Source organism: Gigantopelta aegis, chromosome 10, assembly GCF_016097555.1.
Source record: "Gigantopelta aegis isolate Gae_Host chromosome 10, Gae_host_genome, whole genome shotgun sequence".
NCBI classification, from domain to species: domain Eukaryota; kingdom Metazoa; phylum Mollusca; class Gastropoda; order Neomphalida; family Peltospiridae; genus Gigantopelta; species Gigantopelta aegis.
This window is the reverse complement of record NC_054708.1, coordinates 49,404,196-49,532,146: the sequence shown is the minus strand read 5'-3', so window position 1 is coordinate 49,532,146 and position 127,951 is coordinate 49,404,196. Positions and strand designations below refer to the sequence as shown.

At 36.7% G+C, this 127,951-nt stretch overlaps 5 protein-coding genes across 10 annotated transcripts; 2 read left to right on the top strand and 3 right to left on the bottom strand.

Annotated features, from left to right (window-relative positions):
- Positions 1-6,356: 6,356 nt before the first annotated feature.
- On the bottom strand, positions 6,357-37,535 carry LOC121383286 (protein GPR107-like). 4 transcript variants are annotated; one of them, XM_041513204.1, is made up of 15 exons: positions 37,361-37,516; positions 32,899-33,024; positions 32,418-32,471; positions 31,168-31,265; positions 29,544-29,838; positions 24,443-24,547; positions 23,583-23,716; positions 21,517-21,592; positions 21,177-21,250; positions 19,587-19,704; positions 17,559-17,689; positions 16,525-16,618; positions 14,075-14,122; positions 13,302-13,462; positions 6,357-9,071 (listed from the first exon to the last, which is right to left on the bottom strand). In XM_041513204.1, the coding sequence occupies exons 1-15, from the start codon at positions 37,439-37,441 to the stop codon at positions 8,963-8,965; spliced, it is 1,704 nt and encodes a 567-aa protein (XP_041369138.1). In that variant the 5' UTR covers positions 37,442-37,516; the 3' UTR covers positions 6,357-8,962. The 4 variants fall into 4 exon arrangements, with proteins under 4 accessions (XP_041369138.1, XP_041369139.1, XP_041369141.1 ...); XM_041513205.1 differs by having other exon boundaries at positions 23,589-23,716; XM_041513207.1 differs by lacking the exon at positions 6,357-9,071 and adding an exon at positions 11,990-12,330 and having other exon boundaries at positions 37,361-37,534.
- A 10,571-nt stretch (positions 37,536-48,106) lies between these two features.
- LOC121383983 (gamma-aminobutyric acid type B receptor subunit 1-like) lies at positions 48,107-69,312 on the bottom strand. Its single transcript, XM_041514117.1, has 18 exons — positions 68,753-69,312; positions 68,200-68,334; positions 67,652-67,822; positions 67,083-67,184; positions 66,740-66,805; positions 65,931-66,122; positions 62,173-62,318; positions 61,507-61,612; positions 60,800-60,863; positions 59,088-59,165; positions 58,096-58,246; positions 56,571-56,703; positions 55,519-55,626; positions 53,191-53,395; positions 51,992-52,119; positions 50,905-51,033; positions 49,393-49,533; positions 48,107-48,791 (listed from the first exon to the last, which is right to left on the bottom strand). Exons 1-18 carry the CDS (start codon positions 68,981-68,983, stop codon positions 48,495-48,497), a joined length of 2,583 nt encoding a protein of 860 aa, XP_041370051.1. The 5' UTR covers positions 68,984-69,312; the 3' UTR covers positions 48,107-48,494.
- Positions 69,313-71,009: 1,697 nt separating this feature from the next.
- LOC121383669 (putative box C/D snoRNA protein SPCC613.07) lies at positions 71,010-81,635 on the top strand. Its single transcript, XM_041513762.1, has 8 exons — positions 71,010-71,098; positions 72,770-72,951; positions 73,749-73,834; positions 74,094-74,197; positions 78,162-78,230; positions 78,559-78,720; positions 79,001-79,125; positions 80,656-81,635. Exons 1-8 carry the CDS (start codon positions 71,052-71,054, stop codon positions 81,633-81,635), a joined length of 1,755 nt encoding a protein of 584 aa, XP_041369696.1. The 5' UTR covers positions 71,010-71,051.
- A 55-nt stretch (positions 81,636-81,690) lies between these two features.
- On the top strand, positions 81,691-82,497 carry LOC121383668 (neurofilament medium polypeptide-like). The gene has a single exon (XM_041513761.1). It carries the CDS (start codon positions 81,691-81,693, stop codon positions 82,495-82,497), a length of 807 nt encoding a protein of 268 aa, XP_041369695.1.
- Positions 82,498-84,404: 1,907 nt separating this feature from the next.
- LOC121383126 lies at positions 84,405-120,473 on the bottom strand. Of its 3 annotated transcripts, none has more exons than XM_041512928.1 (8): positions 119,893-120,473; positions 113,073-115,865; positions 96,980-97,148; positions 90,901-91,037; positions 89,395-89,569; positions 88,129-88,174; positions 86,269-86,379; positions 84,405-85,810 (listed from the first exon to the last, which is right to left on the bottom strand). In XM_041512928.1, the coding sequence occupies exons 2-8, from the start codon at positions 115,714-115,716 to the stop codon at positions 85,472-85,474; spliced, it is 3,621 nt and encodes a 1,206-aa protein (XP_041368862.1). In that variant the 5' UTR covers positions 115,717-115,865; positions 119,893-120,473; the 3' UTR covers positions 84,405-85,471. The 3 variants fall into 3 exon arrangements, with proteins under 3 accessions (XP_041368862.1, XP_041368863.1, XP_041368864.1); XM_041512929.1 differs by lacking the exon at positions 119,893-120,473 and adding an exon at positions 118,093-118,228; XM_041512930.1 differs by lacking the exon at positions 119,893-120,473 and adding an exon at positions 117,943-118,070.
- Positions 120,474-127,951: the final 7,478 nt, after the last annotated feature.

Below are 127,951 nucleotides of genomic sequence, written 5' to 3'. Positions count from 1 at the left end.
ACACAGACATAGATCAGTTGTGTGTGTGTGTGTGTGTGTGTGTGTAGGGGGAGGGGATCTGTATATGCACTTTCTAACAAGACATAGATCAGTTGTGTGTGTGTGTTTGTAGGGGGAGGGGATCTGTATATGCACTTTCTAACACAGACATAGATCAGTTGTGTGTGTGTGTGTAGGGGGAGGGGATCTGTATATGCACTTTCTAACAAGACATAGATCAGTTGTGTGTGTGTGTGTGTGTGTGTGTGTGTGTGTAGGGGGAGGGGATCTGTATATGCACTTTCTAACAAGACATAGATCAGTTGTGTGTGTGTGTGTGTGTGTGTGTGTGTAGGGGGAGGGGATCTGTATATGCACTTTCTAACACAGACATAGATCAGTTGTGTGTGTGTGTGTGTGTGTAGGGGGAGGGGGGGGGGGGGGGGGAGAGGAGACCGGAGTCTCGTGAGGGCAATCTATCATACATCGCGCATTCTACCACCAACAAATCGGCATTGTGTTCATTCGCCTTCCAACCAGCGTACGACTGCTATATCACAGGCAATATGTGCTATCCTGTCTGTGGGATCGTGCATATAAAAGATACCTTGCTATTAATGGAAACAATTAGCGGGTTTTCCCAACACTACATGTTAAAATTACCAAATGTTTGACACCCAATAGTCGACGATCAACAAATCAATGTACTCTGGTGGAATCTTACCCCCCCCCCCCCCCCCAAAAAAAAAAAAAAACAAAAAAACAAACAAAAACCAACAACAAAAAAACAACAACAAACAAACGAACAAAAAACCCAAAACAACAACCCACAAAACCAAACCCACCCACCCAAACAAATAAAAACACACACTTTTTATTCGCTTTCTCCAAACGCTTATCAAGGAACTCTATATGAAATCTATACCATTTTCTCAGTCAATTCATCCCGTTTCATAGGCATCTATCCCCGCCCCCGTAATGTGTCAGTCTATCCTGACATTATACATGGCCGAGTAGGTTCCATTAGACCAAATCAATTCCTATTGCCGATAATGTTAACGTTTACTAATAAAACTGATATAAGCAGCGTTTCAACACACCCAGGAAGTACAGCAATAGAAAGTGTGGCACCTCACATCTAATCTAGCTGCAAGAAAATAGGGGGTCACGTATCATTTAAGAGATTTAATTTATGTTTTTAATAGCAACCGTCATTTTTGCTGAAAATTGCAGTTCCATTTTTGGGGGTACCCCGCATTAGTTTCAACCTCTGGTATATACTGCATAACAACTGTATAACAAATAAAAGTGTAATTATTTATTGTCAATGGATAATAGTATTTGCACAAATAATCAATGTCGCATATTACTACCAATCACACCCACAGCTGCTTCTACTCCGTAAATATTTGACGGTGCACGTCGAACTTTGACACGGTACTCTCTTCTTTGGTACTATGCAACCAGTAGCACAATTATTTAAACAGAGGGTGAAAAAAAACCCTCAAAACCTTGATGGATTTTGTCAAGAGACATGATCGAAATACAAACACGTTTGATAAATGACACTTTATTGACAATTTACATGTACACACAAAAGTCTGAAAGAAGAATTATGATAAATAATTACAAGTTATATACAATATATCACATCATAATAGAATTGCAAAAATGGACTCTTAATAAAATGCATTTCAACAAGTTTAGGCGCCAAAAGTTTAATTAACCTTCAAACAATGCAACATTTCCTCTTATCAGAAGTGCCCGAAATTGAGTTGACCTTCTACCTTCACGTTCTGCTAGACTGATGCTCTGCTAAAATTGAACACTTGGCCTCAGACCACAATTAATTTCGCTATATGTTTCTATATAGCCTTAGTGGCTATAACATTTTTATTAATATCAGCAGGCCCGTGAAGTTTTGTATGTACCTTTGCCTGCATGGGGGACACATACCCTGAAAAGGACAACCCCTGTTGTCCAGCTCTTTCTCCCAGCATATTGGTTTAAACAGACACACCCTCTAAACCAGGCCGGAGTACACCCATTTTACACAAAAAGCACTACTTTTGCATGGGCCGGAATTACCACAAACAAGTCTTCAATGTCAACAAGTTACACATGTTTACAAACTACATGCTATCCCCTGCCACTTCAGTCAAACAGTTGCCACTTCATAGCTGACTGCCATGAAATAATCACAGTCAAACAGCAGACTACTTGCGCGGTGAAACTTCCGGATTTTCGACAACCAAATGGGAAGATAACTGTAATCTGAGGCCACTTCACCGACTGTCGGTGTCTCATAATCAGCTAACTTTGCAAACATCACCAAACATGGACATGTGATGCTCACAAAACATGGCTATGCTACACACTTCATTAAAAATAGTAGAGGAAAGGGATATTTAATGACACCTAATGACATTTTAAATTATGGCTAGTTGGTGTCGAACATAAGCACATTTTCAAATTTTCGGTGGAGACAAAAAGAGAGGAAACCCGCTGTCGCCACATAGGCTACTCCTACCAAAACGAGCAAGAGCCAGTACATATCACGGCTTTGATATATCAGCTGTGGGACACTGGTTGGGGTGGGGGGGGGGGGGGGGGGGGGGGGAGGACGACGACCCATGTCTATTGAGGCAGGCGCGCATACAGGGAATGATGCAGGTGGAGAGGTTTACAGTGTTGCAGGCTGAGATTAAGGGCACAAAATGCCACTTACTAGGAATAAAATGTTATTTTTTAATTGCTTTGAGATGAGGGTTAACTGACCCCTCCCATCCCCACCACACAAACAGCTCTGAACATGCACCTGTGAAGGCAAACCAGTACATCTCATGTGAGCATTCTACCAGAGGAAGGAAGGAAGGAAATGGTTGATTTAATGACGCACTCAACACATTTTATTTACGGTTATATGGCATTGGACTCTGCCAGAGCTACATCCCACTCCGTCTAAACATGGTTGTCAGAAAGAAAGAAGTGTTTTATTTAATGACGCACTCAACACATTTTATTTACGGTTATATGGCATCAGACATATGGTTACGGACCACACAGATTTTTTTCGAGGAAACCCGCTGTCGCCACATAGGCTACTCTTTTACGACAGGCAGCAAGGGATCTTTTATTTGCACTTCCCACAGGCAGGATAGCACAAACCATGGCCTTTGTTGAACCAGTTATGGATCACTGGTCGGTGCAAGTGGTTTACACCTACCCATTGAGCCTTGCGGAGCACTCACTCAGGGTTTGGAGTCGGTATCTGGATTAAAAATTCCATGCCTCGACTGGGATCCGAACCCAGTACCTACCAGCCTGTAGACCGATGGCCTGCCACGACGATGGTTGTCAGATGCTCAGCTATCTTTGAAGAGTTAGTATCTATGTTCAGCTAACCTTGTGCACTTACATTTCACCAACCCTGGACACTTCACTGAATATGAGGGCCTTGCAGACTCGTTATGAAATAATATTCCATGTGGCTGCAATCTTGAGTACATTTAAAGATTATTTAACAATCTAAAATAGATCATCCACATTTTACTTCCTGCAATATGCCATTCTTCAATATCCTTTGTTTAACAAGTCCTCTACTTTATGGTAATTCAGAGTCTTCAGAGAAAACCACATTTTTTTCATCAGAAGCAATGAATCTTTTTATATACATTTCCCCATAGCTAGGACAGCACATAACATGGCCTTTGATATACCAGTCAAGGGACAGTGGCTGAAAACCCCAAAGAGTTCACCAACAAGGTTCAATCCTACTACACAAGCACCTCAGGTCGCAAGCATTCTAATGACTGAGCTAAATCACACTCCTTTAGATGTAGTGTCTAATCTAGATCACAAAAAATGTATTAATTTGTCATTAACAAATCAAAATTAAAGGAAAAGTCAAATTTACATCTGAACACCAAAGCTTCAACCTCAACCTAAATTTTATTATTATCTACCATCCAAATGATGTATTGGTGGAAAAAGACAAAAGCATTCACATCTATTCCCAAATAATTCATTGCACTTAATTGAGTAAAACAGTTCTTAAGCAAAAAAACATCGTCCATCTTGCACTGGAGGAAAAAGTGCCATTATTCCCGATATCCAGTATCACGGTTACTAACAGTGGCTTTAATAACTGTTTCTCAGGACTTTTTCAAAGACTTTCAAAGAAAAAATATGTTAAAGTCAACTCTTACAACAAGTCTTTACATTTCTTTCACTTTAAAACACTGGTTTTAAAATATTTTCTAAACCTTTTACAGTGAACGTGATGAGACTAATTGGTACATACAAGAATGCCATAATGTCCTTCTTTAGACAATGCTGGATTAGCTGGCGTCCACTGGTTACAAAATATTTAGTCAATATTGATTCAAGAAAAATATATGGACAAAAGACTTTTCCAAAAAGAAAAAAAAGCAAGCCTAGAGGAATACTGTAACACTAACAGATTATCAGTGAGGCAGACATTTGGAACAATGAATGAATGTTTCACAACACCTCAGCAAGAAAGATCTAATGAGTAGAGTGTCATGGTAACCAGCATACCACATACATGGGTAAAGGGAGGGTTTAAAAAACAAAAACAGAATCCCTGAAAAAAATAAATGACTAGATAGAAATAACAATAGATTCACACTATTTAGATAATATATGATATGACCCAAAAACCTTCTGAAAAGTAACTGCTCTAGTGATTTATACAAAAACAAAACAAAATAGTTGTAAGTAAATACAATGATACTCGTAAAAATATCTTAGCCAACCACATCACGATCAACTTTTAGAGATTAGGCCACCTATTTTTTATTCAATGGTTTACGGATTTTTTCCCACAAAATATATGTAGGTGGTCGAAATAAAAATAAAAATAAAAGTTTTGGATCCATTTTATAATAATGTTTTTCTGACCAATTTTTTTTCTGTCGGAGGAAAAAAAAGAAGAAATTTTTCAATTCCAGATTATTCATCATGAACACACACACATAGGTATGTTGCAAATGGATTTTGTGGTTGCATGTACTTTCTCATTCACTACCATTCTGCTTCCCGGGTTGTTTAATACACCACTCTGCATGTAGCATTGGTTTGAATATATTTTGTCCTTTTAAATACACAGGTATGATACTACAAGTCATGGAAAAAACCTAAAGTACTTCATAATAATTTGAGGATATTAATTATAAAAGAAATTCACAAAAGTTCATGCAAGATTTTGGATGGAAATTTGTTTTTATTAATAGTTTCAAATCTTGTCACACAAGTATCATGCCCGATATATTTAAGATCCAACAAAATGTCTTTATATCAGCGTAGTCTTAACAGATATGAAGTGCACTCATTTAATAGTTCGCATGTTCTTTTCTTTCAGTTAGAGTATTTATATCTCGTTTAAATAACTAATGTGGATATATTCATGTAATTTCAAAACAATTACACTAATAAATATATAATCGGGGCTAATCGACTCACTTTTGGGGTGAAACGACTCCGTATGAATAAGATTTTAGAACGAACCAACCCTGGGTGAACGGGTCTAAGGGCGAAACAACACAGGGTTCGAAATGGTTTTAGGGCGAAACGACCCGGATTCAACAGAAATTGGTCAGCACATGTCGTAATTTTACTGCTTTGGCATTCAGGCATATAAATACTGTATTATACATAGATGCTTATTGATTTATACTTTTAATATGTATTTATGATGTTGAATTAGTTAATACAGACATACTACGATAAACTGTTCAAAAAGTAAAGTTTGTTTTATTTAACGACGCCGCTAGAGCACATTGATTTTTTATCTTATCATCGGCTATTGGACGTCAAACATATGGTCATTCTGACAGGTTTTTTTTTAGAGGAAACCCGCTGTCGCCACATAGGCTACTCTTTTTACGACAGGCAGCAAGGGATCTTTTATTTGCGCTTCCCACAGGCAGGATAGCACAAACCATGGCCTTTGTTGTACCAGTTATGGATCACTGGTCGGTGCAAGTGGTTTACACCTACCCATTGAGCCTTGCGGAGCACTCACTCAGGGTTTGGAGTCGGTATCTCGATTAAAAATCCCAAGGCTCAACTGGGATCCGAACCCAGTACCTACCAGCCTGTAGACCGATGGCCTGCCACGAGATAAACTGTTCAATTCTGCTACTTGAAATTCTTATTTCGACATATAGCCGCTTTCCGCAAGTATCAATAACAACAACAACAAGATGGTGGCCATGCACCTGTGCACCCACACAGTACACGGCAAAGTCAAAACGCAACATACTTCTGAATAAATAATTTAACAAAGACAGAATATGATTTGACAAGTATAATTTTGGGAAAAATACCCTTGAATTACTTTTTTTATTTTTTTATTTTTGGTCAGAACGGCGGTAAAAAAAATAAAAAAATGTAGGTTTGCATTTTTATTTTTCCAGCGGGACTTTTTAATGAACTTCGGCGGATCCGTAAACCTATTAATCAAAAACGACTGGCCTTACTAATTCCAGGTGGTATATAGACAGAACCACATATGATACTAGTTTTTTGCCATGTTATTTATTGCATGAGTTTATTATATTCTGCAAGAATATTATACCACGAGACCACGTAGCATTCGAGTGGTACACATCTTGTGTACTATAAACAAGTGCAATAAATAACATGAAAAAACAGGTGGTATCTGGTTCTGTATTTATTACATACCATTTTTCAATATTCAATATTATGATTAACAAAAGTTTAATTAAATAACACAACTTACTTCGATATGAAAGTTGGTTGAATTTTATGGAATTTAATGAACACCAAGCATCCTGGCAATAAACATGACGTCATTCTTGGCTAGGTATACATGTTCAATAAAATATTTTTCTATTGCACGGTTATAAATGTCTTTATTACTATATTAAGATTAAATGTAAAAACTAAATTATAAGTAAAACCCTTTCTAGAATGGAATAAAGCTGAAGGGAGCTACTTGATGCGTAGACGAGTTAGATATCTATGAGAAAACCTAAACGTCTGTCAAAAAACACAGAATGTTATGTCCATATAGACAATGTGTTTGATCATAGACTAAACTATTTTTTGAATCATAGAATAAATTAAGTACATGTATTATCAGTAAAACCTAAGAAAGATGAGTTTTAATATGTAACTGCAGTTTAAATCAAGTTTTTCTTCACGCATTTTCATTGTTAATAACTACATGGTTCACTGGTTTTAAACATACTTTAATTATTAAACAGGACCACAATTTATCGTCTTAAAATTTAATACTGATGTGTAGGAGCACAATTCATCAAATATAGACACTTGACATTCTGATGATTCAATCTTGTACAAGTAGGTTTTAATACCTTTTTTACAAGCACCTTCAGAAAATACTCCAAACATTCTGACAATATATCAACCTACTTAACATATGCATTCTTAGCAGGGACAATGGAATGGGTGAGGAATAGGGGAATGGGTGGAGAATGGGTTTCATTCCCCATTAATTTTGTCAAATACACTATCTGTATGTAATTTTTTTTTTTAATCCATGTCAGCATCCTTGTGATAAACCCCATCCCAATGTTTAACGGTGGAAGCCTACCCTCCTCTCACCTACATTAATCAGACTACACTATAACGCGGCTTTATCTACACATGAATGGAACGACAATTGGAACAGTATACATTTCAGTTAGATTTGACATCAAATTTAAAAATCAATAACAAGACATTATAAAACAAAGATTCACAGTGCACATGATAAATTCACGTTCTTTATTTCTATGGCCTGTTTTGCATTAACTTGGTTCTGCAAGCAAATTTATTGATATACAGCATATACTGGTACACAGAATATTTTTCATATAGGTTTCCACACAGAAAAAAAGGCTGATCAATGAGCAATTTTGTCCATGCGTGAGTTTTCCACTTGGTGAAGACGTTTCCTTTTTATGTACACTGTAATGTCAAATAATGTATAGTAATCTGCTGGCAAAAAATGCAGATATGGACTCTCATGAGAAATTGTGCAAAGCATCGGGTTAATGGAAAAAAGGCCAACTACTTAAATACAAGTGCACTGTTAAAGCTGCCGACACTTGTTTGACAAGTGCATACCGTTACGTATAAAATGCATTTCAAGTTACTATAGTAACCAGGACACCCAGAAACACAATGAAACAGTGTGTAAATTAATAGGGTGGAAAAAGCTGTAATCACCAAACATATTTAACAATGCTTACACACTATGGTCAATAACTTTAAGAATTCACAAAAATAAATAACATTTGACAAAATGTAGTTTAAAACGTATTCACATAATTGCAACAGTCATCACCATCAAAATTAAACAACTTGTCACAAATATTAAGACAACTTAACTTTACAGTTAGTACACAAAATCTGGAACTGCCACCCTAATTCTAACATGGGTTAAAACAAAAACAGCTTCCAGTATGGATGAAAAAGTCTAACAATTATATTTTACAAGTTTTATATTTTATATCCCTCTGACCAAAAATAAACACTTTAACAATGAAACTCAAAATTAAACAAGTTTAGTCATCACACATCATACTCAAGTGGTTAGAAGTCATATTTAAAAATAAACAGTGCCATAAATTGGTACGATCACTGCAATAAAGCTTTCACATGCATAAGATGTTCCGAGGATAAATAAATCACCACATTAACATGGGTGCCATATACAAATTTATTAACCTGGTTTGATAACTGTTGTATTCCTATAATTTCTGCGTGGGAATATATAATAGGTGCTTGATACACAAACTAATGTAATAATCTCTATGCACACTTTTCGTTATCAAACCTATTTAATAAATTGTGAATGTCACTCCCACTCATGTAATAATCTCTTGTTTCTCATGATTGTATGTTATATAAAAGCGCATTGCAATGAGTTGTCTGTTTGTGTAACTGAACGCTGGGGTCCCTGCAACGTATCCATGAGTCCGTGCGTCCGTCAGTCGTACTCGTGACTACTCTCACGCTGCTTCATCAGGTTCTCCGTGCTCTCAGAATTCCTCTGGTTCACTTTCACAACTGACTCCGTCGATCCAGTTTTTGTCAGTCTGTAAATCACAAAAAAACCAGTTATCACAAAATTTTTATCACAGTATTCAGTGCACCTAAAAGCAACCTATATCAAAGCTGTATTCATATTCATCACCAACTGAACCGAGGACATGAATATATAGTTATACGTAAGAGTAAAACGTACATGTTTCTGTTTCATGCAAAACGAAAAACCAATGTCAGACCAAGTGCACAGATTTATACTTGTCTACATCAGTGGTGTAATACCAAAACCGGTCAGCTATCAGACTGATACCATACCTAAGTTCCGTACAGTCAACCAGACACTGGCAATTTCCCTTAGCTTCTGTAGCACTGAATAATACATTTTGAATGGCTGCAATTTTCTTGTGAACAATTAGATAACAGTGTTCTCAGTACTCCATTTGTTTTCTTGTGAACAATTAGATAACAGTGTTCTCAGTACTCCATTTGTTTTCTTGTGAACAATTAGATAACAGTGTTCTCAGTACTCCATTTGTTTTCTTGTGAACAATTAGATAACAGTGTTCTCAGTACTCCATTTGTTTTCTGCCACCATGCATGCACCGAAAATAATTTATAAAAACTTATGTAATATTGTAAGGATTTGGTAATGTGTGACATTACCAGTGGTGTATTTTATAAATAATATCTGCATTATTGTTGATGTTCGTATTGGAAGATAATGCACTTTTAATAGAATCAAACAAGAACGTTTGTTTACATTCTTGTTTACACTTATTTTAATGGGAAGTTGAATTATTCACAATTCATACGACATATCATTAGATTTGTTTAGCATTAATGGAGGTATTTATTACCGTATGAGAGATGTTATCAGTTTCCAAGTGGAAATAAGATTGAAGGTTAGCAATAGTAGCTCGTAACATATATGTTATACGAAAATGGCACCAGAGCCTCGTTCTGAAATACTTCCTGTCATAAACAACTGTTTTGCAGACGACATTCATCTTGCAAAGGTAAAGTGCTATTTTTAGCTGATTATGTATTTATGTGTTTTTAAAATATGAGAAATATCTTATAAAATATGTAAAATTAAGTACAGTTGGCTAAGAGAGTTAATTTTAGCGTTATTGGCAATTTATCCAATAAAGAGTAGAATAATTCTGTCGTTCCAACCATAGTAGAATTACGCCAAACGTAGAATGTGGCGGGGGTATAAATAGCAATCCAGCCAATGTTGGTTAGTCTGGTCAATCGCGTCATCTAGTGTGGTCGTAATCACGTCATTGTATAGTCAGTCGGGTTGTTGTCAGTATTTCGTCCTATTAGGTGGGTTGGTGTAGTAATTGACAATAAAGATTTAGCAGATGTTTTAATATAATAAATAAGGACCAGACTCATTTTTAGGCCATGAAACGAAACTTGCTAAGAAATAGAAATAGATTTTGACTATGCATTAATTAAGTTAGGGAATAGAGTAAGCAATACCCAGCACATAAATGTGTAGGTCACGGGTATTGTGGATATTTATGTGACAAGTTCAATTACAAGTGTATAAAGAATAGAGTGTGCACACACGAGGCTTGTGCATGTACACTGATTAGGCAAACAATTGGATATTGTTTGTATTGTTTTGTACCAGTGAAGTAAGTGCAAGTGCAGTGTGCACTAGTATTTGACAAACAATTTGAGATATTGTTTGTAGACTACAGTATTTTTCTAGTGAAGCATTAAGGAGGATATTTTAGTACAAAATCCATTACCTGTATCTTTTTCTAGACTCAGTCTGTTGAGTTCCTAATTAATTGGTTAAAGTATTGGCAGATGACTGAACTCAGTCTTTTAAGGTCATCACCTGACTTGTTAAATACATTGAGTAGAATATATTGTTAGTTATTTAGCAATGGAATAATTTAGTGTTAGTATAGAGCTATTATTGATTATTTAATTACTAAAGGAGACATATACATATACATTCAACGAGATGTTAACCTGTTAAAATTTATTTGTTATTAATAAACAGTGATGAAATTGAACATTTGTTGGTGACGTTTCCCTTAATTAGTAAATTGACCATTTACTAGACAACCAGTTTTCCTGGGTCGTCGCAATATAACCGGTATTGTCAAGAGCCTAAATCAAATACCTGTTATTTATTTCCAGTACATTAATAACTAACAAGCATTCCAGAGTACTGCTAAAGAAAGACAAGTTCCCAACCATATCCTTTAAAAAAAATTATCTCCCGAGTTCAAGGGCCATAACTCTGTGCAAAATAGGTCAAATGCCATGAAAGTCAAATCTTGTATGTAACAGTATATGATAAAGCTATACACAAAACACCTCGAGGCATTTAGGAAAAAAAAAGACTGGAAAATTAAATGTAGGACAGACGGACAAACAGATGGATGGAGACGAAACCTACAGTCCCCTTTGGTTGGACTAGTAGGGGACTAATCAGTACTATTTGCACAATGAGAATGTATTTCATTAATATCTGCAAATTCTGTGCTTTTCCAATGTAATGTAATCAGAAATGCTAAAAAAAATAACATCCATTTTATTTGATACCTTCAAACGTAGTTAACAAACCATAGATACATTTGTAGTGATCTTTTGACAATCTACTCTTTTTAATAAGAATGATAAGTAATCTTTCATTTCTTCATTATAATTATGTCCTGGGTGCTAAATTAAATTTAGACATACTTTATGATAATAAAATTGCATTATTGGCTAGTGTAGAAATAACAAAAACAACAACAACAATTTAACAAAACAGACTATTGTATTAGTAAAGTTGAAAACATTATTAAAACAGTAGTCAAAGCATTTTGGAGGGTTGGGTGGCAGGTTGATTTTGACTGGTGCAGTGTCCAATAACTTTTAACCTGTGAGAACATTATTGTATGTTAGTTTTCCGTATACAGCTTCCTCCCCCCAAGCCCCCCCCCCCTCCAAAACCAACAAAAAACTCCCAACAAAACCCCCAAACAAAAACATATCAAAACAAATAAACAAAAAACAGCATAAAACCCCCAAGTTGTTATAACTCAAGACACATTGGCAATATTACATTCAAATTTACATTTTTTTTTTTTTTTTTTACTTGTTTTTTTCCACATAAGTATATGTATTCGCCACCTTATATTCATATGCATTGAACTCGCCACCCAGTGTATTGGTTTCACATGTAATTATATTTACCAATGTAATTGAATGTAAACAAATTTCAGAATATGTTTATCAGAATTTGCACTGGCAAATTTTTATCCTACCTTTACTGCATGAATGTGGAGGCACTATAGCCTAGAAAAGAAACGCCTAAAGCTGTATACTGTTCCTGGTGGAAAAACATCTAAAACAATTCAACAAACTAAACAATAAAATGTATATATGCCCTACAAGCTTCTGAGAATTGACAGTTTGTGTGAACTATTTGAACCAAGTATACGACGCCCCAAGTTTAACATGCAAATGCAGAGAACATTTTGTTCAGCTATGCAAGTTTCAGTGATCGCTACATCTTTTAAAACATTAGTAGTTGTTGCTAATCAATTTTCAATTGACTAGAAATATCACTAATCAAGATTTTGAAATCACAATGTTCCCTGAAATAAAAAATGGGCCACACAAAAATTGGCCTGTATGAGCACCAGGCGAACAAAACAATCAGTCTGGCAATTTTCAGAGCCCTGCGCAATACAATTTTGAACAGCCATAAAAAATGAATACACAGTAGTACTTACTGTTGTACATGTCTGTAACATATAGTATTTATATTAGTCAATATACTCTGTATACTATGGTACTAAAAATAAAATACACTTGGCAGCCATTTGATTCTGAAGAAATGTTGTACCTTAGTAACAGCAGCTCAGGATACAAAAGATGGAATATCCATTTAACTTTAAGGACACCTCGGTACATTCGACACTTGGTCAAGAGACAAAAAACCTAGTGGCTTCTACTACTTAAAAAAACAGCAACGGCAGAGTAAAATAGCCTAGTCTAGGGTTTCTGCAAGAGGGTACGAAGAGTAAAATGATGTACTCTAAAATCTAAGAAATTAATGAATATATATTTTTGTTAATTTTTAAAAAGATTATAGTAAGAGAACTGTTGTTTTCCATTTGTTAAAGTATATGAAATGCAGTATCCGATTTCAAAACATTTCAAAACTATAACTACCTAGTACCTATGATCTGTTTTGTTTTTATTACATACCCTCAAAGTATTTTCTGGCAGAACCTTATAGAAAATAACCTGAGAACACTTACACTTCCTCCATCTCGATTTCATCATCACTCTCCTGGGGCACCTGAAGGTAAGGATTGTCAGAGGCAGGCCGGAACTTGTAGCCGGTGACGAGAAAGAACACCAGAACTGCCAACTCACGAGACATCTCGGTCAGCCACTCATACCGGAATGGTAAAGCTATCTGAAAGAACGAACACACCCACAACCAGTGGGTTATCAGTCTTCACTAGAAAAGACAAGTGATCACTCCCTCTCCCTCCCCCACTCCCCTCTTACCTGTACAGTTTCACTAGAGTGGCAAATTGATCACCATGCAGTACATGTGTTAATACATTCTATTTGATACTTCAAGTGATATGCTAACCTAGCACCATTTCAGGAGAGTGATCTTCAGCTCGCCTTGATCTTGCTCATGGCAAACACTGGGTTACTGTGTTAGAACTGTTTAACACCTTCGTATTGGAAATGGTTAATTAAAGGCAGGGTCACACAGCAGATGACCTACTATTGTTCCAACAAAATACTGTCTGAAAATATATATAAATTTAATTTACCTGAAAAATATTTTATTAAAGCAGCTACAGTTGTTATATCCCGCTTGTTAGTGATATTCTGGGATATACTTGAATTCAGGCTAAGTAGCCATAAATGAGAAACTATTACTTTTATTTTTAGCTAAATATGATTACAAACTGGATTATAGTATTGAAAATGAACACACACACCTTTTTTTTTTACACTACAAAATAACTGAGAAGATAGATAAACAGGTAATTCTAAAAGATGAACTTACCTTTAGTAAATAAACTACAATTCTTGTGAAATAAATAAAAGAAACAACCTGCAAAGAGAGAAAAAAAAAGTTAACACATAGTAAAAGTAAATAGTAATTTCAAGGCAGCAGGTAATGGTAATTCAATAACAATTCTGCAGTTAAATGTCTTGCCTACTATAACATTTTTCAGTTCATTGTGATGAAGATCTCTATATGTAACTATAAGCCAAGTTTCGCTGATCTAGAACTTATAGTTTGTGAGAAACAGATCTAAATGCAAGACATTAACACAAAAGTTGACACCACTGTCACCATCGATAAAGTAAAACCTATATCTTCAGGGCTCGCGCTGTCGTTCACCAAAGTCAGCAATTGCAAAAATTAAAAAAAATTGACGAAAGAGTTTTTGGTCTGGCTAAAGAATTTGTGAAAGATTGCTTCTATCTCGATTTTTAGAACCAAACATGCTTTCAACCAATTTTGTTCAATTGATCCGCTTTTAGTTTGAACTTCCGTGTGGCCAGTCTACTATTCAATAGTGTACTGTCAGCTTCTTGTCGTAAAGCTAGAAAACGCGATTAAATACTATGAAATACTGTTTAAGACATGTTGCATTGTTGATACTAAATGTTTTATTATTACCAACAACAAGTTTTACTTTTTATTTTGTTGTACCGGTTAATGTTGTAAATCTAGGTCATATGGTTGAGTTCATTTCCACGAATGGGTGCGTTGGTGAGGAATATATACCGTTTCTCACTTATATACAATCATTATTAATTAAAACTTTCTACATTTACAGATTTTATTTCAAACATATTTACTGGGGAATTTATAATTTATTTGTGCTATGTCTACTGATAAAATATTAATGCCGACGTGATACATCCCTCCGCCCTTTGCAAAAAAATACAAAACTCTCAAAACACAGAGTGAAACTAAGAGAGCTTTATTTCCACTTGTGAAAGACAGTTGCACGGCAGTGTTTTAATAGCAATAACATATAAAGATGTTTCCTTTGTCTTTATTTGGGGCGACTTCGACAGCAATATAATTATGAATTGTATTCAGTATTAAATCATAACGGTAAGTTAGGGGAGGAGTTACAAAACGATGTCATGGGATAGGGAGTGGGTATAATCAAGCGTTACGTATTTTAATTTAAAAAAAAAAAATCATAAAATAAAACAAGAGCCAGTCTGGCCATTTTGTTTCTAAAAAAATTTTTATTTGTCTACATACATCTATTTATTACCAAAGAGATTAAAAATACATATGCCTATAGGCCTGTGGCATTGGAAAAATATCTGGAGGGGTAACACAGTCTGATGGGACTAGTGTTTTATATCTTTATATAAAGCAGAAAAGAAAAGGATAAACAAAATAAGAACAGAAAATCTAATATTAAATTTATAATGTTGGTAAAATTAATGCCAGTGACAGGAAAAGAAGGAAGTGGGTGGAAGACAATTGTTAGATAAGTTTAGAGGAGTGAGTATTGTCGTCATTACAAAACATTATGGGGGCAGGGTTAATAAAAAGTCAGATCTTACGTTATGTAATTGTTGAATGGCTCCATAACTGGACAAAAACTCCTTTTGTCACTTCAAATTATTTTGATGTCTCATCATATTAACAAAAAAAACTGTAATAAAACCAACAGGGAATTGGGTCCTGTTCTGGACTACATTTATTCCAGCATTTTGCACACACACGTCGAAAGATAATGAATGATATAACTTGTTAGGTTATTAAATATGTAAACTTTATGTACCGTTACTTACCATTTCACACTTGTGGTGCAAAAATATATATAAAATGTATATCTTAGTCCGGTGAATCTTTGGGGGAACATATTTCAGATCAAATTTGACTTGCTTCTTTCAAATTACAGAAAAACATACAATTTATATAATTATCTGATGCATACAAAAAGTAAAACTGCCTCGTTTGTGATATATACCAGTCGTGGTGCACTAACTTAAATGAGAAATAACTTAATGGGCCCATCGACGGGGATCGACCCTAGACTGACCACACATCAGACGAGCACTTTACCACTGGACTACAGCCAGCCCTATAGACATCAACAGCAATTCACTATTAGATTAATAAAAAAAATAGATCTCCATAAACAATGTTATGCAAGACGTCAACTGAATAATAAGTACATTTTAGCATATTCTATATTATCATAAAGAATGAGATTAAAAACAAAATCTTTTGACTGAAATGCCAAAAAGTAATTGGCGAATACATATTTAGATTGGCAAATCTTTTGGCAAACAAAAATACCCACCCAGGGCTAGCCCTGTATCTTGCCTATTTACTTCATAAAGACGAGATGAAATGCAATAAACTGTTGGCTAATAATAATGACCAATTACCTGCTAAGTGAACAACTGATTTACCAAATTACCTTGAATATTACTGTAGGTAAGAAATACACATAATATATAAATACTTACCAAAATATAAAACTGTCGAAATAACTTTAGTTTATTTAGATTGATTGCAGCCTTCCCATCTGTTGCTGAGGCTTCCTGAAGATGGCGGATTGACCTGAAAAATATTTTATTGCCAAAAATATTTTTTGGTGAACACATTTTTTTTTTTTTTTCCGCTTATAATAACTGGTAGATTCAATAATATATGTGTCTATATGCATATACCCATTCAAATATTGATGGTTCAAAAGCAGAAAGATCAAAGTAAAGTTTGTTTTGTTTAACAAAACCACTAAAGCACACTGATTTATTAATCATCAGTAACTGGATGTCAAACATATGGTAATTTTGACAGTCATAGAGAGGGGGAAAAAAGTTTGTTTTGTTTAACAAAACCACTAGAGCACATTGATTTATTAATCATCGGTAACTGGATGTCAAACATATGGTAATTTTGACAGTCATAGAGAGGGGGGGAAAAGTTTGTTTTGTTTAACAAAACCACTAGAGCACATTGATTTATTAATCATCGGTAATTGGATGTCAAACATATGGTAATTTTGACAGTCATAGAGAGGGGGGAAAAAGTTTGTTTTGTTTAACAAAACCACTAGAGCACATTGATTTATTAATCATCGGTAATTGGATGTCAAACATATGGTAATTTTGACAGTCAGAGAGAGGGTGAAAAAGTTTGTTTTGTTTAACGACACCACTAGACCACATTGATTTAGTAATCATCGGCTATTGGATATCAAACATATGGTCATTTTGACAGTCATAGAGAGGAAACCCGCTACATTTTTTCATTAGTAGCAAGGGATCTTATATATGCACCATCCCAGACAGGATAGCACATACCATGGCCTTTAACATACCAGTTGTGGTGCACTGGCTGGTACGAGAAAAAACCCAATGGGCCCACCGAAGGGGATCGATCCTAGACCGATCGCGCATCAAGCGAGTGCTTTACCACTGGGCTACATCCCGACCCCGATTGATCAAAGATACTGCCATAACTGAAAGAAAAAATAATCTCTAAAATAAAAACTTACCAAACAACAGGGAAGAGTATCGCACCACAGCAGAGAAGGTCAACAAGAATGAATATCTCCTTCCATGTCGAATACGACATCTGTCCCTCCTCACTCTCCTCCAGAATTAACCAGGCTATCTGATCCAAGATCTAAACAAAATACAACACTACGTCACTCTCCTCTAGAATCAACTAGGCTATCTGATACAAGATCTACAGGAATACAACATCACATCACTCTCCTCTAGAATCAACTAGGCTATCTGATACAAGGTCTACAGGAATACAACATCACATCACTCTCCTCTAGAATCAACTAGGCTATCTGATCCAAGATCTAAACAAAATACAACACTACATCACTCTCCTCTAGAATCAACTAGGCTATCTGATACAAGATCTAGAGAAATACAATATTACATCACTCTCCTCTAGAATCAACCAGGTTATCTGATCCAAGATCTACAGACATATAAATTGACATCACTCTCCTCTAGAATCAATCAAGTTATCTGATCTAAGATCTAGAGAAATACAACATCACATCACTCTCCTCTAGAATCAACGTGGTTAACTATGTTTAGAAATCACCAAGTTCTACAAGAATATAACATGTCCATTATCCTCTAGAATCAATATTATATAGAACATTGTCTAGAATCATTTGCACTATTTGATTTAATATCTAAAATAATATAACACTGTGCCAATGTTTATCTTGAATCAACCTAACTATCCAATCTAACATCTACAAACTTTAACATAGCTGAAAGGTTAGTGCACCTTTGTTTATTTAATATTCAAGATTACTTCAGTTAATATACTCATTTGTATACAATTTTTCATTTGCAAGCTGGAATGTATTTGTACATAATTTCATTTCATTTCAAAATTTGATTAATTCAACTAATAAAATTTTGAATCTTTAAATAATAATTTACGGTTATAATGCACACCACGTTAGCTAGTTATAACAAGCATTCAGAGAGTACTGCTAAAGCAATACATCTCCCTACCAGGTGAAATATTTTTTCATATCTCCTAAATTCAAGGGCCATAATTCTATTAAAAAACCCTGGTAAATCACCATGAAAGTAAAACTTAATCTGCAACTACATGATAAAGCAATATACAAAATTTTATCTCAATATTTTCAGGCATTGGAAAAAAACCAGTCTGGAAAACAAAATTTCATGTCTCCTAAGTTCAAGGGCCATAACTCTGTAAAAATAAAGGAGTAAATTGCCATGAAAGTGAAACTTAATTTTCACAAAATTTCAGCTCAGTATCTTGGGGCATTGCAAAAAAAAAGTTACAGAAAACACATTTTTGCATCTACTAAGTTCACAGGCTATAACTCTTTCAAAAATGGGAAAATCATCCTAAAAGTCAAACGTGATCTGTAATAGTACATGATAAAGCTTTGTGAACAAACTTCTGGTTCAATATCTTGAGGCATTGCAAACAAAAGAAGAGGTTTTTTTTTGTTTAATGACACCACATGAGTACATTGAATTATTAATCATCAGCTACTGGATGTCAAACATTTGGTAATTTTGATGTAGTCTTTGAGAGGAAACTCGATACATTTTTCTCTTATATGCACCATCCTACAGACAGGATAGCACATACCACGGCCTTTGGTGTACCAGTCGTGGTGCGCTGGCTGGAGTGGAAAATGTAAACAGAAAGTCCAGAAAAGAAATGTTCAAATCTCTTAAGTTTAAGGGCCATAACTCTTCAAAAATAGGTAAATGGTAACGGAAGTCAAACTTGATCTGCAATGGTATATGCAAAAAGCTACAAACAAAATTTTAACTCAATATTTCAAGCCACTGTCAAAAAAACCATCCAGAAAGCTATAGGTGAGATGGACACATGGACAAAAATACTATGAAGACATACCAAATGAATGAACAATAAAATTAATTTCATCATAAACTTGAACAATAACAGTCATAATTTGAACTAATTTATTCCAAGTATTATCAACAAAATGTCTATTTATTAATATGCGTTTCCTAACTACAACTCCAACATTTCCTACCTGAAGTGGAATGACAATGAGGAAGAGTTTTTTCTCCTTGTCACTTAACATGTGCTTGATAAACGCCCAGCCAGCCCCGATCAGGATTATGGTAATGAACATCAGCGCCACTCGGATTCTGAAACGAAACAAAGAGTGCATACTTTAATAATGATTAAATGGTCAATAATTACAAGCTTTTTTGTGTTAAAAAAAAAAAAACGTGAAATAATAGTAATTCTATCCTGGATTTACAGTACTAGTTATACAAAATAGAAATTGTTTTTCAATCGTAATTGATAAAAGCCATTCTTAGCAAATTCCTGTCCTTCACAACTGAGGTGCATGATTACACTGGCATTCACCTTGGAATGAATGGATGTTCAAGGACATCCCAGCACAAAAATAGAGACCAGCCATTGGGTATCAAACAAATCACCTTGATTTTATCTCAGAATTGGGTTTTTTTTTTGTCCACCTAAAAATATAATAACAAACCTCCCACTATTGTTGAACAGATGCTTCTTTAAGCCTTAAAGTAGTGTCGGAAATAGAATAGAATTACTTACACTATTCCAATAAAGTACACAAATCACATGTTTACTGACATCTTTCTTTTAATTTTAAGAGTAAACACCATCTTGTACATCAATGAGAACCCAAACAAGTAAATACTAAATTAGGTGGAGTATCATTAAATAGATATGTACAAAATATTTACATGTCAGTTTAATATGAAATACATAATTGATGAAAATAAGTTTTATTCTATTTCCGACACTACTTTAATATCTGAAGATCATTATACTGATTCAGTGATTGCTAGTTGTTAGTGTATGTATTTTATATACTTATATCGTGTTCTTGTATACTGCAAACTATTATGTGAACTGTTGTATGTGGACCGATGGCCTACACACAGAAATGAACAGATTTCAGTGATTGATCAGTGAATGCTATTAAAAATTTATTTTTGTCAAAATGTGCAAACTTTACTCAAGATTTTTCCTATGGAATGCAAATCACTTTCCTGGAATTTAGAATGAGTTATCACTTGTCTGAAATGTTCCAAGTGTGACACAAATGAATTTATTGTAAATAATCCTCAGTTTATTGTTGAAAAATAAATCATAACTAGGAATACAATTATCACAGTTAAAACATAAAAATGCCCATTCACAATGATGCATTAAAAATATACCGCTGAGAACAAAATGTACTTTTGTGATTTGAAAAAAACAACAAAAAAACATCAGTCTGAGCAGAAAAGAAAGATAAATAGAGCTGCCATATAAAAAGTTAATTTGTTTTGTTTAACAATACCACTAGGGCACATTAATTAATTAATCATCGGCTATTGGATGTCAAACATATGTTAATTCTGACACATAGTCAACAGAGGAAACCCGCTACATTTTTTCTAATGCAGAAAGGGATCTTTTATATGCACTTTCCCACAGACAGGAAAGCACATACCATGGGGAAAAGCCCAATCAGTTGAATGGATCCACATAGGTGGTTCAATCCTGTGATGTAAGCACCTCAAGTGAGCACTCAAAGGACTGAGCTAAATCCCACCTAGCTGCCATACAAAGTCCACATATTGCTTACAGATAGACAATGTAGTAGAGGATGGCCCACGCTTCTTCCTGGACCCCGTTATGCTGAATAAAGGAACTGTTCACCTGCAAAATAACAAGGGTAGATTTTGACAAATAAATGCATCATAACAAATACATATAATGAGAGTAATTTCTTTTCATAATCCACATCAAAACAAATGTAGTAATAATGGTTTTCATTACTCTTTCAAAACAGATTAATTATTCGATCTTGACAAATGTCTGGCCAAATAGGAGGACTATGACTCTAAATATAAATGTTTTATTATTAAACCAATCAAATAAAACAGCACCCTAAGATCACTTTGAAAATATACAAAATAGCTTACCCCATGGAACATACTAGATATACTCTTGACAAAAATGACAGCAAACATCAAGTAATGGATCTTGTACACATCACTTCTGCAATATTAATGATAATAAAAAGAATATTACGCCAGTGCAAAATCAGCTATTAAAGCCTCTCATGTTTATTCACTAACAAAACCCCCAGAAAATCATCTGAAAACTTACCATGGTTTCATCAGAAAACCTGATTATGTGTAGTGAGTGATTTGATGATTTAAACTTTGTTTTGTTTAACGACACCACTAGAGCACATTGATTTATTAATCATAGGCTACTGGATGTCAAACATCTGGTAATTCTGACTTGTAGTCTTAAGAGAGGAAACCTGCTACATTTTTCCATTAGTAACAAGAGATCTTTTACATGCACCATCCCACAGACAGGATAGCACATACCATACCAGACATGGTGCACTGTCTGGAACAAGAAATAGCGTTTTTACCACTGGGCTACGTCTCGCCATTTGATCTGATGAAGACATCTAATGATCACATTCAGATTTATATTTGTGTTGTTAATATTTACAACATCATCTGTATAGTTCCATCAGAAAACGATAACGTACAGAAAGGAAGCTACCACCTTTAATATGAAGAAACTGACTGTGTATTAGAAACTGTGTACGCGAATGGCTGAGAACCCAATCTCATCACACCACTATGCGAAACAGTGAAGGATTTGAGAAAGGTAAACCATTTAGAAACATCTTCACCATACCAGAACAGAAATTCGAATAATTATGTGTTTATCTATTTTTATGACAACACTCAGAACAGTTTTAACATGTTTATATAACTCAATGTTTTCAAGCACAACCATCACAGGTTTGGCCTCTGACATTGCCAGTGACCAAGTCTGGGACAGGAGGGGGAGAGTAAGTTTGAGGTGGGTGGAATTTCGAATAAATTTAGAAGTTAGGTCAAAGACAAAAATGGAGAATAGTCATTCTGCTCACATCTGGAAAAAAGTAGAGTCCAAAAATAAACTTTGAGTGCTCGGCCGAAATAGTTTAGGGTGATTTGAGCAATTTTGATGGGCTGCCAAAATAAAGTGTGTTGAACTATTTATAAAAAAATATAAACACAAGTATTTTAGTAGATGCCAAATTTGTTTTAAGTCCGACTACTTCATTTCATTTCATATCAACTTATTTTCGTGCTTTTATCCAATTAAAGTTCAAGCACACTGTCCTGGGCACACACCTCAGCTATCTGGGCTGCCTGTCCAGAACAGTTGTTAGTTGGTTATTGGTTAGCGAGAGAAAAGAGGGTGTAGTAGCCTTACACCTACCCACTGAGCCCTTAAGAACTCGCTCTGGGTGGGAGCTGGTACCGGACTGCGAACCCTGCACCTACCAGCCTGTAGTCTGATGGCTTAAGCACGACATCACCGAGGCCGGTTCCTACTAGTTGACCTGACATACCTATGTACATTTCCCCGTTAGAATGGACTAGTCTAAATGTCCCAACAGCCAATCATTTACTAATATCTTTTATGTGTCCTAGGTATCCTCTATTTCTGGTCATGCAATCACATCTCCTCCTTTCTCGTTTGCTCTTATGGTCTGGTCCATTTTAACAGGGAGAAATGCCTTCTACTTTAAGCACGACATCAACTACACATTTAAGACAATCTGAAACTGCTGATGACCACAAACTTTGATATCAAGCTTTCAAAACATTATTTTCATTCAGGCAAATATTTTAACAATGCGATCGAAACAAAATCGACTTGGTTAGCTTATTGCCACTGAACTTGTATGAACCAATATTTTCAACACACACATTTTTTTTAATGAAATAATAGTAGTATGCTAATGACCGAAAAATTTTATATCCAGCTTTCAAAACATTATAGTCATTCAGGCAAATATTTTAACATAATAAGAATGAGACAAAACTTACTGGAAAGCTCATTCCCACTGAACTTGTATGAACCACTATTTTCACACGTTTTTTTAAATGAAACAATCCTACTATGACAATGGTGAAACATTTTACACTAATACATATTGTTCCAACCAAATGCAGACAATACAAATTACCCTGACTTTTTAAGGACAATGATCCACACCATTGAAGCTATGAAGAATGCGATACTGAATGCAAAAAACATAGCAGGTTCAGGAATTTCACCAGCTGACAAGAAGTTTCCATTGTTGTCTTCCGTGATCTCCAGCTGAAAAATAGACAATAAGTGTATGTATATAATATTATCTATCTATCTATCTTTCTATATATATAGATATATCTATATATAATTTAAAAATTAAAATAAATAGAGAATGAGTGTATGTATATTATAAAAAATAACAGCAAGACAAAGCATTTTGTGAGCAAGTGTAGTGTAAATGCCAAAAAGATAAATATACCAAATCTCCCTGGTGATTTACCTTCAGATAGTGCTAGTTACAAAATATTTAGTTGTAGAACTGTTTTCCCGTACACACAATATCAAGGTTCATACACAATTTGGAAAGCAAAATTAAAGTACTTTTCACTGTAAAATTAGTTTTCAAGGGCTTTTGCATTCACTGTGTGCAACTGGCAACACTTGGTCTTATATATTTTCGTCAGTATTTGTAACAGTGTATCCAACAATCTTCGATATTTGAGATAAAATAACACTAACTAGTAAAAACTTTCAATACTACCAGAAGACAAATTTTGGAAGTATAAGAAAATAAACTTGAAGAAGGTAAATTTTAATATTTATCAGCAGAAATATGCAATTCAAGCACTTTTCAAGTTGATTTCTTCAAATCCAGACACACTTTTCATGATTGTTTTTGTGGTTTTTTTTTTTACAAATTTAAGGACTTCTCATTAGACCACTCAAATTCAAGCACTTTTCAAACGTATATGAACCCTGAATATACAAATGATGAAACTAAAAGCGGCTTACTGTCAGGTTAACAACTATCTCCCTGTTCTTTATATAGTTCCAGCAGTTGTGAAAGATGAGATTGTATAGCCCTTCCTCCTCATTTCTTGTTACAGTAACCAGAAACTGAAACGGAAAGACAAAATAAAATGTAGTGCATTATTTTATTGTAACTTATTTCCGTGCTCATATCCAATTAATTTTCAAGCACCTCAGTTATCTGGCAAAGACAGTGGGTTAGTTGTTAGTGGTTAGTGAGAAAGAAGAGGGTGTAGTGGTCTTACACTTACCGACTGAGTCGTTAAAACTCGCTATGTGTTGGAACCGGTTCCCGGGTTGCGAACCCTGTACCTACCAGCCTTATGTCCGTTGGCGTAACCACAACACCACTGAGCCCGGTAGTGTAGCATGTAACATGGCCTTCCACATCTGAGTATAGGGTGTATACTACCAAATCAAATCCTACAGATGACAATAGTAACATATGTGGCTAAAACTCCTACCTCCAGCGTATCAATCGACATAAAGGCCACAGATATAAATACTACCACCCCTCACCCTTAAAGTGAATCAGAAAAAATTGGAGGTCAAGCTGCTATTTCTGAGATAACGGGTAGTGTCTATGACTACCCAAGTTCCACACAAAATTCGAGTACTTTTTTATAGGTACTACATACATGTTTTAAGCACAAGGCTACTTGACACACTGGTACTAGATGAAATAAAATTGCATACATGTTTTGCCCAGATGAAACAATTTTTTTTTACAACCAACACATTCACATTTATCACCAATGGACTTGTGGTGTTCACTTCTCTATAAAATGTTATGTGCACCTCAAACTTTAACCCAGACAGAAGTTATTTGGTTTAGTACTGCCATAAGGAGATTTGGTTAAAATGTTATGTGCACCTCAAACTTTAACCCAGACAGAAGTTATTTGGTTTAGTACTGCCATAAGGAGATTTGGTTAAAATGTTATGTGCACCTCAAACTTTAACCCAGACAGAAGTTATTTGGTTTAGTACTGCCATAAGGAGATTTGGTTAAAATGTTATGTGCACCTCAAACTTTAACCCAGACAGAAGTTATTTGGTTTAGTACTGCCATAAGGAGATTTGGTTAAAATGTTATGTGCACCTCAAACTTTAACCCAGACAGAAGTTATTTGGTTTAGTACTGCCATAAGGAGATTTGGTTAAAATGTTATGTGCACCTCAAACTTTAACCCAGACAGAAGTTATTTGGTTTAGTACTGCCATAAGGAGATTTGGTTAAAATGTTATGTGCACCTCAAACTTTAACCCAGACAGAAGTTATTTGGTTTAGTACTGCCATAAGGAGATTTGGTTAAAATGTTATGTGCACCTCAAACTTTAACCCAGACAGAAGTTATTTGGTTTAGTACTGCCATAAGGAGATTTGGTTAAAATGTTATGTGCACCTCAAACTTTAACCCAGACAGAAGTTATTTGGTTTAGTACTGCCATAAGGAGATTTGGTTAAAATGTTATGTGCACCTCAAACTTTAACCCAGACAGAAGTTATTTGGTTTAGTACTGCCATAAGGAGATTTGGTTAAAATGTTATGTGCACCTCAAACTTTAACCCAGACAGAAGTTATTTGGTTTAGTACTGCCATAAGGAGATTTGGTTAAAATGTTATGTGCACCTCAAACTTTAACCCAGACAGAAGTTATTTGGTTTAGTACTGCCATACGGAGATTTGGTTAAAATGTTATGTGCACCTCAAACTTTAACCCAGACAGAAGTTATTTGGTTTAGTACTGCCATAAGGAGATTTGGTTAAAATGTTATGTGCACCTCAAACTTTAACCCAGACAGAAGTTATTTGGTTTAGTACTGCCATAAGGAGATTTGGTTAAAATGTTATGTGCACCTCAAACTTTAACCCAGACAGAAGTTATTTGGTTTAGTACTGCCATAAGGAGATTTGGTTAAAATGTTATGTGCACCTCAAACTTTAACCCAGACAGAAGTTATTTGGTTTAGTACTGCCATAAGGAGATTTGTGCCTAGCCTAAAATATCACAAGAGAGTAAAATAAAGAGAGAAACAGGACACAGTAATTTAGCAACTTATCCAGTTATAAGGGCATGATGCATTGTCAGTCTAGGATTGATCCCCGTTGGTGGGCCCATTGGATTATTTCTCATTCCAAAGACATTTTATCAAAGACCATGACATGTGCTATCCTTTCTGTGGGAAGACACATATAAAAGATCCCCTTCTACTAATGAAAAAATGTAGGAAGTTGTCAAGATGACCAAATGTTTGACTTTGACATCCAATAGCCGATGATTAATAAATCAATGTGCTCTAATGGTCTCGTTAAACAAAATGGATAATCTAAAAAATTAAATCTAGGCAATGTCTCATTTTAATTATTAACAAAGAGTACTGGTGAGGTACATGATACGCCTGTCAGGAGTTTGATGGAAAACCACATATGTTCAGATTATAGACAAATTATTTGATTTATTTGTATCACAGAGACCTAGTAATCGTATGTGACACACCACCATCTCAAGTTGTTCCTACATGTGAGGTTTGATGGTCCTGTATGCAAGATATGGTCCGGACAAGGACTTACTGTAATGTGCAGTAGATCGTGAAAAGTAGGTCACAGTGACCTAGTAATAGTATGCGACACACCACCATCCCAAGTTGTCCGTAAATGTCAGGTTTGATGGTCCTGTATGCAAGATGTGGTCCGGACAAAGAATTACAGTTATGTGCAGTAGATCGTGAAAAGTAGGTCACAGTGACCTAGTAATAGTACATGACACGCCGCCATCCCAAGTTGTCCCTAAATGTCAGGTTTGATGGTCCTGTATGCAAGATGTCGTCCGGACAAGGATTTACTGTTATGTGCAGTAGATCAGAAAAGTAGGTCACAGTGACATAGTAATAGTACGCGACACACCACCATCCCATGTTGTTCTTACATGTGAGGTTTGATGATCCTGTATGCATCTGTATGTAAGATATGGTCAGGACAAAAAAAGTTAACAGATGGATGTACGGATGGATGGACGGACGGACGGATAATGCCATACCATAATATGACCCATCATAGATGGGCATATAAAAAGGACTAGTAATAATAAATAATACAAAGAATATATAATATAACATACCTAAATATTTATTGTGTATATTTGAGCCTATATTGGGTAATACGTATTATCAGGCACTATGAGAAATCTCAATAAAAATTAAATGGTTTTGTTATCAAAAACAAATTATTATTCATCAAACATTTTATGTCAAATGTGTCGCATATATTTGTTAAACACCTGTTGATCAGCATTCATTATTTATGACAACACACACTTGTAACACACGTGTGATATTGATTTAAAGACAGACGACTGGCTGTTGCTAGGTGATGTTGCCACAGCCATACCATCCAATCAAACAGGCATGATTGACATTGATATCTCTGTGATGTACACCTTAACCTGAAACCAAATTGCTGTATGTTGCATAAGTGCAAGTGCCATACTGGAGAAAACGTGGAGCGTTTTCTCTTTTAGAGATACATCACCTGTCCTCAAACATGGGGAGAAGACATGTGCATCTTTGGAGTATGGAACCCACCACCTGCTGTCGAATGCTGCACTAGTTTGAGGACAGGTGATGTTGAAAAGAAATGCAGAAAACTTGGGAATGTTTTCTCTTTTATAGATACATCAACTGTTCTCAAGGGATGATACCCACCCGGCCTCCCCGCTTCCCAGTTGTCCATGCGATCTGCTCAGGGAAAAGAAGGAAGGTACAGTCATGTGACTGGGACAGGAAGAAATACTCAGTAGAAGAAATTTAGGCCATCCCATTGGCTGTTGGGATGTTCAAAGCAGACTACTATCCTTAAGGGAATATGCACTACCGTATATTGCCGTGTATTAGCCGACTTTTGAAGTCTAGAAACACTTTCCTAAAGTAGAGAGTCGGCTTATACACGGAGGCAACAAATTGGGAGCATAAAATTCCGATCGAAAATACTCCCGACCATGACTTATAAATTTTGATCAGACCCTAAGCCTTTCACAGATTATGTAACAATAATTTGTGCACAGTATCATGCAATATTATGCAGTTTTTTGTTCTTGAATGCATTATAAGTTTGATAAATAATAATAAAAAATTACTTGTTTTATTGTCATTTCAATGGTAAAAACTTATTCTTTCCAACTGTCCGCCATCTTTGTTTGACCTGTACTGGGACCAGTCTTTCATATAGCAAATTTTAAGATACAAAACGGTGTTTTTTCTTCAAACAAGTATTGTATTTTTAATATTATTGTTTTGTTGGGAGGGTGCATTAAACTGTAAAGTGATGTCATAAATAAATTAAGCTCATTATTGACTGAAAAAACATAACATGAATTTCAGGACAATAATTACTCCCACTATTGTCACATGACCATACTATATACAGTGAACAGCTGCAGTCACGGACCGCATGATCTTTTGTTTCTGTGTGTGGTGGGGGATTAAACATGCCTCAACGATTTTACTTTTTGCTGTCCAGTGAATAAATTAATTAATTGTGTGTAGTGATATGTTGTTACAGCTTAAATTATTTATTTTTCTGTTATGCTTTATCAGTTCTAAATTATTTTTCACGGCATGGTAGATGTTAGCATTGCCACATTGATTGCGATCACGATTACCGTGTTTGTAATAATTAAAGGGAAAACAAATATAAGGAACAAGAAAAGCACAAGTCTATTTGTTGACAGTATTATTGAAATCGATATAACATACAGCTGGACAAAAGAAGACTTCGGCTTATACACAAGGCCGATGATTTTGTACTAGATATTTAGGGTCAAACTAAGAGGTCGGCTTATCCAAGGAGTCGGCTAATACACGGCAATATACGGTAGTTTGAGGACAGGTGATGTTGAAAAGAAATTTTTTAGATGTTTAAATTTGTATTAAACTAATTGTTTAAAAAATAAAGTTTTGCTTATTAGATAAGTTTTTTGAAACAACTTTTGGTAAATTAAATTGTATCAAATGGCCATTTAGGTAGTATTATTTATCAAGTGTTAAAAATTCTTTATTAAACACAAAATCCCTACAACTTACATTTGCACTATAAACACCCTTCTCAATTTCTTTTAAGGGAAACTCGTGAGTGACGTCATTACTGCTAGCAACTGTTGTACTGGGCACCGTAACTGGCACTGTTGTTTCATTTTCTGTGGTGTTTTGGGTCTCTGACAACAGGTGGCGCCGTGGCGACAGCAATGATGCATCACTGAGTACTTTTGTCAGCTTATCCCCAAACGTACTGGTGTCGCGACGAGTCAGTTTGTCTGTACGACTGTCATTGGAGATCATCAGATGTTTTATGGTTTTGCCTTTCCTTTCAAAGGTTAGCCTGAAATGGAGAGTCACAAATTGCTATGGGATGGATTCTCCCTCACGAAACACCATGGACCCTCCCATGCTCTATAACAACTAATGTCCCATAAAGGTTGTTCTGTTCTTTCCTGGCTGTAAGGAATTAATTAATGTTTTATTTAACAATGCATTCATCACATTTTAATTACGGTTATATGGCATCAGACATATGGTTATGGACCACACAGATAGGGAGAGAGGAAACCTGTTGCTGCTCCTTCCAATTAGCAGCTAGGAATCTTTTATATGTGGTATCCCACAGACAGGATAGTACATACATTGGCCTTACACTGGTTACACTAGTTGTGCAGCACTGGCTGGAACGAGAAATCGTCCAACAGGCACACAGACAGGGATTGGTCCTAGACCAACCGTACCTCAGGTAATCACTTTACCACTGGGTTATGCCTCGACCCATTCCTGGCTGTGTGAAAATGTATACGAAAGTTATCTTGCCACTATTTCTCAAGAATAGCCTATGGTACAAGTGTAATAACCGTATATAGCAAAACACGAAATATCTTAGTTTAAAATGTGTTGAGGTGTCAGTAAATAAACATTCCTTGTTTTCCATTAAATATCAGGAAACGGTAGCAAAATAATTGTTAAAAAATAAAGTAGTATACGAGTTATCTCAAAAAAAAACCCAAGCCCACAATCACTACCAGTTAGTTCTTGGATGAAGTTCGGTATTAATTCCAGAAGCATTGATACATACTCAACAAAATGAATTAAAGGACAGTACACTTTGTTTACTTTTTGCTAGTGTTATATTATGTTAGCAAGTTTGGATCACAGAGGATTTCTAAACATTCTTTTATGACTAGGTTATGACCAGTCATGCATGCAAAAATAATGCACACATTTTTTTGTGTTTTTTCTACCATACAAAGAAAAATGCCAAAATATCTCTTGACCCTTAATTAATTTTGTTAAGTATATCACAACAATTATATACCAAGAATTTGGTAATATATACAGTGTTTTTTCAGTGTGAAAAATATCAACCGAGTCTATGTTATTTACCTAAACGAAGTTGATAGCGAATTCTATTTATCCTATAACATTTCTAAAGTAACATATTGAAGGCACTTCACTGGTAATGACATTGCGATCAGCACAAATGTAGTTTGACGTCTCTTACTTCAACTAAATCTCATCAAAACACTCAGGTATACAAGTCTTGTTGGCTGTAAACAAATGACCCACTGACAGCAAAACAGTATTAACTGAGTTAATAATGGCAACTACCAAATGGGTTTATGACATGAATATTATGGGTAAGTTATAGGATAAAAATTCATACTTTTTTTTTCGAGTATCAATTTTGATGAACACCGTCGATATACCCTTATCTTCACTGTCTTTTTCATCAAACAGAGAGCAGTTACTGCGAATACCTTCCTGTAATATACAAATTATCCAAAACCAAATTCTTTAGTATCAATTAACAGCAAGGATTAGAGCAAATACTGTACATATTGTATCTAATGCCCATACTGGTTTATAAAGCTAGGTCTCTATTACTTAATTGGCAAATTAGTGTTTTAGCATGGTGCGGCACCATGTCTCAATACCCTAGCACCATCTTGCCTATATCAGTGCCATGCTGCCCTAAGATTAAACAAGCCTATTTCGATAATTAAATCTAAAATTGCCTTTATAAAACAGGCCAAAGGATTTCAAACACTTTTAAGGTTCTGTGCCTTGTGATTATGGGAACCCATCGGAAACTGTTTATATTATTTTCGTACTTGATATAATAATCATGGGAAACAAAATTTCGGTTTTGTGATTTTATCAACACCCTACCGACATCGTACCGGAAACGATCGTTACCATGAAATCCGAAGGCATAATCTGTTTAATCAGCATTACTCGTAAAAATGTTGGCATATCCAAAACTATAACTTTACACAATTTAAACTATAAGTTTTGTTACATTTAAATATTTTCAAGGCGAAATTCAAGTAGTATTCCACGACAACATAAATAAAGTTAGTTTTCCAATAACATTCAAGACCAATTATGATCTGATTTATTGAGGGGCATCAACGGTAAGAGGGGATGAAGGGCCGTTGGTAGGGGTGAAATTGGGAGGGCTTTACGGCACACATAGGGGGCATGATGCCTTAGTGTCGTCGTCTAATTCAAACCATGAAAACACACATAAAAAGTATTATTAATTAATAAAATATCCCTGTTATAACTATATTTTGCCATTCACTTATTAAAGCAAGCACATTAATTACATTTATTTTTATTTCAATTAATTTTTGGTCTTTAATATAACAATACGTGCCCTGAAAATGGTAAAAATGTCTCAAAAGTGTTTAGTCTACCATGCTTTGCACAATTTCTAGGAAAAACAATAAAAAAGAAGTTTTTGAACTATCCTACTTCTTAGTTTTACATTTATACACATATAATGGTCACACTTGAAAAAGGAAAATTCATGTTCTTGCTTTAATGCCAAAACATGGCTTTAAGAATTTAAAAAAATCTCCATTCTAATCTAGACTTCATGGGTGAGATTTTCTTAAATGTCCAACTCACCAGATACTGAGATACACCTGAATTTCCACTCTTGTCTAAAGTAAATCCAAACATCTGAAAACAAAGGATTTTTTTTTAGTTGAACACATGACACACACACACATTTTTTTTTTATTGTACATCATGCATCATGTATAATTTTATACATTCATACAAAATAAATGATTAACAAAATGATAAAAATTAAATTTTAAAGTGAACTTTGTAAACACTTAATAAAGTAAAGTAAATGTGAACAATGGAGTAACCTAACACATGTGCAGGTCTACTCATTAAAATTTTTTGACATATACATACCAAAACGTTAAAAGCAACTCAAGTTTGTATTTTGTAGGAAATGTGTGTGAAATTTGATATTCTTACATTTCAAATAACAATAAAACCCCAATAATTGAAACCACATAATAATGTCCAGTACTGAACGTATCACATAAAGAGAAATGATTATTTAAACTGTGCAAACATAAACTACATGTATTACCACCACTTTGTCTGACAAGAGCCCCTGTCCATTATTCTTGAATGAGAATCTGCTCATATTCACGTTCAGAGTTCCTTTCTTTAAAAAGCCGAATGTGCTCAGGGTGAACTGTCTTCTGTCATCATTCTGTTCAAACAGCATATAAAGTTGTATTACTAGTTGTAAATCAAGCATGTAAAGAAAACATATTCTCTCATCTGTAGGTATATAAAACAGAGCTATCCCATGAAAGAAAGCTGTTAAAGATATTTCTTTCATTCATATGCTATGACGTCATTATGTTTTACAAGGAGAGTATTATGTTGTTGGTTATTAAATTTTACGACGTCATATTAATTAGATTAATCAATATTTTGTGAAATAGACCCTTCATTATAAAAGCTTTCTTGTTAATTTGTTGTATTAATTTTTATTTAACACATGAAACAAACAAGCCAAATAAAAGTGTATCTATTTACTGAATGAACAAAAGAAAAAGACTCCATCATGTGGGGGGAAAAAGTACATCCTTGGGGGTGGAAATTCTGACTCTTGGATTCAGCACGCATCGTCCTGGGTCAAAATTTGCACCACCTCAAAAAAACTTAATAAGCATAGTGTGTGGTAACCCATGTAAAGGTTACAACAAAATACAGATGTGGTAACCTAAAGATTACGATCATTTTATATTTTCACTATTATTAACATTATTATAAAGTCTATAAAGTCCCAGTCCCGAATCTAGAATTTAAAAAGTAGCAATTTTAAATGACTTCTCCGTTCACAGAAAAATAAGAAATTTGATAAAAATAGGCAAAGTAAATATTTATCAGTACATTTCATAAAGTTTTGTAATGTTGGCATGTAACTTCATACTGAATGAATACAAAATTCATATAAAAAGATTAATGTAATTTATTATGTTTTAAACCCATACCATCAGAAATAAAAAATTAAAAAAACAATTTTTTTTTGGGGGGGGGGGGCGGCAGTTCAGTATAAACATTTTTTTATTTTTTTTTATAAATTACAATCAAACTGCATAGGTTAAATCTTCTGTTCTGATACAGGTTTTAAGGTAATTGATGGAACATCCAAGGTAATCAACAAGGCCAAAGTATTTAATTTTTATAATTTTTAACACCCCTGTTGTTAGAATTTGTTTTCAATTGTTATATTCGATCTGCAAAAGGTATGCTACAGTTTTGTGCCTCTACTGTAGTGAATAGTATTCATAATCTATTCATAATAATTATAAATAATTTGTGTTAAGAATCAATTCATAAAAAAAAATATTTTACAAACTATTCACTGGTATGAATGTAATGCCTATTAGTATTGACAACAAGTGTTAGCAATGGGTGTTGGTAAAATGCGGACAGGACCAGAATGCTTGAGAAATTGAATTTTTCCTTTTAAAAAATATTAAACAAAGTGTTTGCCAACTGTGTATAGTTAAGAAACATATTTTTTTTCATATAGTGGCCTTAAAAATGGAAAATGATGGAACCACACGTGCTGTACGATACTTTTTGCAAACGCATGCGCCTGAACGCAGTTAAAAATGTCGCACTCTTTCCTGTTTACCGGAGGGTGTTTCACTTTTATTTACCTAGGACGACGACAGTCACCTTTTGGACCTTTGTTTTGGCTTCGTACATCATAAATAAAACATATCCAACAGTAATTTTTTGATGTGATATATTTGACAAATGGTACTTTTTATTTATTTCATCTTTTAAAACTTAATATTTTGTCCAGAATTATGAAGAAAAAAAAAGAAATACCGATCTGTAAACAAGTGTTGTCTGCTTGTGATAGAAATTTGACAGAGGTCAAGGTTAGTAGACCAGTTTTGCCCCCAGTCAGTTCACCCCCCAAATAGGATGTCAGTTCACTCTCATAAAGATACCACTGTGTCGATGTGAATGTGTGGTCTGGAACCATGTGTGTGCCGAGCTTCCTCTAGTGCAACCCTATACATGTAAAAGTACTCTTTTTAATGTTATGAAACACTTTATATAATAAATTAATTAATTAAACTGGTGATTATATCATCGCTGCCACGACTGACTCATGATCTGTCCAAATCGTGGAAAGACAACAATCCCTCCACTCTAAGAAAAGAAAAACACACACACACACACTTTAACATGCATGTAAAGAAACAATACAATAATTATGGTCGCCTGATCGTCCATGGCGAGTCAAAATAGCGTTGGGCAAGTCAAAAACGTATCACGTGTCGCCCGCTTGGCAACCGAAAAAATTCCGCATATTGTATTATGTATCAAAATGCAAATAACTAATGTTTGTAAGAGATCGGAAAGTTATTTTTTATTTATTGTTTTCAACTGGTTTCTTATTAGTATCTGCGCAACCAAACCCATAAAGAACATAATAGTGACCATTTCCTCAGTCTAATGAACAGTCTAAAACCATTCAGAATGCCTCAGCCGGTTTTGATTATGTATTCGTAAAATCTTGGCCACCTAAATGTATTTGTAGGTTCAACTGGAACAACTCGTCACATTCTGCTACGCAATGTTTCGCAGAAAGATTTTGTTTACGATCCTGAATTTTTTCGAAGTTACATTGTGTTGGAATGTTTTCGTTTATTACAGAATATACCGAGTCTACTTTTCCAAACACCAAATCGTCACTGCGAACGATGCCAACGACAATCATTCCAAGACCGAATCTTGGTAAAATATTCCACATTTGATAGGTTGGCTCCTTTGACAACATAATAATTATAATTTAATTACAACAGTTTGCAATATAACTAAAACAAGTTCTGTTTCCTTCTTTTGCGTTGTTATTATTGTTTGTATGTTATGAAAACATGTTTTTGAAGTGCAATTTAAGTAAGTTCTTTTTTTAACGAAATTCGGTCACAGGCCATTCAAAAGAAGTATGGGCGAGAAAAAGTGTTGCTGTGAATGGCCCGATTGGCCAGTAAAAAAAAAAGTCACAAGTGCATACCCTATTACAATAACCATAAATTGGGTATATGACTTTTCCATTTTAAAAATGATGGAAAAATTCCAATGCAAAATTGCTATTGAATTTTTTTTTTTTTTGAACATTACTAATGCACCTGAATGTGTTTGAAGAAAATCTTGTGATTAAAAAATTGTACCTTTTACGAAATACGGATTTCAAGCGAACTTACAGTTAGATATGCCATATTTATTATGTATGAAGCCAAAACAAGGGTGTGAAAAGTACTAACTGTCTTCGACGGTAACAGGTCGTTTCGCCCTTATTACTAGTTCACCCGAGTCGTTTTGAATAAGGTTGATTTGTACCTCTAACTGAGTCGTTTCTCCCCATGTTTCGATTCGCACTAATTTTTATTTTGTTAATAAAGTACATTTATTCATTGATTTGTCCTATATACATTGATTTTTAGATGTCACACATTACGTGTTTATATTTACAGATAAAAATAATATTATAATTTTGTTTATTTCCAGTATCATTTACTCAAGCCATATACATGAAATACGTACAGGCCTTAGATAATATACAGACATTGTATTGACATTAATAATTAATTTATGAGAAGTTACACTGCATACTACTGATGTGCTGTAGTTTCTTATTAAATATATTTCATACCCAGCTGAGGTTAAAACACCGAGTACGGTATGTTCATAATGTTGATTTCACCTAGCTTCAGCTGACAGAAAGTAAACAGCTGACCAAAATGTTGGCGTGGCGACTGACTGAATTTATTATCGTCGCCATCTGTCGACTGACTCCAAAAATGTCTAAGTATTAAATTATTTGCCATGTGCGTTCAGTCCTAGCAGCGAAAACAAATGAAATTTGTTGACATCATTGTGCAGTCGGAACATTTCACTATTTACGAAGTTGTCCGATTGATCACTGTGAATTCCGTATTAATTGTCGGTACAATTCGGAACTCATCGTTGATTTTAGTAATTTGGCGAAAACAATCCAGATACTTACAACACATTCATAAATGATACAAAATGAGTAGTGTCGCACTGTGGCGAGTAACATTTTAAGCTTGGCTAGTAAATTTTGTTTGTCCACTAGCCAAAGAAGAGTAAGTTATAAAACCGAGTGTAGAACACTGATAAATATATTTATTTTGAGCAAACCAACCCTGGGTGAATAGGACTAAGGGTGAAACAACGCAGAGTTCGAAATGGTTTTCCGGCGAAACGACCCGGGCGAAACGACCCGGATTCGTCATCGACCTTAGAATCGATTTGTTTTACGTCAACATTGTTAATGTTTTACGTTAATTAATTGCAATCTATTTTGTTTCATGAATCGTAGCTAAAAAATGTAGAATAGTATTTCCGTAAATATCGTATTCGTGTTTTTGTCGTTAGGTGAACGCAGTTTGGGACGTAAATGGTAATCCAAGGGCCAGTCAACATGACCAGCTAATATCGAGTTGTCTTAGCGTTTAACTAATTAATATTATTAAATTAAAATTGCTCACCACAAGATTGTACTTGTGTCTTCTACATTGCGTAAGGGGTAACAACCCACAAAACATTAAAATAAATACTAGTGTAAGCATATTTCTTTCTCTTTTTTTTTTTACTACTCTATTTCCATGATGCTTCCATGTTGGCCAAATATTTTACCAATTTTTAAAGAAATAATCCGCAGCAGGTCAAAGACTTCTCAAGTAGCCTGTAGAGTACCAGTCAATTCATACGTAGTTTCGGTTAACTCAAACTCGTTGGAGCAAAAACATTAAGCCCGCCCCACACTAAAACAGCGCGATTCCAACAATTTGGAGTTAACTTTCCACCAAGTCAAATCAATGAAATAGCTTCATTTTCACTGCGATAAACCGCTCCAAATTATGCGTTAAATTTACCTCACGAAATTACGCAACCGTATCTTTTTTTTTAACTTAATGATGGCTAATCCTACGGGACATTTGCAAATTCAATAGCACCATAACCAAACCCCGCTCGCTAACGATCCTACTCGGGCTGCTTGTGCTTCCTTGTACATGGTGCGGGACGTAGCCCAGCGGTAAAGTGCTTGATGCGCGGTCGATTTGGGATCGATCCTCGTCGGTAGGCCCATTGGGCTATTTTTCGTTCCAGCCAGTGCACCACGACTGGCATATCAAAGGCCGTTAGTGTTTCTGCCAGAAAGAACATTTTGGGTATGGCATATGAAATTGAATGCAGCCACAGTCAACAAGGGGTATGGGGGGGGGGGGCTCCCCCAGAAACAAACTGGGTTAATTTTAGGGTTAAGCTGAGATTTCTTTTGTCCGGTTACGTTTGCGGCTCCGTTTGCGGTGCGGTGCGGTTTAATCAAGCCAGATTGTTCCAGGTGAGAGTGATTCCATTAGTGCGGTCCGTTTGCGTTTAGTTATTCGAAACCGCATGCGCTTATTTCAATCGCTCCGTGGGCGATTCATCCGTTTCGCCGTGCAGTAATTGTTGACGCCATGATGACTTTCTGCCAAAAGGCTGTATAAACGCATACTTTGCCGTCAAATGGATTCACTCAAAACGTATTGTAAACGCAACCGCAAACGGAGTCGCAAACGCAACCGGACAAAAGGAATCTCAACTTTAGGGTTAAGAAAAGCACACAGTAATGATAAGAATAATTAATTTTGTCAAAAGGTTAACTTAAAAAAAATAAAAAATCTGCCAGAAACTTGGTTATGGCGCCATACCCGTTTTACCCTCTGGCAGAAACACTGTGCTATCCTGTCTGTGGGATGGTGCATATAAAATACACCTTGCTACTAATGGAAAAATGTAGCGGGTTTCCTCTCTAAGACTATATGTCAAAATTACCAAATGTTTAACATCCAATAGCCGATAATTAATAAATAAGTGTGCTCTAGTGGTGTCGTTAAACAAAACAAACCTTGTACATGCCAGCGCGGGCGACCACATCTACCCCCCCCCCCCCCACACACACACACCATTCCCTGTCCCAGACGAAAGAGCCTACGGAAGTCGACATCTGCGCCCATGACAGGCGTGTGCTACAACAGCTTGCTCTGAATGTGCACGTAAAACCCTATGGCCATGGTGATGAGCATGACCTATTAAAGCAGCGCGTCGACAGCGAAAATAATTTTCAGTGAAGTACCCTTTACACCCCTCAGCTATCAATGTATGTCAACAGTGCGTCACCGTCACTTTTTTCGGTCGCTCAAAAAGCGATTTTTTGCCTCTTGAAGGCTCTTGCACAGAAACCTCATCTTGATGATGATTTAATGTTAAAATATTATAACCAGACGAAATTTATTTTTACTGAGAAAACAATGCCAAAACAAAATATTAAGATTAATCACAAAGGTGCAAAAAATACCTGTATTTGGGGCATTCAATCAATGGATTATAAAACACACGGAAATAGCCACCAGTGCTTTGTGAGTGATGAGAAGTGATTGGAAACAGTAATGGTCGTAGTCCGAAATAGATGTAGAAATTAAGAGTGTGTTTCTTTCTTACTCAGTGTGCGCTTAGCACTTGGCCTACAGTGGTAGGTGTATCTATAGTTGGTTACATCCATAGGCCTAATGGCATGTAGCAGTGTTACTTTTAATACGATTAGGTGTTGTGTTGTGTGTGGGTTTTTTGACGCGATGCGCATATATGTGGGCGTTATTGACGCTACACAAATGTGGAAGGCTTGTAACAAATAATTATAGTTTTAAAAAGAAGACCCCCCCCCCCCCTATAAATATTAAATTGAAGGGATACTTGATATTAATCCAGTTTTAGTGGTTAAAGAAATTTCTTACACACCTGTTTGTGATACACCATGCATTATTTTTGGTTACACGTAACTTGTTAACACACATACGTGTGCTAACAATTTCAAGACATACTACTGGCTGCTCCTAGGTAATGACCAGGTTCCAGTGCCATGCATCCAATGAAAAACAACACAGTGGAAATAGATTACACTGACATGTATACTACTCAAAAGAATTTAAGGGTCAGACGATATTTTCGACATTATTTTCTGAATGTCAATTATACTAGCTAGACCATAATGTCACGCATGGTATTGTTCCATTTTGACGAAAGTGGGTCTAAGCAACCCATAAATGAATTAAAATCCACTGTCATTGACACTGTCGACTAGTTCTAATGGCGAAAACATGCTTACATTTGCACGTAAATTAGGGCGAAAGCGAAAGGTCTGCTAAGTGCCCATAACTTGCTTTTTCACAAAGCGCTTCATTTGCACGCTTTGCACGTGTATTCCATGTTCCCAATGCTGAATTTCCGTATAATTGGAGCTTGCGATCGTGTACGGTGCACACTCCAAATTCGACAATGGTACGACTTCAACTGACTATCGAAGATCGAGGAAAGGCTATTGCTTGGCTTCAGGATGGCAATACGCAAAGAAATGTTGCTCTGAGACTTGGTGTCAGTCAGAGTGTCGTTGGCCGACTGTGGCAACGGTACCAAGCAACGAATTCTGTTCGAAATCGTCCACGTTCGGGAAGACCCCGAAGCACTACAAATAGAGAGGACCGCTACATCACCAATATGGCTCTACGTCAACGCACAACCACTGCACGCCGATTACGTGAAAATCTGCAGACTGCGACTGGAACTCGAGTGTCTGATCAAACCATACGCAATCGTCTGAGAGCCAATAATCTACGCTGCCGTCGCCAGGCTGTTCGACCACCACTCCTACCACGTCACAGAACGGCCAGACGTCACTGGTGCACGCTTCATCTGCGGTGGCAACGTGTTCAGTGGGGTCGAGTGATGTTCACTGATGAGTCCAGGTTTAGTCTCCAGTTCAACAACGGTCGGGTTCGTGTCTGCAGACGTCCTGGGGAGCCTTCGCTGACGTTGACGTTAGACAACGTCACCGGTTCGGTGGTGGCAGCGTCATGGTGTGGGGTGGCATATCTATCCACCACAGGACCCCCCTCTATGTGGTGGATGGCAATCTGAATGGAATCCGCTATCTGAATGAGATTATCCGGCCGTTGGTTCTCCCAGGCCTTCAGCAGATTGGCGGCGGGGCAGTTCTGCAGGATGACAATGCCAGACCCCACCGCGCTAGGGTGGTAACGGACTTTCTCAGACAACAAGGTATCGCCAGGATGGATTGGCCAGCATATTCGCCTGACTTGGCCCCAATAGAGTACGCCTGGGACGAATTAGGCAGGAGAGTTCGGGATAACCATGCCCCTCCTGCCAACCTTTATGATCTGGGTCAACTTCTTATGGCAGAGTGGCAGGCTATTCCCCAAGAGTTCTTCAGACGTCTGATCAACAGCATAAGGCAACGATATGTCGAGTGTATTCGCGCCAGGGGTGGATTCACACAGTATTAAACGAATGTTCTAATGTGTAAAATCCATGTTTGACAACCTTCAACTTTGACAGCATGTCATGTGACTTTCTTGTAAACAGTGACGTTTATTTGTGGTTTTTTGTAAATATGGAACAATAAATGAAAATTTTGGTGTAGTTTACATCATCAATCTAATACACTCTGAAACTTATTTGGTTATACATTTTTGACCCTTAAATTCTTTTGAGTAGTATAGTTAACCTGACAATCATGTTTCTGTGATGCGTAATTTAGCTACAAGTGCAACAGCTGTAAATAACTTTTAGTCGAAAAAGATGTTAATTTTTTTCTTAAAACCTGGTTTTTGAGGATATGTAAGAAATAGAATAATACATTCATGTCCGTTAGATACCATTTATCTCACAACTCGTTTAAAAACATATCAAACTGACTTTTGCTCATTAGATATATTTTAAAAGAACTTGTTGTGAGATAAATGGTATCTAATGGCCACTCATGTATTATTCTCTATTTATTAATGTTGTAGACTCCGTGTGTGTGCGTGTGTGTGTGTGTGTGAGAGGGTCCATATACATTTTATCATAAAAATTAGTGTTCTAGAAAAAATTTATATTTGATTTACAAGACAAGACATTTATTCAGTTATTGAGGCTACATGACCAAGATGACTACTTTTAAAACAAATGAATCATGCGCTACATGTGTACAAATTACAATACATGTACATTTATATTCAATTTAAACTGGCAGATTTCTTTTTAAAAACAATTGGGCTATTCCTTTAATACTTTATATTTTGGGTGGAAATCAATAAATTAAATTATAAAGTATATATTATATTTGTGACAATATATGGATCTCTTTAGAATGTTTTCTAAATGTAGGTGTTTGTCACATAAATTAAAAGTACATAAAAGCAGATATAATCCAGTAAGAGAAAGAAATGAAACTATCTGTTTAAAGTGTAATCTCAATCAAGTGGAAGATGAATATCATTTTCTTTTAGTATGTCCATATTATGCTTTGAGCAGGAAATATTTCATATCAGAATACTTTATAGTAAATCCTTCAAGAGAAAAATTTAATATTTGATTTACAAATATATTTCAATATTTTAAGGATTGTCACACCTCACACATCATCTTAGGGTAGAGCAAAATAAAGGTATTTGTCCCCCCCCCCCCCCCCCCCCCAGCAAGTTAAAATAGGTATCATCTTTTTAATCCATATTTTTAATGGGTATCAGCTTTCAAAGGTGGTTGGGTGTTTTTTTTACTGATAATTAAAAACCTGCAATTTTGAGGGAATTCTGGTTCACAAAGTCTGGCTTTGAGGGGTCTGGGTGGTGACCCTTCCCTATTGAACTTCTGCATACGTTAGTACAACCAAGAACATACCTGATGTAGAAAAATCAATAGTGCCTATTCGGAGTAGGAACCTAAGTTGACCCAGAGGTACCAATTTCGCACACATTATAGTTTTGAGTGCCTTCCAAGTGCTAGGATGAGAAAACTGATAAACGTGTTTCATAATATGTACTAGTACATTTGTATTACAAAAAACTCACAATAACATTGTTGTTCAAAATGTAATTTTTAATAAAACAAAACAAGTCAATAAAACAAAGACTGAATTAAACAACATTATTCAAAGTCAAGACAGTGACGTATGTATCATATAATTTAACATCCATGGGACTATCTTGAGTTTGTAGCCATTGAATTAAACAATGAATTCATACACTTGTGTAGTACATCTGGTTAATAAAACATATTAAAAAGGTTCAAATGTAGGGCCTAAAGCATTATAGTGCTAAATACATTCAGAATTCCAGGACTCAATTATTTCTGTTTTGTTTGTTGACTGAATGTGAAAATAAATTGTTATACATGTATATAAAAAATTTGGAAGCAAAAATCCTCAACAAGCTACTAAAAATATAAAGATGACCTCTAAAATACACTGAATATACACTTTTATATTCTAAGTAATAAATTGTTTTAAGTATACATGTATTGTAATTTTAAAACTAAAAAAGGTTCTATTTTTTTTCAAAACATGTCACAATGGCTAGAAACCCAAAGAGTCCCTTATGACATAATAATAATATAAATTACAGATATATAATTATTTTTTCAACACTGTTTCACATTATTTAAAAGAGAAACTCATCATATTTCTGCATGATATAAATGGTAGATATTCATCTGTGAGATTAATGTACAACCTGGTTACCTGTTACATTTATATTAAATTCTACAAAAATTCAGATATGAAAGATTTCTGAAATTTGTATCATCTATACAGTGCTTTAGTTTTTTCCACTGTTTGTCCAAAAGTTTCCGTATTCTTTAATGAAAACATACAATATGATTTTGACCGATACTTTGCATGCTGTTACACTGCATTCTGCATGAGAGCCACCAGTTTAGACCATTGTGTAACCCCAACCCAAATTTTGTTTTCTGTAACCCACTTTCATTAAAAAAATTGGACTATAACCCATTGTTAACTAGATCTGAAATTAATTGTATGTATATCAGTGTTCGAGATTAACTGTATCCCAATATCCCGGGGATACCAGAATTTAAGTTTGGATACCAGACTTCAAGAACCCAGTATCCCATCGGGATACCATATAATGTTGTTGTTGGGTTTTTTAAACATGCATTTTTATTTTTCGCTGAAACAATGAAAGTCGTAATTTACTGGTGAAGTAAAGTAACAGTATTTTCCCTTACTCGTACCCAGTCTAATGCTACACTGGAGCAATAGCGGCATAGCAATGGACTGGGAACTGCTAAGTCGCTATTGTTTTTGTTGGAAGTTTCCTCCCTTCAAAATTTATTTGAGATATTGATTCCACATCTGCAAAAAATTGATACAGGTAGGTTTATCATTAGTAATGTCAGAAACACTTATAGATTACTGCTAAATATTAATTTATGTCAGTATTACACAAAAATAGATGCAGCAAATCTTTTTGCTGATTCCGTTTGATTGCGAATTTCACGATTTTGATTACGGTGTAGCATTAGACTGGGAACGAGAACAGTGTCGTCCAAGTTTGTTACAATGTTATTTATGAATTTCATTTAAATGGGATACTAAATTATCAAGTGGGATACCAGATTTTGAAATTTTAGTATCCAACTGGGATACTGCCAACAATGTTTGATCTCGAACACTGTAAATTGCTGAATAGACTAGTGTAGTGTTAAGGTTTGATGGATTCCATAGAATAAAAATATATTTATGGAAGTTATATAATAAATTGAATACTTTTAGAATGTTTTCAGACAAATATGATTTTTAGCTCATATTTCATGTCACACTCTTCCTGCAAGCATGACTCATGTAATAACATTTGACACTTCACTCAGTTATATATATAAATCATATTTGATATAAAACATAAAATATTATCAACATGTATATATTTAACACTTCCTTTTATCTATTCTAACAGACTGAAAATGACAGAATACTTGACAAGACAGATTTAACAACTAACCATTTTCTAAATTAGCACTTTTTTAAAAAGATATTATGAATATGTTACAGATACAGAGCAGAAAATATATTGCACATCCAATGAAATTAGTAATACATGGATCAAGAAAATATTAGTAACTTCAAAAAACCAATAGCACATTAATATGACTTCACATTTTTTAAATATATAAACTTTTATAACAAATGCATGCACATCACACACCCAAATTTTAGGAAAATAAAACAACAGTTACCGTAATACAAAAGTACGACTATATTTTGATTATAAGAATACAATATTGAATAATAAAACACACAATAAAGTATATATTATTTTTATTATTATAACGAATGTAAAATATTAAATATACAAATAACATGGGTATAATTTTTTGTTAATTAACGGGGCTAGCTTTGGCACTCACCAAATTCACCAATTGCGAATTTAACAAATAATTAGCGAATTTTATTTTAATTTGGTGAAATAATTTCATGTAATAATTGATATTTTGTGAGAAAATGACTAGGTTTCTGTAATTTTTGAAGTCTAATGGATAATTTGGCGAAATGTTCTATACACCCAGAGCTAGCCTTGATTAACATGCTGTGAGATAAACATCCATGTACTGATAGGCAACTTTGACCCACCTTCACTGATCTGGAGTTTATTATTTGAGGAAACACATTTGGTCACACATTGTACAATGGAATCTGGTCTAAAACAAAGCCACCTGCAATATGCAGTACTTAATATAATATTACACTTGTGAACAAGTGTGATAATGTTTGTGTTACCTGCCCTTGACCAAATTCAGGTTTCGATGTTTATATTTCCAATGTAGATCCTTAATGTAATCGTAATATTAATTTGAAAAAAATGGGAGTTTGTGTTATTTGCTTTAATAATATAACACATTTATTTCTGTGTTTTATCTATGTGTCCCACGCTATTAAAACAAAACAAACAAAGATTAAAATTCTAATATATTTAGAAAAAAAACAACTGGCAAAAGAGGACATGATTCATCATGCGTAAATGAGTTTTAACTTTTAGCACGCTATCAGTGGCTAATCCTCAAGTCAACCCTTTCTTTGTTTTTACTGTTTAAGTTCGCTGCAACTTTGTCGGCATACCACTGAGTAAATTTTTGTTTCATTATGACTTTAAAATCGCAGTTCACAGATAGGTCTGTAAATCGGATTTAACCGAAAAGTACACAGAAGTGAGTTGTTAGGAAAGTACCGGTAATATTTCAAAGGGAGGCCACTCGGATTAATTTCAGGTCGCATTTTAGTCTGCCTACTGTCACTCGCATTAATTTAGGGATGCGTTTATTTCAGGATCTACAGTATATATTTTTTGTTCTGAAATTTTTTTATAATTAGTATCAATGCATGAAATAACGTGACACTTCTAGCAATTTTTTTCATCCAAATTATTCTTCCCATGTTTCAAAAACAAGCGTTCTTCAAACTTACCAACTGTAATGTCACAACCATCCCATACAAGACTACTAAACTCGGTTGAATTTAAGGTCTTTTTTTATTCTGGGTGTGCCAACTGGGAGAGCTAGATTGATTTCAACTTATTTTCGTGCTTATATCCAATTACGGTTCAAGCACGCTGTCCTGGGCACACACCTCAGCTATCTGGGCTGTCTGTCCAGGACAGAGGGATAGTTGTTAGTGGTCAGTGAGAGAAGAGGGTGTAGTGGCTTTACACCTACCCATTGAGCCCTTAAAAACTTGCTCTGGGTTGGAGCCGGTACCGGGCTGTGAACCCTGTACCTACCAGCATGTAAAGAAAGAAATGTTTTATTTAACGACACACTCAACACATTTTAATTACGGTTATAAGGACCACACAAATATTGAGAGAGGAAACCCGCTGCCACCACTTCATGGGCTACTCTTTCCGATTAGCAGACAGGACAGCACATAGCTGTGACGAGAAATGGGCCAATGGGCCCACCGATGGGGATCGATCCCAGACCGACTGCGCATTGAGCGAGCGCTGTACCACTGAGTTACGTCCCGCCCCTCTACCAGCATGTAGTCCGATGGCTTAACCACTGTGCCACCAAGGCCGGTGGAGAGCTAGAAGCTTAAGTACTACTTCAGTACCCCAGTGAGGCAGCTGAGGGGTTTTCTGTTGTCTTCTATATCCACGTAAAGCACTGGAACTAATGATGTGTCGCGTCATCCTCTTACAAATGTATATAACGAGATCAACATTGAACATCACTTTTTCTCACCCGAGCATGCATCAGAATATGTACTCAAGTAGGGTGTACAATTTGATCTCAACATCACTATCACATATCTGAATATAAACAATTATAATACTGTGAATATAAAATGGGCAAAAATACATAATAAAATAATTATCAGTTTAACATAGAACACTACCATACAAAACACGAATAATCTTGATGTCATGTGATTTCTACAACTTCCTATAATATTGGTAATGTCTGTGCAGAAGATTGTATTCAGGACCAAACAATTTATATAAACATTTTTTTACAACAACAAACAGCAGATGTGAAAACAAATTGTACCCTATATGGTACAGGTACAAAACTGAAACATGTAACAAATGTCACTATGGCAACATAACAAAATGAAGCAATGTCTTTGTTTTGTGTAAAGTACAAAAAACTATTGCTATAAATTAAAGCCTCCAGGAGTAATTAAAGCCTATCTGGGCAAAATGAAATTATAACTAGATGTTTCCAAACGTAATTTGGTGTCGAGCCCTGAAACTTCAACCACACAATGATTAAAATAATACATATTTTTCTCTACTACAAGGAAGCAGCTGATCAAATGTTTTTTTTTATATATACAGACTTTTTACCATCAACTCATCTCTCACCCTCACTCTTGAAAAAACAATACCAAGGTGAAACAACAAGCTATGATATAACAGTCCCTGTGTTCACCATTAATCTGATAAAAAATCCCAACATTCTGAATACAATTTCCATTCTGCCTAAGTATCTCGGATTGAGATGGCATATGTAAATGATGTTATGCTCCAGGAATAAACTTTTCCAGCTCTAATGTAATTCATTGTTGTTGAAAATACTGGGTCATGATTATTTGTTCAATTCGAACAATTTAGGTTAAGTTTATTTTTTGGATATATAATGTGAGGCATATTATATACTCTTCAAAATAAGTAGGGGAACCTGAAATATTAATGTTAATATCAACTATTAGACCGAACATAGGTTTTGACCACAGACATCCTAGTAAAGAACGTTCAGGTCTGTTTATCAACACACCGAAATACATTCCATAGTTTGCACGTGCATCACGCAGTTGCCTCGTATATGTGCGTGGGGTGTCATTCTCGATTTTGACAATTTCCAGGAAGGTTGATTAATCACTGTGGAACATTATTTCTGTCAATCTTTTTCATTCTGTTGATCATACAGTTGTTATTGTTTTGTTTTTAGTCATTTTTATTGTTTGAATTTGCGAATTACTGATAAAAAAACATCAACTTTCAAATTTCACTTCTGACCTCAATCATCCTTCAAAATCTTTGGTGATCGAAATTTACTGTAATACTGAACTACTGGTTGCAATGTTTGCCCAATTAATTCACTATTATTATTATATAACCATTCCCCACAGCTAGTATACCTTACAATTTTGGCAATTGTAAATTCTTATTAGAGTTCTACTACTTTTTTGGAAGAGTACATTTGCAGGTAAATTAGAAATATACTCTGACACATGTACCCTCAGTGGGTATGAAAGATCAAGCCCAGCAATCATAGTGAAAACCGTTAGCAGAAAGGCTCCGAGTCCGAAGCTGATGTCTTTGAGCTCTTGGCAAAGGATCCACTTGCCAATCCTGAGTCGGAATTCGGGTCGACCAATATGCCGCCATCTTCTGGCTTATTTATGTGGAAGTGGGATACTCCATCGGTAGATGGTGGGTCATCCTCCTCCATTTCTACCTCACCAGTGTCCACGATCACCTTATTAGGGGCCACGACGGGGCTAACTCCCTGGGTCAGCTGGGCTCGTTGTTGAGTTTTCTCCTGAACACGGAGATTGAGTTCGCGGACTCGGTCTTCCATCTACAAATTGTAATGTTATTTTTAAAAATTTTAAATATAGATATTTCATATAAATGTTTGATAAAAGGATGAAGAATGCTTTTGTTTTTTTCAAAACTGAAACACACTTTTATTGGGTAAAGTCTAAGGACATTACACTGGCTTTTTTGTTGGTAACTTATTAATACTCTCAGACCACACAAGTGTGTGCCCAGGACAGCATGCATAAACCTTAAATAATATAATACAGTTGAAAATAAAATACTGTCATAATAACATGCTCGCTACATAAACCACAATCCAACTTGGTTATCTCTTCTTGTTATCTAGTCACCTACATGTAGCCCAAAAGGTAAATATTAACTAAAACAAATCTACAAAGTTCAGGATCATTATGTCTGTTGCAGTCTTCATCTACTATTAACACCAAACATGTAAGATAACACTTGGAAGTATGTGTGTTAAAATAATAATAGAAGAAAGTTATTTTGATCCAAGCTTAATTTAACAAGCCTACAAACTTTATCAGGTCAAGACCAAAACCAAAAAAACAGCAAGTAACTTTTATTTTTTTCAAAGTGTCAGTGATATATATATAAAAAAAATTTGTCCACCAAAACACCTCTGCAATTTGTTTTTTCAGTTGCTCGTTTTCTCCCAGAAGCCTCTGGTGCCGCTCCTCTTCCTCTCGACTGACAAGCGAGTCAGTCAGTGACCGCACCTCCTGTCCATTTCTCTGGGGATTCCGCGCAATTTCAATCATCTGACAGAACAGAAAATGTTAAAATTGGTTTTGTTTAACGACACATCTAGAGTACATTGATTTATTGATCATCAGCTACTGGATGTCAAACATATGGTAATTCTGACATATAGTCTTAGAGAGGAAACCCGCTACCTTTTTCCCAAAACTGCAAAGTATCTTTTATATGCACTTTCACATAGGCAGAACAGCACATACCATGGCCTTTGATATACCAGTCATGGGGCAGTGGTTGTAACGGGGAACAAATCCAATCGGAGAATGTGTCCACTGAGAAAGGAAGGAAATGTTTTATTTAACGACGCACTCAACACATTTTATTTACGGTTATATGACGTCAGACATATGGTTAAGGACCACACAGATATTGAGAGGAAACCCGCTGTCGCCACTTCATGGGCTACTCTTTCCGATTAGCATCAATGGATCCTTTATATGCACCATCCCACAGACAGGGTAGTACATACCACGGTCTTTGATATACCAGTCATGGTGCACTGGCTGGAACGAGAAATAGCCCAATGGGCTCACTGACAGGGATTGATTCCAGACCGACCTCGCATCGAGCGAGCACTTTACCATTGGGCTACGTCTCGCCCCATGTCTACTGAGAAGGTTCAATCTTATGATCCAGACACGTCAAGTGAGGGCCCTACCAACTAAGCTAAATCCGCAACAATATTTTACAAACTATTCATTAGATGGGATTCATTTAGAGCAGGGGCGGATTGTAGCCCAGTGGTAAAGCATTCACTTGATGTGCAATCGGTCTAGGATCAATCCCTGTATGTGAACCCATTGGGCTATTTCTCATTCCAGTCAGTGCTCCAAAACAAGAGTAACAAAGGCTGTGGTATGTACTATCCTGTCTGTGGGATGGTGCATATAAAAGATTCCTTGCTGTTAATCGAAAAGAGTAGCCCATGAAGTGGCGAAAGCAGGTTTCCTCTCTCAATATCTGTGTGGTCCTTAATCCGTAACCATATGTCTAATGCCATATAACTTTAAATAAAATGTATTGAGTGCGTCGTTAAATAAAACATTTCCTTCCTTCATTTAGAGCAGTGTTCTGTTGGTGTGTTGACAAACAGAAATATGGTAACTTTGAGAAAAATGTCAAGAAATCATAATATTTTTTTTAATAGAATACAAAGATTATCAAAATATTAAATATTTAAGGAAATCATTTTATTAGATTTGTATCTTGAAGATGTTAGTTTCTGTAAGCATATAATTTCTTCACTGAAAAAAATTAAATAATGTAATAGCATTTTTGCTAGTACATACTTGTGAAAAGCTTTTCTGCCAAGTGATAAAAACAGATTCTTTTCGAAATCAGACAAGGTGAAAAATGACGTCTGTGTGTGATACCTTTGGTGCGAAAATAAGACCCATTGACAGAAAGCTGCACAGGACGATGGCCAAACTGCAGAACGCGAATGTGGCATCCTCCTGGTGACTGATGATCAGACTGATGGGAGCCGTGATCACACAGAGAACCTGCAACAACAAACAGTGGTTAAACAGCAAGCTGGAAAACAAACAGTGGTTAAACAGCATACTGGAATAACAAACAGTGGTTAACCAGCACGCTGGAACAACAGACAGTGGTTAACCAGCATGCTGGAACAACAGAAAGTGGTTAACCAGAACACTGTATCAACAGACAGTGGTTAACCAGAACACTGTAACAACAGACAGTGGTTAACTAGCACGCTGGAACAACAGACAGTGGTTAACCAGCACGCTGGAACAACAGACAGTGGTTAACCAGAACGCTGTAACAACAGACAGTGGTTAACCAGCATGCTGGAACAACAAACACTGGTTAACCAGCACATCAGAACAACAGACAGTGGTTAACAAGCACACTGGAACAGACAGTGGTTAACCAGCACACTGGAACAACAAACACTGGTTAACAAGCACAATGGAACAACCAAACACTGGTTACACAGCACAATGGAACAACAAACAGTGGTTAACCGGCACCCTGGAACCAAACACGGTCACATTTCCTACTTATTATGTGCAATACGGTTCTTAAAATGTTTCAAGACATTCTATTTTTTAATTTAAGATTTTATTTTTATCTTTTGCTGTTTTTATGATTACTGTGTTCAGGTTTTCAAAGACAATAATTAAAAATACAAAGACAATATAAATAATTTTAAAAAAATAATTCATTTTCACTCCCATCACACTTCTATTGAACACACCAATGACCAAGATACTTTTCCACTCTGTTATACCGGTAGTATCACAAGATGTTTGAAATATGGTCTGTCTAACAAATAAAGTTGATAGAATTAAACACAGAATCTTTAGTCATGGACTACCATAACTACATTCTTTTCAAGAATAGGTTTTTTAAATTTGAAACAAACAATTTTGGTGTAGGAGTTGGGGGAGGGAGGTGCCAGTCTCATGTAGGTAAGTATAAAGAGGCAGTACTCACAACAACATTGTAGATGCTCATACCAACGAATCGTGAGTCATTCACTTGTTTCAGTTTTACACTTCTCGTCTCGTATGCCAAAAAGATGCCAAAGATCAGTAAGATGCCCTTGTAGCCAAACAACACACCTGTAAATAAAACAATGCACCTGTAAAACCTGTAAATAAACCAAGACACGTTTAAATAAAACCACACCTGTAAATAAAACAACACACCTGTAAAAAACCAACACACGTTTAAATAAAACCACACCTGTAAACACAATAACACACCTGTAAAACCTGTAAATAATACAACACACCTTTAAATAAAACACACCTGTAAAACCTGTAAATAAAGCAACACACCTTTAAATTAAAAAAACACACCTATAAAAATAAAAAAACCCCTGTAAAACCTGTAAATAAAATGACACACCTTTAAATAAAACAACACACCTGTAAAACCTGTAAATAAAACGACACACCTTTAAATAAAACAACACACCTGTAAATACAACATACCTGTAAATAGAGGGAGAGAGAGAAATGTGTTACTTAATGATGCACTAAACACATTTTAATAATGCTTAGGCTATATGGCATCGGACATTTTGTTAAGGACCAGAGAGATAATTAGAAGAAACCTGCTGTTGCCACTCAAAGGGCTACTCTTTTTTATTAGCTACAAAGTATCTTTTATATGCATCATCCCACATACAGTACAGAACATACCACCCAATGGGCCCACCAAAGAGGATCGATCCTAAACCCAGTGGCATAGCCAGGGGGACAACACCATGCCCCCCCCCCCCCCCCCCCCCCCCATCAAACTTTACAACAAAAAAAATGTATTAAATTTGATAAAATACAGTGTGGGTTGGCCAAATATAAAATCATGGCTATGCCAGTGCCTAGACCGACTGTACATTAGCAAAGCACTATACCACTGAGCGACATCCCACCCAATCTGTAAATAAGACAACACATTAGACAACAGGCCCATAGCCCCACCAATGACTTTTTTTTTCTCAATATGCCCCCGGACCCACCTAAGTAACTTGTGTGTGAGGCATAAGCCTGAACGACCCCCCCCCCCCCCCCCCCCCCCCCCCCCCTCAAAATCCTGGCTACGGGCCTGGACAACTTGTTAACACATGGTAGCAGCACTAGGCGTAACAGTTATTTCTGCATATGTTTTTAAAGCCAAATGATAATTACCGAGCCAGACAGTGAGGTTTTCCGAGTCGCACTGTTCGAGTTGCGGTTTGTACTGGATGTCCTCATCGGTGTCCGTCGGGTCCTCCAGGCTGAAGTAGTCGAGCTTGCGCTGTAGAGGATCAAGAATCTGCCAGGCAGTGAGGACCCCGACGTCCAGCAGCAGGAGAATCACCAACACGATGTACAGTTCCCAGCTCTCCACAGCCTGCCAAAACACACACACGTTATACATTAACTTTTATATCTGGGCTGGAAATCGGTGAACTGTAAAAAAAAGAGGAAATCTAGAGGGGTCCCGGAAATTCTTGAAATCCTAGGTTAAAATATGTGCCATCTGACACATTTTGGAGGAAAAGACGATTAAAATGCGAGGAAATGCAATGTACCACGAGAGTAAAACAGCTGATCCGAGGAGAATTCCCACCCCTGTTATATAGAGAATAGAGTGGCCGTTAGATACTGTTTATCTTACAATGAGTTGTTTTAAAAATGTGTTTAACGAGTGAAAGCGAGTTGGATATGTTTTTAAACAACGAGTTGTAAGATAAATGGTATCTAAAGGACATGAATGTAGTGTTCTATTGCTTACGTATCCTCAAAAACCGATGGAGCATTATCAAAGCACTATACCACTGAGCTACATCCAGCCCAACTTGTAAATAAGACAACACATTAGACAACTTGTTGACACATGGTAGCAGCACTAGGCCTAACAGTTATTTCTGCATATGTTTTTAAAGCCAAACTATAATTACCGAGTCAGGTTTTAAGCACATTTTAACATCTTTCTCTACAAAAAGTTATTTAATCCTTGTAGCTAACTTACGTGACACAGACAAATGATTTTCAGGTTAACTATAAGTCACAGTGTAATCGCTTTTGATTTTAAAACGTTTTTGTTTTTTTCACTGGATATATGGCATTAGTGACCTGGTCATCACCTAGGAGCAGCCAGTCGTATGTCTTGAAATTGTTAACAAACATACATGTGTTAACAAGTATGTGTTATAAAAAATAACGAAGGACGTTCTCACCAACGGGTGTGTAAGAAAGTAAAATTATTAAATATGAGCTATATGGTTTAAATTGATTTTACTGTATGCTTTGTATTCCTACTTTTGCTTTTGCTTAACCACTGTAAAACGTCTTACAAAATACCTATACTAAATGTTTCAAACTTTATATTAGAAAACAAGGATGAAACTGTTATTCATTACATAATATCATTTGTTGATTTTCGGTACATCATTACACAGCTGCAGTTGGAGAAAATCATCAAAAATTACATTACTATTTTTGGGCCATTTTTCTTTTTAGCCCCAAAAAAGCTATTTTATTTATGATTTTCAATAATTTTTAGAAAGTTGGAAATAGCTTCTAATAATAATAATAATGTCATTTTCTGATATTTGACTACAACTCAGCAAAACAATTTGTTTTGTCTGGTTCTAACTTTATTATCAGGTAAACCTTTAATATATTGATGCTAATGATACAAGCATGAATCTAGACCTTGCGCATCAATTGTTTTCAGAACGGTATACTTGTTCTGTCAAACCCGATGCCATTAATGTTACATAATTGTTAAACATCTCAATAACTTCCCAGACCTAGACTATAGGTAGTACTAAACCAAATAACTTCTGGCTGGGTCAAAGTTCAAGGTGCACCCAACTTTTGATAGAGAAGTGAACACCACAAGTCCTGTGATTGGTGATAAATGTCAGTGTGTTGGTTGTAAAAAATAATAGTTTGATCTGGGTAAAAAAAATGCAATTTTATTTCATCTAGTACCAATGTGTCAAGTAGCCTTGTGCTTAAAACATGTATGAGGTACCTGTAAAAAAACAGTACTCCAATTTTGTGCGGAACTAGGGTAGTCATAGACGCTACCCGTTATTGCAGAAACGAACAGCTTGACCCCCAATTTTTTCTGGTTCACTTTAAGTGTGAGGGGTGGTAGTATTTATATCCGTGGTGTTTATGTTGATTGATATGCTGCAGGTAGGAGTTTTAGCCACATATGTTACTATTGTCGTCTATGGGATTTGATTTGGTAGTACCTTAACATTCCATAGATCTTTATTGTGAAAAAAAGCTTTAGCTCTGAATATTAATACTTGACCTATTACTGATGAAAAAAACAAAGAAGCAAGGAACACATAGTATTGTATGATAAAATTTAATTCACTAATAGCAAAGTAATTTGCCTACTTTGAACGTTTACTTTTATTTTGTGATTTCTTATTTCCTTCTGCAAGTATATTTAGCACAATCATGATACCGGGTATCTAGACCTACTTTAAATAATAACCGAACAGAACTGACCTTCCTGTCCTTCTTCCGTGTGGTCGTCAGCTGATGTACTGTCCAGATCTTGGAGAACATGCTCCCGTACCCGAGGGTGAATCCAATGGACAGCAGCCAGGCTCGGACCTGATCAACGAACACAAACATGGATTAATCCAAACAAGCAGTTATAGAGTGAAGCTATTTAACTTGTCTGACACCACACCTCACTGTTTAAGTTATCACCCTCGCTCCCCATCACTCCTCTCAGACTAGTTCAAGGAAGTGCCAGATTTATAAGGAGGCAAAGGGGCAATATTTCCCGGGGCTCTCCTGCCAGAGGGGCCCCCCTCAAAGAAAGGACTTCCTTTTTAAAAAAATTTAATAATTATAAAATTAGTTCATTTTTTAATTTGTTATATAATTCAATTTCTATGTTGAGGGGCCCCCGAACCTGAAGTGCCCCGGCTCCCCCCCCCCCCCCCCCCCCCATTGGTCTAAATCCGGCCCTGGTTCAATTCAAGGAGAGCAATTTTTATCTCCCTCTGATTATATGAATTTAAAAAATAATACAACAAAAGGATTAAATATCAATACTCAATATGGTAATATTAAATATTAATTACTTCCCTAAAAATGTTACGGTAAGGTCTGTGAAACACAAGTATTCACATGTATAAACTAGGTTAGTGTGAAACACTGAAACGATGTGGTATCTGAACACATACTCGACAATAATCAATACATACCCCATGAATGCCGTATTGCGATATTGCCGATCCACAGACTATGACCATAATATTATTCATTACTTTAGAAGTGCCATTTTTATCCAGCTGGAGAAGACCTAATATTACTCTGCCCCGATTCTTTTCATACTGTTATTTTAGCTTAGGTGTGGCCCTACAACTTGAAAATACTATTATTGAAAAGTACATTTTTATTTTTATTTTTGTTTCAAGTTCAGTCAAGAATGAACAAAATTTCTAATGAATTAAAGAAAGAGGTGTGTACTTTTCAGAAAAATACAAGAAAAAAGATGTATTTTAAATGCAGAGAATCTATGATGAGATATAAACTGCTTAAATTACCTGGCAAACAATTGGATAAGTGGTGTGAGAGACAAATTTCCCATCCAGCCCTAGCAGGAATATACACATGAGACAGAGCATACAGCCGCACACAGTCAGACTGTTGATGTTGGGCTGGGACAGGGCTACACAGCTGCAAAACACAAGTTTAACATGTCAAACACATACAGCCGCACACAGTCAGACTGTTGATGTTGGGCTGGGACAGGGCTACACAGCTGCAAAACACAAGTTTAACATGTCAAACACATACAGCCGCACACAGATTGTTGATGTTGGGCTGGGACAGGGCTACACAGCTGCAAAACACAGGTTTAACATCTCAAAAACATACAGCCGCACACAGACTATTGATATTGGGCTGGGACAGGACTACACAGCTGCAAAACACAAGTTTAACATCTCAAAAACATACAGCCGCACACAGACTATTGATATTGGGCTGGGACAGGGTTACACAGCTGCAAAACACAAGTTTAACATGTCAAAAACAAACAGCCGCACACAATCAGACTGTTGATGTTGGGCTGGGACAGGGCTACACAGCTGCAAAACACAAGTTTTAACATCTCAAAAACATACAGCTACACACAGTGAGACTGTTGATGTTGGGCTGGGACAAGGCTACACAGCTGCAAAACACAAGTTTAACCAGTGTCCGAAATAAGCACTTGCTGTTTGTCCTGACATGTGAAAATCTGCTAGGACAAACAAGATGGACCTCAGTGGTTGTCCAGTGGACAAGTAAAAATGTATGATGTTTCATTTTGTGCAACCAAACAAATTGTCGTTGCATTTAAATAAAAGTAACAACTCATTTGGACAAGTGAAAATATTGGTGGACAAGCAGATTTCTAGATGTAATTGTCCGGTTGACTAGTAACAAATTCTACTTATTTCTATCACCGTTAACATCTCAAAAACATAGCTGTACTAGCAACAGCACTTGACATAAGAATTTCAAGATGGTGCCATAAATTATTAAGAATGTATTAATACACGTTCATCTTGGTTCATCTTGGTTGACAATCGACTAAAAAAGTGGAATTAAATAACAATTGCTTTTTATTTTGGGGACACTACACTATCAACAACATAAAAAAAAAGAGAGAGATTAAAAAAAAAAAAAAATCCACATATAACATAAATTGTATGATAAATGCATAGGTTATTTATCAAATATATTCCTTCATTTATGATATAACACTGGCGTAGGAAGCGGGGAAGTAGCAGCAGCGATGGTTTTTATATATTTATACATGCATTTATATATATATATATATATATATATATATATATATATATATATATATATGCCTCCCACACACATCTTTTGGCACCTTCCTACGCCTGTGTATACAATCAACACTGCCTATAAAGTTGGCCTTGAGGCCTAGCCTTAATAAACAGGTAACCTTAATATGTAGGTCAAGTAACTGTATACATGTGACTGTTGTACAGCTTTACCCTTCTTAACAGGGTTGATTATTCACACTAAAATGTCTATGGAATGTATATCACCAACCGCCTCTGTCTGTTAAGATAGTTGAAGATGAGACAGATTACTCCAGCGACTATTCCCAAAGCAGCAAGACCACACATAGCAAAATAGAGCAGCTTCGAGACGACTCGCAGGTGGTCAATAACACGCGTCCGATCAGGTGGCGGCTTACCTCCTGGAAAAAACCCAGAGTATCTACTGAATATAAACAGAACTTACTCATAAGAATAAATTCATGTGGAACAGAAATACTAACCCTAATTCACACACATATAATATTTGTTTTCAGATTTTTTTATCTTAGAAAGAGTTTCTTTTTTGTTTTATTTCCTCCTCTTGGTTTGAATATAAATATTTTACAGATAATTTCTAAGAAAATGACCATGACAAAAAATATGTTGTGGATGAAAATAGTCTCCATGGCATTTTTGTAGTTAATGTGTAAGAAAGGAGTTTATTTTGTCAGCATTACATTTCATGTGAACTTATTTTCGTGCTTATATCCAACTAAGGTTCAAGCATGCTGTCCTTGGCACACACCTCAGCTATCTAGGCTGTCTGTCCAGGAGAGTGGGTTAGTTGTTAGTGGTTAGTGAAAGAGAAGAGGGTGTAGTGGCCTTACACCTACCCATTGATCCCTTAAGAACTCGCTCCAGGTTGAAGCCGGTACCGGGCTGTGAACCCTGTACTACCAGCCTGTAGTCCGATGGCTTAACCACTGCGCCACCGAGCTGGTTCAGTATTACAACCAAAAAATTTAATTAAGAACAGTGACACAGAAAATCAAAAGTTCCATGGCAAAATAAATGCTCAAAATAAACCCATCCCCCTTCCACCAAACTGTTTCTTATGGTTCACATTTTCAATCTATTTCAAAACTTCATTATGATTAAATTTATCTGATTATTTTCAACTCTTCCCAAAAGTCCTGACTAGAAGTATACTGACTGATTTTCAGGTTTTCCTGAGACAATAGAGACCATTCCATTTTGACACTATTTATTTTTAATACTTACCAATCCATTTTTCTTTTCCAAACCAAGTCAGGTTATCAGCCATTGCATCATAGTATCCCAGCTTGTGGTATGTCCCATCTGTAAAGGTATGTTGCCATTAGAATATGTACAGTATTCTCTACATTAAAAAAACAAGTCAGAATTACAATCAACAGGTGCTACAGAACAGGAGGCGATGCTCCCCTACCCCAACTGTGCTCAGGCGGCTATAATTTGTTTGTTTGTTTTTATTTAACGACGCCACTAGAGCACATTGATTTTTTATCTTATCATCGGCTATTGGACGTCAAACATATGGTCATTCTGACACTGTTTTTTTTTAGAGGAAACCCGCTGTCGCCACATAGGCTACTCTTTTTACGACAGACAGCAAGGGATCTTTTATTTGCGCTTCCCACAGGCAGGATAGCACAAACCATGGCCTTTGTTGAACCAGTTATGGATCACTGGTCGGTGCAAGTGGTTTACACCTACCCATTGAGCCTTGCGGAGCACTCACTCAGGGTTTGGAGTCGGTATCTCGATTAAAAATCCCATGCCTCGACTGAGATCCGAACCCAGTACCTACCAGCCTGTAGACCGATGGCCTGCCACGACGCCACCGAGGCCGGTCAGGCGGCTATAAATGCTCAGACGGCTATAAATGCTCTGAAGCTATAAATGCTATATTTTAACACCTGATATTCACAAATATTTCTGGGAGCGTGCCTTTCAACCCCTCTAACAGTTAAAGTTTGTTTTGTTTAACGACACCACTAGAGCACATTGATTAATTAATCATCGACTATTGGATGTCAGTTGTGGTGCACTTTCAGTTGAATGGATCCACTGAGGTGGTTCGATCCTAACTGAGCTAAATCCCGTCCCCTCCCTCTAACGGGTTCAGGCCTTCAAATACATGTATTTTCATCTGCCAGACCAATGGTTCCTCCAGTGATCAAATTCATCTCGATTTTAAGACTGTCTCTTCATAGTTAAATTGGTTACATTAAAATTAAATTAAACTTTTGAAAACTTGATTAGATTTCAGGTGCATTTTCAAGAATTTTAGTGTGTTTAGTGTTAGATTGTGGTGAGCGAAGTTTATCGGGGGGGGGGGGGGGGGGGGGGGGGGGGGGGGGGGGGGGGGGGGGTTCAAGACATATCCCCCAGTAAATGGATTGAAAAAATAAATTTGCTTGAGCATAGGGGTGGGGTGGGGTGTTCGACCCCCGAAACCCACTGCTGGATTTATATTTCATATATCTCGGATACGACACCATTACAACAAACATATCACTGTTGTTAAAGTAACTATTATTGTCATACTGTGAAACAAATGAAATTTAAAATTTCTGGTAACTGATTCAGCCAATAGAAGATGGCGTTCATGTGACTGGATATAAAGTTTGTTTTGTTTAACGACACTACTAGAGCACATTGATTTATTCATTATCAGCTATTGGATGTCATATACACGGTCATTTTGACAGTCATAGAGAGGAAACCCGCTAAAATAAATTCATTAGTAGCAAAGGATTTTTTAAATGCACCATCCCACAGACAGGATAGCACATACCATGACCTTTCATATACCAGTTGTGGTGCACTGGTTTGGACGAGAAATAACCTAATGGGCCCACCTACAGGGATCGATCCTAGACCGACTGCGCATCAAGCGAAGCTTTACCACTAGGCTACGTTCTGCCCCGTGACTGGATATTGTAACTTACTTATGAACTGTTCCACTTGAGTCCAAGCAATACGATCACCTTGTGAGGAAAATGCAACGTTGCCCTGCAGATAGATATGCAATATATTGAAACTGCTCAAATAAAATACAAATTGTTACGATACATTTCTTTTCACTCAACTGTTCACTCAATAGATTCCATGTACATATGAATATAGTTATTTATTATATAACATTTAGTGAAATATCTTCAAATATCAGTGAAATAAAAGTGTTATCAGTTTTTATAAATTTCACTATTTCACTCTAAAATGTGTTATCATCACTGTAAAAAGTGTTATCTTCACTGTAAGAAAGCCAGAACTATTTTGCTGCTGGCATTTTAAAAATAAAGGATAATTGCCCAAATTTATATAATAAATAGAAAATTTCATGTTTTTTGTCAAATATGATTTATATCTCAAGTGCGACTCGTGAGATATGATTGCAAACTTCACTCGATGAGATATAAATCATATTTGACAAAAAACATGAAATATTTTCTATATATTTACCCAAGAACTGTATACTTTAGCAGATAAAACTAGTATTATGACATTTGAATTTACTTGTAATCTCCTTATTTTTTCTTGTACCTACATACATAACAGAGAACATGAACAAAACGCACAACTGTAACTATCTGAACTGCTTATTAAAATAAATTGCTAAATTTATTCAGTAAAAAAAAGTTTTGAAATATCTTACAGAAACCCCCAAAAACTTTGTTATATTCATGGCAGAATATATTTCAGATGTGATGTCCTTGTTGTAATAGTCAAAATCTTCTAACCGTACACCTTTCTCAGCCAGCCTGAGAAAAAAAAAAAAAAAAAAAAATGTATGTACATGATGGGCATTCAAAACATCCATAACTCAAGCTATTTTTTACTATAGCCGTGTCTCATTTTTCATCTGCATTTTTCAATATGGTCATCTTGTCTTTCAGTGCATTGCTCCAAATTCACTATTCTCCATTGCAATAAAATCTTTTATCGTGGAATCCCCAAAATATCTTCAACTGCAGCTATGGAGTCCATTTCCTCCCTTATGACTCTGCATTCAGTTAAGGGCAGAAATATAAATCTTATGGTGCAGAGTCCACTGAATAAGGAGGGTGGAAAAAACCTGAAGCTACAAACAGAATTATGATTGTAGATGGTTCTGAAGAATATTAAGAAAAGCCGATCATTACTATAGAAATATTCAACAAAAATACTATAAAGACAATGACAGAAATGTTGAAACTACAGTTGATAATGACTATAGACATCAACCTGATCCAGGCTGTACAATCCTCTGTAATTCAAATAACCTTTCCTGCTTTTGAAACATAAGTGAGAAAGTTAACAAAAAAAACAAAAAATACCCCACCTGGTTGCTGTTCTGTTGAGAGCAAGGGCCAGTGCCCAGACAGCATCGTACGCCAGGGGAGCTTCTGGATAGCCACCGATCTTGTTGGTTTCTTCTTTTGTCACATTCAGCATTTTGTTCAGTCTTGCAGTGAACTGTTTGGCAGTCTGCAAGTTAAATAGTTTTAAGAAAAAGTTGTTTCTTTTTAAAAATGGAATAAATCTAATATATGTGAGGACCATACAGATGAATAAGAAACCCAGCTGTTAGAAATATGCTGTTTATTATAATGAAACTATACATGACAATTATCATGACTGAAACATTGCTAAAAATATAGCTTCAAACTGACAAACTGAATTTTTTTTTTAAAAGAACTTTAAAATTATATACATAAGAAAGAATGACTTGATTTTGAAAGGACATACCAGCAAGAACCTAAAGTTATCAGACATAAAAATACACAGGACAAATACAATACATAAATTATAATGAAAATTGATCACTATCAAACATTTTACTCAGTGTTCTTGCTCGGTTTAAGCAGGGCGGCCTGCCCTGCTATTGCATTTCTCCGCCCTCTTTTTACGTTCTGTCACCCTCCTTTATTTTTCTGCGCCCCTCTTTATTTTCCCGCACCCTACTATATTTTACAGCACCTATCTCAGCTATTTCCAAATGCACACTTTTTTCCACACACAAAAAAACTGATCTGTCTGCACACTGGACATCAAAGGAAACAAGCTACGTTGTGTATACGAAAAAGTAACTGACGAAAAGCTTCAGTAGCTTACAACAGTTACTGTAACATAACATTACAGTATTTTTAACATCCTCTATTTTATCCCATACCTGATCCATTTGTATGTTTGATACACACAATAAAAGTTTTATTTGAGCAATGAAAACATTTAATTTTTTATGAATTCAGCAATCTCCGACTATAAAACTACTAATTTGGCGCCAAATCTGTCACGTGATCAGAACAGTCAGAATGAACTTTCCACTAATTATCGTCTGATATTTTTTCCTCAATTGCAGATTTAATTGGTTATAACTGATGATTTTTACTTTCTGTCATTTCTGTCATTCTGTTTATTCAGCAATACTTTATAAAATATTATAAACTTTTCATTTTTGGGGGATATCACCGCTTATAAAAACAATGGAAGTGGTAGTGTTTATCATTAAAATCATTTATCTTGGGTGCCAACTAATATATACACTATCTTTACAAAAAGGAAACTACTTTTTATCAGCTGGCAATATCAAAGCGATCGATTCATTAAAATAATATTAAAATTTTAATCGGTTCAGCAAAACTGGAACTGCCCGTGAATGTCAGACCGACAACATCTTCAGTTCAATTAAAAGATGAGTCGGCTTGTATTTTGTATCAACTTTTTTGTATCAAATACTGAGGCAAAATAAGGAGTATGTCTTTCCAGAAAATCGACCAACACACAAATTTTTTTTTAATATTTTTTTTGAAGGGCGTGGTGCCACATGGCCGCCCTCCTTTAATTTTCACCCAGCAAGAACACTGTTACTTATCAAATACTGTAGTTGCCATAAGTATAACTACCATATCTAGTATGTTCATAAGATTCAGCTATGACATGAAAATATGACAATAATCTTAGGTCATAACATCACCCATACAGAAAATAGCCTCTGCTACAGGTTACATTAATGCTCCATCGAATGAGAAACAAAATGCAAATATATATACACAGTCAAATCCACTTAATTGCATAGCCCCAGTGCGTGTCAAATTTATGCTAATAACCGGTATAACGGATTATCCGATAGAGCCCCACTTCCAGATTATAACCAACAGTAAACTTTACAAATGCCTTGTGGACAGTCTATCTTATTCTTGACTGCAGAACATTGTCTGAATGCTGATACATGTATGCATTTCATTTGTTTATACATATATTTTAAAATAATAATAAATAAAATAACAGTATAAATGTTGTAAGATCAAATATTTTTAATTTTGCATTGCCATTGCAGTTTGTTGCACACAGCTTTTCCAGTTCACACCTATTGTTCTGAGGGGTGTTGAGTAGTGAAACCGTGTTACTTGGCAGAGCACAATGTCCACATGCGGGCGAAATAAACATAGCTTAAATTAGCAACTGTTAATAATCAACCGATTTCTGCTAGTATAATAATGTTACAGTATATTTTGTTAGAGATGCTATTGTGCATTGAACGAAATATAAGAAGTACAGTGTTTATTTTGCTTATTTCATTAATTAATTAGAAAATTAAAAATATTTAATAATGAATAAAATTATTAACACGATGTAAGCCAGGCCTGTGTCCACCCCTCCTCCCCCCCTGTAGGAACCAGGGGAGAAGCCTGTGCCTGCTCCCCTCCCCCAAAAATGTATGTGGGTTTTTTCTATTCCATATACAAATTAAAATCTGGCTTATCCCCCCCCCCCCCCAACTAGACTGCCTTCCCTACTCCAGATGTCTTATTCTAGAAACAAAGACCCAATATGAATGTTGTAAAAATTATTTATTTGGCTTTGAGTTAAACATATTTTGTTCTGCTATGTTTACTGAAGGGTCAAACCTCTTGAAAGAAAACTACAAAGGATTCAACTCAAATGTAATAACATGAAATCAAAGTCCCCCCACCCCCCATGCAGTGTAACAGATTATAACATTGTAACACTTGTCAATTTCACTCTGGCTGGTAGTTTCTTTGATGAAGCCTTCCCAAGTCAAAAACAAAAATGATGTTTATTTCTTTCATGGAGCAAGCCAATTGCTATCACATAGACTGTTGAGTGGCTGTAACAATGAATTAATTGACAACTAGTAATACGCTGAGAAGGCGTGAACGATTGGATTAGTTCATAGTTGTGAACATTTTACCTCAGACATGGTAAGTGTCTCAAACAATGCCAGTGATGCAGTTAGCTGCAGTTTTTATAAGTTTTTTTAATTATTGTTTTAACATAAATAAATAGCAGTGATAATTAATGTTAACTTAAAATACGGTGGTTCAAATGGGACATACAAATTACAGTAAAAACTAATCCTATTTAATTAACTTTATTAAATTTATTCTAGGACACAATTGCCTTGGCCAAGTCTATCTTTCAGTGGTGTCAAAGGCTTTAAGGACTATTCCACTACTGCAGGGAAGTTTGTTTTCTATCAACGGAGTTCCGTTGTCAGTATTGTTTTTAGTAATTTTGTAACAAAGGACCAATTACATCTGAAATTCTGAAATGATGCAATAATGGTCCCAGGATTACTGCAATAAACACTTGAACACATTGCTATAAGCACTACAATGAGTCTTCTTGCGTGAGATGTCAACATTGTACATCGCCTGTTTTAGTAACAGCTTTTACTTTTTTCTTCTTTTAATATTAGTTTTTAATCAACATGGAACATTCTGCTTTATTCTCTGTGCAATTACAATTGTTTCTGGTAAAATATTAAAGGTTTGTGAAACATTATATGATGGAATTTTCTAGATTTTTTTGGTTTTGTATGCAATTAACCGATGTTTGTCTTTATAAAGCTATTCAAATATGCAACATAATTTGTATTGATTTAATGCTAAATGGTTCTGTGCAGCCGAATTATATGCAAATAGCCGATTTATGCTATAAACCGATATGCAATAAAGTGGATTCGACTGTATATATATATATACATACACACACACACACACATATATATATATATTCTTCTAAACAAAGCACGTCATTCAAAATCTAATCGTAAAAATCAAAGAAGAGCTTTACCATGCCGACGTCGGTAACTGTGGGCTCCTGGTGCAGAATGACAGCCTCCGTTGTGAAGTGTCCCTCGAGGGCCTCCTCCATCTGCTCCACCGTGCAGTCAATGCTGTCATCAGGAACCTTGTACCAGTTGTCAGGATACCAGCCAATGATAAACCAGACATACTTCTTTCCATACAACTTCTCTTTATAAACCTGGTGAGAAAGTGCATGTTGATTCAAATAACTGACATAATGAATCTTAATATAAGAGATATATTTAAAACAAAAAACATTAAAGGTCTATATAATACAAACAACAAACCATTTGGTGGATAATATAGGCTGTCTCTAAACTGTGTTTCATTTAACATGAATTATATTGAAATAATATTAAGATAACTTTACTAAGTCATGGTAGTAAAATATAAATTTTACACTTAAAAAAAGAAAAGAACAATTTTTATCACCCTTCCTCCCCCACCAAGTGTTTACCACCCCAGCCTTTTAAACACATGGTCCATTTTAATTACATTTGAATCAATGAGTATTAAAACATTGATGTGTAAAATTTGTTTTATATTCTCTTTCGTCAAATTTTCTTTACCTGACAGAACACCCTTCTCGCCATATCTTCATAGAACACACCAACAATAATACGAACACTTAAAAAAAGAAAAGAACAATTTTTATCACCCTTCCTCCCCCACCAAGTGTTTACCACCCCAGCCTTTTAAACACATGGTCCATTTTAATTACATTTGAATCAATGTTTATTAAAACATTGATGTGTAAAATTTGTTTTATATTCTCTTTGGTCAAATTTTCTTTACCTGACAGAACACTCTTCTCGCCATATCTTCATAGAACACACCAACAATAATACGAGCATCTTGCTTCTGAAAATCAAATAACATAAACAAGTAAATACAAGATCTAAGTAAAAAGTAACAAACTGCTAGAATAAAACTCTATTATGAGGTAACCCTGACATTGTCACTGACCTGGGGATAATAAAGTTTAAACAAAATAAAATTGTATTGTGAGGTATATGTTACTAATTATTTGAAATAGTAATACAAATAAATGTAATGGTTTTGGGCTTTCAAAAAGTGTTGAGGAAATGTACTAATGTTTTGTGAAATAAAATAAATATGTTGCAAACATCAAAATTACCTTCAGAGTTCTGACAGCATTTGCTGGGTCTCGTAAGAAACTTTGCCGAATCGCAATCTCAATCCCTGCAGACTTCACTCGGGTTTCAAGATCTTCAATTGTCTGTAAAGAGAAAATCAAAGTATTGAAAGGATTATTTTGACACACATTTTATATCACAGCAATTGCAACCCCTGAATTTTTCATTCTCCACAGTACTTTTTTTTTACTGTGGACAATATTTGAATTTTTTTTACGGAATATTTTTTTGCCGTGGAAATTTTCTTACTTGCAGGAGTTGCTGACCAATCAAATTTAAGGGTAAGTATGAGCAAACATATTTAGCATGGCTGCTTTAACAATAAGACTGCACTGATTTATGATAATTAGAAGTGCTTAATCCAGCTTATTTCTTAATGAATGCTATAGAACTGATACACAATAACAATGATTAGATGAATATAATTGCTTTTTTTTAACATAACTAGTTCAATAAGAGGAGAAGTATAATATAAAGATAAAAATAATAACTTTAGAATTTTTACAAGTAAATACATGTATTTAACACAGAGGCCATCTACAAAACATACAGATGAAAAGAGTTCTTCAGTTTCATGTATGGTTGCAATCCGAGCCCAGTGGAATCGCTTTAAGACTTTAACCCTTGTTGGGTTGTGAAGTGTTGCAGATGGGTGAGTCCTGAAGAACGTAGGAAACCTCTCCCTGTTGGACAGTGCTGGTGAGCTGGATCCATAAGCCAACTGAAATAAGAAGTAAAATGGAAAAATATTATTAGTTATTTGGCAAAATTTGTAGTCAAATTGAATCTGAATAATAAAAAAAAAATCAACATCAAAAAGGGGGTGGGGGACTCATTAAATGAGCTAAATGTAAGAAGCTATTTACTTACAGAAAGATGAAATTAAACATTTATTTATGTTATCCAGAGGCAAAGACACAGAGGGCAACCGGGGATCTTTTATATATTTTCTCCACTTATTCACATTACGATTTGATGTACCAATCATGGTGCACTGATTATGATGGGGGTGGGGTGGATTTGAATTCAATGATACCCGGTAAGTGCTCTACAGTGATAAAAAAACCAAAAAAAAACAAGACACAACTAATGGCTCACCACAACCAGGTTCCACATCTTGGCAGCTTGAGCAACGAATGTAGAAACAATGCTGCATCCAGACAGCAACATGATTTTGGTTGGTGGTTCGTACAACAGCTGGTATAACACCTTGGTGCCGAGACCAGGCATACACTGAAAATATATAAAATAAAAATGATATAACACTTTTTAATGGTTTAAAATATAAAATAGGAATCTAGCTAAAATTGTCGGTATAATATCCGCCCGGTCCCCTCCATTATTATTTTGGGTTAGGGGTTAGGGTTAGGGTTAGGGTTAGGGTTGGGGTTGGGGTTGGGGTTGGGGTTGGGGTTGGGGTTAAGGTTAGGGTTAGGGTTAGGGGAGGGGGGGGGGGGACCGGGCGGATATTTTTCCAAATTGTCTAAATGTAAAGATTTTATTTTTTCTCCTCTTTTTTTTTTTTTTTGGGGGGGGGGGGGGGGGGGGTTAGGTTGATATTTAAAAAATAAAAATTAAAAGTGTCGTTTTGTTATATCATAGATTATGGAATTCAAGTAATGTTCATACAATGGAAGTACAGTATACTAACCTGGCTGTCATTATACTCCATTTCTAAGTGATAGTCGGGCAAAATATCAGTCCTGTTGTTCACATCCTCCAGTGCCATTAATACAGCTGGCAGACATGCCTGTCCTCCTGCCCAACTACCAGACATTGGAAAAATACCTCCAACTGTCAACGTTTTGTTCTTTATACTTATGACTAGCTGGGTTAATAACGCAAAACCAACACATCCATAGAATATTTTAGTTAAAGCCATTCTGCATTTGACAGTAGCAGTGATTGCTTTAAAGTAAACAACAGTTTACGGTCAATGCACTCTACAAATTAGTATGCAAAGGAAACCTTACAAAATCACCTGAATCTTGTATTTTGTTAAAAGAATACCGTAGTGAAAACAGATTCAACCACAACCGGTAGCAAAACGGCGATGGATCACTACGGGTCTGTATATCGGTGCTGTTGTAACACCACACTATCGCTGAACATGATTACAGAACGTATCACGTAATGCGCTATGGCTGATGTTCAACATAATAAATGTAAATGGGGAACTTGTTATGCTCATATTGATTATTGGTTTCCGTATTGCCGCCATATGCATAGAACGTCATCACTTGGGGTGTTCTTCGGTCTTTTAAAACCGGCCAAATAAAAGCTATGGACAGTTTCTATTTGTGAAACACGGACACTTGTTCTAACATTAAGTTTTTAGTTTGTTTTGTTTTAACGACACCACTAGAGCACATTGATTTATCAATCATCAGCTTACGTATGTCAAACATTTGGTAATTTTGACACATAGTCTTAGAGAGGAAACCCTCTAAATTTTGTCATCACTATAGCAAGTAGTCTACAGACAGCTCATCACATGCATACCATGGCCTTTGATGTACCAGTCGTGGTGCTCTGGCTGAAGTGAAAAATAGTACAATGGGCCCACCGACAAGGATCGATCCCAGACCGAACGTGCATCAAGCGAGTGCTCTACCATAGGGCTACGTTCCGCCCCCCAAAATAAACAAATAGACATGGTCAGGTCAGGTCAGGTCATAGTGTTTTACGTGCACATTCAGAACAAGCTGTTGTAGCACACGCCTGTCGTGGGCACAAAAGCCGGCTCCTCCGTCCATGACAGGAAAGGTGGGGGGGGGGGAGGGGAGAGGAGGGACCCGCCTGCACTGGCAGGTGCAAGGGAACACCAGTATCCCGATCAAATCGGTAGCAGGCGGGTGGGGGTGGTGGTGGTGCTATGGAATTTTGAATGGAGTGGTTAATGCCAAAGAGAAAAGGGTGCGTAATTTTGATTGTGGACATTTGGCGCAATTGTGAACGGTCGGTCGAAAGGTAAATGGCCGAGCTAATGTAGGTTTTGATATTAGTGAATCGAGAGTAGCTCGTTAATAGACATGGTCTTAATATGGAGATTTATATTGTATCATCAGTTATGATATGCTTAGCAGTTTTAAGGTCACATAAAAAAAAATTGGTGAGCATTCCCTCCCGCCAACCCAACAAAGTTGAACATAAGATTTAAAACAAAAATATTCTTATCGTTTTCTTTATGTACATAATTAATTATGACTAGCTTTTTCAAATTCCAACGTCGCTGTTCATTGTACATAATACTAAACATAGCATTTTCTATCAACTTAGACATTTCAAAACTACTGTAGTAACTTACAGCATGGAATAACGAAGGAAATTTCAAGTGGTTAAAAATAAACATAACAATAATATATATAGTATGTGTGGGGAAAAAGGACAGTAGTCAATTCATTTTAAATAGCTTAGTATCACTATTAATATCGTTGTTGTGGTTGTTGTTATGTGACCTACAATATTAAATGTCACGTTTTTATACAGATCATCAGTGTGTGTGTGTGTGTGGGGGGGGGGGGGGGGGACAAAAGGAAAGTTTTAACCAATATTTTAATAAAATAATGAAACAGAGCAAAAGTGTAACATTGGACAACGTGATTATTTCTTGGATATCTATTTATAAGCCAGCAGACAATAACATGCATAATTATAAGTCATGAATACTAAGGTCATTAATTGCTTCTCTCTTTTCTTATTGGAGTAGCTCAGGCAAATATATTATTATTTGCGGTTAGCTATATTTAAAAAATAAAATAAAACAACCTAAAATGCATTTGTGTCAACATTGGTCTAAACTACACGGGTATCCGCGTAACAAAGCATGCTATTGGCCCCTAATTTCGACTTGTTTCAGTTTTTAGACATTTTAGATTTTTAGACTGTCTCGCGATTGCATGTATTTGCTACGCTCCAACACACGTGCAGTAAAAATATAAACAAAAACGATGGACACGACAGAGATAACCTCAGAAATCACACACGTGAAAGCAACGTAATGTATTATTTTTGTGTAATCATAACCGTTACCACCAAATAATGCCAACTAACAGGAAATGCTACTAATAAATTAAAAAACTATAGTCGGGCCTCGAATTAACAAATAATGTCAAATTAGAGTGCAAGACCATTTTGCCCAGACCGTGAAGGGCAGACCAATCCAATGGAGATTTTGTTTAGGGCATTACAGCCTGTTGCCAGATAGCAAGGCAGCAAGACAAACTTTAACAAGTGAATTAATATAACAAAACAAAAAGAGAGAAAAAAAGCACGCATTCATAATAAAACAACTTTAAGTATAAATTAATGATCAGTTGGTAGGCATACAATGCAAAATAAGGCACGCCAGTTAAACTTTAAAGGCAGTTTGGCCGTGAAACTTTAATTTTGAGGGCATTGAGGCATGTGACTAGAGTATTACAGCATGGCCATCATTACATTTGAGCCCAGCTGTACTGACCCAACCCTCAACACTAAACTTTAGGGTTAGGATGAGCTTCACTTTTTAATTAAGGGGTGGAATCTAGTTGGTTGAGTGCTCGTCTGAGAAAGAAAGAAATGTTTTATTTAACGACGCACTCAACACATTTTATTTACGGTTATATGGCGTCAGACATATGGTTAAGGACCACACAGATTTAGAGAGGAAACCCGCTGTCGCCACTACATGGGCTACTCTTCCGATTAGCAGCAAGGGATCTTTTATTTGCGCTTCCCACAAACAGGATAGCACAAACCATGGCCTTTGTTGAACCAGTTATGGATCACTGATCGGTGCAAGTGGTTTACACCTACCCATTGAGCATTGCGGAGCACTCACTCAGGTTTGGAGTCGGTATCTGGATTAAAAATCCCATGCCTCGACTGGGATCCGAACCCAGTACCTACCAGCCTGTAGACCGATGGCCTGCCACGATGCTTGCCTGAGGTGATCAAACCACCTTGGTGGATTCATTCAGCTGATTTTTTTTTCTCATTCCATCCAATGCACCACAACTGGTCAAAGGCTGTGGGAAAGTGTACATGTATGTATAAAAGATCCCTTGCTACTAATGGAAAAATGTAGCAGGTTTCCTCTGATGACTACGTGTCAGAAGTACCAAATGTTTGACATCCAATAGCCAATGATTAATAATCAATGTGTTCCAGTGGTGTTAATAAACAAAACAAATTGATGTTTGTTTGATGAAATTTTATCCTAGGTAACATTGGTCATCACATAATTCCAATATAGCAATTTCAGTATATAATAACAGTGAGCATTATGGCTTGAAAATCAATGGTGAGCAATAAACTGCTTTCCTGAAAATATGTACAGATAGTTGAGGTGTGTATCCAGGACAGCATGCAGATTGCATGGATATAAGCACAAAAATAAGTTGAAATGACTGCAGGGTTTCTAGAATTTTTTATAAAATCCACTAGCCATGAGATCAGTGATTTTAAAAATTTACTGGCCACGATTAAAAATTCACTAATAGTAACCCCACTTTACTTTTAGTTCATACAATTTTACTAAATAATAGTAATAATCGGATATATATACTCTACATAACTGAAAGTTGGCTAAAATAAAGTGTTCCAGTGTCTTGTTCACTATCCTGTCTTTGAAAATTGCATACATTAAAACACTCTGTGCTGATAATCTTCTTCTTGTTTCTTTCAGCACACCGTCATGTTGTGTGTGTGGAGAAAACCCAGTGAAGTACCGGTGTCCTCGCTGTTTTGTCCAAACCTGTGGCCTGGTCTGTGTGAAACAACACAAGATAAATGCAGCATGCAGTGGCATTCGAGACAAAACTGGTTACATCGCAGTGAAAAACTTCACTGACACCAGTCTTCTTAATGGTGAGTATTTGAAAAATAAACTTATTTTCAAACTTGCACTTGGCTTAAAATATAGCTACACTCAGTTGCACATTTGCCTACCAGATAATTTTTTTTACTGACATGAATTCATAGAGAAGGTGCTAAATATCAAAGTGCGTCAAAAATCCTGCCAGTGACAGACATATAAACAAGGATCAAAATTAATTTATTTAAGTGGGAAGCAAAAATTGCTTCTCAAATTTTTGTTTGGAAGCCCGTAGCTAGCCATATTTGTGGGTGTGGGGATGGGGGGAATGCACTGAGATCTTGGGTGAAACTAAATTTATTTCATGGGTGACAAATGCACCCAAATCAAGTGCCAGGGGGTTCGGGTGCATGCTTTCCCGGAAAATGTTTAAATGTAGATGCTCAGAGGTGCATTCTGGAGATATTTGTGATGAGTTTTTAATATTTTATTTCAGGTATTTTGAGCTCGTAGTGCGTACATTTTTTGATAAGACTTCGAGAGCAGCAGTAAACTTTAACTACATTAATTCATATAGGATCATCAAACCTTGCATGCAAGTACAACGTAGCAATGTGTTGCTTTCCATGACGAAATCTATGTTTGATAGGCTTGTCATCATCCCATCCCTAGAGAAATTGTATTGTCACTGCTGCTTTAGAAAATGTAGCATGAATGGTCCTTTTATTTAAATGTTTATATACTTTTAATAGTCTTTCATTTCCATGTGAAAATACTATTACTAATTTTTGTCATTTGTGAAGTTTTAATTATTATACATGCTATGTGTTTGATTGTGAATTTGTTACAGATTACCGGTTCCTGGAAGAAGGTGGTAGAAAGTCGGATAATGCAGGAAGAGATTTTCTGCCGAAATATAAACGAATACCAAAGCGGGTAATGACATTTGTATTTTTTTTTTTAATTAAGAAGAAAGTGCCAAATTCTGACCGTCAGATTATGTAATCATGTACAAAATTGTTGATTTAAAAAAAAAAAATTATGCTCACAAATCCTGATGAAACAAATAATTCTGTAATTTCAAGACATATATATATATATATTATGATTATAACTGTTTGCAGTTTAACTGACATACAAGTTTCTCAGAAGAAAAGAAATTGGGTAACAATTATTTGTTTGTTTTTATTTTCAGTTGCATCAGCTGATTCGTCAAGCTAGACACCGAGGTATTGATCTTAAACTGTTGCCTTACCCCATGACCAAAAGGAAAATCAACTCCTCCTCTTACATGTTCAGGTATTTAAAAAAACCTTTTAATTATCAAGTATTTTTATAATATCTTTTAATGTTCATGAACATTATTTTAATATGTTCAGGTATTATTTTTTATGTAGTATTTTTTAATATATTCAGGCATATTATCATGGCTAGCTCTGGCACTCGCCAAATTTGAATTTTGAATTCAGTTGGCAAATTTTATTTTTATTTGGCAAAATAATTTTATGCAATAACTGACATTTTTTAGAAAATAACTGTTGATTTCTGCAATTTTTTAATTTTATGCAATAACTGACATTTTTTAGAAAATAACTGTTGATTTCTGCAATTTTTTAAGTTTAATAGACAGTTTGGTGAAATGTTTTGCTCACCCAGAGCTAGCCCTGTGTTATATTGTGTCCTGTTTGTTGGTAATGTGCAATAATAGAAAGAAAGAAATGTTTTATTTAACAATGCACTCAACCAGAGTTCGACAAATCCGCTAGCCCGACGCCCGTGGCTAGTGGTTTTTAAGTTCGGGCTAGTGAGAAACGCAAAACCACTAGCCCCTGCAGGCTAGTGGTTTCCCCCCTCCTCTCGTCATCGATCGATCGTGGGTTTTTTTCTTTCTTTCTTTCTTTTTTCTCTCGGCTGAAATTTCGTTTAATAAATTTGATTGTGACGTTTGTCATCGAATAATATCAACAACGCAATCAGTATATAATAATAATCCACTTGAGCTAGGTCTGCAAACTGCAGTAACATGCTATCTCTACATCGTCACAGTTACAGCATGCATTGTTTACCTTTCCCTTTCAAGTTTCTGGCACAGGAAATAAAGTCTAATGACATGCGTGTTTTGATTGTTTAGACACGTCACGTGGTAGTTAATCTCTCACATATGTTTTAGGCTAAGAACTTGGAAATCACCAATCGCGACGACAGGTTAATCTCAATCAAGTAAACCCCAGCCATGCTTTGAATTTCAGTGTTTGTTTTATTTACCTATTGTTTTCTAATTTAACACTTCGCTAACATGTGGTTATCGGCAATCAGGAAAACAATTTACTTTAATGGTAACCGCATATGCAATGACTCGGCTTGGCCTATTACGTGTAGCAGTTTGGATAATACGTCACAGCTGCCGATACAAGATAATACCTTTTTTGTTCATCAATTAACAACGGATTAGATGTCGCCGTTATATTCTTTTGATATCGGTCTGACACGGGATAATGCCCTGTATTTGGCATCACCGTTCCTGGCGACATAAATAGTAGGCCCTAAATATATAACCAACTACCAAATACACTGAACCATCTATTACCGTGTGTCACACTGTCGTACCCTCATTTAAATTTAATTATTTTGATAGTGTGTTTAGATACCAACCAAGAGTTTGCTCAGTTATTTTTCCCCGGGGGGGGGGAGGCAAACACTAAAACAGGACAATGACGATGGATCACACTTGATAAAAGACAAAACGTACGACACGACAAAAAACTGAAAGTTACAACATGATTTAAGTTACAACATGATTTAAGTGTTTGTTTTATTTTACTGTTATACTCGTAAATGTGTAATGTTACAAAAATTATATAAAAATCCAGTTATAATTGATCAGGAATTTGGGCTAGTGCTTTATCTTGGTGGGCTAGTGGTTTTCACAAACCCGCTAGCCCTGTGGCTAGTGACTTTTCAAAATATTTGTCATACTCTGACTCAACACATTTTATTTACGGTTATATGGCATCAGACATATGGTTAAAGCCGCACACCCTAGTTCCATCCAGCGAAAATAAATTATAATTTGGTTATCTACAAACCTGTAACACACTTAGATCAAGTTTTTATCAAATGGAGTGAAAAAGCAGGTTTTATATCAATAAATACCATGGGAATCCCCATGTCCCAGTTGCTTGAAATAATTTTGAAAGTTAGTATTCTGATGTCACCGGTAGAAGCACAACAATGCCTACATCACGACAAATTTCACAGACTTGGGGTGCGTTCGTTTCACCTCTCCTGGACATGTTCCAACTGTTCTGTCCTGGTTGTATCCCCTCTCCAGATACCGTAAGACTTAGCAAAATTATTGGTTTTAAGGGTTTGTAATGTTTTGTATTGAGACACTTACTTGTCTGAACTTTATTGTTACTGAAAATGTTCACGAACTGAAGAAAAATCTCACAAATGAACAACAACAAATCGGATGTTGATTGCACGAACCGTGCACGAGAAAACAAACCGAACCAAAATGATAACGGTCACGTGATATACCAACGTCTGTGACATTAAAAATAGATTGGACCTCGCTTGCTTAACGTTTTTTTCTCGACAACACGTTTTGTGAAAAAATGCAAAAAATGCATTTCGTGGTTTTACAAACATCAGAATTACCAAAAAGCACTTCAGGTGAATGGAAATGTGTATTCTAAATAATAAAATGTAAGTAAAGTGCAATTTTATTTGTGAAAAATGGGGTTTAATAGCGAAAAACAACGCCGTAATGGTTAATAAATAAACGTAACTAGGGTGTGTCCCTTTAAGGACCACACAGATTTTGAGAGGAAACCCGCTGTCGCCACTTCATGGGCTACTCCTTCCGATTAGCAGCAAGGTATCTTTTATTTGCACTTCCCACAGGCAAGATAGCACAAACATGGCCTTTGTTGAATCAGTTATGGATCACTGGTCGGTGCAAGTGGTTTACACCTACCCATTGAGCCTTGCGGAGCACTCACTCAGGGTTTGGAGTCGGTATCTGGATTGAAAATCCCATGCCTCAACTGGGATCCGAACCCAGTATCTACCAGCTTGTTGACCGATGGCCTAACCACGACGCCACTGAGACTGGTGTGCAATAATAGTGTATTTTTTCTAAAGAATGGTTTCAGTGATGACTAGCATTCAAGAAGTGTTATGGTTTTTAATAGTGTTAGCTGGACAGATTACTTTGACCTGCAGTGTATCACCTTGCAGGATATATTCACTTTTTGTCTCTCCTTTACAAAGTGAAACAGCAAGGTATATGTACCGGGTATTACTTCGTCAGTGGTGATGGCGGTAGTGGTGATGGTAGCGTCAACTTTTGCATTCAGCTCAATGTTAAAGTTTTGCATTTTCCTTCATTTCTTACACACTTTTAAGTCCTAGATAATGAAATTTGGTTTATCATGATATCTATGGATGTTCATCACAGTGCATGTGAAAAAAGAAATTAAATTACAATGTTAATTGTATTTTTTAAATCAATTTTCTTTTAAAAGTTTAATCGTTTTGTTTTTAACATCAGGGCTTCTAGAGTTTTTTTTACAAAATCCACTAGCCATGGGATCAGTGATTTAAAAAATGTACTAGCCATGATTAAAAATTCACTAGCCCTACCATACCTAATACAATTTTACTAATAGTAATAATCAGATAATTATGTTACTTAAAGAGATTAAAAACACCAATATTGGGAGCAGCATATTCATATTTACAAAATAGACTTAAATGCAGCATTTGACAACTTTTTTTCACTAGCCATTGGGCATGACAATAGTAGTTATTTACTAGCCCAACATTGAATATCACTAGCCATGGGAGTGGGGCTACCATAATCTAGAAGCCCTGTTAACATGCACTGAGATGAACATCTGTGGATGCAGTTGTCATAGACTTTGAATAAGTTTATAGTAGGCAAGACATTTAATCCAGTGGAATTCTTGTTGGTGCCAAGAACCTGTATGTCAAGCTTCATGGTTGTTATAATGGTATAATAACACTTGTAACTTTAAAGATGTGTATGCAGTTCTACTGTTTTTTAAGAGCTATTATCATTGAGTTACACTTTAGATATTCTGTTTTCTACTGACTGTCATTATGGCTCTGTGGTAATAAAGATATCTTAATACAAATGCTAAGTATAGGTTAATTGAGTGGAGATAATATGTTTATTAAAAAAATACATTTGATATTTACTTTAAAAAAAAAATCTTCTCTTTTTTCTTTTTTTTAGGACAAAACTGATAATGTGGCATATAGAATGGTGTTTTCCACAAGCTGGTGAAACATACACAGACAAACAGTAAGTAAACCTAGGATGTAGGGTTAGTGTTAGGGGTACATGGAACCTGCAGTGTCTGATGGGTAATCATCCCCCATACACTCAGATGACAACCCATAATCGTACATAATGAAGTGTGTGAAACTTAGTGTATGTGGTCTTACACCTACCCATTGAGCCTAGTGACTCTGGGTTGCCTCAGGTGGGATACAAACACAATACCTACCAGCTTCAAGTCCGATGGCATAACCACTACACCACTGAGGCCAGTTTATTGGGTTTTTATTTTGGGTGCTGTTAGTTTTATTTGAGGAAGAAACCTTTTTGCTGACAGTGTTTACTCTTGCAGTGTGAAAGAATGCACTCCTCTGGACGAAGAACTTGAGAAATACATACACCCGACCAAATCTGACCCTATCAAGCGCCACAAGCTGCAGAAATATGTCAGTGCTGGCTTAGAGACATGTCAATTGTATCTCAAGGTGGAAGGGATGCCCGCAAATATGGTCAGGTATGTTTTGGTTCACAATGTATTTTAAATTGCAGTATCATTTGGCAAATTCAACGAGTTTCTGGTCATCTTTGTGTTTGGATTTTATACCAAACCGAAAATCTTATCTGATATGTATAAAAACACATCTTGAACATATTGTTGTATGGCTAGTCTGTCTGCATGAGGTAAATACCTATCGGTAATATATATATATATGAAAATTAACCTATGATAAATAATACCTGCACTGCAATTGTGATATCCAATAGAATTATGTGTAACATTTCTGTTTCTTCAGATATCACCTACTTGATGCACATAAGTCCATCACAGACAACTTGTCAGGGAAATGTATTGTAGAGTTTCCTAAAATCTACGTGGTCATGGGTAGCAGTGGTAGTGTTTACCCTGTTATTACAGAAGGTAAGTTTTATGTAATATACAAATTATGTAGCAGTAAGGACCATAAGCATATGAGACAGGGGGGGTAGGAGCAAAACCTCAAATTCAGGCAAACATTATACATATATTCGGGCAAAATGTGCTAACCGGAGACCTTTTAACCATGTATTTCCAACATTGTACCGTCAGAATTAGTTGTAATCCATATAAAAATGCGTAGTGATTCGTTTGAAACCCTATGTAGCAGTAAGGACCATAAGCATACGAGACGGGGGTAGGAGCAAAACCTCAAATTCAGGCAAACATTATACATATATTCGGGCAAAATGTACTAATCTGATACCTTTTAACCATGTATTTCCAACATTGTACCGTCAGAATTAGTTGTAATCCATATAAAAATGCGTAGTGATTCGTTTGAAACCCTATATAGCTGCTTAGTAGTAATGCTAATATGAATAAATGTTGTTATGCAAATTCGAACATTTTCGTTTAATTCGGGCAAAAATAGTAAGGACGCTCTTGAAGCTATCAAAGGAAATTTCTTTTGTGCTATGCTAAAATAAAAAGCCTGTTACATTAGGACATTGGAATTAATCCAGGGTTGATGGGATCATCATGGATCATGGTCACATAGCATCAAGTATGTTTAAATGTGTTTAGTTTTTGCCCATTGGTTGTCTCACCATTACAAAGTAAAACAGTGATTTAGAGGTATTACTTTTGTATAACCTTTGCGTTAAAGTTTTGCATTTAGATCAGTTATCACAAATTGTAAGTCCTAGATCAATGAAACTTGGTTTATAGTTGCTCCTATGGATGTGTCAGTGATGGTGTCAACCTTTACGTTAAAAGTTTTGCATTTAGATTAGTTATCATAAACTAGAAGTCCTAGATGAAACTTGGTTTATAGTTGCTCCTATGGATGTGTCAATGATGGTGTCAACCTTTACGTTAAAAGTTTTGCATTTAGATTAGTTATCATAAACTAGAAGTCCTAGATGAAACTTGGTTTATAGTTGCTCCTATGGATGTGTCAATGATGGTGTCAACCTTTACGTTAAAAGTTTTGCATTTAGATTAGTTATCATAAACTAGAAGTCCTAGATGAAACTTGGTTTATAGTTGCTCCTATGGATGTGTCAGTGATGGTGTCAACCTTTACGTTAAAAGTTTTGCATTTAGATTAGTTATCATAAACTAGAAGTCCTAGATGAAACTTGGTTTATAGTTGCTCCTATGGATGTGTCAGTGATGGTGTCAACCTTTACGTTAAAAGTTTTGCATTTAGATCAGTTATCATAAACTAGAAGTCCTAGGTCAGTGAAACTTGGTTTATAGTTGTATCTATGGACGTTCATCATTGTACACCACAAAATGTTTGTGGCAGCGACAGCATCATCCTTTGCGTTAAAGTTTTGTATTTAGATCAGTTTCTCACAAACTGTAAGTCCTAGGTCAGTGAAACTTGGTTTATAGTTCATCACAGTACACCACAAACTGTTTGAGGTAGGCAAGACATTTAATTCCACGGAATTCTTGTTATTTCAGAAGAAGAAAGAGATTTGTGGAAGTCTGCAAAAAGATACAACATTCAGATGAACAAAAAGCATGAAAAAAGTATATCTTCAGAACAAAAAGATAAAAAAACGTCACCAGTGCAGAAAGAATGCTCAAAAGAGTTACAAACTGTAACAGTGCAGGAAGAATCCTCAAATGAGTTACAAACTGCCCCAATGTGGGAAGAATGCTCAAATGAGTTACAAACTGCCCCAATGCGGGAAGAATCCTCAAAAGAGTTACAAACTGCGCCAATGCTGGAAGAATCCTCAAAAGAGTTACAAACTGCCCCAATGTGGGAAGAATACTCAAATGAGTTACAAACTGCCCCAATGCGGGAAGAATCCTCAAATGAGTTACAAACTGCCCCAATGTGGGAAGATTCGTCAAATGAGTTACAAACTGCGCCAATGCTGGAAAAATCCTCAAATGAGTTACAAACTGCCCCAATGCGCGAAAAATCATCAAATGAGTTACAAACTGCCCCAATGCGGGAAGAATCCTCAAAAGAGTTACAAACTGCGCCAATGCGGGAAGAATCCTCAAAAGAGTTACAAACTGCGCCAATGCGGCAAGAATCCTCAAAAGAGTTACAAACTGCCCCAATGCGGGAAGAATCCTCAAATGAGTTACAAACTGCCCCAATGCGGGAAGATTCGTCAAATGAGTTACAAACTGCGCCAATGCTGGAAAAATCATCAAATGAGTTACAAACTGCCCCAATGCGGGAAAAATCATCAAATGAGTTACAAACTGCCCCAATGTGGGAAGAATCCTCAAAAGAGTTACAAACTGCGCCAATGCTGGAAGAATCCTCAAAAGAGTTACAAACTGCCCCAATGCGGGAAGAATCCTCAAATGAGTTACAAACTGCCCCAATGCGGGAAGAATCCTCAAATGAGTTACAAACTGCCCCAATGTGGGAAGATTCTGAAAAATCAAATGAGTTACAAACTCTGCCAATCAAATGAGTTACAAACTGCGCCAATTCTGGAAAAATCATCAAATGAGTTACAAACTGCCACAATGCGGGAAAAATCATCAAATGAGTTACAAACTGCCCCAATGTGGGAAGATTCGTCAAATGAGTTACAAACTCTGCCAATTCTGGAAAAATCATCAAATGAGTTACAAACTGCCCCAATGCGGGAAAAATCATCAAATGAGTTACAAACTGCCCCAATGTGGGAAGAATCCTCAAAAGAGTTACAAACTGTGTCAATGCTGGAAGAATCCTCAAATGAGTTACAAACTGCCCCATTGCGGGAAGAATCCTCAAATGAGTTACAAACTGCCCCAATGCGGGAAGAATCCTCAAATGAGTTACAAACTGCCCCAATGCGGGAAGATTCGTCAAATGAGTTACAAACTGCCCCAATACGGGAAGAATCCTCAAATGAGTTACAAACTGTGCCAATGCTGGAAAAATCATCAAATGAGTTACAAACTGCCCCAATACGGGAAAAATCATCAAATGAGTTACAAACTGCCCCAATACGGGAAAAATCATCAATTGGGTTACAAACTGCCCCAATGCGGGAAGAATCCTCAAATGAGTTACAAATTGCGCCAATGCTGGAAAAATCCTCAAATGAGTTACAAGCTGCCCCAATGCGGGAAAAATCCTCAAATGAGTTACAAACTGTGCCAATGCTGGAAAAATCCTCAAATGAGTTACAAACTGTGCCAATGCTGGAAAAATCCTCAAATGAGTTACAAACTGCCCCAATGCTGGAAAAATCCTCATATGAGTTACAAACTGCCCCAATGCTGGAAAAATCCTCAAATGGGTTACAAACTGCACCAATGCAGGAAAAATCCTCAAATGAGTAGGGCCTCCTAGAGTACTCATGCATGGGCCGAGTACTTCATCTAACAAGACTCGATTCCATTCACAAGACTCAAGTACCCGTGCAAGGAAGAGCACCTCATTTAATTATACTTTTTTACGTTATTTTGCCATATGCCTGTTACATTATAGGGTTATGAGACATGAAGTAAAACAAAAGTTGAATGCAATATATATATATAAAAGGCATGGTTTTGCATCAATGTTCATTGCTGGAATTAAGATGCATAATGCTATTTTACTTTAATCCTTAGTCTCATTATCATATGGTGTAAGTGTCGGGTACTCGGGTTTGGGTCGAGTTTGACCCTCAAGTACTCGAGTCCAATATGTTGGACTCGTGGAGGCTCTAGCACACTCCATAAATGGTTTTCCTAAATGTTCAATTCTCAGAGGTCTGCAGCCAAAAACATCACTTTTGTATCACTGTTTTCAGACACAAGTACAAACTGAAGCATAATTAAATGCTATTTTACTTTATTTCTTAATCTCATCATCATCTAGTGTAAGTGTTGGGTAAGTGTTGGACTTGTGGAGGCTCTACAACAAGAGTTATAAACTGCACCAATGCTGGCAGAATCCTCAAAAAAGTTACAAGCATAGTTGTTGTCAATATGGTAATTAAAATCAAGAAGCTCTTTCTGTCTTGAAATATGGGTGAGGAAAAATGTGGAATAGGATCTGAAACCTCATGAGCAGACATGAATATTAAATAAGAAAGTAATAGCATATTTGTTAGGATTTTTTTTTTCAATTTATTTTTGGTGTTTCTGTATACAAAATAGTTTTATGTTTAAAGATGAAGTACTGTTATGGCAATACCAATGTATATTTTTTTAACAATGAATTGTTTGTCCTAAATCTGATGACTGCTTTTATTCCAAATAACTTATAATGAACAGAATGATTGTTTTTATTTTCAGTTACTTTTTAATAAACATTATAAAAACATTTAATCCTTATACCTGGACATGACACATTGATTTAGGAAATTCATCTCTTATGTTGTTTTTATGCTAATAAATTTGTATAATAAAATCAATAATAAGACCATGTTAACCGTTGGCAAATGTTTTATTGTGTTAAATAAATAAATAAATTAGTACAAGTTGTTCTTCGGCTCATTTTCACAAGTGTACAAACTATGCTGGAAGTGAAAGTCATAAATTGATGATGTATAATTTGAATGGTTCTGTAAATAACAGTAAGACATTTTGAATGATTTTGTTCCTACAAGTTTGTACATTTGTGAAATGACTAGAAAAATAAATTAACCTATAAAACATGATAAATAAAATAGTGCAATATTTTTTTATTAAATGCAGACATAGACACAAGAAGAAACATGATAAAATAATTTTAACACATTTTAAACACTGGTTGTTTAGTGTCGTGTCATGTGGTTATTATGATACTTGCTGAGAGGGAAAACCCAGGACCTCCATAGAGGAGGAATGGGAATTCTCCTCGGATCAGCTGTTTTCCTCTCATGGAACATTGTGTTTCCTCTCATTTTAATCATCCTTTCCTCCAAAATGTGTCAGATGGCACAGATTTTAACCTAGGACTTCTGGAACCCCTCTAGATATCCTCTGGGTTTTTTTTACAGTTCACCAATTCCCACCCCTGATATAGGCTACTTCTACAGAAAATCAGGAAGGGTTGTTTTATATGCACTTTTTTATAGACAAAACCATAAACATTTATATGTGGCCTTTGATATCTTTAGGTCATTGGTTGAGGTGGCAAGAATGTTAAAAGTTTGTTTTGTTTAACGACACCGCTAGAGCATATTGATTTATTCATCATCGGCTATTGGATGTCAAACATCTGGTAATTTTGACATATAGTCTTTAGAGAGGAAACCTGCTACATTTTTCTATTAGTAGCAAGGGATCTTTTATATGCACCATCCCACAGACAGGATTGCACATACCATGGCCTTTGATATACCAGTTGTGGTGCACTGGCTGGAACGAGAAATAGCCAAATGGGTCCACCGACTGGGATCGATTCGAAACCAATGGCATATCGGGCAAATCCTTTACCAGTGTAAACCTGATGGATGCACTGAGGGCAACTCATTTGAGATGAGTACTCTACTACTGAGCTACAGCCCATCCCATTGATTTATAAACTGTAACTGTCATGTGGAAAGATTGTCTTTGTTTTGAATCTTGCAAAGTTTGTTGCAAAGAATTGACTGATCACTGAGTATATATGTTTTTCATTTGATACATGGTAAGTAATACACACTACACATTTCACTACAGAAGGTACCACTTAAATGTTTACAAAACATAAATCTGCTACATATCTGACTGATATTTACTATGCAGAAGGTGATTGAATCCCCTACAACTCCAAGCAAATGTTTTCAATGCATTTTCAGGGGGATCATGACCCGACCCCCCCTAAATACTTTGCTTGCCATGGTCTAGATCTTCGCCCTACATAAATTCCTGCACACATGCCTGCCATATACAATTAGAATGGACTACACCCTAAATAAACTTGTAGTAAACTTGTAGTTTTAAAAGTACAACAATAATCTTGGCACATCACTGTGAAGCATGCCTTCTGCACTAATTAGTTTAAGACTCCAAAACAATTTTAGGTAATTGAGAGGGAGGGCAATAAAATATTGAAAACTTAATGAATGAAAGAATGAACATTTAACGACACCCCAGCACAAAAATACACATTGGCTGTTGGTTGTGACCAATTAAACAAAACTGAATTTGCTTAATAGTAAACATTGTGGTCAGTCTATAATTTTTTTTTAAATGTATACCACATATAAAAATATGGTCATATTATCTTCATATTGAAGGAACCTAACTAAATAGCTGGTCATAATATATAGTAGTCTGGAGAAAATTATACTATGTGACCATGTTTTAACTGCAATATTTCCTAGGCTAATGAGATAACCAGTAGAGATAATGTTAGACTAGTTCAAATGTCTCTTAGACTCTCGTCATCATTGGTCAGACTGGATGATACTTGGTTTTTTGGTGAGCACTGTTCAAAAGTGCCGACGCTATCGGAGTCTGGAATGTTACTGGGTGGTAATTGCACTTCATCTGTTTCAGTTTCCTGAATGCTTGTTTCGCAGTTCACAGTTTTTTCGTTTGACAAGGACTTTGATGATTCCAAATGAGGTGAACAACTTGTTTGTGGTTTAGTCTCATCACTGTTGCCAGTACACTCGGTACTGCGTGTTTCCTGTACAGTTCCATTGCTGTGCCAGTGGTGTTGGTATCTTGGGTTAGATTCTTCAAAATAACTGGCAGGCTGAAAACAGAAAAAAATGTCGTCTTATAATATATATATTATACAATATATAAGCAAAACCAAGGTTTATACACATTACCCTCTCCCGCCCACATTTGGAGATAATTTTGGCTATTTCAATGCAACACTTTTTGTCAGAAAGCATATTTCAACAGAACCCAGGCATGTGTGTAGGGGGTGGGTTTGTGGGTCGAAACCCCTGCTCAAGCAAATATTTTTATCTTTTTCAATACATTTCTGGGGGAGCATATCTCGAACCCTATATAAACTTTTCTTGCCACAGTCTCGACCCCCCACCCCCACCCCTCCCCCGCTAACTAAAATGTCAGCACATGCACCTGGTACCCTAAATAGCCACCACTTCAAACATCCTTCTTATGAGCTTTGTTAAATAAAATCTAGTTTGCATTGCAAAGATAAAGATGAAGACAGATTCAATGTACTAAAGGAACAACAACCTGAAAACTACTGGTATTTTGTTTTATGTCGGCATCATTAAGAGGTTCCGAACTGGAACTGTTGGTGGACGTCTGCTCAGTAGGTCGACCTAGTTTCAGAGGGTTTATTACCTGAAAAGCATACATCGGAATTTTACTAAATTAATAAAACTGGATCTAATCAATAATTTAAAACAAAAGTGTGTGTGTGTGTGGGGGGGGGGGGGGGTGTTGAAGGCATAAAGGACATGACCAACCCATAAAAAGAGAAACTCAATGATTGAGAAAAAAAAAACCCCAGAAAAAAAGAGGCACTTTAATACGTTTAAGTGGGGGTGGATTTTCTCCATCCCACATGGATTTGCCTCTGCGAAACGTGTACCGGGTATGTCAAATAAATGTGAAAACGTAAAATGCTGCATAGCGACAGTGGGAAATAATGGACATCAACAATTAGCTCATGAATGTTTAGACGTTGCCTCCCTTACACCATTTGAATATACATGTATGTAATTGTAGCAATATAAAATAAAAAAGAATCAAATTCACAAAACAATATTGCTATCTTATTTTACAATAAATTATGGTCAGGTAGCATTGTAAAACATTTTTAAAAACTAGTATAGCCCACAATCCAAGTGCCAAATGAAATCCATCAATGGGTTAAAATAAGCATTTGAACAATATTATTAAAAGCAAATTACATGTATATATACATATTAAGAACATCATATTGAAAATCAAGAAGCTTTTTAAGACGTATATCTATAGATGAATTCGTGTAAGACAATCGAGATTTGCAGTTACTATAACATTCCAAGCTTAATGGCAATAGTTAATGGGCTATGATTTTGTTTTAACATTACACTCATTTTCAATAAACCGGTTCGCAGAAAGCAAAATAATTTATCAGTTGTTAAATGTTATGGTTCCCACCATCTACCAACAATAAATTTTAAAAAAACTGAAAAGTATCCACTTTCCTTATATAGCCTACCTACGAGTTTTACCTTTTTGACAGTCTCGTTATTGTCGCTACTGCAAAATGTAAAGTTTCAGCTACTTTTTATGACACTAAATGCTGTAACGTGCTTAATTACATTTGCTAATTTCACAGATATTTATATAATAGTTTAAATGCTTCCTCATATCTTGTAAATTATATTACAATCATCCGTTTCAGAACACACACACAAAAAGAAAGAATTATTTTGATAATAAAATGCACCAGTTTATTGAGAATGAGTGTAATGTTAAAACAAAATCATAGCCCATAGTAATTAATTTTGGATAATTATAGTAACTGCAAATCTCGATTGTCTTACACGAATTCATCTATAGAAATACGTCTTAAAAAGCTTCTTGATCTTCAATATGATGTTCTTAATATGTATATAATTTGCTTTTAATAATATTGTTCAAATGCATATTTTATGAACCCTATTTATGGCAAAATCACCGCTATTAGGACTTCGTCTCTGCTAACCAGCTCTCACGACTTGATTTACCAATATACTACATGTAGTTTGAATTTGCCCGTAAACGTGTTACTGGAAAACATATTCTTGACGAAAAGAAAAGCTTGGACTATTTGTTTAACGTAGGCGCGTGTAAGGGGTGGGTTCAGGGGCCGAAACCACCTGCTGAAGCAAATTTTCTTCTTCTTCTTTTTTTCAATATATTTTCCCGGGAAGCATGACTAGAAACGTCCTCGCTATAGTCTAGACCTCTTTATATATATTTCTGCACACACGTCTGTAACCACACCTCAGCACATTTGTAATTATATTATGACTGTTTGATGTCTAAGAAATAGTTATGTCAACACCTTGTCGAGAGAAAAAAAGAAAATCTGCTCTTATTAAAATATTATGTACTTACCTCTTTTTGAAGACAGTCTAAAAATTCCACACCATAGAATACTGTAGTTGGGGCGTTAAGGTAAATATGTTCTCTTTGAAGATAATTGTGGGCAGGGTACAATGAAACTCACAAGCAATGCACATAATATTATATAATTTATTAGCTTTAAGCCTTCCGGCTCATAGGCATACATTTTATATACAAATCAATAACATTTGACAGTTATGTGTTATATGTAGTTACATATAAATTAAAATACAACTAGTGTGCTGTGTGACCTTTGCCTCAAATATTTATAATAAAAATATATTTGGATTGAATGTTACCTGTCTAAATTCAAAATGAGTGTGTATGTTTTGTTTAACGACACCGCTAGAGCACATTTATTTATTAATCATCGGCTATTGGATGTCAAACATTTGGTAATTCTGACTCGTATAGTCATTAGAGAAAACCCGCTACATGTTTCTAATGCAGCAAGGAATCTTTTATATGCACCATCCCACACACAGGATAGCACACATACCAGTCGTGGTGCACTGGCTGGAACGAGAAATAGCTCAATAGGCCCACCGACGGGGATCGATCTTAAACCGACCGCGCATCGAGCGAGCGCTTTACAAATTCAAAATTATTTTAAATGTATATATAAATACAAAATGTGGTAGTATACTGCTATTATTATTATTATTTTAAATTATTGTTATTGTTATTATTATTATTATTATTATTATTATTAAAGCCATATCGATGCAATTGTCTGTCATAATGTTTTATTTATTAACCTTTATCAATTTTCAACCAAACGACACGGAAGTATGGTTATTAGTAACTTATAAAATATGATTAATATTAGTCTACAAAATCAATCTTGTAAAATGTTTACGTTTTAACCACAAAATTGTCAGATCTTCGCCTTTGCTTAACTGACCTCAAAGCAGCAAAATTAATTTAAACACATTCATGACATGATGTTTTATTATAATCATATCATACTTCTTATTCTGCTGTTTCCATTAGACGATCCGACCAAAACGGACGGTATATACTGCCACCTTTCCTCGACTTTGGTGTAAGTTCACACATTAATAATGATGTTTCTTAAAACAAAATATAGCCAGTTGCCCCTGCCCACCCCCCACTAGATCCGCCTCTGATAGCCCAAGTCTTCTGATCTCGTGTGCACTGCATTTTATGTTTTCAACTGTGGGGTCTGATGCAGTCCTAAAGTTACCACCGTCAAGGGATAAACGTAACAATGCACGTTTGTCACAAAAAGGATATGACTTGTATTTTCCTTTTCTCCTCATCTGGATATCCGGAAACAGCATCCTAGCCGCCCTGTTGCACTGCACTCCCCAGTGGTGAATGTCTGGATCTTTTATCTTAGCAGCCAAAACCTCCAGCAGCTGATCACGAGACACCCCCGATTCAGTGTCGCCTGTCCAGTGTATTATTTCTGAAACAAAGACAAAATAAAAGTTGAAAATTGTTTTGTTTAACGATACCGCCAAAGCACATTGATTTGTTAATCATCGGCTACTGAATGTCAAACATTTGGTAATTTTGAAATAGAGTCTTAGAAAGGAAAGTAGCTACATTTGTTTTCCATTAATAGCAAGTGGTATTTTATATGCGCCACCATCACACACAGGGTAACACATGCCACGACCTTTGATATACCAGTCATGGTACATTGGCTGGAAAGAGAAACAGCCCAATGATCCCACCGACAGAGATCGATCCCAGACAGACCGCGCATCAATCGAATGCTTTACCACCTGGCTACGTCCCCAAAACAAATCCAAAATAAACATCTTAAATTAGCCACAGAAACTTATATCAACTAGCAGACAGACAGACATCAAAGACGCATTTTGTATTGCCAACAATAACCCTCTCACAATATCAAACAATTTGCTTTTTCACAATAGATAAGGATTCCTGTGTCATGTTATATCATGTAACCAAGACATCGCAATGAACTTTTAAAATGAATAATCGATATCACTTTTTCAGTCTGATATAGGGCAGTGTGAATTTTTTTTTTTTTTTTCGATAGATGATAAAATAGATAACCTATTAATACATGTGCGTATAGTTTCAGATCTGTTATCGGGAAAGGAATGTTAACATCAGTATTACGAATCAAACATTGATATAATACATGTTACAGAGTAGCCTACGAAGCAACATACTAATCTCTTTGCAGTATTAAAACATTTACACAACAGGGTGAGTAAGAGAGGCGGTTGCCACTTCCACAACAAAGATACGAAAGGGTGCCCTTTTGTGTCTAGAAGTGCCCTTTTTGTTTGTCTGGAGACGTCCATATATTACTGTTTCCCGATTCTATTATTATACTGCCATGTCTAATTATTTTGAACTAAAGCAAGTTATGCATACTTTCTTATATTCAGGTATGATATCAGCAATAGATAGCCATTTACTCTCCTACCAGACCTCCCACCCCACTCCCACCCCAAACAGCAGCTTTACATTGATGCTGTTCCAAAACAACATATCGTTCAACAATTACGTAACGCTCCAGGAAGTCGCTTTAAAAAAAAATGGTTGTTAGTACATGTATTTCAAAAGGCGCCATTGTGGGATACAATATTATTCTGAGGTTAAAAAAACTAAACAAAAACCCAGCCTGATTTTGTGTTCCGTATTTGTTACATTTTAAAGAAACCCATTAATACTAGCAGGCATGTAATTTGTTTTAGGACTTTAAATGAAATTTTGATTTGCCATGCTTTATGTTTTTATTAAAAAGTGAAACTATACCAGGTAGGAAACGAATGACGAGGTCAAGGTCACGAGAAATGTCCCGTAGTGGTTGATAGCCGGTGTTCTCTGTGTCGCTGCTGTCGTCGTGGATTTGGGTCAGCTGATCAACGTACTCCAGGCCAAAGAAATAGGTTCCACTCAGATTAAGGCAAATCACTGTTAGCATCATCACATGAATACTGGCATCATCACACACGTATTAGCACCATCAGCATAATCACACATGTACTAGCATCATCACACACGTACTAACATAATCACACACATACACTAACATCATCATCATCATCATCATCACACATACTAACATCATCATCATCATCATCACACACGTACTATTATTATCACCATCATCATCATCATCACACATGTACTAGCATCATCATCATCACACACGTACTAGCATCATCATCATCATCATCATCATCACACACGTACTAGCATCATCAGCATCATCATCACACACGTACTAGCATCATCATCATCATCATCACACACGTACTAGCATCATCAGCATCATCATCACACATGTACTAGCATCATCATCATCACACACGTACTAGCATCATCATCATCATCATCATCACACACGTACTAGCATCATCAGCATCATCATCACACATGTACTAGCATCATCAGCATCATCATCATCACACACGTACTAGCATCATCAGCATCATCAGCATCACACACGCACTAGCATCATCAGCATCATCATCATCACACACGTACTAGCATCATCAGCATCATCAGCATCACACACGCACTAGCATCATCAGCATCATCATCACACACGTACTAGCATCATTAGCATCATCATCACACACGTACTAGCATCATCATCATCATCATCACACACGTACTAGCATCATCATCATCATCATCATCACACACGTACTAGCATCATCAGCATCATCATCACACACGTACTAGCATCATCATCATCACACACGTACTAGCATCATCATCATCATCATCACACACGTACTAGCATCATCAGAATCATCATCATCACACACGTACTAGCATCATCATCACACATGTACTAGCATCATCAGCATCATCAGCATCACACACGTACTAGCATCATCAGCATCATCATCACACACGTACTAGCATCATTAGCATCATCATCACACACGTACTAGCATCATCATCATCATCATCATCACACATGTACTAGCATCATCAGCATCATCATCACACACGTACTAGCATCATCAGCATCATCATCACACGTACTAGCATCATCAGCATCATCATCACACACGTACTAGCATCATCATCACACACGTACTAGCATCATCAGCATCATCATCACACACGTACTAGCAGAATCAGCATCATCATCAAACACGTACTAGCATCATCAGCATCATCATCACACACGTACTAGCATCATCATCATCATCATCACACACGTACTAGCATCATCACACATACTAGCATCATCACACACGTATCAACATCGTCGTCATCATCATCATCACACCCATACTAGCATCATCACACACGTACTAGCATCATCAGCATCATCATCACAAACGTACTAGCATCATCACACACGTACTAGCATCATCATCATCATCATCACAAATGTACTAGCATCATCACACATGTACTAGCATCATCATCATCATCATCATCATCATCATCACCACACGTACTAGCATCAACAAATATGTACTAGCATCATCATCATCATCACCACACATTCTAGCATCATCACACACGTACTAGCATCATCAGCATCATCAGCATCACACACGCACTAGCATCATCAGCATCATCATCATCACACACGTACTAGCATCATCAGCATCATCAGCATCACACACGCACTAGCATCATCAGCATCATCATCACACACGTACTAGCATCATCATCACACACGTACTAGCATCATCATCATCATCATCACACACGTACTAGCATCATCATCATCATCATCATCACACACGTACTAGCATCATCAGCATCATCATCACACACGTACTAGCATCATCATCATCACACACGTACTAGCATCATCATCATCATCATCACACACGTACTAGCATCATCAGAATCATCATCATCACACACGTACTAGCATCATCATCACACATGTACTAGCATCATCAGCATCATCAGCATCACACACGTACTAGCATCATCAGCATCATCATCACACACGTACTAGCATCATTAGCATCATCATCACACACGTACTAGCATCATCATCATCATCATCATCACACATGTACTAGCATCATCAGCATCATCATCACACACGTACTAGCATCATCAGCATCATCATCACACGTACTAGCATCATCAGCATCATCATCACACACGTACTAGCATCATCATCACACACGTACTAGCATCATCAGCATCATCATCACACACGTACTAGCAGAATCAGCATCATCATCAAACACGTACTAGCATCATCAGCATCATCATCACACACGTACTAGCATCATCAGCATCATCATCACACACGTACTAGCATCATCACACATACTAGCATCATCACACACGTATCAACATCGTCGTCATCATCATCATCACACCCATACTAGCATCATCACACACGTACTAGCATCATCAGCATCATCATCACAAACGTACTAGCATCATCACACACGTACTAGCATCATCATCATCATCATCACAAATGTACTAGCATCATCACACATGTACTAGCATCATCATCATCATCATCATCATCACCACACGTACTAGCATCAACAAATATGTACTAGCATCATCATCATCATCACCACACATTCTAGCATCATCACACACGTACTAGCATCAACACACACGTACTAGCATCAACACACACGTACTATCATCATCATCATCACCACACATACTAGCATCATCACACACGTACTAGCATCATCATCATCATCATCACCACCACACATACTAGCATCAACACACACGTACTAGCATCATCATCATCATCATCACACATACTAGCATCATCATCATCATCATCACACATACTATCATCATCATCATCATCATCACACACGTACTATCATCATCATCATCATCATCACCACACACATACTAGCATTAACACACACGTACTAGCATCATCATCATCATCATCACACAAGTACTATCACCATCATCACACACATACTAGCATCAACACACATACTAGCATCAACACACGTACTAGCATCAACACACACGTACTATCACCATCATGACACACGTACTAGCACAACCACACACATACTAGCATCATCACACACGTACTAGCATCAACACACACGTACTAGCATCATCACACAAGTACTAGCATCTTCACAAAAGTACTAGCACCATCATCACACAAGTACTATCATCATCACACAAGTACTAGCACCATCATCACACACATACTAGCATCAACACACGTACTAGCATCATCATCATCATCACACACGTACTAGCATCAACACACACGTACTAGCATCAACACACACGTACTATCATCATCATCATCACACATACTAGCATCACCACACACGTACTAGCATCATCATCATCATCATCACACATACTAGCATCATCATCATCATCATCACACATACTAGCATCATCATCACACACGTACTATCATCATCATCATCATCATCACCACACACATACTAGCATCAACACACACGTACTAGCATCAACACACACGTACTAGCATCATCACACACGTACTAGCATCAACACACACGTACTATCATCATCATCATCATCATCACCACCACCACACACATACTAGCATCAACACACACGTATTAGCATCATCATCATCATCATCATCACACAAGTACTATCACCATCATCACACACGTACTAGCATCATCACACACGTACTAGCATCAACACACACGTACTATCACCATCATGACACACGTACTAGCACCATCACACACGTACTAGCATCAACACACACGTACTAGCATCAACACACACGTACTAGCATCTTCACAAAAGTACTAGCACCATCATCACACAAGTACTATCATCATCACACAAGTACTAGCACCATCATCACACACGTACTAGCATCAACACACGTACTAGCATCATCATCATCATCACACACGTACTAGCATCATCATCATCATCACACACGTACTAGCATCATCATCATCATCACACACGTACTAGCATCATCATCATCATCACACACGTACTAGCATCAACACACGTACTAGCATCATCATCATCATCACACACGTACTAGCATCATCATCATCATCACACACGTACTAGCATCATCATCATCATCACACACGTACTAGCATCATCATCATCATCACACACGTACTAGCATCATCATCATCATCACACATACTAGCATCATCATCATCATCATCATCACACATACTAGCATCATCACACACATACTAGCATCATCATCACACATACTATCATCATCACACACATACTAACATCATCACACACGTACTAGCATCGTCACCATCATCATCATCATCACATACTAGCATCATCAGCATCACCACACACATATTGGTCATCAACATAATCACATACACATTGGGTCATCAACATAATCACATACGCATTGGGTCATCAACATAATCACATACGTATTGGGTCATCAACATAATCACACACATATTGAGTCAGACATGTAGTTTTATTTTAGATCTGCATGCGCACAGAAAGCTAATTTAAGATAATCGAAATCACCTGATCATTGGTGACGTAGTGATTAATCCACCGGCTGGTAAGTACTGGGTTCACATCCAGGTACCGGCTAGCATCCATAATATAAGTTTTAATTGCTCATTGAGATGTATGACCACTATACCAACGTCTCTTTTCACTAAACCCCAACAACAAACAGGCAGACAACTCAAATAGCGAAGTTGTGTACCAAGGACTATGTGTGACAGTAATTGGATATATATGAGACAATGCAAATCAGCCCACGACAACCAGACTTGTCTGGGACGTATGCAAATTACTGTTATGTAACCCGGATATTTTAATTATTCCCGTATAGAAAGTTCAGGCACTACGCAAAAAAATAAAATAATAAAATAAAATAAAATAAAATAAAAATTGAAAAATGAAAAATAATAATAAAAAATAAAAATAAAATAAAATAATAACCTGCTATTGATAACCTGCTACGTCCATGTAAATCATGTCCTAAATTTAATGCACGAATAAAAAAAATCGGGACACGGAAGCAACGCGCGAACAAAACGATCGTTCATCCAATCGGTGACTATTGTGACCGATTCCCGACGTCCTTTAATGTGCAGCTAGGTTGCAACGAGCGTCACTTAAACTAAACGTGTCTGGCAAATCAGTGCTATATGAAACTGGTTTATTTCGATTAGGCTGTCCCAGTAATATACAGTACACTCGTCCATTATTCCCGTGTATGGAAGAATGTCATTCCTTCGATGCCAGTAATAATAATTTAATGCGACAAGCTCTCTGGAGTATACAACTAGTAATGCGACATACTTAATCACATTGTTAGTCCAGTAAAAAAATATAAGTCCTCTACGACAACATATATAATAGAATGAAAACCTAAAAACCCGCTACATTTTCCTAATCCAGCAAGGGATCTTTTATATGCATTTTCCCACAGACAGGAAAGCACATACCACGGCCTTTGACCAGTTGTGGTGCACTGACTGGAACGAGAAAACCCCCCAATCATTTGAATGGATCCAATGAGGTGGTTCGATCTTGCGACGCAAGCACCTCAGGCGAACACTCAACCGACTGAGCTAAATCTGGCACCTATAGTTTATTTCATATTGACTGTGTTTGAATATGATACTGTATCAAATTACAAAAGGTTCAACTTCTATAAAACTTGTAATGTGTTTCGATGTTTATTTTTATCTTCTATTTTTTAATAATCATAAGCATATGAGACAGGGGGGTAACTGCTCCCCCCCCCCCCCCCCCCAGTGCTGGAGCAAAACCTCAAATTTTGGCAAAAATAATAGACATATTCGAGCAAAATATGCTAATCTCAGACCATTTTACCGTGTATTTCCATCATTCTACCCTCAGCATTAATCCCACAAATCAAGGATACTTTTTGTATTTGCCCTTTCGCTGTGCTAAACTTGCAGGGAAGATTTCTCTGACGGCCTTGTTGCAAGCAGGACCCCATTGTACCATGTCTGGAAGATCCATGGCGACGCTCACTTTCTGCAGGAGTATGTCACGGGATACATTACCTCTTGGAGACGCCTGTACGAGGTCTACAAATCAACAAGGAGACATTCGATATAGGCCTACAACATTATAAACAAAACTTGTTTTCTGCTAGTTTTAATAATAATAAACCAGAAATCTCGAGTATATCTTTAATATCTGAAGAGCAACCAGGCCTACGATTAATCATTTAGGCCTTGGTATGTAGCCTACCAAAAACAAAATGGCGCCGAACAGTGGAAACAGAGATGAAGGAGACAGGACACACTTGGGCACCATCGAGCGATTGGCAAGGGATAGACCGGCGTGGAGGAACTTCGTCGCTGCCCTAAATGCTATTAAGCGTGACAGGAAATTATACTGTAGCTTACCATCCTGTCTCTCAGATAGTGCACATAAAAGATCCCATAAATGTTTCTAATCGAAAAGAGTAACCCATGCAGGCGCTTGTGCAGGAATTTTATCAAGGAGGTCTAGACAATGGCAAGTGAAGTTTATAGGGGTGGTCGAGTCATGCTCTTCCGGAAAATATATTGGGAAAAAAAAAATCGTTAAATAAGATATTTCTTCCTTCTTCCTTTTCCCATAGTAACACATCACGGCCATTAGTATAGAGTTACCCGTCGCGAAATACTGTTTGGAAAGTGAACACCTACCACCTCCATCAAATAAGATCAATCTAACGATCAATCGCAACTCATGGTTGCTTCTTTGATGAAACTGGTTTTCATGGCAAAAAGGTACTTAATTATAAAAATGTTTGGATAAAACAGGTAAGATTTTAATCTGTTCCATTTATTTGTAGTACTGTTTGTTTGTGTTTTGTTTTGTTTTGGTTCCTTTTTCTTTACAAGTTGTCACGGGGATCCTATAATACCCGTAACTGGATGAAACACGATTATCCAAATATCTCTCCTAACTGTATATCTATTAGATCTCTCTGTAACAGGCAGTTATACCCGCTGTGGCTCGTCTCTAGGTATGATCAGAGATACGATCTTATATAAAGTATATATTATTATAGCACGTTTAGTTCACTAAAAAACACAACAAAAACACAATACACTTTGGAATCTGTATTAACCTACGCTGACAAATGTACTGCCGCAGTAGTTAATTAACAACAACAAATAATAACAACCCAGAACTGATCACTTAATTAGTTAATCTCTAGGTGTCTAGTTTACACAATATGCTAATCACTTCACCGTGACACAACACCCACACGTGTGATAATTGAGAAACGCTTCCAGGAGAACTTAATTAATAAAGGAATCACAACTCTATTCCTAACTGGTTAATGTTTAATTAACCCTTACTACTCGTTCAATAACGTGTGATAATTGAGAAACGTTTCCAGGGGAACTTAATTAATAAAGGAATTACAACTCTATTCCTAACTGGTTAATTTTTTTATTAACCCTTAACTACTCATTCAGTAACCTTGTAACACAGAATTAATACTGGTACCTATCACAATAAAGACAATAACCTACAGTTTACCTAGGTCCTCTAGGATGACTTGTTAAGCTTTTTATAATTATTTAGGACAGTGAGCCTACAGATTACTGCGTCAGATGACCGGCAACACCGTCTAAATAATATTGGTATAATACAGTATTAAAATATTTAAAGTCACATCAATCACATCAAGGTTATACACAGAGCAGAAATAAAATTATTTACCAGTCCGGACGGACCAACGTTCCCCCTGGACGCCTTCCAATATGTTTCTCCCCAATATCTCTAAAACCCTAGCTATTTATTCAAAACTCTCAGAGACAGCGAATATCGCCTGGGGGCACAAGGCGGTACTGAATCTTATCATGTGGATTTTCCACAGCCACCACGCCGGGATATCTTTTTCTGATCGTCAGACTGGCTGTCGCCATTCGCCAAAATCACGGTTGTAAAAACCGCACTCGCAGAGGTATTACGTAACTACTGGCCACATGGTCTCCACAGTTGGACTAAGTGCATATTGGAATGCACGGTCGCGCGAAGGTATTACGTAACAAATTGCCCATCTGGGCTTAAGTGCAATTGGAACTGCACACGATCCTCTAAAACAATTAATATCGCCACAGGCGAAAAGAAATTAAGAGCATGTACCGTCACACACCCCCACCTCAAAAAGGATATTTCCTCTACTCTAGGAATAGGGAAATATACTACATTAAAACAGAGGTGCGTTAACCGACGCATCCGGGCATTTATAACACATGTAATAATAAGGTGACTACCAGTAATCACACTGAGTCTCTGAGAACCTGGTATACAAATATAATATATATATATAAACAAAACAGAAATCAAGAATGTCAACACATTATCATAACGTTCAACTTCGGGACAGGGTATCAGCGATTACATTGGATGTGCCCTTGATATGTTCAATGGTAATTGGGAATTCCTGCAGAAGAAGACTCCATTTCAAAACTCTGGTTGGAGGCTTTCATTAGGATGGTCCAGTCCGTCTTCGTCTTCTTGGAACAGCACAGCTCCAGCACCCACGTCACTGGCACCCACAGCTAGCTTGAAAAGCCTTCGGTACTCTCGTGCTGCCATCACGGGAGACGAGGAGAGCATCTGCTTGAGACGGTTGAATGACTTCTCGCATTCATCTGGCCATTGGAACTTCGTTTCCTTCTTTTTCAGCGTCGCACGTTTTCCAGGTTTTCTCCGATAGGCATGCTGTCGAATCGGTGTAGCGTTGGGTTCCAAGCGCACATCCTGGCTTAAGGTATTGGTAACCGTTGGAAGGTCCTGACAAATGGAAACATTGTCTTGTTTCAACGTAGTCAACTTTTCTCGCTGGGGGTTCAAGTCTGCTAGAATCTGGCTGTTGGTTAATTTGATATCTGCAGTCTTGACGTCATCACAGGAAATTGAGTGACTCTCAATTTGGACCTGTAGTACTGGAACTATCGGCAGTCTGTCAAAATAACCTTTTAGCAAATTGATGTGACAATACCTACTTTTCCTAACCCTATCAGGAGTGTTTATCACATACCTTGTCTCATTAACCCGTTTGTGCACAACATAGGGCCCGAAATACCTGTTCTGCAATGAACCCCGTTTAATGGGAAGGTACAGCAGCACCTTATCCCCTGGTTTAAATTCCCGACTCCTAGTCTTCCTATCAAACACTAAATTTATTTTGCTCTGAGCATGGCTCAGTTGCTTCCTAGCCTTCCTATCAAACACTGATTTTATTTTGCTCTGAGCATGGCTCAGTTGCTTCCTAGCCTTCCTATCTCTAACTCTTATTCATTAATACTCCCTTGTCCATATCATAACCTGACATCTGATCCTCCATCTCACCCTCTGTTAACAATGTAGTGCGAGCTGCCAACAATTTTGGATCAGCCCCCTGCTCTAGAATTAACTCTTGTCTATTACAAGGTAATTCCCCTCTATCAAACACAACTGGTTCAATTTCCCTCTGCGGGAGATCAACAGGTTCCACCACATTTAATTCCTCAGTTGACTTATCTACCATTTTACTGATAACCTCATCTACTCCAATTTCATGGCTCACACACGTATCAGACAAATCACAAATATCCTCTGGGTCTCGTGCTAACCTACTGGCCATAGCCCTAGTCATTACACACGCAGAATATCTAATCTCATCAACCTCACTCTCTTCTATTGGAAAAGGGCTGTCTTTATTTAACAATTGGTCACATTTCGGATGACAACACTGACTAGTCAAATCATTACCCAACAAAACTCCTATGTTTTCAACAGGCAAGTCCTTTACAACACCCATAATGACTGGTCCCGTCACAAACTTCGAACACAAGAAAACCTTATATAACCGGACAACAATTTTTTCTCCGGTAACTGAGGTTAAGGACAAACTACGTCCTGTATCTGAATTTTCAATACCAGCTAAACACTTTGACGTTATAAGCGACAGATTACACCCGGTATCTCGATAGATTGATATTGCCTTCGGACTCAATTCTTGTTTCACATCACAAACCATACCAGTGGACACATACGGGTTTACTTTCTCTGCCATGGGACTAACCATTAACTCTCTCGCTAACGGAGCTGACCTCACTAAACCGACCACTTACGCATTATCGCGTTTCCTTTTAAAACAGTCCCCGACAAGATGGTTATCCTTTTTACAGTAACTGCAATGTGGACGAAAAGTTCGTGCATTGGCTGATAATGCAGGTTTATCCTTACTTTGCCCACCAGGTGCATTCGTTGCCTGACTAGCCGACCAATTAGATGACTCTCCCCAATAGTTACTTTCCCGGGGAAAACCTGGCTGAAATTTCTTCTTATCACCCTGTTGTAAAGAGCTACCCTGTACTGCCTGAGCTTTGTGTATTAACATGTAATCATCTGCCACTATGCCTGCCTCCTCTATCTTTTTGACATCACGATCCTCTAAATGAATACGTAAGCTAACTGGTAATCCATTTTTAATGTCCTGTAAGATCAACAACTCCCGTAAGATGAGACACCACCCATTTATCAAACATCCCTGCCTTCTTAGCCACAAACTCACTATAAGACTGACCCTGCGTTTTTCTCAACTCGCTATACCGTAAACGATAATCCTCAGGTCGTAATTCATACGCCCTCAACACTGCCGCCTTAACTAGGTCGTACTGACTTGCTCGCTCATCACTCATTGAATTATAAGCTACACTAGCCTTCCCCTTAAACTTAGACACGGCTAACAATGTCCACTTAGACTGCGACCAATTTAGCTGCTTAGCGGCCCGTTCAAAAAGTTGGAAGAACATTTCTACCTCCTGGTCATCAAATACAGGCACTGATCTATAAGCCTCCGACATGTTAAACCCATTTCCTACTTCTCGTCTGACTTCTTCAGTATTCAACTTTAACTCATGTTCCACCTTTAATTTTGCTAACTGGAATTCTCTATCTCTATCTCTGTCTTCTCTATCCCTCTCTTTTCTCTCTCTCTCTCTCTCTCTATCTCTCTCTCTTCTCTCTCTCTTTCTCTCTCTCTCTCTCTCTCTCTCTCTCTCTCTCTCTCTCTCTCTCTCTCTCTCTCTCTCTCTCTCTCTCTCTCTCTCTCTCTCTCTCTCTCTCTCTCTCTCATGCACGTTCTTCTCTTTCGTACTCAAGCTTTTTAAAAGCTAATTGTTGTTCCACACTTAACTCATTTATCTCTATCTCTGGAACAATCTCACGGTCTTCCATAACAGGACTATCACCAAAAACTTCCTGGATAATAATTGTCCTTATATCTCCTAAGGTTTTAGCTGATGTTAAATCAATTTCTCGCTCACCCGCGATTTCAACTAACTCGGCCTTACGTGCTCGCTTAATCTCCACTACACTGAGCGTATGCCTATCCAGCAAATTCTTATCCATGTTTAGATATGACGCACTTATTATTAATTAATTTTCTAGTGAACAACGTTGCTACTTCTAGTTATTTGTAAAAATTATTTATAAAGCCCCCATTTACAAGCAATACTTTTTTAAATATTCATGTCCCGTTTCAGATCCGGGACGAGCGCCCCAATTTTCTACTCCTGTCACGGGGATCCTATAATACCGGTAACTGGATGAAACACGATTATCCAAATATCTCTCCTAACTGTACATCTATTAGATCTCTCTGTAACAGGCAGTTATACCCGCTGTGGCTCGTCTCTAGGTATGATCAGAGATACGATCTTATATAAAGTATATATTATTATAGCACGTTTAGTTCACTAAAAAACACAACAAAAACACAATACACTTTGGAATCTGTATTAACCTACGCTGACAAATGTACTGCCGCAGTAGTTAATTAACAACAACAAATAATAACAACCCAGAACTGATCACTTAATTAGTTAATCTCTAGGTGTCTAGTTTACACAATATGCTAATCACTTCACCGTGACACAACACCCACACGTGTGATAATTGAGAAACGCTTCCAGGAGAACTTAATTAATAAAGGAATTACAACTCTATTCCTAACTGGTTAATGTTTAATTAACCCTTACTACTCGTTCAATAACGTGTGATAATTGAGAAACGTTTCCAGGGGAACTTAATTAATAAAGGAATTACAACTCTATTCCTAACTGGTTAATTTTTTATTAACCCTTAACTACTCATTCAGTAACCTTGTAACACAGAATTAATACTGGTACCTATCACAATAAAGACAATAACCTACAGTTTACCTAGGTCCTCTAGGATGACTGGTTAAGCTTTTTATAATTATTTAGGACAGTGAGCCTACAGATTACTGCGTCAGATGACCGGCAGCACCGTCTAAATAATATTGGTATAATACAGTATTAAAATATTTAAAGTCACATCAATCACATCAAGGTTATACACAGAGCAGAAATAAAATTATTTACCAGTCCGGACGGACCAACGTTCCCCCTGGACGCCTTCCAATATGTTTCTCCCCGATATCTCTAAAACCCTAGCTATTTATTAAAAACTCTCAGAGACAGCGAATATCGCCTGGGGGCACAAGGAGGTACTGAAGCTTATCATGTGGATTTTCCACAGCCACCACGCCGGGATATCTTTCTCTGATCGTCAGACTGGCTGTCGCCATTCGCCAAAATCACGGTTGTAAAAACCGCACTCGCAGAGGTATTATGTAACTACTGGCCACATGGCCTCCACAGCTGGACTAAGTGCATATTGGAATGCACGGTCGCGCGAAGGTATTACGTAACAAATTGCCCATCTGGGCTTAAGTGCAATTAGAACTGCACACGGTCCTCTAAAACAATTAATATCGCCACAGGCGAAAAGAAATTAAGAGCATGTACCGTCACACAAGTAGATACAGCTTCTATGATACATACGAGTATTGATAAAATGACTTCCAGCTACTGTAACATGTACGGCTAATATAGTCTTTTTTACGATCACATTTGCAAATATAGTCTTTTTTATGATCACATTGGCAAAAAGAAAAAAAGTGGGTTTTTTTCCATTAGCAGCAAGCGATCTTTCATACACCCTTTGCCATAGACGGGTCAGCACATACAATGACCTTTAATATATCAATCGTGGACGCTTATTTAATAAAAGGAATGCTATCGCAAGACTTTTGGACTGGAATGCATATTCAACGATATATAATACACATTATTGCTTAATATCAACAAGTATATTATTATATTTAATTAATAAAATGGTTAAATGTGACGGCTATTATAAATAACGGGAGCAGCTATTTTGTACCATCCCAGTGAATACGCCCTCTAGCGAGCCGGTGGTTACGTAATACTTAACGCGTCACGTCAGGGATTTGTCTTAGAACTGAACACAAGGCAAGAATTTTATTCTCATAAACTGCACCAAGTGCAGTATGGAGAAAATATAAACAAAATAAGTTACAAAGTGTTTTCTGTAGTGGTAATGGACAGTGATTTTTTAGTTGTAGAAAATAACTGGTAAAAGGTAATTGCACTTGTTCTGTTGGTATAGTAACTAGGTATACACTTATTTCGCTTAGTAGATAAAGACGCACATTTAAAAATATAGTGGAACTCATCACCAATATCATTGTTGCACAAGTGACATATTCTCTTTTCTCTCTCAATATTAAACCATCTACCGGTTTCAAATAATTTTCTAATTTAAATTCATGCTTGAACATTCTGCAGTTAATACCTTTTGATGAGGCAAATTTATCACTATTCCATTTTTGTAAGTACTGGTCACATAATATTCGTTTAACTGCATGTTTTAACCACATAACATCCACCTGTGTGTACATGAATATATGTTACATAAACAACATTAATCTAGTATACGTTTTATAAAGGATAACCAAGTAGCCTACATGTATAATATATCGGACAATTTAGATTTTCTACTATTAACAACATTTGCCCAGTATGTAATCATTCTAACTTTAACACTAATAGACAGTGAGTATCTAACTAATTCACCATAAATCATAAAGCTTGGTGTCGACTTATTAACACATAATATATATTTGCAGAACTTGAGGTGTAATCGTTCAATGGATTACTGAAGCCCCATATTTCACATCCATATGATAATATAGGTTTTACAATCCTGTCGAACAGGTCTAATTGACAATCGATTGATAAATTGAACTGTCTGCATTTTTGTAATACAGCAAACATAGACTTTGAGGCTTGATTGATTAAATCTTTCTTAACATTTGTGAATGACCTAGATTTACTCAACACAAGCCCAGGGTATTTAACTTCAGTTACGATTTCTAAGTTTTTATTATTATACGTAAATTGATTATTTTTTGTTTTTAAGTTGCTTCTTGAAACAATATAATTTTTTTAGTCTTGGCTGCATTAACTGTTAAGTTTCCATGTGTCACAGTATACTTGAAAACAATCTAGTTGATGTTGTAAATCGTCTGCTGTTTCAGCTAGTAGGACAGTACATTAAGATCTTTCTCAAGTGGATTTGTTACCGATTCGATACCTTTGTTATTTTTTGCAGCTAAAATGTTTCTCAATCATTTAAATATAATGAAAATAAAAAGGTGACAAATTTTCTCCTTGTCGTACACCAATATTACATGGAAAATATTCAGATTTACAGCCATTGTGTACAATTCTAGATTTGATACCGTCATACATATTAAATATTATTCTGAAACATTTTCCATTAATTTCACAACTTAATAATTTTTGCCATAAACCAATACGCCATACAGAGTCAAATGCTTTTTCAAAGTCCATAAAGGCACAGTACATATTTTTCTTTGTTCCTTTTAGTAATTCTAATAATGTATATAATACAAAAATATTATCAATTGTAGAGTAACCTTGTCGGAAACCAAACTGATTTTTTTGTAGTAATTCAACTTGATCAAAGAATGCCGTAAGTCTATTATTAATTACAGATGTAAATAATTTTCCAAAACAGCTTAGCAATGTAATAGGTCGGTAATTTCTCGGATCAAGCTGATCACCTTTTTGCTTATATATACTATAATATAGCGATTATATTTCCTTCCATCCAAGCAGTAGGAATTATTCCAGTATCAAATATAATGTTAAACAGTGTAACATAAAATGTTAACAAAATATCACTTGTTGAAATTATATATTCATTGATGATCAGGTCATTCCCAGATGATTTGTTGTTTTTCATTTTCATTATGCAACATTTTATTTCTTCACCTGTGGTAAGCCTGTTAAGTTCATTATTTGTATAATCCATATTTGGCATAATATTATCAAGACTACATTCTCCGTTGACACCGTCATTAGAATTAAGTTTCTTAAAATAATCATACAGTGTATTGATATCAATACTGTTCTTGTTCTCAATGGTATTTTTATTCGAATTTAATATTTTCCAGTAATCTTTTGGATTAAATTATCTTAATCTTTTTAATTTATTCTTCATGCTAATTCTGTAAGATCTGAAGCTTTTGTCTAGTACTTTCTTATATTTACATTCTGCTTTTGTTACTTCATTTTAAAAAATAACAACCATATTTCATTTATAATCGTTTAGCTTTGTGATAATTCTGTCTAGCAGATTTGCAATCTTTTGTGAACCATGGTTTACATTTAGTATGTTTTCCAGATTTTTTCTGTTTGGATTTTGTAGCACCAAATGTATTTTTTGCAGCTGTTAACAATAATTTACTGAGTTTATCAAATAATCCATCGAAAAATGTAATAGTAATAAAGTTCATGCACTGTATCAATATTAATATTACCAGTAAAATCGTCTATTTTGCTGCTATCCCACTTCTGTGGTTTATCAGACATATGTATATCATCATTATCAGTTTGTAAAGACTTTAGCTTAAAGGGACACACCCTAGTTACGGCTAGTTGTTAACCATTACGGCGTTGTTTTTCGCTATTAAACCCATTTTTTTCACAAATAAAATTGCACGTTACTTACCGTTTATTATTTAGAATATACATTTCCATTCACCTGAAGTGTTTTTTGGTAATCCTGGTAATCCTGGTGTTTGTAATACCACAAAATGCATTTTTCGTATTTCCGAAAAACGGAGGCACGTTTCAGAAAAAACCGTTGAGCAGACAAGGTCTAATCTATTTTTAGACGGGATATTTCCATTTCAATGTCACAGACGTTGGTATACCACGTGACCGTTATCATTTTGGTTCAGTTTGTTTTCTCGTGCACGGTTCGCGCAATCAACATTCGATTTGTTGTTGTTCATTTGTGAGATTTTTCTTCACAGTTCGTGAACATTTTCAGTAACAATAAAGTTCAGACAAGTAAGTATCTCAATACAAAACATTACAAACTCTTAAAACCAATAATTTTGCTAAGTCCTACGATATCTGGAGAGGGGATACAACCAGGACAGAACATGTCCAGGAGAGGTGAAAAGAACGCACCCCAAGTCTGTGAAATTTGTCGTGACGTAGACATTGTTGTGCTTCGAGCGACATCTACCGGTGACATCAGAATACAAACTTTCAACATTATTTCAAGCAATTGGGACATGGGGATTCCCATGGTATTTATCGATATAAAACCTGATTTTTCACTCCATTTGATAAAAACGTGATCTAAGTGTGTTACAGGTTTGTAGATTAACCAAATTACAATTTATTTTCTCTGGATGGAACTAGGGTGTGCGGCTTTAATGGATAGTGGGCAGTGAACATCAGAAAATAATTTAGAAAATTCTAGTACACAAAAATCGTCAACCAGACCTAATAAACTACTAGTACCAATACAGTAATCAACAACACTGAAGTTTTTACAAGTAAATTTACCAAAATGTTTATCTTCACCAACACGACCATTAAGAATATACAGATTATTAAATTTACACAAATCTATAAGTAAATTTCCATAATTATTCTTTTTTGTGTCCATACTTTTTCTCTTAAGAGGAATGTTAAGTATTTCTAATTTGTATGCGTCAGAATTCTTGTCTTGTCTTGTTATCACACAATACCCTGTGATCTTAATAAAGGAGGCACGTCTTTTTAGTGTGTCTAGACACAGTGTCTGGGGACCGTCTAAATATACACCTGCCAATCAACAACCACAGGTACAGGCCACGGAAAGAAAATACCAATTAACCAAGAAAACACTCCGATTATTATTTCAGTTCGTGGGTTAATTTATGTACAAAACATAATACAGTTATACACTTTGACAATGGTGTTTTTTTTGTATTAAAAATTAATAATATATAACGCTGGCTTACTGGGTATGGATATTATTACAGAACATTGCGATGCATCCGCAAAAATCAGGTATGTTTTGTTTCTTCAGTTCGAAGACTACTTCCTGACGTGACACGTTAAGTATTACGTAACCACGAGCTCGCCAGAGGGCGTAATCACTGGGAAGGTACAAAATGACTGTGCCCGTGATATACAATAGACGTCACATTTAATCGTTTTATTAATTAACTATAGGATTATACTTGTTGATATTAAGCAATAATGTGCATTATATATCGTTGACTATGCATACCAGGCCAAATGCCTTAATTGTCCCTTCCTTTAACATCACAGGGTATTGGGAAGTACTTGCCACCCCTAAAATGGTAATGGACATTATCGGCTGTCATGCTTTAGTAGCCAACTGTAAATAATTCTTTAACACTCTTGATTAAGTAGAATTTCCCATCTAAAATCACAGAACTGACATATTACGTAGTCACAAAGAAAAGAACATTATCACTTGGGTATCGTGAGTGGTCGCTTTTGCACCAACGTACCCTACCAATAGGCCTAATAGTATGCATTTTTTCTTTGGATTTTTTAAGAGAGAAAAATACTATAACCCCATTTCGTTCTATTAATGCAAATTGAATTAAGTTTATTATATTATCAAGTCATTTATGTTGTTTTACAAGTCAGGTTGGTGAAAGCGAAGCGCCTTGTTGTAAATGACTGCGTTTGTTTACACTGCATACAGGAGTTAGTAGGAGCTGACGTCACTTCGCCCCAAGCTAGAGTACCGGACGCAACGAAAAGAAAAAAAATTAGCTGCCCCCAGTTGGCAGGAATAATCACGTTTTTTTTATTAACTAAAATTACGCGTTTTTCATTTCTTAAAGTGTCAGTATGTGTTGGTGGTCTGGGTATGCATCTTTCCAACACATAAGGCTCATATTTGATATTTGAAATATATTTCAATTTGCATCAATATATCGAAATGGAGTTATAGTATTTTTTCTTTTAAAAAATCCAAAGAAAAAAGCATATTATTAGGCCTATTGGTAGGATACGTTCGAGCAAAAACGACCACTCACGATACCCAAGTGATAATTTTATTTTCTTTGGGACTACGTAATTGGTCAGTTTTGTGATTTTCGATGGGAAAGTCTACTTAATCAAGGCTTTTACAGAATTACTTACAGTAATACAGCAGAACGGCTGGCAATGTCCATTACGATTTGAGGCTATCACACAATACCCTGTGATCTTAATGAAAGAGGCACGTCTTTTTAGTGTGTCTAGACACAGTGTCTGGGGACCGTCTAAATATACACCTGCCAATCAGGAATCACAGGTACCGGCCACGGAAAGAAAAGACCTATTAACCAAGAAAACACTCCGACTATTTCAGTACGTGGGTGTGGTTTAATATGATGGCAGAATCATTGCAATTACAACTTGTGTGCGATTTAGGTATTTGCTACTAGCCAAAGAATATACATTTTAAAAACCCCTACCAGCCAACCTACCAAACGTAAATGTCTGAGAACTGTACCAAAATATTGGTAAAAAAAAGAGAAAAATTCCCTTCTAATCTGTATTGAAAATGCATTTGCCTAAAAAACAAACAAAGACAAGAAGAAAAGCCCCCCCCCCCCCCCCCCCCATCCCCACCCCAATTCTGATTGACGATTTCTCGGACGAGAATAAGTTCTAGCAGATATGCTTTTTAATATACAGACATATGTATATTTATATTTTCAATAGCTTAACTGCAACATTTAGTACTGAAGGAGGGTCATATATTATTATAGTTTTACTGCATACTGAACCCAGCCAGTTATCTTACGCTAGACGTGGCCAAGCAACAAATATTTTCAACGCTGAAAATATACTGAAGAGGCATAAACAACCCAATGGGTATTTCACTAAAAACATGTTTTAATACAAATGGCATATTGTATTATTATATATATTAAAGGGGCAATCAGGTCAAATATGAGCCTTATATAACCACAACATATACTGACACTTTAACAAATGAAAAACGCGTATTTTTTTATGATTAATAATAATAAAAAAATAAATAAATTATTCCTGCTATCCAGAGGCAGCCATTTTGTTTATTTTTCGTCGCCTCCAGTACTCCAGCTTGGAAGGGAAGTGACGTCACCTGTAAACTACTCTTGTATGTACATAGTAAACGCACGCAGTACTTTTTAAGGCAAGACGCTTCGCTAGATCAGCCTGACTTGTACAACAACATAAATGCCAAGGTAATCTATCAAGTAGCTCGAGTACTCTGACTGTAAGAGAGCTAGACGGACATTTGGAAGGTAATGAGAGCGTATTACCTTCCAAATGTCCGTCTAGCTCTCTTACAGCCAGAGTACTCGGGCTATATATCAAAGTATTTAACTACATATCTTTCAATGAGCATTAACAGAATGAACTGGTGTTACAGTAGTTTCCAAAGAAAAGAATATAATAGAAATACGTTCGAGCAATAACGATAACCAAGTGATACTTTCCTTCTTTTTTTTTGCAAGTACGTGATTGGTCAGTTCTGTGATTTTAGATGGGACAGTCTACGTTAACCAGTAGTCTTACAGAATTATTTATAGTAATAAACCCTGTCGGTCGATAATGTCCCCTGCCATTTTCCGCGTTAAACTTACAGATTATTTGTTGGAGAACGTTTTCATTTTCTTCAGCAATATGACACAGGTCATGTCCACTACATGCTAATAACATAAGTGTCTACATATCCTTCATACCACCAAACAAAGACAAATATTAGGTCATGTTATGACACATCAGTTTGGTATTTAAAAAAATGTGTTTATATATATCACAATATCCTGTGATGTTAATATCACCGCTACGTATTATTTTTGTATCCAGACGGTGGCATCGCCACCAGACACAACGTCTGGTAATCTAACAAAAACAAACCTGTCAAACAGAAAAAAACCCGGCCTTGGTGGCGCAGTGGTTAAGCCATCGGACTACAGGCTGGTTGGAACAGGGTTCGCAGCCCAGTACCGGCTTCAACCCAGAGCGAGTTCTTACGGTCTCAGTGGGTAGGTGTAAGGCCACTACACCCTCTTCTCTCTCACTAACAAACTAACAACTAATCCACTGTCCTGGTCAGACAGCCCAGATAGCTGATGTGTGTGCCCAGGACAGCGTGCTTGAACCTTAATTGGATATAAGCACGAAAATAAGTTAAAATGAAAATGAAACAGAAATCACAGGTGGAGGCAGCTAATAGAATAGACCAATTAACTAAGTAACAGTTATTTTATCATTTAAGTATGTACGTTTCTGAACTATATCGCCGCTTTATGGACAAACGTGATCCATCGATGGACAGTTATTTCCATTTGTTTGAGCCAGTATGACAATGGTTGTCTGGCACTCGTCTCCCTATAAAAGCAACCGGTTTTTGATTTCTTTTGCTGTCTGTTTTGAAAATATAGGGTGTATACTATCAAATCAAATCCCATAGACGCCAGTAGTAACATATGTGGCTAAAACTCCTACATGCAGCGTATCAATCGACATAAATGCCACGGATATAAATACTACCACCCCTCACTCTTAAAGTGAATAATAAAAAAAAAAAAAAAAAAAAAAAAAAAAAAAATGTTTAAAATGCATTTTATTTTTTTTAAATTCCGATTTGAACAACACCTTCTTTCAGTTACAGTTGTTACCAATATCTCATTTGTCCGAATGATTAATATACAGAAATTAAATGAATTACCTAACATGGTACCTATAAGTATTTCTCAGAAGTTACTGCACTGCAATAATGTCCACCAGAAGAAAGGAAAAACATGTTTTATTTAAAGAAACACATTTTATATACGGTTATACGACTCCAGACATATGGTAATGCACAATACAGATAATGAGAGAGGAAACCCGCTGCTGCAACGCTATGGACTACTCTTTTCAATTAGCAGTAAAGGGTATTTTACATGCAGCATTCCACAGACAGGATAGTATTACATAATGCGACCTTTATTACACCAGGTGTGAAACACTGGCTGGAACGAGAATTAGCGCACCGACGGGGATCGAACCTAGACCACTGCGCATGGGCAGGGCGAGCCTTGCGGCCTACGTCCCGCCCCATGTTGTGCCAGAAACTACACAGCATCAAGTTTGAACTTTACTAAAGGTGTACTTCATACGTTCACCAGGTTTATGCTAGTTGGTCAACTCCTACCTATAAAAAAAAATGTCCATGCCTGTAGGGCTTGGGGCGGGATTAGGAGTTCGAGGGTGTGGGGGGTGTTGAACGAACCCCTAAAATTATGACAATAGTGTAAGTTTGTTGCATTTTAAAATCTATGGCACACATACAGCACCCTCCCCCCCCCCCCCCGCGCAATAATACCCAATCCTACACCTACCCCTCTCTCTCTCTCTCTCTCTCTCTCTCTCTCTCTCCTCTCTCTCTCTCTCCTCTCTCTCTCTCTCTCTCATTTGGTTCGCTCCGCTCGCCAAAATCGCTGAACCCCCTAATTCAAGATTTACCTTACGGGCAAAATATACCATGTTTTCCATTTGTGTGATGTCTGTAAAAATAATGTATACTGTTATACATTCATTTCGCAACATCAGATAGTAAAAGAAAATCCCAAAACAAAATAATAACAGAAAATGAAGTCAGTTTAGAGTTTAATTTTTTTTAAACCCAATTATGTTTTGAAAACATTTGTCAGTAAATTAATATTTTATTCATTGGTAGTTAACTCAATTTTCAAAGGTTTCTAGCTGTCAACCGTTTCACCAAGTTCAGAACTCAAAATTCTGATTTACCTGGAAGTGCTCCCTTGATCTTCACAATTTTCCACCCTTCGCTGTTGACATTCGACCTGTCTGTAAGAGAGTCGTCAATATCAGCTACCAAGTAGTCCAGTTTGTCAGGCATTCCGCTAGGTCTCCAGACATAACTCGAATTCCCCGAATCAGTATTATGTTCCCTTGTCATATGAATTCTGTAAGCATCCAAAAAGAGTGTACTAAAACCACAGCGCGAACAAGTGTATTTGGTGTTGGACTCTCTCTCAAGAGGTTCCTGTTTTATTTGGTGAGATGTACTTGCTGATAAAAAGTTTGTATGGTCATCAGAGATAGGATGCAATGTTCCAGACAAGCCAGAAGGTTGTACATCCTGTATTGTAGATGGCCGTGAAAATGCTCGTCTGCGATCATGGTAGGAAGAGGGCTGGTGATTGATGAGTTCTGTGTCAGGTGACTGTACGTTGGTGTTCATAAAAGGAATGTTATTCACAGTGACAGTGCCAGCCATTGGAGTTGTGTCTAGGTTGTTGATATCATGCTTATTAGAAGACTGAAACATGGATAAATCATTCTTTGTATTATTGGCTATTACAGCATTTGTGTTGTCTTTCTTACTTTTCTTTTGCACATCTGAATCAGAATCAGTATCAGAGTCTGAAAACTGGTTGCGCAGAGCCACTGGTGCGGGCCGTTTTCTCCTGTTCCTGCTAGGTGATGATGTGCTAGTGCTACTTCCAGATCGCTGTAATGCCGACATAAAACCTGAAGAGTGTAGGCTAGGTGGAACATTTTGGAAAGGAAAATGCCCTCGTGAAAATTCATAATTTGCAGCAACAAACCGACTCTGTGTCTCCACTGCATCTGATACATCTGGCTGGGTTTCCTTCACAATACCATACCGTCTCTGATTATGGCCATCCGCAATACCAGCTGTGACTTGTTTGTTCGAATGCGAATTTCTGTCCACGCACGTACCTGATACGGATCTGGGCACAACTATGCCATGCGTGGAAGCCAACAGTGACCTCAGTGGCGATTTGTTGCCGATAGGAGAGGATATTTTATCTACCTCAGAATGTTCTGCGATTGTCTCGTGATACAGCTGTGTGTTAGAACCTTCGTTTAAGCACAAGTTTATGGGCTTGCGTTCACATTCTCTTTTCAGTGCGTTTTTCTTACTTCCATTGTCGTTAACTGAAGCTGGACTTGGTGAGTTGGATGAATTCCCTGAACTGTCATCAGCTGATTGGACTTTGCTCTGGTGCTGAATTCCTCTGCAGTGAGTTTGGAATATCGACTTAACAGGACACTTCCAGTTACAGACTTGACAGAAATACACAATATTTCCACCTTCACGCACTAGTTTTGTGTATCGGCCAAATTCTGGAGTGAAACTATTCAAATTCGAGCTGATAGTAGCCATTGTTCCCAAGTTTTGACTTTGCGAATGAAACATATGATTCTTCAGTTTCTCAATTTCCACCATGCCTTTCAGTGAATAATTGTTGGCATCTGGAACATTTTGTTCCTTACTGTAAAAACTGTTACAAGTAAAGTGTTTGTTTTGCATGTATTTGCTAGGATATCCACCATGCATTATTCCTCTTCGTAATTCTAAAGGTTTTTGACCTTTTGGTGATTCTGGTGTCATAGAAATGACACCATGCGTTGAAGTCGATTCCGGAGAATTTCGAAACGGTTTCAACAGGTTTTCACACGTGTTAATTTTATTCGGTTTTAACTTATTTATATCCCTTTCACCGCACCACATAACCTTCGATGATCGTGAGTGCATTGGTACAGAATTTATGTCATTCGAATCGGAGTCTTCCGACAAGTCAGAAAGTGAAAGTGACCCTTTGCCGATCTGTGAGTGATAAGCTGTCTGGTGAGAGTTTAAGTCCTCTTCTGTACTGAAGTTTAACGAACATTGCTTGCAGCTAAATTCTGACGTTTCCTGGTTTAAGTGTTGCTTGCTAACATGTGCCAGGAAACTCTTTTTAGATGTTAGAATCGATGGCAGAGTTGTACAGAGCGTGCACTTGTATAGAACTTCAGCAAACTTCATACAGTTTTCCTCGAATTGTTCACCGTCTTTCTGTTGTTTTACTTCAGAGGGTGATTTTAATGGGCTGTTGCGTGTTTTTCCTGTGTCATGAGAACTATCCATCTTAGTCTCTTTCTCTTGGGTCCTGATGTGTTTTAAATCCACAGAAAGTCCAGTTTGTGGTCCATTGTAAGACATAGGAGACGCACAGGGCGTGTATGAACTTGGCAACATTTCTTCAGATATTTCCGTACTGCTGAAACTAGGAAAATATTTTTCAAGACTTGAGCTGACTGGAGAAACCGGCGAAACATCTGAAATTGGTGATGTCTCTGCGAGTGTTTCCTTAGAACTCACAGACTGGGCAGGACTTCGTGAGTTTGTACTGACTATATTAAAAGACGATGTTACTGGTGTAGAGTTAAAGGCATCAACATATTTTGGACTAGATCTATTAATGCGATTTTCATCTGAAGACGAGAACGACACTTTTGCACAGATCTCTGGAGTAGGTCTTCTCGAAGTTTCTTCATTATGCTCATCAACTTGTAGACTTGTAGTGGATGGTGTTATTTCTTTCGTTACGGGTGGCTGTCTGTCACTTTCAGACATGGTATCTCAAAAGCTATGTCCACTTTAAAACAAATATAATTCAATTCCAGTCCTCTAAACAGGTATTATTCAAAGATGCATTAATCAAGGAACGCAGTTTAAAATTATCCTCTTGATAATGATGGTGCTATCACAGCGGATTAGGTTACCTAAAATAATAAAATAAACAGCTATTAAAACAATTACATATAAAATACCTCTTGCTATGTTATTAGCAGGAGTGGTCTGTGTGGCAGCAGTGGGTATCTGCTCTACCCCGCCCCTATCTTCTCTTACTCAAGACAAGTGTCAAGACAACAAAACACATACAGTTTAAATGTGCTGAACAAATATCCCTTTCTCTTACAACTACGAAAGAAAGAAAGAAATGTTTTATGTAACGACGCACTCAACACATTTTATTTACGGTTATATGGCGTCAGACATATGGTTAAGGACCACACAGATTTTGAGAGGAAACCCGCTGTCGCCACTACATGGGCTACTCTTTCCGATTAGCAGCAAGGGATCTTTTATTTGCGCTTCCCACAGGCAGGATAGCACAAACCATGGCCTTTGTTGAACCAGTTATGGATCACTGGTCGGTGGATGTGGTTTACACCTACCCATTGAGCCTTGCGGAGCACTCACTCAGGGTTTGGAGTCGGTATCTGAATTAAAAATCCCATGCTTCGACTGGGATCCGAACCCAGTACCTACCAGCCTGTAAACCGATGGCCTACCACGACGCCACCGAGGCCGGTAACTACGAAAGAAGTAATGGTTCGATTACGGTAATATGGTGTAGGACGTAGGACCACACAGATAATTAGAGAGAGGAAACCCACTGCCGCCACGCAATGGGCTGTTCTTTCCGACTAGCAGCAAGAGATTTTTTTTTATATGCAGCATCGGACAGACAGGATAGTACACATCACGGTCTTTGTTGTACTAGTTGTGGGGCACTGGTTAGAACGAGAAATTACTCAAATGACGACGAGGATCGATCCTTGACCGATCGCGAAGCAGACGACCGCTTTATCACTTGGGTATTCCCCCCCCCCCCCCTCCCCAGCAGCAACGAACACACATGACCGTGACAGTGACTGGTTATCTACTTGACGATCTATTTATATTCTAAGTGTGAATAATACTGACAGTAACGTTTTCAATAATGTGACCATAATCTATATCAGAATATATTCAAATGCTTGGGAGTTAAACAGAAGCAGATGAAATAATCAATCAGTTGAAGTAAGCGTTTAAGTGTACACGTAAAAAGGAATATTTGATAAACCTATGATAGAAGTCTATGCACTCATGAATAACAACAGTGTTACTGTCAAAATAATGATGATACAATTGATTGCGAATTTTTAGGAACGCCGGAAACGATTTATTTTATTGTTATTTGTATTCATGCGACAACTTCATAATTTTACATTTTACATGTTACTATTTTTCCTTGTAAAAAAATAAATATAAAGTTAAAGTTTATTTTGTTTAACGACACGACTAGAGCACATTGATTTTAAACAAAGAAAGTTAATGTTACTTCATTTATGTTAAACTATTTAAATTTAAAATAATTTAAAATTTTAGTAAATCCATAAACGTTAAAATAAATATAGGGGCGGGACGTAGCTCAGTGGTACAGCGCTCGCTCGATGCGCTGTCGGTCTGGGATCGATCCCCGTCGGTGGGCCCATTGGGCTATTTCTCGTCACAGCCAGTGCACCACGACTGGTATATCAAAGGCCGTGGTATGTACTATCCTGTCTGTGAGATGGTGCATATAAAAGATCCCTTGCTACTAATGAAATAATGTAGCGGGTTTCTTCTCTATGACTGTGTCAAAATGACCATATGATGGGCATCTAATAGCCGATGATTAATAAATCAATGTGTTCTAGTGGTGGCGACAGCGGGTTTCCTCTCAATATCTGTGTGGTCCTTAACCATATGTCTGACGCCATATAACCGTAATTAAAATGTTGAGGGCGTCGTTAAATAAAATATTTCTTTCTTCTTTAAAATAAATAAGTTATTAAAAAAATATATAATAATAAAATAAAATAAAATAAATAAATGAATAAAGCATGTTTTAAATGGAGACAATCGACATGTTCAGACATGTACAATGTTTGACAGTTAACAACATTTTATTACTGATTGCACAAAGTACTCGTACAAACTGTTTAACAATCATATTAACGCACTCTTTTTCTTCTTAAATATATACGTTACCAGCCACTAGAATTACGAAACTCCAACCGGTTTAGTTGCTAATGTTCAGTTTAAAGTGACACCTGCTAAACAAAAAACAAGAGCTGAAATTGCCAGAGGTGTCGCCAGGCTCCAGCTATCGAATCGGAGAGTGAAACGTTAAAATCTCACCGGCGCCAGTTCGTCGATCACCTGCGATCTTATCCCCGCTCGCGACCATTGACGGGTTGTATTTATCACGTGACCTGCAGCCGACACAAGGGCCCGCTAAGCGGTGACAGGTGACGGCGACAGATGTTTAGTGCCCTGTCGAGCAGACCTGTTTTACGCCAGCACCCACCGTATATTTAATGTACTACTCAACACCCTCTAGCATACATGAAGCACAATAAAATTCCGGCCGCTCTTGCCCCACCTCACTACCAGTAATCATGAAATGTAGTGAGGAAGTAAAAAGTATATTATATTCTAAATGGTGTGTGTCTATGTCTGTCTGTCTGTCTGTCTGCCTGTCTGCCTGTGTATGCATACATGCATGCATGCGCGTGTGTGTGTGTGTTTGAACTCATGTATGTGTGTGTCTATATATGTGTGTGTGTCTATGTATGTGTATGTGCATGTATGTAATGTATGTATGTATACACACATGTATAGAATATGTTTGTAATGTATGTGTATACATGTATGTAATGTATGTGTATACATGTATGTAATGTATGTGTATACATGTATGTATGTGCGCGTCTGTGTCTGTGCGCGGCTGCGTCTGCGCGCGTGTGTGTGTGTGTGTGTGTGCGTGTGTGTGCGGGTGTCAGGACGTTTCGGCCCCAGTACATGTTCGGCGTGCGTGCGGTAAGATACAATACATGTACTAAACTCTACAACTACTGACAGTCACTGATGCCAATTTTCAGTTAACGGAAGACGTCATTACCGTAGCATCCACGACACAGTGATCATGCAAATAAAAGGCTGTATTAATCAGTTAGCTCAGCTCCGTTTTATTCGGTTATCAGCTGCTCAACAAAGACATAAAAGGCGGGCTGTTGAGAACGTGTTTTGTATGGCTAATTATAATGTATCATGTTTAACAATATTCTTTCAAAAAGCTGTATACATATCCTTCCTTTTATCTGATCAAAATTAACACTTGAAAACCTGGCTTCCCTGAACCCTGGACTGTTAAAATTATTCATTCTAGATGCATGATTAGTTTTGTTGAATTAGTATCCGCTCTTATTCAGACAGGCTTTTAAACACTGCAGAAAATGTGAAACCCAGCGTGTTCGTAAACATCCATCCATCATTAGGTCTGGCGGAAACTTAACAAGAACATTTCAATAAATGAACAAAATGATATTTAAGTAACAATAACTCCGCATTTCCTACCATTGCGTTCCTCTTAATAGTCTGTCGTTACCAACATACGTTCAAGTAATACGTCCCGGGTCAGATCACTGGCTATCCAGAGACAGGACCCGGGAGGGGCATGCCTGAAACCTTAGTGGTACAGGGGCATGTAAAAATACTGTAAAGTTCAAGTAAACCACTACACCACCGATGCCGCTCACACCTAACTGAAATCCAAATTAATCTTTAGCTAACCCCCTTTTTCTATGTTAATACTGAAAATATTATATAAAATCCATATCTGCCGTCATACTGAATTTCACGACAGATAGGCTTAAATAGGACTAGCTAATAACAGTTATTAAGTATGTATAATAAAACAATATAACACCAGGGCTAATAAAGTAGTGTACAAATAACAATAACATATTTAATATACACGTGCATGCATATACAAGTTATAACACGAGGACTAACAGCTACAATATTACATAATGTAAGTCACACATTTACATAATACAAAATCTAAACAAAGCAGTATACAATAAATAAATATATAACACACGTGTACACATACATAAAATATATTAAAACAAAAAAGACCAACAAGACAAAAATTACCTTATAAATCCGATATGGTCCCGTGTCAATCATCTACTGGTAGTTGGGGGCAAAAATCATCTTTCCTACTTCTCAGGATAAATTAAATATTTAGATCAGCATACTTTAAAGATCTATTTTGTACATAACATAAAATGAAGTAGGCCTATAAACAACCTTAACTTCAGCTTCTTAAACGTTGAATTTTGTCTTTTCTCCGGTAAAACACATATACTGTTAGGATACCACGACTGCTGCTTTTAACAGTCGCAATTTTGTTTTGTCAGACAGTCTTGTCAACTCTATATCTAGCATTTTATCTGATAGGCTTGAAGAAGAAAATCGAAGTGCAGACGTCTGCGCGGCGGCACATGGCGCCAAGGTGGTTAAGATAAATGAGTTGGTTATGCGACGAGGCGGCAGGCCCGAGACACGCTCGAGACGGTCTCGAGACTCCGTGACGTCAGAAAGCCACCCAGCGGGACCCCCAGCCAACGTGGCGCCGATCTCCCAACGCTAGATGTCAGAGGCTAGACTGGAGATTGGGCGCCGTTTGTGTAACAATCAGAATAATTACCAGTTGGTGAAAATGGCGGTGATGAGATTGAATGTAAAGTGTTATGTGTGTACATGCACTTATAATTAGAGACGTCTGGGGGGGTTTCTACAGACAATGGCGTAGCTTGAATATAATTACCTTTTATGTGTGTTGATTGAAATCTATATCTGATAACAAGACACACTAAGTCCATTGTTATATAGACAATGCAGCATTAAAAATAGTAGGAACATCTTTTCGCCTTGTTGTTCACTTAAACGCTTATCATTTTCTTTTTTCCTACCCAAAAGACCGTTGAACTAATAGCATGCCGTTTGGCTATGTTTTGTCTGTGAGTTGTCGACCACACAGTTGAAGATTGTACAGTCTAATATAACATGTTGTGGTCGTGTTGTCACGTAATCTGATGATAACTAACAACGGTGAAGTCATAATCCGTCATTTCATAAATACCCCTACTTAAAAAGCAGAATGAAGTAATGGAACACAGGACCTGGGTGGCGTACAGTTAATCAACGGCTTTAAAGCTGAGCGGCTCTGGTTTCGAATCCCTATACCGGCTACAATCTAACTGGAATTTAGACCACCGACTTTTGTCTGAAGCTAACCAAAGACAAAAGTTAACAACATCAATAGAGCACATTGATTTATTAATAATCAATAATTACTGGATGTGAAACATTTGGTAATTTTTTTATTCAGTCCTACCTGCTACATTTTCCCATTTGCAGCAATGGATATTTTATATTCACTTTCCCACAGACAGGACAACACTTACCACGGCTTCTGACATACCAGTCGTGGTGCACTGGTTGGGACGGGAAAAACCCAATCAGAGAATGGGTCCACTGATGTAGTTTGATTCTACGACGCATGCGCCTCAGGTGAGGGCTCTACCGATTCCGCCCCATCCCCCCCAAAAACCCCACACAAAAACCCCACACAAAAAACCCCACACACCCCAGCTAACCGTTAATCTATAGACTATCCTGATGATTTCAATTAAGGTGCAAGTACACTATCCTGGGCATTCATACAGCTTTGTACCGGCCTCGGTGGCGTTGTGGCAGGCCATCTGTCTACAGGCTGGTAGGTACTGGGTTCGGATCCCAGTCGAGGCATGGGATTTTTAATCCAGATACCGACTCCAAACCCTGAGTGAGTGCTCCGCAAGGCTCATTGGGTAGGTGTAAACCACTTTCACCGATCAGTGATCCATAACTGGTTCAATAAAGGCCATGTTTTGTGCTATCCTGCCTGTGGGAAGCGCAAATAAAAGATCCCTTGCTGCCTGTCGAAAAAAGAGTAGCCTATGTGGCGACAGCGGGTTTCCTCTTCAAAACAGTGTCAAAATTACCATATGTTTGACGTCCAATAGCCGATGATAAGATTAAAAATCAATGTGCTCTAGTGGCGTCGTTAAATAAAACAAACTTTACTTTCTTTCATACAGCTTTGCCAGCTTTCTGGTCTAAAGACAGGCACGGCGGAGCAACGGGCTGGAGGCTTTAGCAGCATACCCCCACTCCCCATCCTCAATTATTCTGAATTAAAAAAAATATATAGGTATTTATCCGAAATTGTCATGATAAACGTTACTTGTAAAATGGCGGAAATTGCAATTTCGGGATATAATAAGTTCTAAATTTTCAGCAGTAGCATACATAAAATTGACATGAACGCGCTAGCAAGGAAGTGAAACCAATTCAGTCCAATTATTAAACACAAATATCTCCATAGTAACTTGAAAATAATACATTGCAAAATTATAAAGCTTTTGTTATTGTTGTCTGATATTTGCGATTGTAATTGCAACGAAATGTTTGATTAGATCGTATAGTGGTTCATTGTACGTAATTATTTTATTTTATCCAGCAATTTGTTACTTGTCTGTGTTGTAATTATATTCAGCGAATGTAGGCCTACATGTACTTGGACAGAAATTATATATCATGAAAGATGCATTTAAAAAGTGTTGCATTTTCCCACATTTGTCGTGATGAATTTGACTTGTTGAATGCAAGAAATTGAATGGTAAGGACATCAAGTTTTCAAAAACATCAAATAAATGACATTATCCCCCCTCCCCAACAATAAAAGATATAGGATGCAGGACAGTGGTATTCGATCGTCAAAGGAAATATCCAGAGGGGGATCAGTTGTAAAGCAGTAGATGGATTCGGCTTTTGCTCTACGTCTGATACACCAACGGCCATGGTATGTAGTGTTCTGTCTATGGGAAAGCGAATATAAAATACATTTTGCTTCTCTCCAGTAGAAGTAATTTAATTGGCAGCAGATACTTCCTTTGTAACTCAAAGTGTTGAAGTAACCATATGTTAGCTATCAAATAGCCGTAGTTTTTTTTATTGTGCTGAGGTCTCAAAAAACAAATATATTTTCTTTCAGCCCCCAAAAAGTAATAATACTAATATTTTAATGATAGCGCTTCTTTTTTTTCTCAGTGGCATCCATTTTGATATATAGTCTGGACTTGCATTTCTTTTGGAATCGATAGGAACAGACGACACCCAGACGCCATCTTCTGGTAAAAGCAAAAGATTGTGTCAAAGGATCAAGGGAGCTAAACGCCTACTTACAGTTGCGTGCCATCAGTTAAAGGCAAGCAGATTATACTAGTTTCTATTCAAAAGAATCATCTTATATGTTTTCTTCTAACGCCGCATTAATCAGTGATACAGCTGTAACTTCAAAACATATCTACGAGGAAGAAAGAGACCGACTATTTATGTATATGTAAATAGCATTCATTCATGTTTTTTGACTCGCATATAGAAAATTAAGCGAATCAATGTAATGACGATTTACGTCCGGGTGTCCGGCTGTCTGGTCGCCATCAACATCAGATTAAACTTTGGTATGACCACAAGTCCACTATTTTTAGTAGGCTATATGTTAGGAATATTTTATGGTGCACTGGCTGGAACGAGAAAAAAACCCAATCAGCTGAATGGATCTACCGAGGCGACGCAAGCGCCTCACGCGAGCACTCAACCGACTGAACTAAATCCCGCCTTGGTTACAAAAACAATGGAATGTTATTGTTAAGTTTTATGGAATGTAAAACAAAATGTTTTTGGAGTCTTGTGTTGGACTAATATTTGCTAACTACTTTTACAAAAGGTCTAGTACTAGTAGTTTGATTTGTGTTTTTACATATAACATGCCGTGTGCGAAAAAAAGTCAAGGGAAAAATGTCAAAGGAAAAACATCAAGGGAAACGTCAAAAGTAAAAAAAATATCAAAAGGGTAGATGAAGTTGGACACCTGTTATATGTGATAAATATACATTTACACATCTGTTGAATTTTGAAATCTTTTATATAATGTTCTAGATTTTACTTTTTTCTTTGACTTTTTTCTTTTGACTTTGTTTCTTTGAATATTTTTCTCTTTGACTTTTTTCCTTGACTTTTTTTCTTTGACATTGTTTTCCTTTAACTTTTTCCTACAATCTAATTTTATTTGGTTTTAGAGGGGTTTTCTAATAGTTCATGTTTAGTGTCTAGATTACAGTCAAATTGTAGTATTGTTTACAATTAGGCTATTATATCGACGTATGCGATTGATTTGTTACCCGTAAGCGTTTTGATTTCTTTTATATACAGATACATGTCCATCCTAATCTATTCAAAGCTATTAATTGTCCAGGTGAATTTTTATTCGATCAAGCAAAACACTGCGCTAAATTCGCAGTGAAATGCTTGTAGTCTTGCATACAGAACAGAAAATGGCATTGGTTCGTGTCAGAACGGATAAATTAGTGAAATTGAAGTAAGATCTAGTCCAGATGAGCTATTATTCGACCAATCGAAACACCGCACTGACCTTAACGATGAAAGTACTAGGACAGTAACCTACTCGAGACAGCGCAGAATGCGGTTGTGTTTAGCAAACGTCGAGGTTTCTCCCCCCCCCCCCCCCCCACCCTTGGGGCTGTGCTACACGAGCTTGGCCGCTTGGCCGCTTGGCCGCTTGGCCAAGTATCGTGTTGAACACAATGGGAGCACGGCTATTGTCACCTTGTATTATGGTGACAATAAACAGAAGAGATCGGGAAGTAGGAGGAGACGTAGTCCCACGGCAGCTCAGGGGGGACCAAACCGGGCGGCTCAACCGCCAGGGGCGGTCCCTCCTGCTTCACAGAAGAAGACGACCATATAGATCGGACTTTAAACTTTTAGACCTTCGTTCAAGATTTTATGTCAAAAATATTATTAAATAGTCCGATCCTCTCTTCTTTCTCTTATTTATTTTTGGACTGTCCTTCTAAAATGCTCCAAATTATATAAATATTCGGCCGAGCAGTCAATTCCCACTATTTAATTTTTAGATGTAAATTTCAAAATTATCCCCTTAATTTTGTTCTTTCCCGGAGCAAGTCACTGGCTATCCAGAGACAGGCCCCGGGACGGACATGCTCGAAACTCTAGTGGTATATGAGCATGTTAAAATTATTCGCACTCGCACTCGCACTCGCAGGACAGTTAAAGTTTGTTTTGTTTAAAGGAAGGAACAATTAAGGCATTTGGCCTGGTATGCATAGTCAACGATATATAATGCACATTATTACAGTGTCTGCGCTTAACTTTTTTTTTTAAGTTGCCATCCGGGCAAGTGGTGACAGCACTTCCACTTGTCCGGTTCTATTTTCACTTGCCCGAATAATATTTTCTGATAAAACCCCCAACAATATTGCAACAGATTATAAGAGAAAACATTTATTTTGAGTATTTTCCTGCACTCAACCAACCAACTCTTTAAATAAATAACAGACATGCCACTGTGACTCCCCACTTTCACTGTCAATACATTTGTGGTATTTCCAACAAACAAAGATGCTTGCGTTCACAAAACGTTGAGCACTTGTATAACCGACACAACCCCTTCCTCCCCCCCCCCCCCATCTCAATGAAATAATAATAATTTAAAAAAAAACCTAAAATATAATGTTCAGTGGATACGATCTATGACGTGTACACATAACCAAGGCTGAATCTTGTCAACATAAATTTGTGCCCAATTTTACATGCCACTTACCTTACACCTGTTCTTATATTGGGCATATGTTTATATGTAAAAGCAGACCTACACTTTTTCATGGTGAAAAGTAGGATACATAGCTGTACTTGTATTTATTTATTAATTATTGATTTAACAAAAAAAAAAAAAAAAAAAAAAAAAAATCGGTCGCCAGGCGGGCAACCTTACTGTGGGTTTTCAGTTGCCCGTCGTCGTTTTCAGTCGCCAGGGGCGATCGGGCGACCGTTAAGTTCGAACCCTGCATTATTGCTTAATATCAACAAGTATAATCTTATAGTTAAATAATAAAACGGTTATGTGACGGCTATCATATATAACGGGCGCAGCCATTTTGTACCATCCCAGTGAAGACGCCTATATATTATTTTTTTTAATACAAAATAAACCACCATTGTCAAAGTGTCGAAATAACTGTATTATGTTTCGTACATAAATTAACACACGTACTGAAATAACAATCGGAGTATTTTCTTAGTTAATTGGTCTTTTCTTTCCGTGGCCGGTAACTATGGTTCCTGATTGGCAGGTGTATATTTAGACAGTCCCCAGACACGGTGTCTAGGCACACTTAAAAGACGTGCCTCTTTCATTAAGATCACAGGGTATTGTGTGATAACCGCGCGGACACCCCTCAGATTGTCACGAACATTATCAGCCGTCCTGCTCTATTACTGTAAGTAATTCTGTAAAAACTTGATTAAGTAGACTTTCCCATCTAAAATTACAAAACTGACCAATTACGTAGCCCAAAGAAAAGAAAATTATCACTTGGGTATCGTGAGTGGTCGTTTTTGCTCCAACGTACCTTACCAATAGGCCTTTTAATATACATGTTTTCTTTGGATTTTTTAAGAGAGAAAAATACGATAACTCCATTTCGTTCTATTGATGCAAAGTGAAATATATTTAGTAAAATAGTTTATTATACTATCAAGTCATTTATGTTGTTTTACAAGTCAGGTTGATGAAAGCGAAGCGCCTTGTCGTAAATTAGAGCGTTTGTTTACACTGTGCATACGGAGCTGACGTCACTTCGTCCCAAGCTAACCCACCGGACGCCACAAAAACGAAACAAAATGGTTGCCCCCAGTTAGCAGGACTAATCATGTTTTTTATTAACTCTAAAATTACGCGTTTTTCATTTGTTAAAGTGTCAGTATGTGTTGGTGGTCCGGGTATGCATCTTTCCAACACACAAGGCTCTTGCTTGAGTTGACTGTCCCTTTAACGACACCACTAGAGCACATTGATTTATTAATCATCGGCTATTAGATGTCAAATAGTTGGTTATTCGGACATATAATCTTAGAGAAGAAACCCGCTACATTTTTCCATTAGTAGCAAGGAATCGTTTATATGCACCATTCCACAGACAAGATAGCACATACCACGGCTTTTGATATACCAGTCGTGGTGCATTGGCTGGAACGAGAGATAGTCCAATGTGCCCTCCGACGAGGATCGATCCTAAACCGACCGCGCATCAAGCGAGCGCTTTACCACTGGGCTATGTCCCGCCCCTGTACTAGGAAAAAAAAATGACGCTGGTCCAAATGATCTTTTTATTCGACCACTAGAATGGATACCATGGTGAAACAAAAATAAAATCTGGTTTCAGTCATCCATGGAGAATATGTTTTTTCTCCATAAATTACCAAACATTCCATCTCGTTCAAAATGGATTGTTTACCAGTGGAAATCCCCACTTTGGGTCAACAACCTCTACCTCCCGACGAACCCCACTTCATAGAAATAATTGGAAAGAACACCCACTTCTCATATTTATGCATAAAACAATTTCAATTGCTAAACATAATTCCTAAGCAATGAGCAATCTAGTACAAGAATTTACACCAACTGAAATATGTACTAAACAGAGAGAAAAAGTCAATGTCCAGTCCACCCCAACCCACCCACAAACAATTATTTTCCAAAACAACAGAAAAACCCCCCATAACAAACAGGAAAATTGATTACACACTAATCATTTTTTATGATCTCTTTGACATGTTAATTAACTTGCAATGTAGTATTTAGACTAACTGGCAAAAAGTCGCCACTAAACAATACTAACAAAGAATTGTACGTCTTCCAAAATACACTATACAAACATATAAACGCTTAAGAATCAATCAACTGAATGTATATTCCATTAAATATTAAAGACCACGAACAGCAAACATTGCTGCCAATATTTTCTCAAATATGCAGACGAAAGATTTGGCGGGAACATGCAGAAGACATTCTGGCGTCTCGAGAAGATATGGCGCCACTCTGGCGGTACCGAGTTCTTAGAAGAAACTACGTCTAAGAGAGCCATTTATTTCACGTTATGGAATTACTCTAGCTCGTGCAGTTTAGCGGGTCAAATCATTTGCATAGTTTGATCAGCTGGCGTTCAAAGAATTGCACTTAATGATAATATAGAGCCAGCAGACAAAAAGATATATATACAGT

Coding starts and splice junctions, on each gene's coding strand:
- LOC121383286 (XM_041513204.1), bottom strand. CDS start 37,441: ATGCTTACACTAGTATTTATTTTAATGTTTTGTGGGTTGTTACCCCTT. Junction 19,705..21,176: donor CTCTACTACATTGTCTATCT/GTAAGCAATATG, acceptor GTTTCGTTTCAG/AATCCGAGTGGCGCTGATGT. Junction 13,463..14,074: donor TTGTAGTTTATTTACTAAAG/GTAAGTTCATCT, acceptor TCGTTCTTTCAG/ATAGCTTTACCATTCCGGTA.
- LOC121383983 (XM_041514117.1), bottom strand. CDS start 68,983: ATGGCTTTAACTAAAATATTCTATGGATGTGTTGGTTTTGCGTTATTA. Junction 68,335..68,752: donor TGGAGTATAATGACAGCCAG/GTTAGTATACTG, acceptor ATATATTTTCAG/TGTATGCCTGGTCTCGGCAC. Junction 67,823..68,199: donor AGATGTGGAACCTGGTTGTG/GTGAGCCATTAG, acceptor TTCTTATTTCAG/TTGGCTTATGGATCCAGCTC.
- LOC121383669 (XM_041513762.1), top strand. CDS start 71,052: ATGGACACGACAGAGATAACCTCAGAAATCACACACGTGAAAGCAAC. Junction 74,198..78,161: donor TCCTCCTCTTACATGTTCAG/GTATTTAAAAAA, acceptor TCTTTTTTTTAG/GACAAAACTGATAATGTGGC. Junction 78,231..78,558: donor GAAACATACACAGACAAACA/GTAAGTAAACCT, acceptor TTACTCTTGCAG/TGTGAAAGAATGCACTCCTC.
- LOC121383668 (XM_041513761.1), top strand. CDS start 81,691: ATGCGGGAAAAATCATCAAATGAGTTACAAACTGCCCCAATGTGGGAA.
- LOC121383126 (XM_041512928.1), bottom strand. CDS start 115,716: ATGTCTGAAAGTGACAGACAGCCACCCGTAACGAAAGAAATAACACCA. Junction 97,149..113,072: donor GATCAAGGGAGCACTTCCAG/GTAAATCAGAAT, acceptor GTTGATTTGTAG/ACCTCGTACAGGCGTCTCCA. Junction 91,038..96,979: donor CGAAAGGGCAAATACAAAAA/GTATCCTTGATT, acceptor TAATCTGAGTGG/AACCTATTTCTTTGGCCTGG.